The sequence below is a fragment of the Telopea speciosissima genome, chromosome 3, assembly GCF_018873765.1.
Source record: "Telopea speciosissima isolate NSW1024214 ecotype Mountain lineage chromosome 3, Tspe_v1, whole genome shotgun sequence".
In the NCBI taxonomy this organism is placed as follows: domain Eukaryota; kingdom Viridiplantae; phylum Streptophyta; class Magnoliopsida; order Proteales; family Proteaceae; genus Telopea; species Telopea speciosissima.
In genome coordinates, this window is record NC_057918.1 from 25,815,939 (window position 1) to 25,943,471 (window position 127,533).

General features: G+C 38.4%; 12 protein-coding genes, 1 long non-coding RNA gene, 12 other non-coding genes and 2 pseudogenes across 31 annotated transcripts; 9 read left to right on the forward strand and 18 right to left on the reverse strand.

The window, feature by feature from the left end:
* The first annotated feature begins 4,650 nt into the window (after nt 1-4,650).
* LOC122655018 (disease resistance protein RUN1-like) lies at nt 4,651-6,740 on the forward strand. The gene is made up of 3 exons (XM_043849268.1): nt 4,651-5,159; nt 5,400-6,460; nt 6,724-6,740. Exons 1-3 carry the CDS (start codon nt 4,651-4,653, stop codon nt 6,738-6,740), a joined length of 1,587 nt encoding a protein of 528 aa, XP_043705203.1.
* A 54-nt stretch (nt 6,741-6,794) lies between these two features.
* Nucleotides 6,795-9,486, forward strand: LOC122654683 (disease resistance protein RPV1-like). 2 transcript variants are annotated; one of them, XM_043848892.1, is made up of 3 exons: nt 6,795-7,038; nt 7,125-7,612; nt 7,754-9,486. In XM_043848892.1, the coding sequence occupies exons 1-3, from the start codon at nt 6,826-6,828 to the stop codon at nt 9,141-9,143; spliced, it is 2,091 nt and encodes a 696-aa protein (XP_043704827.1). In that variant the 5' UTR covers nt 6,795-6,825; the 3' UTR covers nt 9,144-9,486. The 2 variants fall into 2 exon arrangements, with proteins under 2 accessions (XP_043704827.1, XP_043704826.1); XM_043848891.1 differs by having other exon boundaries at nt 7,125-9,486.
* Nucleotides 9,487-10,071: 585 nt separating this feature from the next.
* LOC122655019 lies at nt 10,072-11,083 on the forward strand. Its single transcript, XM_043849269.1, has 3 exons — nt 10,072-10,323; nt 10,744-10,889; nt 10,997-11,083. The coding sequence occupies exons 1-3, from the start codon at nt 10,072-10,074 to the stop codon at nt 11,016-11,018; spliced, it is 420 nt and encodes a 139-aa protein (XP_043705204.1). The 3' UTR covers nt 11,019-11,083.
* Nucleotides 11,084-16,096: 5,013 nt separating this feature from the next.
* Nucleotides 16,097-39,847, reverse strand: LOC122654685 (ESCRT-related protein CHMP1B-like). Its single transcript, XM_043848895.1, has 2 exons — nt 39,806-39,847; nt 16,097-17,014 (listed from the first exon to the last, which is right to left on the reverse strand). Exon 2 carries the CDS (start codon nt 16,981-16,983, stop codon nt 16,372-16,374), a length of 612 nt encoding a protein of 203 aa, XP_043704830.1. The 5' UTR covers nt 16,984-17,014; nt 39,806-39,847; the 3' UTR covers nt 16,097-16,371.
* LOC122654684 (anoctamin-like protein Os01g0706700) lies at nt 21,727-30,263 on the forward strand. Of its 2 annotated transcripts, XM_043848893.1 has the most exons (16): nt 21,727-21,905; nt 22,284-22,353; nt 22,543-22,658; nt 23,284-23,410; nt 23,492-23,592; nt 23,713-23,804; nt 23,926-24,030; nt 24,115-24,351; nt 27,788-27,920; nt 28,009-28,122; nt 28,215-28,285; nt 28,406-28,533; nt 28,618-28,700; nt 29,009-29,116; nt 29,563-29,721; nt 29,899-30,263. In XM_043848893.1, exons 1-16 carry the CDS (start codon nt 21,732-21,734, stop codon nt 30,010-30,012), a joined length of 1,932 nt encoding a protein of 643 aa, XP_043704828.1. In that variant the 5' UTR covers nt 21,727-21,731; the 3' UTR covers nt 30,013-30,263. The 2 variants fall into 2 exon arrangements, with proteins under 2 accessions (XP_043704828.1, XP_043704829.1); XM_043848894.1 differs by lacking the exon at nt 21,727-21,905 and having other exon boundaries at nt 22,259-22,353; nt 22,543-22,617.
* On the reverse strand, nt 39,167-39,784 carry LOC122655021 (ESCRT-related protein CHMP1B-like). The gene has a single exon (XM_043849270.1). The coding sequence runs from the start codon at nt 39,782-39,784 to the stop codon at nt 39,167-39,169; it is 618 nt and encodes a 205-aa protein (XP_043705205.1).
* Nucleotides 39,848-54,823: 14,976 nt separating the features above from the next.
* Nucleotides 54,824-60,949, forward strand: LOC122656338 (serine hydroxymethyltransferase 3, chloroplastic-like). The gene is made up of 12 exons (XM_043850813.1): nt 54,824-54,841; nt 54,948-55,173; nt 56,339-56,534; nt 56,631-56,805; nt 56,916-57,033; nt 57,134-57,246; nt 57,371-57,493; nt 58,287-58,391; nt 58,504-58,590; nt 58,695-58,802; nt 60,461-60,533; nt 60,641-60,949. Exons 2-12 carry the CDS (start codon nt 54,957-54,959, stop codon nt 60,913-60,915), a joined length of 1,590 nt encoding a protein of 529 aa, XP_043706748.1. The 5' UTR covers nt 54,824-54,841; nt 54,948-54,956; the 3' UTR covers nt 60,916-60,949.
* Nucleotides 60,950-63,210: 2,261 nt separating this feature from the next.
* LOC122654777 (ras-related protein RIC1) lies at nt 63,211-84,277 on the forward strand. The gene is made up of 10 exons (XM_043849023.1): nt 63,211-63,367; nt 65,103-65,175; nt 66,380-66,427; nt 66,514-66,561; nt 66,650-66,721; nt 66,810-66,965; nt 67,061-67,164; nt 67,603-67,712; nt 68,706-68,714; nt 84,265-84,277. The coding sequence occupies exons 1-8, from the start codon at nt 63,354-63,356 to the stop codon at nt 67,697-67,699; spliced, it is 612 nt and encodes a 203-aa protein (XP_043704958.1). The 5' UTR covers nt 63,211-63,353; the 3' UTR covers nt 67,700-67,712; nt 68,706-68,714; nt 84,265-84,277.
* Nucleotides 71,199-71,270, forward strand: TRNAM-CAU. The gene has a single exon. It is a non-coding gene; the product is annotated as a tRNA-Met (tRNA).
* LOC122654778 (uncharacterized protein C6G9.01c) lies at nt 71,595-72,188 on the forward strand. Its single transcript, XM_043849024.1, has one exon. It carries the CDS (start codon nt 71,635-71,637, stop codon nt 71,995-71,997), a length of 363 nt encoding a protein of 120 aa, XP_043704959.1. The 5' UTR covers nt 71,595-71,634; the 3' UTR covers nt 71,998-72,188.
* LOC122654776 (pentatricopeptide repeat-containing protein At2g33680-like) lies at nt 83,474-85,425 on the forward strand. The gene has a single exon (XM_043849022.1). It carries the CDS (start codon nt 83,551-83,553, stop codon nt 85,249-85,251), a length of 1,701 nt encoding a protein of 566 aa, XP_043704957.1. The 5' UTR covers nt 83,474-83,550; the 3' UTR covers nt 85,252-85,425.
* Nucleotides 85,426-94,922: 9,497 nt separating this feature from the next.
* On the reverse strand, nt 94,923-112,977 carry LOC122655594 (60S ribosomal protein L28-2-like). Of its 4 annotated transcripts, XM_043849827.1 has the most exons (5): nt 99,731-99,793; nt 99,375-99,527; nt 99,096-99,259; nt 95,119-95,269; nt 94,923-95,062 (listed from the first exon to the last, which is right to left on the reverse strand). In XM_043849827.1, exons 2-4 carry the CDS (start codon nt 99,520-99,522, stop codon nt 95,129-95,131), a joined length of 453 nt encoding a protein of 150 aa, XP_043705762.1. In that variant the 5' UTR covers nt 99,523-99,527; nt 99,731-99,793; the 3' UTR covers nt 94,923-95,062; nt 95,119-95,128. The 4 variants fall into 4 exon arrangements, with proteins under 4 accessions (XP_043705762.1, XP_043705764.1, XP_043705763.1 ...); XM_043849829.1 differs by lacking the exons at nt 94,923-95,062; nt 99,731-99,793 and adding an exon at nt 112,973-112,977 and having other exon boundaries at nt 95,069-95,269; XM_043849828.1 differs by lacking the exons at nt 94,923-95,062; nt 99,731-99,793 and adding an exon at nt 106,068-106,073 and having other exon boundaries at nt 95,069-95,269.
* LOC122657216 lies at nt 95,544-95,634 on the reverse strand. Its single transcript, XR_006332284.1, has one exon. It is a non-coding gene; the product is annotated as a small nucleolar RNA R24 (small nucleolar RNA).
* On the reverse strand, nt 95,546-96,579 carry LOC122655595. Its single transcript, XR_006331982.1, has 2 exons — nt 96,420-96,579; nt 95,546-95,688 (listed from the first exon to the last, which is right to left on the reverse strand). It is a non-coding gene; the product is annotated as an uncharacterized LOC122655595 (long non-coding RNA).
* Nucleotides 95,756-95,846, reverse strand: LOC122657217. Its single transcript, XR_006332285.1, has one exon. It is a non-coding gene; the product is annotated as a small nucleolar RNA R24 (small nucleolar RNA).
* On the reverse strand, nt 95,963-96,053 carry LOC122657215. The gene has a single exon (XR_006332283.1). It is a non-coding gene; the product is annotated as a small nucleolar RNA R24 (small nucleolar RNA).
* Nucleotides 96,175-96,270, reverse strand: LOC122657146 (annotated as a pseudogene).
* Nucleotides 96,431-96,521, reverse strand: LOC122657211. Its single transcript, XR_006332279.1, has one exon. It is a non-coding gene; the product is annotated as a small nucleolar RNA R24 (small nucleolar RNA).
* On the reverse strand, nt 96,643-96,733 carry LOC122657214. Its single transcript, XR_006332282.1, has one exon. It is a non-coding gene; the product is annotated as a small nucleolar RNA R24 (small nucleolar RNA).
* LOC122657218 lies at nt 96,855-96,945 on the reverse strand. The gene has a single exon (XR_006332286.1). It is a non-coding gene; the product is annotated as a small nucleolar RNA R24 (small nucleolar RNA).
* On the reverse strand, nt 97,066-97,156 carry LOC122657212. Its single transcript, XR_006332280.1, has one exon. It is a non-coding gene; the product is annotated as a small nucleolar RNA R24 (small nucleolar RNA).
* On the reverse strand, nt 97,278-97,368 carry LOC122657144. The gene has a single exon (XR_006332222.1). It is a non-coding gene; the product is annotated as a small nucleolar RNA R24 (small nucleolar RNA).
* LOC122657143 lies at nt 97,486-97,576 on the reverse strand. Its single transcript, XR_006332221.1, has one exon. It is a non-coding gene; the product is annotated as a small nucleolar RNA R24 (small nucleolar RNA).
* LOC122657145 lies at nt 97,696-97,786 on the reverse strand. Its single transcript, XR_006332223.1, has one exon. It is a non-coding gene; the product is annotated as a small nucleolar RNA R24 (small nucleolar RNA).
* Nucleotides 97,906-97,982, reverse strand: LOC122657147 (annotated as a pseudogene).
* On the reverse strand, nt 98,092-98,182 carry LOC122657210. Its single transcript, XR_006332278.1, has one exon. It is a non-coding gene; the product is annotated as a small nucleolar RNA R24 (small nucleolar RNA).
* Nucleotides 102,645-120,400, reverse strand: LOC122655593 (uncharacterized protein At1g51745-like). Of its 2 annotated transcripts, XM_043849825.1 has the most exons (4): nt 120,112-120,399; nt 116,603-117,684; nt 104,274-104,320; nt 102,645-104,219 (listed from the first exon to the last, which is right to left on the reverse strand). In XM_043849825.1, the coding sequence occupies exons 1-4, from the start codon at nt 120,300-120,302 to the stop codon at nt 102,993-102,995; spliced, it is 2,547 nt and encodes an 848-aa protein (XP_043705760.1). In that variant the 5' UTR covers nt 120,303-120,399; the 3' UTR covers nt 102,645-102,992. The 2 variants fall into 2 exon arrangements, with proteins under 2 accessions (XP_043705760.1, XP_043705759.1); XM_043849824.1 differs by having other exon boundaries at nt 102,645-104,320; nt 120,112-120,400.
* Between the last annotated feature and the right edge of the window lie 7,133 nt (nt 120,401-127,533).

A 127,533-nucleotide genomic window follows, 5' to 3' on the forward strand; every position in this document is an offset into this window, starting at 1 on the left:
ACCAATAACTAACAGTAGACTAACACCGTTACTGTAGAGGAGGTGATTTGAGTTTTTTTTTTAAACCAGGGGGTGACATGTAATTTACCCTTTTTTTGGGTGGGTAATAAACACATGATTGATTTGGATCAGAACGGGCACTAGCTGATTTGAACCTCATTTTGATTTTCGTAACACTATTGCGAACCTATCAGGCCTACTTTCACGCTCTATGTCTAAGCACAGCCACCTAGCCCACACGACCTGGTAAAGTTCTTTTCCCCTATTCATAAAGTTCAAAGTAAACTTTCTCCTCAGAAGTTTCTTTGCTTTCTCAAATTGGGAGATCCATCTTGATGAAATCGGTTCTAGGCTCTATATCAACTTATTCAAGGGTAAATTACATGTCACCTCTGGTTTTTAAGGGAAACTCAAATCACCCCCTGGTTTTTGAAAAAACTTAAATCACCTTCTCTACAGTAACAATGTTAGTCTGTTATTAGTTATTGGTGTGAAAGGACTATTTTACCTTTGTACTAAAACATTAGAATTAAATTTACAATACTACCCTTCCTTCATTGATCATCAACATTGTTCAAGGGTAGTTTAGGGGTTTAAATTTATTTAACTGGCTGACATCATCACTTAACAACATAAAACTAACGATAGGGACTAATTTGTTATATTGGGGTCTAAACCAGGGGTGATTTGAGTTTTTTCAAAAAACAGGGGGTGATCTTAGTTTCGTTTGAAAACCAAGGGGTGACGTGTAATTTACCCCTTATTTAATTATGTCTTGTTTTCTTAAATCTAAAGAGTATTTGTTCCTCTTAGTACTCTACTAGTGCTAGGTTTTGGAGTGCGAACCCTCGTAAGGTAGGAAAATTTCCTTAATGTTTTGGTCGCACTTGTGTAGACCAAAAAGTTGTGCTGGGTTGGGGTTTGGTCTTAGCCATATTCATAACAAATCAGTGTTTATTAGGTTAGGTTGGAGACTATTAACAAATCCTCCTGCTTTTGGGGGAACAACTTTAAAAGCTAGACTTCCCTACCAGTCCAATCTATGACATTTAAACCAAAAAAAGGCTCTTAGGTTGGAATAGCATTGCCAATTTTTCCAATTCTTAGAAGTATGGTGTGTTGGAAGGTAGGATATGGAAGGATCCATGGATACCTCGATGGAATCAAGTTTCCATTGGATTGGTCATAACTCCAGGTTCATTTTTCAAGCTTGTCTCCGAGTTGATCTTTGATAGGAATTGGAACTCTTTATCGATCTCTTCCTTGTTTGTTGTTGATATAGCAGATTTTATCCTTAAGATTCCATTGGCAAATGAATCACATGAAGATTTTTTATTTTTCCTTTTGAATCAGACCGAAAAATAACAACTAAAATTGCAGCTAAATTTTTTAGTAGCAATAGTAACTCAAATGTATCTACCTCAACTAATAAAAATATTGTTTTTGTGTTTATTACAAAAATAGAAAATTCATCCAAATTTAAGTTGTTTACTTGGAAATTGTTGAATAGAAATATTACTACTAAGGGTAATCTAATGTGTTTTATAGATTAAGATGACACTTCTATGTTTTGTGCAGTAGTTTGTGCAATAGAGAATAAACTAATTGATACCCTTTTTTTTGTCTCGTCCTTCCTCTAAAATGATTTGTGCGCACAACAAACTTATTAGGATTAAGAATGGAATTCTTCCAAGGTGAAAATATATTTGTGATCTTCTTTACAAGTTGCTTGTGTCAAACTCATCCACCATTAGAGATGAATATCTTTGTATTGATGTATTTGCAATCACATGCTATTTCTTGTGGAATACTAGGAACCAATGCCTCTTTTCCAATTATCAACCAAATCCATTTAAGGTTATGCACAATATTAAGAGATGGTTATTGGACCAAAACCTTCCTCCTTTTCATCATCAATTAGATAACATCTTGTCACCATGTGTTTCATCTTTACTTATAGAGGATTACCTTGAGCTAACATATTATGGTCATACTACAGTGGTTTGTGATGGTAGTTTTATTAAAGACACAAATAGGACTAGTTGGGCAGCAGTTATACTTTGTGATAAAACTGTTATTGTTGCTAGTATGGATTTTGGGTATGTAGGGAATACCCAAGAGGCCGAGGTTCGGGGATCATTCATGGGATTGCAAAAAACAAGGGCACTAGGAGTTGACAGTATCACCATTTGGATGACTGTGAGGAGCTAGTTAATTGGGTGACTCAAATTTCTTATCGGTGGCCATTGAAAGTTGTCACTTTTTTTGTGGACATTAAATCAATAATGAAGTCTTTTCTTAGTGTAAGTATTGTAAAGAATGATAGATCCTATATTGATCCAGCTCATAGGTTAGTTGTGAACTTGTGATAGCTAGGAGTACAAAGACTAAATTTGATGTTTTCGGTGATGTATCCTCCTTTTTGAGTTGGTGCATCTTTTTCTTCTATCTAAAAAAAAAAATTTATGTATATTAGCAGAAATCGTATTTTCATTTTTCTAATCTAGATTTATAGTCGATTAACAATCGATATAACTTGTCTGTCCTTCTTAAAAATATTTAGAGCCAAATAGATGGAATTAAGTTAGATACATCACATAAAAATGCAAAAAGTTCCCAAGGCCAACCAGCGTACCTCCTTGAGTCAAAGAGTCTATTATCTCTTGACAATCAGTCCATATCTCTATTTTTTTTCCACCTCTTCTCCTTGTGGTCCTTATTGAAGCCCTTTGATTTCCAAATATTAGGCGAATCATGAAACACCATAATCCATGTAGGCTACAAGAAACAAAAGAACTTTGGGGTGTGATGTTCATAAAAGTGAGTTCCAACTGATTTGCCACATGACAGATATTTGAGCCGTTTAAAAGGACTTTGCTTTTTTTAATCATAATTATAACAAGTACAATGACACATAGGTAGTGTATCTTACAGGTCTGACATTTATAAACAATTACATTGATTTGTGGCCTCCATAGTGATTGACTATTTGGTCAAGTAAGGCCCACATTTGCTCCATGCACTCATCTAACAGTAACGATGAGTCCGACAAGAAATCATTCAACTGTCAATTCCACTCCACTATCACCATCGCCATCCTTTCCAAAGAAATATAGAGAGTCTATTATAAAAAATAAAATTATCAATGGATTTTTTTTATTCTTGAAATATTTCATATTGATAGTTGATGCAATAAAAAAATTTCAATTTTTTGATAAAAAATCAATTAGTTGACTATTTCATTAAATCAATCCGAAATTGAAATAGAAATCATATCAAATATGGCCTTAGTAGTCCAATAAGAAATCATTCATACTACCATGCCACATACAAACAACTAACATGAACAACATCAACACTAGCCACCTCATCTACACTGACCACTGCCACTGACACTTCATTGCACACCTTACTAGAATGCCATATCATCAGATACATCAACATCATTAACCTGTGGGTCCCATACATTGTTTGTTGTGTCATGCATCACCAAATCACCTTCTCATTCCAAAACTACTCGGGTTTGCTTTGTTTTGGAGCGATCGTACGAAAATTGCCATGTCTTCCTCATATGTCATTGGATTGACGCGATTCTAATTGTTGTGGAAAGATGACTCAATGCTATACAACTCTCTAATCCGTGCTACCTTACAATTCTATCATTTGGCCTGTTGAAACAGGCTCCAAAGTGGGCTCATCTATATGAACCTATGAAATCATTTTTTTCGAATTTCGTGCACACTTCATCCAAAGCTCCCTCATGCTACCAATCACTGTCAAACCTCTCCAAACACTGCTGCACTGCCCAATTACTATTTGAAACTAGAATTTAGCTCGTCTCCAAGGAGGTGTGCGCCCAGGGGGCATCCAGCGGTTGAGCTGTGCCGCACACATCTCGGTGCATGCTTAGGGATGTGTGCGACACAGCCCAACGGCTGGCAGTGCCCTGGGCGTTCCTTGCTCCCTAGAGACGATCCTGATCCCTGAAATTGCCAGTGAACAAAGATAGGCCAAAAGAATGTACAAAAGCTTTTTAACTCCGGAAACTCTTAGGCAGTGTTTGGTATGCATTCTAAGTCGATTTCGCATTCTCAAACAATAAAAACAACTATTTTTATCATTCGAAAATGCAAAATTGACTTGGAATGCATGCTAAACACATTTTTAAATCCTCTCCAATTCTCCTATGGTGTAGTGTGGGATGGAGAGATCGACACCTAGTAGGTCGAACATCTAACAGTCCAAACTGCATCACCCCAGTTTTTTCTTTTTTTTGTTTTCGAACTCGAACCATTGGATGTCCAACCTGCCAAATGTCGACCTCCCCACCCCACACTGCACTATAGGGGAATTGGATAGGATTTTTTTCCACCAAACACTGCCCAAGTCTTGATATCAATAATTGAACTACTTACTTTGTTGATCTCCAACGTGCTACCATCGCTGGTGGCCCCATAAAGATTGATAGGATCAACAAGCCTATTAGCTAGATGATAGTGATTAAAGAAAGAAAATAGTTGATGACAGTGATTAAGAATTAAACTTTGATATCCAATACTTTTACTTCACTCCTATGAACTAATTCTTTCGCAAAGGAGAATTCATTGAAAGAAGAGAGCTCCCAGGCATCCTGTTTGCAATTGCAACTTCATGGCAGTACATGATGGGGCTTCCTCCTCCTCTACCTCTTCTTTCTCTCCAGGATCATCAACTAATTACGATGTGTTTCTCAGTTTCAGGGGTGAAGAAACACGTAATAACTTCACTGGTTTCCTTTACAGAGCTCTGGAAAGAGAAGGAATCGTTGTGTTTATAGATAGCGAAGGACTCTGGGGTGGAGACGAGATCCAACCGGCGCTCTTTAACGCAATCCAACAGTCCAAAATCTCGATTCCTGTCTTCTCTAAAGGCTATGCGGATAGCAAATGGTGTCTTCGTGAACTGGTTAAGATTGTTGAATGCCATAGATCCAACCATCAAAAAATTCTACCCATATTCTTTGATGTTGAGCCAAGAGACGTTCGCAATCAGACTGGAAGTTTTGAAGGATCGTTTCAGAAACACAAGGGCAAATTTGATGATGCCGAAATACAGGATTGGAAGTCAGCTTTGTCTGTGGTAGCAGGAAAAAAGGGTTACGAGCTTGAACAAGTAAATGGGTAATTCTTGAATCCCACAAATTTCTTTTTTGAGTAATAGTTATCTTCTTTGTTAAAACCTAATATAATATCTTATAAGTTCTTAGCCTGAGATTGGTCCATTAGGAAGCATGTAAAATGGTTTTAATTTTTTTTTATTAGCTGAAAACTTATATTTATTCTTCATTTCTTTTATTTCACCCAAGATTTTGACCTTCTTAGTTCTTATTTTTATTTTTTCTTGATATGAAATAACTGCAGAAATCAACCAGAGCTAGTCAAATTAGTTGTTAATTGGGCATTGAGTGAATTGAGTAGCAATTGCTTGGGTGATGTTAAAAATCCTATTGGACTAGATGACCGTGTAGATGACCTATCATCTCTGTTGAATGGTGGCTCCAATGATGTGCAGATTGTGGGAATTTGTGGTATCGGTGGCATTGGGAAGACATCTATTGCAGTAACTCTCTATAATCGTATTTTTAAAAGGTTTGAAATGAGTAACTTTCTTGCAAATGTTAGAGAAGAAGCATCAGTACCAAATGGTTTAGTTTCTCTTCAAGAAAAACTTATTTATAGTGTCTCCAAAAAGAAAGTTGAAATATGCAATGTTTATAAGGGACAACAATTGGTGAAAGAAATACTGCAAGGGAAAAAAGTTCTTCTTATTCTTGATGATGTGGATTCTTATTCCCAACTTAAAGATTTGGCTATTGAATCTATTTTATTTGGTCGAGGAAGTAAGATTATAATAACGAGTAGAGATGAACATATCCTAAATGTAGCTAAAGTTGATGAAATATACCGGCCTCCAGAACTGGATGATGAACAATCTCTTCAGCTCTTTAGTTTGTATGCATTTTCAAGGAAATATCCCCCTCACAATTTTAAGCAACTTTCCCATGGTGTGATACAAGTGGCGAAAGGATTGCCATTAACTCTAGAAGTGTTGGGTTCTTCTCTCATTTGCGAAAGAGACAAAAAAGTATGGGAAAGTATGCTAAATAGATTGAAAAAAATTCCTAATATGGATGTCCACAAAAAGTTGAGGATAAGCTATGACAATCTGGAAGAAGATGAGAAATCTATATTTCTTGATGCTGCTTGCTTTTTTGTTGGATGGAGGAAAGAAACTATAATTTCTCTATGGGAAGGTTGTGGATTTGACGTGATAGCAATAATAAAAAAACTCACTCAAAGATCCCTTCTACAATTCAAGCCTAGAGGAGCCATGAGAGATTCCTATGATGTGCTTAGCATGCATGATCAAATTCAAGCCATGGGAAGGGGCATTGTTTCAGAAGAAAGTCGTATGGACCCTGGTAAGCGCACCAGATTATGGTATTATGATGATATATTGGAAGTATTAGAAGAACATAAGGTAAGACTTTTTTCTTGGACCCTTTTTCACCTTTATGTAAATATATTATCCTAGCTTTTTGAGAAACACTAAGATGAAGTACATGAGAACCAAGCATTTATATATATATTATATTATATAGTGCATTTAAATATATTATCCTACCTTTTCTTTCATTGGGCTTGTGGGCATCAATTTCCATTTTTTTTCTCTTTTACATTACAGGGAACTCAAACAATTGAAGGCATCCTCCTGCCCTCATATCAAAAACATCTGTTAAATCCTCTCACATTTTCGAGTTTATGGCTACATACGGAAGATTTTGCAATGATGTCCAAGCTAAGATTCCTCCATATAGATGGAGCAAACTTTGAAGTAGACATTCCCCATCTTCCTTCTAATTTAAGATGGTTCAGTTGGAGGCAAAGCTGTCTGGAAATTGTACCAGCCAATTTTTATCACAAGAAATTAGTTCATATGGACCTATCATACAGCAAGATTAGACAAGCTTGGACAAACAAGCCCCAAAATGAAAATCATGTATAGTTTTTGTCCTTTTCTTTTGTTTCATTTGTTATCACATATTATAGATAGTAGTATCTTATATTCTTTCTTTTGTTTGACAGCGGTTTCAAAAATTGAAAGTTCTCTGTCTTCGGGAATGTGTTTTTCTATATGAATCCCCTGAATTTTCATGGTTCCCTTACTTAGAGACACTGGATCTTAGAGGTTGCTCTAGAATGGTTAGTTTACACAAATCCATTGGTGACTTAAAGTCTCTGGTTGCTCTTTCCTTGGACCGTACAAATATTGATGAACTCCCAAACAGTACTTGTAAGCTGAGTTCTCTCAAAGTTATCACACAATGCTTCTCACTCAAAAGCTTGCCTGAGTCAATTGGTGATTTAAAGTCTTTGGTTACACTTCGCTTGGATGGTACAAAAATTGAAGGACTCCCAAACAGTATTTGCAGGCTGAGTTCTCTCAAAGATCTAAGTCTTGATTTATGCTCATCACTCAAAAGCTTGCCTGAGTCAATTGGTGATCTAAAGTCTTTGATTATGCTTTCCTTGCATAGGACGAAAATTGAAGAACTCCCAAACAATATTTGCAAGCTGACTTCTCTCGAATATTTAAGTCTCCTGTATTGCTTCTCACTCAAAAGATTGCCTAAGTCAATTGGTGATCTAGAGTCTTTAGTTACGCTTCGCTTGGATGAAACAAAAATTGAAGAACTCCCAAACAGTTTTTGCAGGATGAGTTCTCTCAAAGATCTAAGTCTTGATTTTTGCTCATCACTCAAAAGCTTGCCCGAATCAATCGGTGATCTAAAGTCTTTGGTTACACTTCACTTGGATAGGACAAAAATTGAAATACTCCCAAACAGTATTTGCAGACTGAGTTCTCTCAAAGATTTAAGTCTTGATTTTTGCTCATCACTCAAAAGCTTGCCTGAATCAATCGGTGATCTAAAGTCTTTGGTTACGCTTCGCTTGGATAGGACAAAAATTGAAGTACTCCCAAACAGTATTTGCAGGCTGAGTTCTCTCAAAGATCTAAATCTTGGTTATTGCTCATCACTCAAAAGCTTGCCTGGGTCAATTGGTGATCTAAAGTCTTTGGTTACGCTTCGCTTGGGTGGTACAAAAATTAAAGGACTCCCAAACAGTATTTGCAGGCTGAGTTCGCTGAAAGTTCTAAATCTTGGTTATTGCTCATCACTCAAAAGCTTGCCTGAGTCAATCGGTGAGCTGAAATCTTTGGTTATGCTTCGCTTGGATGGGACAAAAATTGAAGGACTCCCAAACAATATTTGCAGTTTGAGTTATCTCGAAGTTCTAAGTCTCATGGATTGCTCATCACTCAAAAGCTTGCCTGAGTCAATCGGTGATATAAAATCTTTGGTTAAGCTTTCCTTGCGTGGGACAAAAATTAAAGTACTCCCAAACAGTACTTGCAGGCTGAGTTCTCTCAAAACACTTAATCTCCGTAGAATGGAGTCACTAAACAAGTTGCCTAAGGCCATTGGTGATCTTAACTCTTTGGTTGAAATTTATTTGGACCAGACAAATATTAAAGAACTTCCTATTGGTGTTGGATGTTTAGAGAAACTTGAGGTATTAAGTGTTGAGAATTGCCATAACCTAGTCATGCTACCAATATTTGGGGGGAGAATGAGGTGTTTGCGTTACATTAACCTGATAGGAACCAGCATTTTACCATCATCGGATGATTTTCCAATGCTCCCTAAGTTAGTGGAGTTAAGCATTGGGAACAAGCTTGAATCTTCTCTCCCACCCTGGCTTAGTGGTCTTCGACAACTTAAAAAGCTCTTATTGCGAGGATACACAAGGCTTGGGTCACTTCCAGATTTGTCAAGCCTAACTAATTTGATGGAATTAAGACTTTTTAATTGCGAAAATTTAGAAGATATTGGAGGCCTGAAGGGAACAAAATCCTTGAAACAGCTGACCGTACGTGATTGCTACACCATAACAGATGCTCGATGGAAGATACTTGGCCAGGTCATTTTTTCTGTCTTGTGTGTGTGCTCAACTCTCATTACTTCCAATTGGTTTCTTAAATTGATGATTGACTGGTCCTATACTTTCCTTTCCTCTTATTTTTGCAGGGAACATTTTTAGCAGATGGGATACAGAGAAGGGACTCCGTGAATGTCAATGATGGGGCATGTAAGGGGTTAATTCTATGTCTTGTTTTTGCATTAACCCTCAAGGTACATAAGGTATGGCAAGAGGGTGAGCTTGTGAACCTCGAGATATATCTTCAAGCTGAAATCCGTGGAAAACATAGAAATACAAGTTGTGATATTTATCTGCCAATGAGAGGCGTTAAATTTACTACTGAGCGAGATTTAATATACATTCACCATTTCAAAGGGTTTGACTGGTTTGGGCTTCCATTGGAAGGAACAGATGAAATTGAGGTAATAAATGCTTCATTTATGCCTGTGAGGTTAATTGATCCCCAGAGGCATGGGGATTGGATACAGTCTGAATTGAAATTCTTGAAGCTCTTATTGTTGGAAAGCACGGAATCAGAGCAGCAAATATCTAAACAAGAATGTAGTGTCAGGAGTATGGTAGCAGATTTCTTCAGATGGTCACACAACGATGCTGGAAAAGAGATGCGGCTGGTTTTCTCCGAATCTACATATGAAGATGGTGAATCTTCGTATGATGATTGTGAGTCTTCATTTCTTGATGATGAATCTTCATATGATGATGCTGAAGGATCTCCATTTGCTCCTATAGAATCGGAGAGTGAGTAACAAAACCAATCAGGTTTGTATGACTCCACTTGCATTCTATTCCAACCTTTTTATTTAATCCCCAAATTTTTTTTTCCCAAAAAAAAGAACCAGTTTGGTTTGTGTATTTGTTGATGTCATCAGTTTGTGTTAGGTACTTGACCGATACGGCAAAAGCTATAAAGCTGATGGAACATGTTAAATCAAGCTCATAACAGACGACCACGCTTTCGCAGCTGTCATCTCAGCGGCTCTTACTCTAGGCAGTTCTCATTCTGGTGGTAGGTTGCCCTTTCCAAGCGATGGATTATAGGGAGCCTAGGAGTTGGTCTTGTTTTGATACTCGCAACATACTTATCTCTGTCTCATACAAGTCATCCATCTGCTGTGCCCTCACCCCAGGAAGTCGTGCAAAAGATCCTGATGGAAAGACCTCTCATAAATTTCATATTCTTTGGACAACAAGTTTCTGTTGTGCTTCAGGACGGTCTATCAGCTGCAAATCAGAGAACTTGAAGCCAACTAATGGTATCGCCAAATTAATATTCCTAAAGGTCTAACCAACTAATGAGAATACCATTTGCTATTAGGTTGCCTTAAAAGTGTGGTTGCATGTGTGCTTTCTATTATGTTCTTGAAGTCTTCAACTTAAACTTTATTCATTCCATCTTGAATTGTGTTTCTATAACCCTCTTTTGTTTTCACCTTAACTTATTTTTTGGAGTTTAGATTTGGGGATGAAGTATCATATGTGAGTTCATCTGTGCTTCCAAAGTAGAGTGGAAGGTCTGCTGGATTCACACATTACTTGAATTTTGGGTCTCTGCCAGTTCCTTCTTAGAAGGAAAATCCTTTTTTTTCGTTTTTGCTACTTCCAAGTACTTTTTGCTTATGATCAATCTCATTTTACAGTTTTATTTTGATTCTTAAAGGCCCTCCAAAGAATTGAAGCTTACATGTCCTGAATCTTGCAGCAATGGAGACTGATTTGTTTGACATGGAGAAACCTGTTGTTTTCACAAATGAAGAAATTCATTCTTCAATTGATGATTTCTCTGATTCAAATCTACTTGGGCATGGGACTTATGGTTCTGTCTACTATGGAGTTCTTCGAGACCAAGTATACAGCCTTTTGCTCTTAGATCTTGCAATTATGATTTTCACAATTATGTATAGTGATGTCCTTTATCAGGGAAGTTACTGATAGAGATTTTGAAATCTTTTCAGATGGTTGCAATCAAAAGAATGACAGCTACTAAGACTAAAGAATTCATGGCAGAGATGAAAGTTTTATGCAAAGTCCATGCAAATTTGTTAATGCTTCTTGTGCTGATCAAATTCTCTTAATTCTTTTTGGATTTTCACCACTCATTTTGTCACTTGCATCAAATCAAGCTTTGACTCTGAGTTTTACTTAATTTTTTCAAGGTAGAATTGATCGGATTTGCAGCTACTCCCAAGCTCTTCCTTATTTATGAGTATGCACAAAAGGGTTCTCTTAGAAGCTATCTACATGATCCTCAGAACAAGGGTAAGCTTACTTTTGCACATTGGTGCAAAAAAGTTCATTTTATTACATAAAAAATTCAATTACACTCAACTTCTTCAGTTTGGAAACTCCTCGTAGTATAAAATCTGATTTCTGTCTTTGACATGTGAAGCAAGGTTTATTACACCTGATTTCATCTCTCTTGTAGCCATTGAGTTGCTTATTAGGGAGACAAAACTTATTACATTACATCCCCTTCAAAAATAAAGTTCCTGAAAATTTCAATTAAATCCTCTAGGAATCCCAGAAAAGGTTAGTATAGGGATCTGGTCATGTTGATGATGTGCTCTTACTGGCATTGGGATTTAACTTTTGTCCTTGAAGTCTTATTAGGGTGCTTTCTTACAAGTTCATGTAATTATCAAAGTTTACTTATCAGTAGTTCAGTACAGAAGAATGTTATAATTGGTTGGCCATGTGATGCAGTAGCACTTTATTGGTTGGACCAGCATGACCGGCTTTGATAACCAAACATTTCATACACGTCATGGAATGTATGGACCACACAACTAGTCTTTCATCTTACAATTAATTAGATATCTAAGGAATGAACTCCAACATGGCATGCACATTCTTTACAAGTTCAAGTGGTATTGTGCACCTCTTGGTGTTTTTAGGTTTTTCAATGCTTTGTTTTGCCAGTGGTTAATTCTATTCAAACTAAAACTTAAATTTGAGCAGGTGACCTTTGGTTTGTTTGTTGACAAAATATCAACCTCATTCAATCTACCACACAGTAAATATCTTCGCAGATCCAAATATATCCCTTGGATTGCTAGACTAGTGACTCTGCATTCAACTTTGAAAAAAAAGTTTTTTTTTAAACCCGAATATTCTTTGGGACCCAGGCTAACCCCTAAAATTTTATTAATTGATTTCAAAGAATACTAATTACAAGGGGGGTTGGGGGGGACATGCCCGCCTAACCCCAAGCCCGAAAGGAACAAATAGAACCATAGAACCATCACTCCACTCAGAACGATCTCTAAACCCAACCCTTACAAATATTTCATTTATTTCCTTAACACCGGAATGCCCATTGCATCCTCATGTGTGATCTGCTACAGTTCTAGAGGGAGATTGGATTCCCCTGAGAATTCAGAGTCAATCAAAGAATTGCAGGCATAATTTGCAAGAAAAAAAGGGTTTTCTTCCCATTACTATACCTAGTGAAATATAACGTTTTATTATTTAATAGAAAATAATACATGAGATAGTCCATGTGATAGAGAACGAGACACAAGTATATCAATGGTACAAGTTCAGCTTAAAATGAATAGAAGTAGCTAAAACTTTACCACCACCCCCCCCCCCCAAAAAAAAGAAAAGAAGAAGCTAAAAGCCTAAAACTATAAAAAAAAAAGCCATTTTTATATTTTATATTCAGGTACATTTGATGGTATTTTAGTAAATTTATTAAATTTTGAATCAAAGTTTGAGTAACTTTCCTTGCTTACTTTGGACTAAAATTTAATCATTGAAATGTATGTGGGATCTTTTATCACATGGTACCCATGTACTGTCAAGAGGCAAATAATAAAGCGTTATACTTCATTAGGAATAGGGAAAATTATCACCTCAATTTGCCTGCTCATCAATTTCCTCAATTCCTCTAATAAAGGAAGGTGGACTCCACTCGGGCAGTGTGTTTGGGCGGGGGATAGGGTGGTCATATCTGCCCCCCTATTAGATGGAATTGAGGAAATTGAGGAGCAAACAAATTGAGGGGATAAAGATCCTAGGAATAGTGATGCAAAGGAACAAAATAGTGTTTCAATTTTTAATTGATGGGTATGGAAATAAATTAATACTGTTGCAAGAAAAATATGATAAAGTTTTCCTCCACCCATAGAAGACAATTCACCCACCATCTTAAGGTTCACAAACCCCTCCTATGGTTTTTTGTATATTCCAAAATACACTCCCGATGCCCTTTCCCGCTCTCTCCCACCCATCGGTAAATGGGATCCTATTCACTATTCATTGTGGGTGGAGGGAAACGAAAAGTTATCCTCTCAGGTTCTCTGCCCGGTACAGTTCCCCAATGCCTCTAATCAGAGGGGGGGTGGACCCAAACCGAGCAGTGTATTCGGGCAGGGGGTAAGGTAATCAATTCCGCCCCCCTATGAGATGAACTAGACGAATTGTACCAGACAAGGAACCTGAGAAGATAAAGATCCGGAGGAAAACTCGTTCCAAAAAGATAATAATCCATTCAAGCTTAAACATTGCCACAATGACCCCATTTTTTAAGACGAGAACCATGCTTGGTTTTCTCTCCACAAATTAAAAAAAGAGGACACAACCATGGAGAGCTGTAAAGCAACAAGGTAATAGAATCTCTCATTTTGTTAAAAAAAATAAAAAATTAAGAATCATTTCTATTTTATTTGTTTTAATAGAAAAAGAGAGACTGATTCTATTTCCTAGTTCATAGTTTACAATCTCTGGAATACAAATAGCTTGTCGGATTTGTGGCAAGGTTTAAAAACTTGGCGTCAGGTATGAGATCGATCTCCATTGATTATTTCAAGTGCTCAACCATGACTACCAACTCTAACAAAAAATACACACATTCCTTTGTAATTGCATTAGCATCAGCTCATGGATGGAGAAAGCCCATCAAACATGTCATACAATTTATTTCGCCTAGAATGCCTCCAGAACACTTCAATGTTCATGTTCTGCTAGAATTAGAGAAGTAACCAAGTGCGGTGGACACTTCATACAAGTATGGGAGCATTGAAAAGAAGAAAGGAGATTGCCTATGAAAAGAAATACAAGCATGACAAACAATACTAGTCGTCTTCCTTAAAATAACAAAAGTTAACACAGAAACATCAAGAATCCAGCACAAGGGAACTCTATGGAATTAGTAGATTTCAAATATCAACTCCCTCCTTAAAAATTAATTGCTCAACTGTAATAAGGTCATCACCCACCTATCAATCAGGCTGTTTTGCAGCAAAAACAAAGCTTGGCCAAACAAGGGTCTTTTAGAAAACCAGGTAAAAGGCCATGAATGAGCCACATGATATTAGGTAGTTGGGTACTCAAAATATCACATTGAAATAAAAAGTAAACGTAAAACTCAGACCTGATCATTGGAAGCTGCATAACATTCCCATAATTCAAGTATAGGCTTAAAAAACAAAACACATCAACAGTCCTCCAAACCCAACCATCTTGCATGTAACAGAAGCACTCCAATGCAAACAAATCATACAGCAATAGAAGTTGTCATTTATCTGTCCCCAATGGATCACCAGTAGAAATTAGAAAACGTCAAAAGTATTCAAGACAATATAAGAAACTCTGGAGTATATCGTAGCAATAGCAATCAACAACTAGGGCATTTACGTTACCTTAAACCAGCCTATATCTCTCATTGCTCTTACTATGAAAAAGAACAAATAAAAGCTTAAGCTTGGAGTACAAATATATTAGTCTCTTACTACAATGTTTATGAAAATCATTAGTCACTAAGCTAAGCGGGCATCCTAAGAAGTCACAGGCTGTCATAAAATGACTAAGCGACTGCTTTCTTTGGCATGTAGGGTATCACCCGTTAAGTGTAATTGCTCCCCTTCAAGGTCTGGTTATCTCGAAAGCTCTCCCCCCCCCCCCCCCACCCCCCCAAAATAAAAAAACCCCCAATTTAGTTCTATCTGATGCCCTTCATCATCTAATTCCAACAAATCATCACAAAGCCCAGTTTCCAATCCCTAGTACCTAGCCCACAACCATAGAAACCAGCCACACACACACACACAATAGAAAAAGAAAAGAGGAGAGAGTACAAAAAATTCTATTACTTCTACAACTATGTAACCTAGCCTCCCCCTTCACTTTATCCTATTTAACAAACTTTTCCAACTCACCATAACCCTGTAGATGCATAGTTTGCAACCTAGTTTACGTATTTTGCAACACATTTTAACACTCTCTTCCTAACATGCTCATCTTTTCCATTTTGGAACCCTTCTCATATAAAACCCTGTCTATATCAATATCCTATCTCTTCTCATGTTAATTTTGACAAACTGACTGACTTGAGCAGAATTCAGCAATACCTGATCCAAATTTTTAAGGCAACTTTCATGTGAACAATGCACTACAGAAATAGGACACTGAAACTGTTTGTGTCTTCTTCCATTAAACAATTATATCAAAAGCCCTAACTCTCCCTACCCCATTAATTTTGATAAGTGAACTCCACTATTGCTATTATCTGACTGGTTTGAGTATGATCCTACATCATCTGATCCAAAATCTCAATTGTAAAGCATCCTTCATGGGAATGGTGCACTACAAAACATTCTTCTTCTTCCATCCCATAGCTGGTAAAATCAGAGAGAGATATGATAACACTATGGAGGAGGAAGGCATCTAAGAAACATCATTGCTAGAGGGGAGTGGCGAAATGGGGGTGCAGTGGTTAATAGCAAACAATAATATCGGGAAGAAACAAAAGCAATACCAACGTTTAAACGGATATAAGTGTTTCCTGGATAACTTCTGGATATAACAATTTGCTCCAATTTATCACTTTAGTTCCCTGAACAACTTCTGGAGATACCACCTAATGCCTATGAAACTTCAAACTTCTTGAGAAAGTAAAGTAATTTGAAAATTGAAAGAATTACAGATGTGCTTCAAAGCAAACCGGAAATGAACAACCAAGGGTAGGTGTTTCCTGATAGATCGACCAACATCAAAATGCATAAAATTAAACATAACTGACTATCAGAAAATAATCACAGGATAAAAAATAGAGCGAAGCTGCCATTCCCCTTTTAGAAGGATGCTGAGAAAAAACAAAAGACGATTCACATAAACATATTCGAATTTGTTCTGCAGTGAAATACACCACATAATCCGTATACACCAGTAAGAGAGTCTACATTAGAAGAAAAAGGGAACAGAACAGTAAACCACTCAATATATACAGATGTTATGACAGAAGAATTACGCAATTCCGCTAATATTGCATAACAAACACAACAAAACTCACCCAAGTACCCAGGCCAAGTATTGACTCACTTTCACGATCCTACCCCCTGGCCTTGAGGTCAGCAAGGCGTCTGGAAAGGTCGCCCTCATCCACCTTCTCCGAAGACTTGGTCGGAATAGCGTGAGCTGCAGGCTGAGGCAGACCAACAGAGACTTCCAAGCCATAATCATCGGCGACCTGCTGCATGAGGCTGTTGACCTCACCTTCAGGCGTGGAGAGAGATGTGCTTCCAGCCATTGAACTCTCCATGAATTCAGCCTGAACCTCCATATTAACGAACTGCTTCTCGAACTGGTCCATGGTCTCCGACATCTTCTGCAGGTTCCCGGAGGCAAGGGTAGAATCAAGGGATTTAACGATGTTAGCCATAGACTTGTTGATAGTGGTCATCTTAGCCTGGGTATCGAGCCGAGCAACAACGGCATCGAGACGAGAGGATAACCGGAGGTAATTCATCTGTTCGCTGCGCTTACGAATAGCGTTCTCGGCATAGATTCGGGCTCCGTCCATGTTACCCTTCTCGATTGCCTTCTTGACCTTGAGCTTCTCTGCCTTCTCATCTTTCTCGCACTTACGGGCTTGACGTTGCAAGCTCTTAGCAGTGAATTTAAGCTCCATGATCTGGTTCATCAGCTTCTCCGTGTTTCCCATGGCGACTGATCAGTGGATCACGATCTCTCTCGATTTTTCCTTTTCTGGTTGCAATCTTGCGATTAAAGCCTCGTTCTAAACTCCGATTCAACGTTTTGATCTAATTGGACGATTTCCCTCTTCCCCAATTGGGCATTGGAGGGAAACGCGTTAGGGTTCTTTTTCTACTTCCTCCTTCCAGTCTCTGGAGAAAGAAAAATCAGCAAATCAAAATCAAACCGTTCGACCAAAGTTCGGTTTCGGTTTTCATCTGCATCACTTCGGTCTTTTATTGGGTTGGTTTAATGGGTTCTTTCGTAGATCTGTTACTGGTTCAATTTAGGTTTTTTTTTTTTTTTTTTTTTTTTTGGTAGTTTATATATACATTAAAAAAACATTGGCAATTTTCGATTGGACAGGTTCGATTTCAGCTTTTCTCAGTTTCATAAAATACCAAACTGATAAAGGTTTGATCAGATTCGGGTTGAAACGGTTGGTTTTGATCGGTTCAACCAGTTCAGATTGAAACTTGACATTTCTACCACCAATTAATAATGAGACTCAATTTTAGTTTGTTTTATGGGAGAGGGTTTCATATGATGCCAAAGTGCAATTTTGGACCAATAGGAAAGAAAGGTGACATGCGATGCCAAAGTGCAGTTTTACACCTCTCATTCTCTCGGTCTTTGATAAGTTGGGAGGTGCTCTTTTTCACCCTTCCTACGACCGATTTTTTTTAAAACAATTTGTTGAATTTAAATTTTATAAAAATAAAAATTAGTGGTTCTCTTTTCACCAAGTCCAATAGGCAAAAAGCTCCTAGTCTAATCAAAGAATGCTTAGATAAGGTGTTTGAATTTGTCACCATTTGCTTCTCTTTGAAACTACTTTCTATTGGATCGGATCGGATCATACTCCTATCCTTAGCGATTAATCCAAAGCAAAATCTTAGAAAACGACGTGGTGTTGATTTATTGATTAATAGTGATAGGATAAGAATTGAGGATACTCGTAAGATGGTTAGAGAGTTTGCAAATTATCTTCGAGATATATTCACTATCTCTAACCCCCTGGATCTGTCTTTTGTGGAATGTTTTTTCTCCCCTGTGGTTATCTTTGAAGCCTCTCAATCTTTGTGTGTTATCTCTTTGGATTATGACATTAGAAGGGTGGTCTTCTCTTTCGGACCACGAGCTCCAAGTTAACTAGCGGTTGTATCCAATGGAAAGGGTGGGATGGAGAGGGCGGGGGGTCATTTCCATAGGGGGTGGGCAGCAGCCCGCTTACCCAGCCTTTTCCCATCTCATTTTTTGGAGTTTCTTGCTCAAAAACCTTGTAGTTATGGCTGCAAAATTTAGTTTTTTACTTTTTTTTTTTTTTAATATCCCATTGTATGCATTTTTACCAAAAAAACAAAACAAAATAGAAGATGATATTGCACCACAAAAAATAAAAAATGATGAAATATTAGTGTCATGAGAATTGGTTATTTTTCTAAACCTCACAATGCATTTTCATATTCCAACCGTTTGATAGAGAGGACATAATTAAGATTATCTACGTATCAAATTTCAAAGTCTAATTTAATCAAAGACTTCCCCCTTGCATTAGTATGCATAATAATGCTTCTACCAAAAAAAAAAAAGTGCAGAATAATGCATCCCATGGACGTGTACCCAACGTTTTAGATATTTTTATGTTCACTTTTTTTTTTGTTGAGTAGAAAGGGCTATTCATTCATGCGCGCCCAACGCCAAGCAAAATAAATTAAGATACATAAAACAAATAAAGAGCATGATCAACACAAGGTATGGATATACGGTATTCAAAACCAAGGAGCAAAAATTGATCCGGTTTCACATGCCATTGACTGGGTCATCCAGACTAGGGGATGGGTCACAACCACTTTCCTAGATAAAAAGTTATAGACAATTAAAATTGATCGCATTCACATGCGTGCCAATAGAGGGGTCCCATAAGTGCCGAACAATCCAACGCCAAACTGCCCATGTGTGCCAATGCGCTGCCACAACCTACTCTCAAATAGACTTGCCAAATCGACAAGAGTCTGCTGGATCAACGGCAAGAAGGCCACAAGAAACGCTGTCACAACCTACTTTTGAACAGATCTACAAGGATCTGCTGGATCGACGAGTGGAGCTTCGTCTGGCGACAGAAGAGGGATGGTGAAGATTGAACGACGGCTGGAGCTTCGGAGCCGACAATAGTCTCGATGCCACCAGTACCAGGGTCGGCATCATCTGCAAACACACAAACAAAGAAAACAGAAAAACCTCCCTTGTTTGGGAGCCCCTCGGCACGATGGCTAAAAGCTATAACCAACCACAGAGCTGGATAGGGCAAAACGGAGAGCTTCAAGGGAGAGGGAAGGGAAGGTGTATGGCAGAAAGTTTTGACAGTGATAACCATGGTGGAAGCAGGACGGAAGGGGGGCGGTGGAGCAAGGAGGAATGGAGGTGGGCATAGAGGGTGGGAGAGCAGGGTGGAAGGGGGGCGGGCACAAAGGGCGGTGAAGCTGGGTGGAGGCGGGGCATTGATGATCCATGAAAGGGGATGCTTTTCTTGGCAAGTTCGTCGTCATCGTCATCAGGTCATCAGCATCGTCACCGGTGGCGGTTCCAAGGATCATGGCAGAAGGAGCAGAGAAGGAGAAAAGAAGTATGAAATACACGCACTAAGGGGGAGGTAGTACACACACAATGGCGGAGAAAGTCTAACTCATCTTCATCTTGGGAGAAACCCTGACATCGTGGCCGAGAAACCCTAATAGATCGCTTAACTCATCTTCATCTTGGGAGAAACCCTGACATTTATGTTCACTCTCTCATCTCTAAATAGAAACAATAGTATCAACGTTACTAGAATCGGAGGTGGATTCATCGATCCGAAGCGATGTCATGTGGATCCGGTTAACAAAACTGATCTGGCCGATCTAGCTGATTTTATTTAAAAAAAAAAAAATCCATGTGTCAACATGATGGAAATGTGGCCAACAAGTAGTAGCATGATAGAAACATGTTACCACCATGTGATTAAAAGAAAAAAAAACAAGAAGGAAACAAAGCCAACTAGAGGAGGAGGAGGAGGAGGAGGGGGAGGAGGAGAGATGCAAGGGTGGATGTGGGTTGCTGTAGTGGAAGCGGGAGGGGAAGGCGGTGGGGTTGTGGGGGAGGGAGAGGAATAGGGGCATAGTGAGAGGGATCAAGATCGTCTCTAGGGACCCCAGCGCCCAGGGTACTGTTAGGGGGCATCCAACGACTGAGCTGTGCCGCACACATCTCGGTGCACACCTAGGGATGTGTGCGACATAGCCCAACGGCTGGCAACACCCTGGGCGTGCTGGGTTCCCTAGAGACGAGCTAAATTCTAGTGAGAAAGAGAGAACACCTCAAGGAGCTAAAGAAAGGGGGAGAATTGTACCAAAAGGAGGGGGGAGAGAAAGGGGTGAGGAACTAGCTGATTGGGGAGGGGAAGAGACTAAAACATGTTTTCCCCCTCTTTAAACAGGTTCAATGGCTGATTCCTGATTGAACCCAAACCAAGTTGATTGTGGCCGATCCAAACCGATTTAAGTCGATTTTGATCCAAGACTGATCAAGATCGCGATTTCGTTTTTTTTAACACTGCATAATATGGATAGTAAAAATTATGGACCGTGATTTCCTTCAACCAATCAGCCACGGTAAGGGGAATCTCTTGACCACAGGGCTTCAGATGTGTGCGAGAAGTATTAGAAGGGTCTTTTGAAGAACATTCTAAAATCCTATAAGAGTTTGTGAACCCTAAGATAGAAATGGTGAACCTTCCAATATGGTGGAAGAAAACTCTCCAATAACTATTAATAGAAGGGAAAAAAAACACTACCTCGTCACCTAATTCCTGCACATAAATACAAGATTCAACCTCCAATAAGGCCTACCCAGTGCACGAGGCTCCCGCCATTGTGCCATTATACAGAGTCTTACCCTTGTTTTCGCAAAGAGGCTGTTTCCAGAATGAAATGAAAAATTCCATCCAATTAAATAACTCACGCACTCTCATTGACCCCCCCGATATAGCCGTTATAGGATCAGATAGCAATCTCTTACCCTAAAAAATAAAAAATAAGCCCATGATGCTAATGTACATATTCCAACGTATGCGCTCTCACATCCCAGCCGTGGACCGACAATCTCTAACCTCTATTACTCGATTCGATCACCTTATTAGTGAAAAAATGCATTTCGACATGGCACCGATCCCTCTCCCAAGTCCCAACTATTAATATAACCGAATCTGATTCTTTCAACTTCCGTACACATCACAAAAAGTTATTCCGATCTCGAACCATGCTCGAAGAGCTCATCATCCCTTGACATGAAATTTGATTTCACAAAATCGCAGGGTTGGAGGTGTTGAGAACATACAACAATAGCCAAGAGTGCACATGCAGACCGATAATTTTGCATTTAGCAATGGCAAAGAACCCGCCATTTCCCAACAATGTCACCACCCACGTGTCCCCTTCTTCCTGCAACGTATGTGTCTCAACCACAACACCTCCCTTGTTCCTCGATTACTCGAGACCTTCTCTCTTTTTCTCCTGCTGTAGTTCCTCTTTGTTTGTTGTTACTTGGTCTTCTCTTCTTGTTTATTCCTTCTTATCTTCCGAACCGACTAGATCCACTTTACCGCTTAACCAGAAGTTAAAAAACTACGAAACCCATTTGGCCATTTGAGCTGTTCTGATACTTACCTGGGGGACTGAGATGGATAGCCATTCTGAAGAACAGACTGGTTTTGAGATAGCGATTGTGGTACCAAAGAGGAGTTCTAAGGAAGGAGATGATAGCTGTAATTGGGTTGAGTTTTTGATGTTTGAATTGCAGAAAGTGGGATTGATTGTTGAGAAAGTCACTGGGCTTTCAGATGAATTTATTAAGGTTTGATCCTATTATTTCGCTGCATTTGATTTAATGGTGTCTCTGTTCCTTAAATCTTCGAAAGCAATGTATTTATGGGTATTCAAGAACATGCACGGTGTATTAATTGGTGCGGTTTACGGATTTAGAATACATATAATGGTTGTTTTAGAAGAAAAGAAAATGATTTTTTGTCCATAGCTTGACGTGTTTTGCATACAAATTTGCTGTTTCCGACTCTATGAAACAGAGATTTAGGATTTAGAGTTTAATGGGTAGCTATTAGATCATTCTTCTGGTGTATTCCATAAATTCTTGTAGGTACTCGGTTTTCAGGTTTACTTAATACCCATTTACGGTTTTTGTTTTTTGGTGCGGCTTGTTTTGGGGTCCCTTTAGTTGGCAGCACCTTTGGAGACATTGGGGAGAGCTGCAGCTGAGTTGCAGATAAGAAAGCTTACTTCCATTGGTAACAGTCAGTTTCCCCTGTTATTTATTGAATCGAGCTCATTTGCCATCCTTAAGGATGAACATATATTTTTTTGTTTTTGTTTTTTTTTATTGTGGGCAAAATATGTTTATCTCGTCTTGTTTTATTTAGCAAATTTCACCTTCTAATTCTGAGGCATGAGCACACTATTGTTGGTATTGGTTTCAGGAATGGATTTACAGTTTGAATGGGATGAGGTTGATGCATTCGTGAGGCAGCCTGATGGTTCATTGTTTAGTTGGTGTGAGCGGTTCCACTGCTTCCATCACATTATTTATGGAATTGTGAGTCCTTCAAAACTTACCAACTCTTGTCTGTTTTAATTAGAGACAAGAGAAATTGGCTCTACCACCAACTTTCATGTCATTCTTTATCGCTTTTCATTGAACACAAATTTTATTTTCCCTCTTATGGTCCCACATTGGTCAGAGCCTTAGAGGTATCAAACATGGTAACTTCAACTAGTTGAAACTTAAAAACAAATCATTCTTTTTTTTTGTTGTGGGGGTGGGGGGGGGGGGGTGGAGGGGTGGGTTACTCTATGATACATGCTTCTCAAAATTTGGTTCATGAAATCATGCAACAGGAGAGAACTTACTAGGAAGAAGTTGGTGATGGTAGATTCTATAAGTGGTCTCCATAGCTGAAAATAAGAGATGTAGAGCGTCCCAGTGCACGAGGCTCCCACTACTGCAGGGTCTGGGAGGGGCAAATGTACTTACCCCCTGCTTTGCAGGAAAGACTGTTTCCAAGTTTTGAATCCGCAACCAACAGGTTGCAATAGCGCAACTTTAAGAGATGTAGCTGAAAACATATTCCTTTAGAGAAAATTAAGGCATGTGTTTGGGAAATACATTAACAATGGAGTTCCATAGTTATTCATGTTGAATGTCAAACTGAAACTTGCAGGTAAACAGGAAGGAGTCGGTTGTTACTCTAAATTTTGATGGAAAAGAATTTGGGTGGAAACCAGGGGAATCTCTACTAACAATGTTGCAATCTGAAGGTGTTGTCAAACAGGTTTTTCCTCTCCATGGTACGCTCATTCATATGTCCTCCGCCAATTACCGGTGACAAGCTGCAGCTTCTAAAATATGATGGTTTCTTTGATTTATAGATGAAGCAAAGAGGAAGCAGCTCTTAAGGAATTGGGCACTACATTGGAGGGATGTCACACATCAACCGATTGATGAGATTTACTCATATTTTGGGACAAAGGTTGAACATACTTATGGTTCTGGACTATTCTTTCAGTGTTTTGTTTATTCAACTTTTTTTATTTATTTAAACCACGTTGTCTTGACATGTAATAAAAGACATTAAATGTCTTTCATGTAGATTGCAACATATTTTGCTTTTCTTGGAATGTATACACGGTGGATGTTCTTTCCAGTAGCGTTTGGAGTTACTCTGCAGTTGTTTGATTTTGGGTAGGCTACAACTCCACCAATTCCCATAAATGCTGTTATAAATACTGAAAAATTTGTTTTAGCATATTTAGTTTTGTCTTGTGTTGCTTAACCCGTTGTGCTTGATTTGTATCTTCTCTAGATCATGGCAGCTATTGGGACTTCCAATTTTCTTCATATGCATTACATCGTGGGCTGTATTGTTCTTTCAGTTCTGGAAGCGTAAGAACTCTGCTCTTTTAGCCAGGTATTTAGTTATCACCACCTATTTCCTAGCTGTTAGGTCACATTTTCATCAATAAAGGCTAATATCTTTTAAATTCTTGTTAAGATGGCAGAAAAGTTATTTAGCGGAAGTGGAAAGGAACTCCGTCCAGTCCTCTGTGGAGCTCATGAAGAAATCAGGGACCAATAACAAAAAAGAAGCTTTTCAAAGAGATGAGTGGTTTGGTCATCTTCTACGATTCAGAAATGATGCAATTGTTATCTCAAGTATAATTTGTCTCCAATTGCCGTTTGAGCTGGCTTATGCTCATCTATATGAAGTTCTTGGGTCCGATGTGATGAAGTAAGCCCCATAAAAAGGTTATTTTGTTATTAAGCATCAGTGCCATTGAATAATCTTAAGATTACATGCAATTCTTTCATTTGCTACTACTGTAATATGTCTTCTGCAACAATTTTTCCTCTCCCTAATTGGCAAAATCATTGTTGTTCACTAACTTTGATCAATGATTCCATCTGTGATGCAGTACCAAAGAGGGGGGGCGGGGATGATTCCTCTGTGATGGCTCTAGGCTGAATATTTTACTATTTCTTTAACATGCAATCTGGGATCATTTTTCTAACCTGAGCATTCTGTCAGCTAACAATCTTATTTACCATTTGAATATTCAGAGTTGAACAGGGTATTCTTCCATGAATTAACCTTTGAATTAATTCTTAATTTATCTTGTCCCGGACGCCCATTTTTTATTCTTCCACCCCTCTCCTTATGATTTGAGGAATTTCTTTTTCTTCCTACATTTATTTCTCTACCTTCAAGTGCTTAAAAGTAGTCTTCAATAGCATATGGTTGGTTTTTCCTCTCGTTATGTTCTGTAATATTGGTCCCTTCTTTGTCTTAACCATAAGAAGTAGAAAGTGCTTATGATATTCCTGTTTCTTTTCATTTTAAATGTATATTCATCTTCTTTTTTGGGTTTTGGATGCAGGGATGTTTATTGTGTGCTCTGGGTCATAATGAACCATGCTTTCATTTTTATTTATTTTTAATAAAAACTTTTTCAAGAAAAAGGTGCTGTTTAAGCTTTAGAATCATAACTCATGAGAAAAGGTCCAGGTATTGGGTTATCCTTTTCCTACAGATGAAAAAAAGTGTAGAACTCAAGGGTTATACTAAGAGATTCACAATATGATATAAATTCGTACCGTAAACAATCCATCAACTCACATCAAGATTAGTTTCATGATGGGAGATGGAGTCTCCTCATTCTATTAACTGGACAAACAGGTATTGGTTTTCTGTCAAAGTTATCAAACCAATCAATTGTATTCAAGGTGGGTGGATTTTGAACCAGTTGACAATTAGGCTCAATTAAGAAGCAAGAGTGCTATCATATCATGTGTCAGTGGGTTGTGAAGCTGGTCTATTTATGAAGGCAAACTGGTTTAGGAGTTACTAAAGACACTGGTAAATGTAAATCACATGGAAGTGCTGAGGTAGAAACAATCAGTAATACTTATTTTGGCAGCAAATTTGGGATTAGCCATTGGAATATCGTAGATGGATTAGTTCTCAATTCCAGCTTTCTATTTCAAGAAATTAGAGTCCCTGCATTTATGTGGGGATTTTTGCTTTTGCTCATATAGGACATGAGGGTTGTTGTGGATGGAGATCTGAGACTACTTGATTACATAAAATTTGTCATATTGAAGATAGGGATGCAGAATTTATTTCTAATGGTTTCCTTTTTTATGCTGTTAGAATTTTTAATATAAAAACTTTATTTATTTTTTTTAAAAGAAAAAACAAATAGGGTTACACCCCACTATAGCAGCAGGCCTATTGCTACCACAAGAAGTGATGTAAAGAACCACCCTGAAATGTAACTGATCTGACAATTGCAATGAATATTACAGTTTACCCCGAGTTATTTTGTGATTCTAAAATCATGATCAAGTTAAACTGTTGCTCCAAGCAGTCTGCACTGCTAGATGGGCCTGCTAAATAATATGGTCCAGCATGTCTATGATTTGATTAGCAAGTTCTATGGAACAAAAGTTCATTATGAGTTTAGTAAAAAAATGTAAAAATGCAGATTCAGAGGCTGAGGCAACCAACACTGTAGCCAAACATTTTTTTTCACCCTTCAGATAACCTGTCCGGTCAAACTATTCTTTTGTAAAAAAATACCCTAGAGGTTTCCTATTTGATCACTTGATCAATCAGACATTGTCCTGTTCATGGCATAACTTTCCTACTCTATGCAATTTGTTCTGGTTGTCAGTCTGTTGTACTATTAGTTGATGCTCTTATGCTCTGTTTGTTTCACCATTTGAAATATTTTCCTGGAGAATTATTATTATTATTGTTTATTGGGAAAGAGTGTACTTCCTCTGTCTTCTCTCTCTCTCTCCTCATTAAATATACCGTCTCACTACCTGCTACTGGCTTGGCGTGTAAAATTTCAATATAAGCGGGCAGCGTATAGATTCCTCTCCCTTGTTTATATATTTATTTTATACTTTTCTGCCATTTCTCAAATTTTTTTTTGGTGGGCCTGACAAGAATGGTGAGGAAAGACATGCATAGCTTAGGCCTAGTAATAAGTATGCTTTTGAATAAGCTGATTAGAGAAAGAAGATCTATGTAGCCAGCCCCATTTAGTTGGGACAAGGCTGAGTTGATTTGGGGGGCACAACGAGGAAAAATGTTTAGACATGGTTGAGTGAGGGAGAGAATCCAGCCATATGATGGGAGTGGATTCCTCCATGGGTGACAAGTCTATCAATGATCACAATACCACCACTTTTCTGGGAAAAACAACATCCTGCAATGTAAAATGGAAGTTGTTTTCCAACTTGTATTGCATTTCACTAAAATATTTTCCAACCTTTTTTAATCCTTATGCAATTTTGTGTTGGCTTTTTAGAAATCCTGGAAAACATTTTAGTTTTGAAACAAATGGAGGAAATGATTTTTTTTTTGGGGGGGGGGGGGGGGGTGTTTCTTTTTGTGCTTGCAATCTTACTCTATATGATGTTTATCATGTTCTTTCACAATGGATTTTCTTTCATGGATACCGGGAGTGCTCGTACCATTTATCTTTGGCATTACTTCCTTGATATGCACTTTCAGTCATCCTTTGTTTTAGCATAAGTGATTATGATGTATTTTTGGTTTTAGGTTGACTGTTTATTAGCAATGGTATTTTATGCTTTATCAAAATTGAGGGGATTTCTACTTAGCTTGCTGGCTGTATGTTCAGATAACTTTTGGTGCTCTAACCAATAGAAGCCAATCTGTTTCTTCATTCCCCTTTGACTTGGTTTTTTCAGAAATATACAATTGGTTTTTGTACTTTTATGTGCTTGACTTATCATTCTAGTTTCTTTTGTACTTTTATAGGCTTTCATTATAAAATTTTTGAGGATGCTGTTCCCAAGTTTACACACATTTATATGATTTTTCATTGATTTAACTTGTACAATTTAATTAGTTTTCTTGTACTGAATTAGAACTATTTTCTGCAGAGGTTATATGCATGCAACAATTTCACTAGTAGTTTGGTTCAGTTTACATGCATATACCAGTCTCTATTTGAACACTATTGCCACTTTAGTTTAACCTTTTAGGATTGGGCTGTATGGGGCAACCAATAGTTCTGTTCTTTGCTTGCTGTAGTGAAAATGTTGTTTTTTTTGTAATTCGGTTTATGCTGTTGGGTGATTTGTCATGGAGTTCTATTGTGACATTCATGTACCTTTTTGTGGTCTTTCAGGTTTGGGCTTACAGCTTTGTATCTTTTTACAATTCAGTATCTCACTAAGATTGGGGGCAAGGTTTCAGTCGAGCTCATTAAACATGAAACTGACAAAAGCACTGAATATAGGGCTGATAGCTTGGTCTACAAGGTAAAATAATGAATGAGGATGACTCTTTTGGCGTGTCATTTTATTGGGAGCAGTACCTGATTATGAAACTGCACCTCCCTCTTCCCAGGTTTTTGGTCTATACTTTATGCAATCATATATTGGTCTGTTTTATCATGCCCTTCTGCACCGCAACATCATGACCCTCCGCCAAGTCTTGATTCAACGTCTGATTGTGTCTCAGGTAAGAGAGAGAACCAAATTTTCTTGTGTGATCTGATTTATTTCTCTGTTGTTGGCTTTGTATACCTTTGACACTGAATGTCATTTCTCCAGGTGCTGCAGAATATATTGGAGAATTCCATTCCATACCTCCAATACAGCTATAAAAAATATAGAGCTGTTAGGTAAGTAGCACTCCTTGCTGTTTACAATAGGATTCCATTGCATGAATTGGAGAATCTATTGGGTTTATCTTCCATATCAATTACTAGAACACACATTTGATTGTCTCCTGTGTCACAAAGCAAGAAAAAACACGAGAGTGGATCGTCAACAGGGAAGATTCGTCTGGCTTCTAGAGTAGAAAAAGAGTATCTAAAACCAGTTTACTCTGCCAGCATTGGGGAAGAACTTGAAGATGGTTTATTCGATGGTAATGGACCAAAAATTTGAAAATATCAGTTTGTCTGCAATTTCTGATTTCTCTTACTGATTTGAAATCTGAAATCCCTTGCAGACTATCTGGAGTTGACATTGCAGTTTGGAATGATCATGATGTTTGCATGTGCATTTCCCCTCGCATTCTCCTTTGCTGCCTTGGTTAGTAGAATATATATATTTTTTGGGAAAAGGAACACTAACCGGTCTCGCAGTGTGGCGTGTACCTGCGCCCAGACACAGCCGCATGCGAAATGACCGGTGCACCCCCTGGAAAAGCGGAAAGGACCAGGGGTGCGCCGGTCATTTTGCGCGCGGCTGTTTCTGGGCGCAGGTACAGGCTGCGCTGATCGACCGGTTAGCTTTCTTTATCCCTTTTTTTTAATCTATGGTTGGTACCATAGTAGTTTTCTCATGATGGTTATGTTGAAGTATAGAGAAGTTGAAGTATTTGTGATCTTGTGGTACAGAACAATATCACAGAGATAAGGACAGATGCACTGAAGCTGCTTGTCATGTTTAGGAGGCCTGTTCCTCGTCCTGCTGCAACTATTGGAGCTTGGCTGAATATATTTCAGGTTTGTACATGCCATCCTAGTTAGAAACATTTGTAGTTAATATTGAAGGTGCACTGTGTATCTACCATGCTTGCTGGGTTTCATGTTGTAAAAGAAACGGTGAAACCTGTGTTATACTGAGTTCTATATATCATCTAAAGATCAAGTTTCCTGGCAATTTTCTTTTCCTGCTTGTGACTGAAGTTTTTGTATTACAAAGAACTTCCCCCAACCCACCCCCACCTCACCTCTTTTCCAATCAAGAATCTGGAGATGAGTGGTAGACGATAGCTATATTTGGTTAAAAGTAACATGGAATTTTATTGATGTAACAATAAAAGAATTTGAACCCATTGGTTTCCAATCTGCACAATAGATACATTTCTGAAGAATCCATTAATATTTTTTTTAAGCATTGTTCTTTCTTACACACAACATCTGTCTAAATGATTGTGTGGGGACTTCAGTTTCTTATAGTTATGTCAATCTGCACCAACTGTGGGCTTCTCATTTGCTTGTATGATCTTGAGGGTAAATGGAGAATGGAGCCAGGCCTAGCAGCTATTCTCATCATCGAGCACATCCTCCTGCTTATCAAATTTGGATTCTCACGGTTTGTGCCAGAGGTGAAGTACCCTTCTCGTGACCACTTACTGGATACAGGGCTGTGCTCATCCCTATCAATATTTGTCCATCTTGTTCCATTGGAGATATTCCTTATTACTTAGGAAGGCATTATGTAAACAAAAAGCTCAAGGAGCAGGAAAATAGTAACAAATGTAGCATATGTGTTTTTGTTGCAGGAACCTGCTTGGGTAAAACAAAACCGCGTGAAGAATGCAGCACAAGCACAGGAAGTGTGCTCTAAACAACTTTTGAGGAGCATCTCTGAGAGGAAATATAATAGGGATGAGTGAGACTCTACAAAGCTTCAAAGAAAGTTTCTGTTTTCCATTATGGATGCAAAGACATCTTGATTTCCACGTCAAGAATTAGAAGCTGATGCCCTGGGCACTGTCACAGACTCAGTTGGGTAATGATAGCAGTGCACAGGGTCTAATCTGGAATTTTGAAATGGTAATGTATGGAGTCGTCTGTTGTAGATACACTGAAACTGGTTAGTTCTCCTGTGTGTGGATTGTAGTGTTCGAGGGGTTGACTAGTGTAAAGTGTTAAATTACATAGTTCTTCTATATTAGGTTTGGGTGGAATCTTCAAGTTTAATTATGGATCTCATTACATATTTTGAGGTGGTCTTTTGGGAACCATATGGATGGAATTCGTCTCTTTGTGCCTTTGCATAACAATTGAAATCATTAATGGGCGTAGACATAAGGTCGTTTCCTGGAATGCTAAATCAACTAATTGTCGATCCCTTAATGTGCTTTTCATTCTTTAGATTCTGGATGACTCGTTGTCAATGGAGAAGAACTCATGCTTCAATTAATATTGGAAACCAAAACAAACTGATTTCACATTTGATGGGGCTTTGAATGGGTTATGAGATTCATAGTGATAAGGATAATGGTTCTCTGTACATCAGATTACTTTCTGCTTAGAATAAAACAGCTTCAGAAATGAGATTTCAATCCATGAGATTGGGAGCCCAAAGGTACATTGCTCATATTCTTTATCCAAACTAGTTCAAAATACAACCCAGGGTGGTATGTTTCAGTGCACTAGAGATTTCCATTTGATGAGCATTCCTGTGTTGAAACTCTTGATCAAATGGGTATGTTCTCTTCCGATTTTCTCGAGTTGGAAATGCCTTTAACTTTATTGAATTGGTATCAAGTGAACCCATGTTGAAGCCAATCTTTTTCAAGAGTTCATTCCCCTGAATCTGGAAGTGATGAGCAAACCAATGCTGAAAAGACGAAACACTACTCAGAGAAGGGTATACAATGCCTTGTTTTCTTTATATGAAAGAACACAATGCCTTGTTAAAAAGGCTAGGACCCTTCAGAGGAAAATGTACGAAAACTTGCAGAACTGTTAGAGAAGGAAAGCAACAAGGAAGATCCTTGCTTGAAGCCATTTTTTGTAGGATATGAACCTGGATCCATGAGCCTGCCATTCTACTCAACATCACACTCCTGATCAAAGGCCTGAAAGAGAATGTTGTTCTGGGGGAATGAAGTTCAAAACCATGTCTAATGATTTCAGAGCTCATTCAAACTGCTGATGATCATTCTATAGAGAAGGAGAAATGAGAACTTAACCTGATCAGCCACGAGAGCTTCCAAGATGACCACTGACCTGTCGAGCATAACGGACAACAGTTTTAGCCCATTTCTTGATTTCCATTTTCAGTTTGTCAGGATCCAATTCCTTCAATGACTTCCCTGGTTCGATTGTAATCTCCATGAAGGAGAAGCATCTATCGAAGCGTTGGTGCTTCGACGACGAAGAGAGTTTCCTCTCAGCGTCTCTGTCGCTTAGAGCAGGAACATCTCCAGACGACATGGCTGCTATGGAATTTATGTTTCTTGTAATCTTATCGATCAATACTTCTACTACTTTCCAACTTGTAAGGAGTTTGGCATATAAGAAGGCTGTGAACATGTGTGTCTCGCAAGCCAATTCAATTGAATTGACTTTTCAGCAACATACTCTTAGTTGCAGAAGTTTCTTACGAGTCGTCAACCATCTTATACACACTATTGCTATGATAAGTAATAGAAAACCCAATGCATTAAGGGAGAATGTTCTCTGTGCCGCAGCAGGCTGCGCCCAGGCACATGGGCAGCCTGTGCAGGGGACAGGGTGGTCATTGCGCCCACCCCCATGTGCCTGGACGCAGCTTGCGCTGTGGCATAGAGAACAACGCCCCTTAAAAAAAAAAGCCATTTATATAGGGAAAAATGGCACAAGTCACGGATAAAAATCCTCTCGAGTGCCAATCTTGCGGTGCATTGCACTTTGGGTTTGAGACCTCGACAAGTTGTAAGATGCTTCATCCAACGGTGTGAGCTCCATTGACCCAGTTTTTTTTTCCTTTTCGAGCTCGTACAGTTGGATGAAGCATCTTCCACGTGTCTAGCTTTTAGGCCTGAGCTGAAAGGCACCGCAAGATTAAGATTGCAAAGAATTTTTATCCCTAAGCCGCCGAGGTTCCACACCAATTCATAAAGATTTTTTTATTTGTTTTGTGGGAGAAATAATGCCACCTAGTCGTGTGTCTGGGGGTGTACCTACGCCCACACACAACCATATGCAAAATGACCAGCCTGCCCCCATGGAAATGCAGGGGTGTGCCGGTCATTTTGCACTCGACTATGTCTGGGCACAGGTACACGCCCAGACGTACGATCGGATGGTGTTCCTTTTCCCTTGTTTTTTTATCCTTGAAAAAAAAAAAACAATAGAAAAAAGGTTCTCGAACTATCTAGTTGGTTTCACTAGCACATAAAAATAGACCGGTGGATCCAAACGCTTTATTCCATTTTTCTATGTTAGTAGTACAAAAAAAGGCCAAAAACAAGAAACAAAAGCGTTATCAAACGCGACCTAACATCCCTGTGTGTCTCTCTCCTCGTATGAAATGACCTCATTGTCTTCTAATGTACAATATTATGTTGTTGCACATTTAACTTACGAAGTCAAGTGTTTATATTGGATTAGTGGTTTCTTGCAAGGTTGGATTTGAGAAGTTTCGTGACTTTTGTCAAACCCAAAATCAATAAATAAAAATATTATAAAAAAAAACCAAGAAAGATTATACGAGCCAATAATATTTCCTACACCGTCTCACAATGTAGTTTTATATTTCTTTTTAAGAGAGACAAAAAAAAATTAAGAAATGCTCTTATGTAAGAAGGCATGGGAAATGCTTTACACATACACTTTTTCCAAATAAATATTGGAGGTTTCAGGGAGAGATTTCTTTTAAGAGACCAGTTCTAAACTTGTCTTCCACGCCATTCCTTACATGGTTGAAATGTTGAATTGTTTTTCTCATTTAATCATGTTCATGTGTACATCTAATGACTTCCATTGTTACATGGATAACTACTCATAAATTATTTATAACTTGTTTTAGAGAGAAAGAATACCACCCAGTCGCGTAGCGCATACCGCCTTAGTGCCTAGACATAGGGTCGCGCATAATGATCGTCGCACCCCTGAAAAGATGGGAATGACCAGTGAATTATTTATAATTTATTTGTGTTGTGTTTGAAAATCACAAGATAAATTTTGAGCCATCAACTCTTATGCTTTTTTGTTTCCTTTTATAATCTAATCGTCTATTTCTATTCATAGTTAAGAGAAGGCACAAAAATGTCTACAGTATTGGTATAAATGCATGGACATACACAAGATGTGTGCTGACTGATACGAAAAGGGCTATTTGATTGAATTAGACTTGATATTTGATAACTGATTAATCCAAACCATAGTTAGTAAATTCACGTATTATACGCATGTAATATATATTTTCGAACATATTAATTAAAAATACATTTTTAACAGATTTTTCCATAGATACAAAAAATCCGTGGATTTATAGTGACCTGAATTATACATGTTTAATACACGGATTCTATATTATTCGGTAGAAAAACTGTACGTGTGTGAAGGAGGGACTTTGCTTCCATTGACAGAGTCAATAAGGAAGGGATTTGCGAGAGAGAAAGAAAGAAAGTCTTCTTCCACCCATAAAAGTTGCAGAGATGATTTGCATAAGATGAACTTCACAAAAGGTTGCTGAAGGAGATCCCTTAGGAGAAAAAGATAAACCCAACGCAAGGCTTAGAGTGTTTTGGATTTTGAACAAACATGTAGATTACAAAAAACATATCTTATTTTTCAAAATCACTCGATTTGTGGGATTATAATAATATTTTTTGATAATGAGAAGAATATAATAATAACTAATTAAGGATAAAAAGTAAAGTTGCTTAAATAATTTGGATTATTGTGGGATACTTTTCATTATGTGGCTGTGTAGAAACATTCTTTATATGTAATATTTCTTTACCTTTAATTTCAATCATTCCCAACAAAGATACCTTTTAAGTCTTTTTTTTCCCTTCATCCCCTCAAATACATATGTGTTGCATAGTGAATATATGTTCGTATTTTTACTTATAAAGCAATCATATTAAACATGTATCGTTGTTATGTGTATTTAAGTAAACCTAATTTTTGAAAAGTATTATTGCCATCTAAACTAGTTAATTGTTTGTAAGTATTTGTGTATGTTTTATTGTCATAGATCAATATCTTCTCTATTAAATGGTTAGAATAGACATATCATAGATCTACGTGGCTGAACAAATGCTTTGTCACATTGACTAATCTAAATTATATCCTCGATTAAAATTAACATATTATTAATCTAGGTGACAAAATAAATGTTTTGTGACATTTAAAAAATAACAAAAATCATTATGATAATAATAATTCATCATGAACCCGCTAGCTACACAACACTCAGTTAGTCAGGTTGGCACCTCACCTAAACTCATGACTTAAGTGCACGATATCAGATCGGGATTTGTCTCTTGAAATCGATACAATACCAATACGGATCGGATTACATGGTTTTGCCTCCTTAAAATTGGTTTTTGATAGTTTTACCCTTAATCTGAACCGTTTCATTGATGCCAATACGACCCACCGATACCTCAAACCATGCCTATACCACAAGCCGGACCTACGACTTGACTTGATTTTAGCCTTTTTTTAAAGGAAAGTTGAAAGGCGGGATTCGATCACAGGTATTGGCGTACTGGGATTCTGGGAACGAGAGCCGCACCTTTGCACAATTGTGTAACCCAATAACGAACTTGCCATGTTCGTGTTGGGTTTTATATTCAAACAAATATACAACAATAGAAGTTGTTATTTATCTGTCCCAATTCGACTTCTCTCCTTCCGCCTACCCCTACTGCTGTGTGCGCCCTACATACAAGCAAGGCAGAATGTACCGTCTTACCCCTACCGAACGCCTTGCCCGAGCGGGGGTAAGGTAGTACTTTCCACCGTGCTTGTATGTACGTGGGGGCGCACGACAGTACCAGGCAAGCGGAAGTAGAGGAAATTAGAAGAGGTTAAAAGTATTCAAGACAATAAAAGAAACACTGGAGTATATCAACAGCAATAGCTCAACAACTAGGGCATTTAGGTTAAGCTTAAATCAGTCAATTATATCTCTCATTACTCCTATGAAAAAGAACAAGGAGACAACTTCCATAAAAAATAAAAAATAAAAGAACAAGGAGACAACATCTCTAAATTCTTTCTAAGCCCTCAATAAATAATAAAAGCTTAAGCTTGGAGTACAAATATATTAGGAAAATTTATGAAACACCCCCTGAATATGGGTTGAAACTTGGATCATCCCTTAAAATTTGAAAATACTCAGATCACCCCCTCTACACTAACGGTGTTAGTCTGCTGTTAGTTATTAGTGTAAAAGGACTATTTTACCCTTGTACATTGAAAAGACAATTTTAACCCCAAAATCAAGTGAGATGAAGGACTAAAGCGTTTCACCTTCTCTGGCACTGGCACAGGAGCCATATCTTCTCCTTCTCCATCTCCATCTCCGACCAACCTACATCTTCAGTGGTTATGTTCTACCCTCTCCATCTCTCTCTCTTGTAACTCCCGGAGGTGGGTTTCTCAGGCGAAGTCACGATCATTCTTCGATTCTCATTTCTGAAATCTTTAGATGGATTTGAAAATCGGATGTTTCTTTCCCTAATTTTTCAGATGGATTTGTAAACTGAAAGTTTCTTTCCCAAAATTTTCAGATGGATTTGTAAACCGAATTTTTATTTCCCCAATTTTCAGATGAATTTGTAAACCAAATGTTTCTTTCCCCAATTTTTCAGATGGATTGTAAACCAAAGGTTTCTTTCACCAAGCTTGTGCGCAGGTTATTATGTCAAAGCTTTGATCTGGATGTGCTTGGATTGTTAAAAATCGTTTGATTTTGTTTTATTAATTCTGTTTTGGAGCTCCAAAAGCAAGTGAAGGGCCACGTATCAGGATTTAGAACTGTGGATTAGCAATTCATCATTATTTAACTGATTTTATGTTTTTTACCCATGTTTTGATTTTAGGGTTTTATTTGTTGATGATTTGTAAACCAAATAGAGGCAGCATAGGTGCTGCGATTAATAAGATTTGAACCACTGCCACCGCCGCTGTGGGCTCTGAGAGAGATGGAGATGGAGAGTAGGTGGCCATTCCGCTAAATCGTAAGGGTTTTTTTCCGATAACTTTCGCCGGCATACTGGCCGCCATATGAGTTTATCCCTTCGTCGGGAGTTGTAGAGCAAGTGGCCACTCCGGTTAACCGCGATTTATAGGTTTCTACCTGCAATTTTGAAACCCTATAAGTTGCAGAGATTAAGTTGCAGGTCATTTGGGGAAGAAGGAGAGGGGATATTCCCTCTCCGATTCCTTATTTTAATTAAGAAAAAAAAAATACATATTGGGTTTTTAGATCTAAGGGTAAAATAGAAATTATACTCTTCTAAGGGTAGTTTAGGGTTTTCAAAAATTTTAACTAACTGACTTCATTAATTGACTAACGGTAGGGTTGAATCTGAGTATTGGGCTCTATTCCAGGGGGTGATCTGAGTATTTTCAAATTTCAAGGGGTGATCCGAGTTTCGACCCATTTTGAGGGGATGTTTCATAAATTTCCCAATATATAACTATATTAGTCTCTTTACTACAACTCTGGAGTTTTTTGCAAATATATTAATTAATTCCAAAAAATCATCACAAAGCCCAGTTTCCAATCCCTAGGACCTAGCCCACAATTAATCATATAAATTAACCAGACACACACACACACAATAGAAAAAGAGAAAGGAACAACTAATTCTACTACTTCAACAACTATCTAATTCTAACTCCTCATGTTAATTTTGACAAACCGATTGACTTACTTTAGCAGAATTCAGCAACACCTAATCCAAAGTTTTATTGCAACTTTCATGGACAAAATACACTAAAGAAATATATACCATTTAACAATTAGTTATCAAAAGCCCTGACTCCCCCTACCCCATTAATTTTGACAAGCAATTCAAACTCCACTTTTGCTATTATCTGACTGGTTTTAGTAGGATCCTACATCACCATCTGATCCAAAATGTCAATTGTAAAGCACCCTTCATGAGAATGGTGCGCTACAAAACATTCTTCTTCTTCTTCCATCCTATAGCTGCTAAAATTAGAGAGCTATAGGAATTTGGATCGTCTATGGCACAGCTGCCCGTCCTGCCTGTGTTGTGCAGACACAAGGTCGTGCGTAAAGATCGCCTTACCCCCACTCGAACAAGGCATCTAAGAAACATCATTGCTAGCGGAGAGTGACAAAATGGGGGTAGGGTACGTGGTTAATACCAAACAATAACCACCTAATTAAATGAACACAAACAACTGTAAAGCAGCTTTTACTCACTTTTACACTTGATTGATGCAATTTCTAGTGCTGCACAGACGTAGTAAAGCACGCAATGACCGTCTTACCCCTGCCGAGCCCGACTTGACTTGATTTTAGCCTTTTTTTAAAGGAAAGTTGAAAGGCGGGATTCGATCACAGGTATTGGCGTACTGGGATTATGGGAACGGGAGCCGCACCTTTGCACAATTGTGTAACGCAATAACGAACTTGCCATGTTCATGTTGGGTTTTATATTCAAACAAATATACAACAATAGAAGTTGTTATTTATCTGTCCCAATTCGACTTCTCTCCTTCCGCCTGCCCCTATTGCTGTGTGCGCCCTATATACAAGCAAGGCAGAATGTACCATCTTACCCCTGCCCGAACGCCTTGCCCGAGCAAGGGTAAGGTAGTACTTTCCGCCGTACTTGTATGTACGTGGGGGCGCACGACAGTACCAGACAAGCGGAAATAGAGGAGTCGGATCCCCGGTGGATCACCAATTGAAATTAGAAAAGGTTAAAAGTATTCAAGACAATACAAGAAACACTGGAGTATATCGACAACAATAGCTCAACAACTAGGGCATTTAGGTTAAGCTTAAATCAATCAATTACATCTCTCATTACTCCTATGAAAAAGAACAAGGAGACAACTTCCATAAAAATAAAAAAAAAATAAAAAAAAAAAAAGAAGAAGGAGACAACATCTCTAAATTCTTTCGAAGCCCTCAATAAATAATAAAAGCTTAAGCTTGGAGTACAAATATATTAGTCTCTTTACTACAGCTCTGGAGTTTTTTGCAAATATATTAATTAATTCCAAAAAATCATCACAAAACCCAGTTTCCAATCCCTAGGACCTAGCCCACAATTAATCATATAAATTAACCACACACACACACACAATAGAAAAAGAGAAAGGAACAACTAATTCTACTACTTCAACAACTATCTAACTCTAGCTCCTCATGTTAATTTTGACAAACTGATTGACTTACTTGAGCAGAATTCAGCAACACCTAATCCAAAGTTTTATTGCAACTTTCATGGACAAAATACACTAAAGAAATATATACCATTTAACAATTATTTATCAAAAGCCCTGACTCCCCCTACCCCATTAATTTTGACAAGCAATTCAAACTCCAATTTTGCTATTGTGTGACTTGTTTTAGTAGGATCCTACACCACCATCTGATCCAAAATGTCATTTGTAAAGCACCCTCCATGAGAATGGTGCACTACAAAACATTCTTCTTCTTCTTCTTCTTCCATCCTATAGCTGCTAAAATTAGAGAGATATAGGAATTTGGATCGTCTATGGCACAGCTGTCCGTCCTGCCTGTGTTGTGCAGACACAAGGTCGTGCGTAAAGATCGTCTTACCCCCACTCGAACAAGGCATCTAAGAAACATCATTGCTAGCGGGAAGTGACAAAATGGGGGTAGGGTACGTGGTTAATACCAAACAATAACCACCTCATTAAATGAACACAAACAACTGTAAAGCAGGCCTTTACTCACTTTTTACACTTGATTGATGCAATTTCTAGTGCTGCACAGATATTATAGTAAGGCACGCAATGATCGTCTTACCCCTGCCAAACGGCTTGCCTGAGGGAGCCCGCAAGGCAAGGCGTCTAGAGTGGTATGGCGTCCTAATCCACCTTCTCCTTCACCGATGAATCAGTCCGACCAGCATCAGCAGCAGGATGAGGCAGACCAACAGAGACCTCTAAACCACTATCATTGGCGACCTGCAACATGAGGTTGTTGACCTCACCTTCAGGCATGGAGTGAGATGTTCTTCCACTTCCACCCATTGAACTCTCCAAGAATTCAGAACGAACCTTGTTGATTTGGGCTTCAACCTCTCTGTAAACGTTCTGGTCCATGGTTTCCAACATGTTCTGCTGGTTCCTGGAGGCGTTAGAATCTAGGGTTATTACAATGGAAGCGAATGACTTGTTGACAGTAGTCATCATAGCTTGGGTATCGAACCGAGCAACAACGGCATCAAGACGAGAGATTAAGCGGACGTAATTCATCTGTTCGCTGCGTTTACGAATAGCGTTCTCGGCATAGATTCGAGCGACATCCATGTTACCCTTTTTCATTGCTTTCTTGATCTCGACCTTCTCGGCCTTCTCATCTTTCTCGCATTTTCCGATTTGGCGTTTTACAGTTTCTTTAAGTTCCCTGACCTGCTTCATCAGTCTCTTGGCCTTCTCATCTTTCTCGCACTTGCGAACTTTAAGCTTCTTGATCTGGTTCATCAGCTTCTCCGTGTCGATCTATCGATCTCTCGATTCCGGTCCCTGCCTGCAATTGCTAGGTTTCTCACTGCATCCTTCTTAATTTCCCCATTGTGTCTTGTCGTCTTCAATTTCAATATTATCTTCAATGATTGTTTTTCCTTCATCGTTTCATCAATCTTTACATCTGATCATTTTGTATCTATTTTCTCTACATATTTTCAAAGCAATCATTACAAGGGTTTGAAAAACTATTGAAATTAAAACTTTATTGTAGTTTACACATCAAAAGCAGTCCTGTTATGAAGTGATTAACTGAGTGTTTCCTTGATTGAAGGGAGTCTTGGTTTATATTATCCAGAAGAAATTTTGCTGCCTGTGCCAAGGAAATGGGATCTTAAGGGGTATTTTCAAAAATACAAAAATCTAGGAGGGTATTTATGAACCCAAAGTAATTATTCTATTCCCTTGGCTGTTAGCCTTGTAGCACGAACATTGCTGCTATAAATGTAACAGCAAATTTTTTTCCGTATTATCCTCCTTTCCATTAATGTTTTTTACGTTATTTTAGAGTCTGGATCGTCGGATCTTTATCCCCTCCATTCCTTGTCAGTTGTTCTTTGGGTTCAGTGGGTCATAACAAACCATGCTTTTATACTAGTTTGTCGAAAACATCAACTGCTGATTCATCCTCCATTGATGAATATGGTGAATATACCTTAGTTCTTTTGATTTCTCCATTGGATGTGGACGACGAAAGACTATTCACAATCTCTTGATCTTGCGAGCTAACTTGGGAATTTTTTGTTAAAGTTTCAAATTCTCTTGGTCTTCTCTTATATAGATGTCCTTCGAGAGGGCCATACAGATACATCTTCTCTTGAGAGACATCATAAGTAATCATCTCCTCCTAGCTTTGATACCAAATGGTGTAACCATCCTATGGAGTTGCTTGAAGACGGATCGGGAGAGTACTTTTCAAACCAGAGATCCTGGTAGAATGACCTCCGATCCAAATAGTATTTTAGGGATAACTTTGTACTAGAATATGGGATTATGGATTTAGGGTGATTCAAAATGGGTTTTGAAGAAAACAAAAAGAACTACGACTTTGGTTCTTTAAGTTCTTACAAACTAAGAACATAAATGGGTGATAAAGGGCTGTAAAGTGGTCACTGCACAGATCCGAATCTGAGAAACTAAAGAGAAAGTTTTAGAATTCGATGTACATTAAGGTAATGAAAGGAAAATGTTATGGGCTTGGTTTGGGGTTGGAAAAAAGGCCTAGGTTAAAAGATAGGAAGGCTTTTGGAGATGAGTTTAAGGTGATGATAAAAAAGAAATATAGAGAAGAAAAAGTAGGGATGCAAGAAACTTCAAGAGATCTACTCTTCTAGGTGGATCTTTGAAGTGAAACCTTCGACCCTTCAAGGTTGAGAGTATAAGTTCTTGAAGGCTGCACATAGAAGACCTTACTCTTCTAGGTTTTTATAAGATGCAACTTGGCAACTTGAAATTTCATTAAAAAACGATAATGGAATGCCTTACAAGAGAGTTCAGCCAACCTTTATACAGGCTACTTAGATGATGTTAAAAGACTGAAAATCCCTCCCCCCCACCCCCACCCCCACCCCCACCCCAATTACATTGAGAGTAGTTGTTTTAATTAACTCAAGTTGTAGTCCCCAAACAAACTTAGCAAATAACAAGGAAAACAAAAACTAATTTTAGACTTTTATTGAAGTCTCCAAAACTAGAACAACTTTACATGTCTCGATGCAATGCTTTGATGCAAGATTCCATACTTTGATTCTTGTTTCAAGGTGAGTAATGACTTCCAAGGGAACTTCCTTTGAATCTTACAATGGAAGAGAAATTTCTTGACATGGGGAAGAGCAAGAAACACTCATAGGGACTCCCAATGAAGAATTCGGCCAAGGTGTTTGGGCTAGCTTCATTGGTGTTACTTGATGACCTGGTCCATAATGTAGTTGGTGCTTGATCATGCCTTAGTCCATGGCCAATAAAGCTTGATGGGCTTGGGCTTTGATTTGGGCTGATCTCCTTAGATGCTTGTGAATATGGGTTGGATGCACTTGGGCTGCATCGTTATGCCTAAAGGCAAGAAGAAGGCGATCAAATTGCTTTAGCTTTACTCATTTTAGTGGCATATTTATACACAGATCTTGCCTAAAAGGATTGGGTTATTTAGGTAAATACATTTAAAAAAATTGTATATTGATAAAGATAATTTATTTCAAAATCAAAAGAATGATCCAATTGCAAAGGATTTATAATTCTCTCTTGAAGTGCTCCCCTAATTACGGCTTATTTTTAAAGAAAAATTATATAAAATAAAAAGTTTGTCCGAGGAGAGAGGAGTATGTATCTAGCAATACCATTTGTGTTTATTTTCTAATTATGGAAAGATCACATATCAAAATAATAATTAGAGGGGAAGATGACAAGCCATGCTTTCAAATATGACTGATCCATGGACAGACCTTTTCTGTTTTTTTGTTTTTTTGTTTTTTTTTGGTAAACAATAGATTGACCTTTTTATACCTTTATGGTTTTATGCATCCGACAAAAATATATATAACATAAATTATAAATAAGTTAAAATCTGAGTTATCATTTTAATTTTTTTTTTTTTTAAATCTAATCCTCAATCTATTCTCACTCATATTTGAGAGAAGGCACAAAATCGTCTACAGTATTAGTATACATGCATGAAAATACACGAGATGTGTGCCAATCTATACAATAAGGTTGAATTAGACTTGAAATTTGATAAATGATTAATTCATCTCATAGTTAATAATTTCAGTATTATACGCATATAATATGGATTTCCGAACATCTCAATTTAAAAAACAAACATTTTTTAACGGATTTTTTCGTAGATACAAAAAAATCCACCGATTTTTTGGAGACTTAAATTATACGCGTTTAATACTTGGATTCCATATTATTCATTAAAAAACCTCTAATATGTGAAAGAGTGGATTTGATTCCATAGACAGAATCAATTAAGGAGGAAGGGATTTGCAGCAAAGAGAGAAAGAGACACCTTCCACCCACAAAAGTTGCAGAGATGATTTCCATCTCGTCTTTTGCAGATTTTTTTTCGGTAAATAGAGAAAAAGGTGAACCCAACGAAGGGCTTAGAGTGTTTTGGACTTTGAATAGATACCATGCCTTTGTTGTACACTCTTTATTGATGCGACTTCCAATTCATTCTGAATCGTTGGATTTTTAATAAACTTGTAGATTACAAAAATCATACTTTGTTTTTCAAAACCATTCGAGTCATGGGATTATAATAACGTTTATGTTTAATAATAGAAATAATATAATAACTAAGCAAGAATAATTTTTTTGGGTAAAAGTAAAGTTGATTAAATAATTTGGATTATTATGGAATCCTTTTCATTATGTGGTTGTATAGAACTCTTTATATGAAGTATTTCTTTACTTTCGATTTCAATCAATCATATAGAGTGGTCACATTCCATTATGTGGTTCCCTAGATTTTGTGAGTTCGAAGCCATACGTTGTATACATGACTATCATCATTAGTAAATGCACTTTCGACAACCAAAAAATAAAAAAATAAATAATCAATCCGAACAAAAAGGTCTCTTGAGTTTTTTTTTTTTTCTCCTAAAAATCTTAAATACATATGTTTTACATAGTGAATATATGTCTGTATTTCTACTTATAGAGCAATCATATGAAACACGTATCGTATCATTGCCATACGTGTTTTACTGCGTCCAATTTTTTAGATGTATTATTATCTTATCCGTTTTATTGCCATTCCCGAACTTATTAACTATGATCTAGACAATGTCTTCTTTATCCAATGATAGAATAGATATTTCATATATATGTCCCCGCGTGGCAGAACAAATGCTTTGTGACATTACCATACCCTTGGTCATAATGGACATAATATTCATTCACATGACAAAATAAAAGTTTTGTAATAAATTCTACCAAAATAAAAACATTTAAAAAATAAAAATAACAGACCTTTTGACAATAGTAATTCATCAATATTTTTCAATTAAATTAGTTCACAACAAAACAAATGAACCTGCTCGCTACATTGTGGTTTTGGGTCACTCTGTAGTGCGACATGGTGTGTAGTGCACTATCCAATGGCCAACAGTGCTTGGGCATGCAGCCCAACACACAGATAGGGTGTTGGGCTTTTATCTGTGTGTTGGGCTGCGTGCCCAAGCACTGTGAGCCATTGGATGTGCGCTACACACCATGTCGCTCTACAAAGGAGCCCAACGCCTACATTGTACTCTGGTTGGCACATAAGCTCATGGTTTAAGTGCACGGTATCGGATTGGGATTTATCACCCTGGAAACCGATACAATACCCATATGGATCGACATTGATCTACCAGATCAGATGGTTTTGTCCTTGATTTTTTTTTAAAAATTATTCTTTTAACAAATTTACACTTAGAAGAAAGATCCAGTTCTCGTACAAGAACGTATGAGAACGCCTCACAGGCATACCAATGGAATCTACTATGTGGGGCCCACCTAGGATCGATTCCATGAGACTGGATCCTGTCCTTGTACAAGTACCGTCCAATGCCCTCTACGACCACTCACATGGGATCTCCACTCCTCCTATGGGTACCATAATAGATTCCATGTGAGTGACCCTGGAGGACCTTGGACGGTACTACTCATATAAGGACAGGATCCGCTTCTGTACGTGCATGTGAGATGTTCTCGTTGGACCTTTATCCGCTCCAGTACAACAGCTGCTGCTGTACGCATTGTGCGGCACAGCAGCAGCCATGTCTGCACAGTGGGGCCCGCTGCTGCGCTGCATGATGCTTACAGCAGCGGATAAAAATTTGAGTCCGGATCAGCTACCCACATGGGCAGAAAATTTTACACCCCACCTGCCCCTCTATGTGACATCTGTTCAATGGCTAACAGAACTAAACGGAGATGAGAACCGTCTCCGTCTTTGTTAGCTCTTTTTTCAAACAAATTTTACTTTTTTAAATTTTTTCCCGCCCCTCATTTTCTTTCTCCCTCCTCCGTGTCTCCGCGAATCAAATGTCGGAGAAGATAAAAGTCGCCGCTGCAACTCCTTTATTGCTAGGCTACAACCAAACAACCCTTGTGCATTTTTAAATGCACAAAATTTGTCCATTGATATCATTCCTCAATTTCTCCCTTCCACTGCTTCTGCTTCGACCCTGCTCCACCCCAATCTTCTGCAACGCCATCTCACCCCTGTTCCGTCATAGATTATTTTTTTCCTGCTCCAACTTGAGGACTTGAAAATGGCTTCCCAAATCCCAATCCCAAGTCATTTTGCTTTAAGGCTAGACAAATTAGGAAGGAAATCAAAGGGGTTGCGACAGTGAATAGAGACCCGAGATGAGGGATTTATGGGAATGGCGTTCTGTGGTTATGGTGTTCATCTCTCTCCCTCCCTCTAATTTGTTAATTTTTTTCTCTACTATAAAATCATCCAACCTATTTGTATCCCTTATATATATATATTCAATTTTTCCACTTCCTCTGCTTCTTCCCCACCGCCCCACCAATGTCCATCTTTAAAAAGTAGTATTTTTTTTTCCTGTTCCAACTTGAGGTCTCGCAATGGCTTCCAAAATTCCAATCCCAAGTCATTCTCTTTAAGGTTGGACAAATTAGGAAAGAAACCGAAGAAGCTCGGATCATAATCTTTCGAACTCATAAACAAATTGTTAGATTTCTTCACGCTGTAATATCTCATCTTGAATAGAATCTCTCCAAATTTTTAGTTTTTTGTTCAGAAGAAAGAAAGAAAAGCTTTTCTTTTTCAGAACCCATTCTTTTCTTCTCTCTGGATGATGATTTGTTTCCAATTTTCAAATCGAGGTTTTCTGGATGATTATTTAAATCCGAAAATTTCAGAGGTGAGATACGAGATATTTCCTGTCAAATACAGCATATGCAGCAGCGACTTTATGTTCTCGAACTTTCTATTTGCAGAGGGAGAGAGAGAGAGAGAGAGAGAGAGAGAGAGAGAGAGAGAGAGAGAGAGAGAGAGAGGGAGATGGGAAGAGAGAAGGGGCAACTGCCGTACTCGGCGAGACGAGAGGTTTCCCGGCTGTGTGTTTTTGAGTGCGGAAAAGGAATCATGTTTCAAAGAGAAACGTATTGGTCACATTTGACAAATTAGTGAGAAGAAATTAGATAAGAACAAAAAGAAAATTTGAAATAAAGAACTAACAGTTCTATCTCTTAATTCTATTTTTTCTGTTTAAATATATTTGTCATTGGACAGATGTCACGTATAGAGGGCATGTGGGGTGTAAAATTTCCTGCCCATGTGGGTAGCGGATCCGAACTCTAAAAATTCGTTCTCGTCCGAGCACGGGATCCCAACTTACCCGTAGGCCATACCAAATACCGTTCCACCTATACAGGATCGGCATGTGCTGATACCCATACGAGTCACCGATTCCTCAAAGTATGCCTAAACCGCAAGCCGGACGTTCGACTTTACTTGATTTTAGCCTTTCAGGAAAGTTTAAAGGTGGGATTTGATCGGAGGTACTGGAGTATTGGGATTCTGGTAACGGGAGGCGGGAGGCGGGAGGCGGGAGCCGCACCTTTGCACAGCTGTGTAACGCAATAACGAACTTGCCATGTTCGTGTAGGGTTTTATTCAGCTCTTCGTTTCGTTTGGGCGTAGTTGGCTTGTGAGGGTTTTAGCTCTTCATTTGAGTTTTCAGGGAGAAGAAGACAAGGAAAGCGGAAAGAAGAAAAAAGGAAAACAGAACAACAATCGAAAGGTTAAAATCATGGAATTGTTTCTCTAATCTAATCTCTATACATGCATCTTTATCTTCTTTTCTGGTCTCTTCACTTACCGTTTGTTTTTTCTCCATAAGAAGCGAGGATGCATGCTTACGGTAGAACCGCTGCGACTGGTGCCGTTCACCAACTCACTTGGAGTAACGGCTCTTCATCTTCGCCCAAGGTTTCTGCTGGGCGTGGATTTCCATGCCAAGTTAGATTCAAATCCATCAGGCCTTGTAAAACTTCTTGTATTGAAGGAAGCTTGGTGACTGGGAGGCCAGCCCCTGATCCATCTGTTCATGTGCCTGATACTCGCAGTAAGCTTTCATCCTTCTCAGTTTCACATGGATGTTTACATGGTCTAATATTACTAATTTTCCTGTTGCATAGTTAACATTCTGATAAGTTCATGCTCCCTCTAGTAGTGGGTTTTTTTCTCCGGGGGGTTGGTTTTTTTTTTCTTTTAAGGGGTGGGTGGGTTTGGGTGTGTGTTATGGGTTTGGTCTGAAAGTGGTAGTGATTGAATTGTTCTTTGGTTTTGTGACTGATTATAAAACCGTGGATTTTATGTTGGAAATGTTGCTGTCAATCTGTGTACTCTTGTTACATAGACATACATAAGATGTTATGTCATGTTACCATAGACAAGTAAACAGTTACAATTTTGTCTTCCCGCAGTCCCCCTTTCACTTTGGACCATTCATGTGATAGGAACTGGCTAGGTTGTTCCTCAGTTGCAAACCCAACATAAACCTCACAAAGCTTGAGATTGGTGAAATTATTGCATCTCAGGAAACCTTCTTATAACATTAATAGGTGATAGATGAGATGATTTGTTGTTTAACATCTTTGCATAATATTGGTACCTAGGACAATGACCACCTGGGCACGGAGGTGGAGTCTTCTGACAAGGCGGGTGCGAGGACGCGGCCCGACTCGGTTTGGCTCTATGCCGGCCACCATTTTGCTGCAAGTTTCTCTCTGAGCGCACAGGAGCTGGAGGGGGCTCGGCCAGCGGCTGGCCCATTAGCCCGCCTCGGGCCATCTGGTTCATGAAGGTGCGCAGCATCTCGTTGGTGTGGAGCATCTGCAGCTGCAAATCCATGACCTGTCGATTATTTGCCGGGGCTTCGGGGTCCAAACTCTCTGGCAAGGGTGGCGGTGCTGGTAGGCCAATCCCGTCCAAGCTTAGCTCGGCCTGTACCCGGCTAGCCGTGGCCCCTGTTAGCGCACCTCCCCCATTTTCACTCTCTGGTGGGGGAATGGTGCCCGTGATGGGCCGCGCACCCCCTGCTCTAGGGGGTCTTCTGTTTATCCCCTGCCGAGAGGCTTCGGGGGGCGGTGATCTCCTCTTCTGCACAACGGGTTGCGGCTCTTCGGTGCGGGAAGTCGAGCCATGCTGCCCTGACCTCGTGTGCACCATTGTTATTGCTCTTGGAATTGGTAGAAACGACGATGCTTGCTGATGTCGTTCCCACAGACGGCGCCAAATCTGTTGCGTGTGAAAACCTCCGGTGCTTGGTTCGCCCGGGGATGAACCTGCAAAAATCAAGCAATGAGCACAAGAGGGCCGGTGTGGCTCCAGCCTAGGACTCTCCGATGCTCAAGTCAGGTCTCCAACGCAACAGCGTAACTGCGTAGTAAAAACCAAGATCCTGAATGGTGCTCCATACCTGGGTATTTATAGAGTGAGGAGGAGACGAGACGGTTGGCAGAGTCCTAGTATGATAGGAGTCCTTCTTTCGGAAGGTTCTCTCGCTTAGAGCAGAGTGGAGAGTTATTTTCGGGGTCGGGCTCTTACTAAGGTAAGAGTCCATGTAGAGTGCGATTCCGTGATGCGCGGGGATCGTGGCTCGATCCCTACCCCATGATTCTCGGGATGTGTTGACGTGGCCCGGAGATCCCCGGTGGAGTGCTATGGGAGCTTCAGTGGAGGAGGACTCGGCCTCGGAGGTCGGCAGAGGAGGTCGGCAAGGGAGGTCGGCCCGAGAGGTCAATCTCGGCCAGGAGTCTATGGTTGACCTGTATGAGCTCGGCCTCGGCCACCGGCTAGCTCGTTTGAGTCTAGTTCTGTCAGGTGACGAGGTCGGCCCGGTCTCCTGCTCGGCCCAACTCGGTTCTCGGACTGAGGTCGGGTCGGCCATGTGGCAGCCTCTGAGAGGAGGGGTGTTTTATGCCTCATCAGGTTAAAAGATAGGAAGGCTTTTGGAGATGAGTTTAAGGTGATGATAAAAAAGAAATATAGAGAAGAAAAAGTAGGGATGCAAGAAACTTCAAGAGATCTACTCTTCTAGGTGGATCTTTGAAGTGAAACCTTCGAACCTTCAAGGATGAGAGTATAAGTTCTTGAAGGCTGCACATGGAAGACCTTACTCTTCTAGGCAATGAAAACTCTTCTAGGTTTTTATAAGATGCATCTTGGCAACTTGAAATTTCATTCAAAAACAACAATGGAATGCGTTACAAGAGAGTTCAGCCAACCTTTATATAGGCTACTTAGATGATGTTAAAAGACTGAAAAACCCTCCCCCTCCCCCCCCCCCCCAAATTACCCCTCCATTGCATTGAGAGTAGTTGCTTTAATTAGCTCAAGTTGTAGTCCCCAAACAAACTTAGCAAATAACAAGGAAAATAAAAACTAATTTTAGACTTTTATTGAAGTCTCCAAAACTATGACAACTTTACATGTCTCGATGCAAGAGTTAAAGTCTCCAATGCTTTGATGCAAGATTCCATACTTTGATTCTTGTTTCAAGGTGAGTAATGACTTCCAAGGGAACTTCCTTTGAATCTTACAATGGAAGAAAAAGTAGGGATGCAAGAAACTTCAAGAGATCTACTCTTCTAGGTGGATCTTTGAAGTGAAACCTTCGACCCTTCAAGGTTGAGAGTATAAGTTCTTGAAGGCTGCACATAGAAGACCTTACTCTTCTAGGCAAGGAAGACTCTTCTAGGTTTTTATAAGATGCAACTTGGCAACTTGAAATTTCATTCAAAAACGATAATGGAGTGCCTTACAAGAGAGTTCAGCCAACCTTTATACAGGCTACTTAGATGATGTTAAAAGACTAAAAAACCCTCCCCCCACCCCAATTACATTGAGAGTAGTTGTTTTAATTAACTCAAGTTGTAGTCCCCAAACAAACTTAGCAAATAACAAGGAAAACAAAAACTAATTTTAGACTTTTATTGAAGTCTCCAAAACTAGAACAACTTTACATGTCTCGATGCAAGAGTTAAAGTCTCCAATGCTTTGATGCAAGATTCCATACTTTGATTCTTGTTTCAAGGTGAGTAATGAATTCCAAGGGAACTTCCTTTGAATCTTACAATGGAAGAGAAATTTCTTGACATGGGGAAGAGCAAGAGACACTCATAGGGACTCCCAATGGAGAATTCGGCCAAGGTGTTTGGGCTAGCTTCATTGGTGTTACTTGATGACCTGATCCATAATGTAGTTGGTGCTTGATCATGCCTTAGTCCATGGCCAATTAAGCTTGATGGGCTTGGGCTTTGATTTGGGCTGATCTCCTTAGATGCTTGTGAGTATGGGTTGGATGCACTTGGGCATCATCGTTATGCCTAAAGGCAAGAAGAAGGCGATCAAATTGCTTTAGCTTTACTCATTTTAGTTGCATATTTATACACAGATCTTGCCTAAAAGGATTGGGTTATTTAGGTAAATACATTTAAAAAAATTGTATATTGATAAAGATAATTTATTTCAAAATCAAAAGAATGATCCAATTGCAAAGGATTTATAATTCTCTCTTGAAGTGCTCCCCTAATTACGGCTTATTTTTAAAGAAAAATTATATAAAATAAATAGTTTGTCCGAGAAGAGAGGAGTATGTATCTAGCAATACCATTTGTGTTTATTTTCTAATTATGGAAAGATCACATATCAAAATAATAATTAGAGGGGAAGATGACAAGCCATGCTTTCAAATATGACTGATCCATGGACAGACCTTTTCTGTTTTTTTTGGTAAACAATAGATTGACCTTTTTATACCTTTATGGTTTTATGCATCCGACAAAAATATATATAACATAAATTATAAATAAGTTAAAATCTGAGTTATCATTTTAATTTTTTTTTTTTAAAATCTAATCCTCAATCTATTCTCACTCATATTTGAGAGAAGGCACAAAATCGTCTACAGTATTAATATACATGCATGAAAATACACGAGATGTGTGCCAATCTATACAATAAGGTTGAATTAGACTTGAAATTTGATAAATGATTAATTCATCTCATAGTTAATAATTTCAGTATTATACGCATATAATATGGATTTCCGAACATCTCAATTAAAAAAACAAACATTTTTTAACGGATTTTTTCATAGATACAAAAAAATCCACCGATTTTTTGGAGACTTAAATTATACGTGTTTAATACTTGGATTCCATATTATTCATTAAAAAACCTCTAATATGTGAAAGAGTGGATTTGATTCCATAGACAGAATCAATTAAGGAGGAAGGGATTTGCAGCAAAGAGAGAAAGAGACACCTTCCACCCACAAAAGTTGCAGAGATGATTTCCATCTCGTCTTTTGCAGATTTTTTTTCGGTAAATAGAGAAAAAGGTGAACCCAACGAAGGGCTTAGAGTGTTTTGGACTTTGAATAGATACCATGCCTTTGTTGTACACTCTTTATTGATGCGACTTCCAATTCATTCTGAATCGTTGGATTTTTAATAAACTTGTAGATTACAAAAATCATACTTTGTTTTTCAAAACCATTCGAGTCATGGGATTATAATAACGTTTATTTTTAATAATAGAAATAATATAATAACTAATCAAGAATAATTTTTTTGGGTAAAAGTAAAGTTGATTAAATAATTTGGATTATTATGGAATCCTTTTCATTATGTGGTTGTATAGAACTCTTTATATGAAGTATTTCTTTACTTTCGATTTCAATCAATCCTATAGAGTGGTCACATTCCATTCTGTGGTTCCCTAGATTTTGTGAGTTCGAAGCCATACGTTGTATACATGACTATCATCATTAGTAAATGCACTTTCGACAACCAAAAAATAAAAAAATAAATAATCAGTCCGAACAAAAAGGCCTCTTGAGTTTTTTTTTTTCTCTTAAAAATCTTAAATACATATATTTTACATAGTGAATATATGTCTGTATTTTTACTTATAGAGTAGTCATATGAAACACGTATCGTATCATTGCCATACGTGTTTTACTGCGTCCAATTTTTGAGATGTATTATTATCTTATCCGTTTTATTGCCATTCCCGAACTTATTAACTATGATCTAGACAATGTCTTCTTTATCCAATGATAGAATAGACATTTCATATATATGTCCCCGCGTGGCAGAACGAATGCTTTGTGACATTACCATACCCTTGGTCATAATGGACATAATATTCATTCACATGACAAAATAAAAGTTTTGTAATAAATTCTACCAAAAAAAAAATATTTAAAAAATAAAAATAACAGACCTTTTGACAATAGTAATTCATCATTATTTTTCAATTAAAATAGTTCACAACAAAACAAATGAACCTGCTCGCTACATTGTGGTTTTGGGTCACTCTGTAGTGCGACATGGTGTGTAGCGCACTATCCGATGGCCAACAGTGCTTGGGCACGTAGCCCAACACACAGATAGGGTGTTGGGCTGCATGCCCAAGCACTGTGAGCCGTTGGATGTGCGCTACACACCAAGTCGCACTACAAAGGAGCCCAACGCCTACATTGTACTCTGGTTGGCACATAAGCTCATGGTTTAAGTGCACGGTATTGGATTGGGATTTATCACCCTGGAAACCGATACAATACCGATATGGATCGACATTGATCTACCAGATCAGATGGTTTTGTCCTTGATTTTTTTTTTTAAAATTATTCTTTTAACAAATTTACACTTAGAAGAAAGATCCAGTTCTCGTACAAGAACGTATGAGAACGCCTCACAGGCATACCGATGGAATCTACTATGTGGGTCCCACCTAGGGTGGATTCCATGAGACTGGATCCTGTCCTTGTACAAGTACCGTCCAATGCCCTCTACGACCACTCACATGGGATCTCCACTCCTCCTATGGATACCATAATAGATTCCATGTGAGTGACCCTAGAGGACCTTGGACGGTACTACTCATATAAGGACAGGATCTGCATCTGTACGTGCATGGGAGATGTTCTCGTTGGACCTTTATCCGTTCCAGTACAGCAGCCGCTGCTGTACTCATCATGCGGCACAACAACGGCCATGTTTGCACAGTGGGGCCTGCTGCTGCGTTGCACGATGCATACAGCAGCGAATAAAAATTCGAGTTCACATCAGCTGCCCACATGGGCAGAAAATTTTACACCCCACCTGCCCCTCTATGTGACATTTGTTCAATGGCTAACAAAACTAAATGGAGATGAGAACCGTCTCCGTCTTCGTTAGCTCTTTTTTCAAACAAATTTTATTTTTTTCCTTTTTTAAATTTTTTACCGCCTCCTCATTTTCTTTCTCCCTCCTCCGTGTCTCCACGAATCAGATGTCGGAGAAGATAAAAGTTGTCGCTGCAACTTTCATACTTGACATTGGAAACCTTTCGTATCTCGCTGTCGGATTTAGTTTAAGTCGCCGCTGCAACTCCTTTATTGCTTGGCTACAACCAAACAAAAATGCACAAAATTTGTCCATTGATATCATCCCTCAATTTCTCCCTTCCATGGCTTCTGCTTCGACCCTGTTCCACCCCAATCTTCTGCAACGCCATCTCACCCCTGTTCCGTCATAGTTTATTTTTTTCTTGCTCCAACTTGAGGACCTGAAATGGCTTCCCAAATCCCAATCCCAAGTCATTTTGCTTTTAGGCTGGACAAATTAGGAAGGAAATCAAAGGGGTTGCGACAGTGAATAGAGACCCGAGATGAGGGATTTATGGGAATGGTGTTCTGCGGTTGTGGTGTTCATCTCTCTCCCTCCCTCTAATTTATTAATTTTTTTCTCCACTGTAAAATCATCCAACCGGTTTGTATCCCTTATATATATATTCAATTTTCCAACTTCCTCTGCTTCTTCACCACTGCCCCACCAATGTCCATCTTTAAAAAGTAGTATTTTTTGTTCCTGCTCCAACTTGAGGTCTCGCAATGGCTTCCAAAATTCCAATCCCAAGTCATTCTCTTTAAGGCTGGACAAATTAGGAAGAAAATCGAAGAAGCTCGGATCAAAATCTTTCGAACTCATAAACAAATTGTTAGATTTCTTCACGCTGTAATATCTCATTTTGAATAGAATCTCTCCAAATTTTTAGTTTTTTGTTCAGAAGAAAGAAAGAAAAGCTTTTCTTTTCAGAACCCATTATTTTCTTCTCTCTGGATGATGATTTGTTCCCAATTTTCAGATCGAGGTTTTTTGGATGATGATCTAAATCCGAAAATTTCAGAGGTGAGATACGAGATGTTTCCTGTCAAATACAGCATATGCAGCAACGACTTTATCTTCTTGAACTTTCTATTTGCAGAGAGAGAGAGAGAGAGAGGGAGATGGGAGGAGTGAAGGGGCAACTGCCGTACTCGGTGAGACACGAGAGGTTTCTCGACTGTGTGTTTTTGAGTGCGAAAAAGGAATCGTGTTTCAAAGAGAAAAGTATTAGCCACATTTGACAAATTAGTGAGAAGAAATTAGATAAGAACAAAAAGAAAATTTGAAATAAGGAACTACCAGTTTTATCATTTCTGTTTAATTATATCTGTCACTGGACAGATGTCACGTACAGAGGGCATGTGGGGTGTAAAATTTTCTGCCCATGTGGATAGCTGATCCGGACTCTAAAAATTGTTGCTCGTCCGAGCACGGGATCCCAACTTACCCGTAGGCCATAGCAAATACCGTTCCACCGATATAGGATCGGCATGTGCTGATACCCATACCAGTCACCGATACCTCAAAGCATGCCTAAACCGCAAGCCGGACGTTCGACTTTACTTTATTTTAGCCTTTCAGGAAAGTTTAAAGGTGGGATTTGATCGCAGGTACTGGAGTATTGGGATTCTGGTAACGGGAGGCGGGAGCCGCACCTTTGCACAGCTGTGTAACGCAATAACGAACTTGCCATGTTCGTGTAGGGTTTTATTCAGCTCTTCGTTTCGTTTGGGCGTAGTTGGCTTGTGAGGGTTTTAGCTCTTCACTTGAGTTTTCAGGGAGAAGAAGACAAGGAAAGCGGAAAGAAGAAAAAAGGAAAACAGAACAACAATCGAAAGGTTAAAATCATGGAATTGTTTCTCTAATCTAATCTCTATACATGCATCTTTATCTTCTTTTCTGGTCGCTTCACTTACCGTTTGTTTTTTCTCCATAAGAAGCGAGGATGCATGCTTACGGTAGAACCGCTGCGACTGGTGCCGTTCACCAACTCACTTGGAGTAACGGCTCTTCATCTTCGCCCAAGGTTTCTGCTGGGCGTGGATTTCCATGCCAAGTTAGATTCAAATCCATCAGGCCTTGTAAAACTTCTTGTATTGAAGGAAGCTTGGTGACTGGGAGGCCAGCCTCTGATCCATCTGTTCATGTGCCTGATACTCGCAGTAAGCTTTCATCCTTCTCAGTTTCACATGGATGTTTACATGGTCTAATATTACTAATTTTCCTGTTGCATAGTTAACATTCTCATTAGTTCATGCTCCCTCTAGTAGTGGGTTTTTTTCTCCGGGGGGTTGGTTTTTTTTTTTTTTTTTTTTTTTAAGGGGTGGGTGGGTTTGGTGTGTGTTATGGGTTTGGTCTGAAAGTGGTAGTGATTGAATTGTTCTTTGGTTTTGTGACTGATTATAAAACCGTGGATTTTATGTTGGAAATGTTGCTGTCAATCTGTGTACTCTTGTTACATAGACATACATAAGATGTTATGTCATGTTACCATAGACAAGTAAACAGTTACAGTTTTGTCTTCCCGCAGTCCCCCTTTCACTTTGGACCATTCATGTGATAGGAACTGGCTAGGTTGTTCCTCAGTTGCAAACCCAACATAAACCTCACAAAGCTTGAGATTGGTGAAATTATTGCATCTCAGGAAACCTTCTTATAACATTAATAGGTGATAGATGAGATGATTTTTTGTTTAACATCTTTGCATAATATTGGTACCTAGGACAATGACCACCTGGGTGTGAATGAGAAAATTAAAAAAGGGGGGTCAGAAAATTCCCTTTGCCCAAGCCTTAGATGGCCAATGTCTGAAAAGTAGGAACTGACCCATAATTTCTTCTCCTTATTCAACTTTTTGAAAATGTTTGTCTTCAGCCTCAGAGAAACTCTAGAAACCCCAAACTTCTACAAGGGGGGCTAAACAGAATCCCCATGGATCCCCACCTCCCAATTGATAGTATTTTAATGATATCTTGTAATCCACATCAGTATCCTGCTATCACTTCATAACAAAAAAATGCAGCATTGCCTTACCAACTGCAAGATTGTACGGTGTTGGGAGATTTGTCCCAAAGAGCATGGGCATACTGTGAACTTTATTACACTTCTGTATCTCAAACAAGGTGAAAATATGGAAATCCATGGATGCTATCTGGATGCCTTACCTGAGACTCTTCTTGCCTACCATCGTGCAGAAAATACGTCCTGTGTGTTCCAAGATAAAGCTAATGAATTGAAAGTCATGGGCTTTTGCTTAGGTAATGATTACTAGAATGACACATTTAGATATGGCTTCTCATGCAAGTAATTACATACTCTGTTACTCAGGTAGTGGGACTAGTTTTGTAGACTATGCTCTCAGTGAAGCAGATCCTGAAGTATATACAATAATTAATAAGGAAAAGCAACGGCAATTCAAAAGTTTGGAGCTCATTGCTTCAGAAAATTTCACATCCCGAGCTGTTATGGAAGCAGTAGGATCTTGCCTCACAAACAAATATTCTGAAGGACTGCCTGGTAAAAGGTATACTGTAGACAATTAAGTACTGCATATTCAATGTAGGACTTGTTGTGCCTTTTGTGTTTGCATTCAGTTAATCACTTTCTTGTATGCTTACAGGTACTATGGTGGCAATGAGTACATTGATGAGCTGGAGAGGCTCTGCCATGAAAGGGCTTTAGCAGCATTTAAATTAGATCCAAAGAGGTGGGGTGTCAATGTTCAACCTTTATCAGGCTCTCCTGCTAATTTTGAGGTTTACACTGCACTTCTTAGACCTCATGATCGAATAATGGTAGGCCTACTTCTTTCCCCCCCCCCCCCCTCTTGCTTTAAACTTTAGTTGTGGTGTTACATTTTCTTTCAGTCTTGAAGCTGTAATAACTTGTGCCTACACCTGATTAGGGCTTGGACCTACCACATGGGGGGCACTTGTCTCATGGGTTCATGACTCCTAAAAGACGGGTGTCAGGCACATCAATTTATTTTGAGTCCATGCCATACAGGCTTGACGAATCTACAGGTGCTGCTTTCCATTCTTTTGTTTGCTATAAATGTATTAGCTGTTCTGTGGAGATTGTTTGGCATAGTTGTTTTAAGTTTGTTTCTAAATCAATAAATAGGTCTGGTTGATTATGAGATGCTTGAGAAAACAGCTAATCTTTTTCGACCAAAGCTCATCATTGCTGGTGCCAGTGCATATTCTCGGGATTTTGATTATCCTCGTATGAGAAAGGTATACATCATATGTGGTTCTTAATTGCAATCCATTAGTATGTATCAATCATCAGATTTCATGGCCACGCCCCTTCTTTTACTTGTATATTTACATCTGAATGTCATTTGTTACCCTTTGAAAGATAGCGGATGCTGTTGGTGCTTTTCTCATGATGGACATGGCTCACATAAGTGGACTAGTTGCTGCTTCTGTGGTTGCTGACCCCTTCGAGTATTGTGATGTTGTAACTACGACCACACACAAGGTATGAGTTCAACCATAACACAAGGCTAGATACTCACTGAGGGACTTAAATGTTGTGTTCAGGCATTTTTTTTCTGGTTGTTGAATCTACAAAGGCATTTTTTATTAACTTCATTACTTTTTCATTGTAGTAGTTCACCGTGAATATGTGCTTTGAAAGTTCATCCTCCGTATTAGGAAATTATTATTTTCCCTCACAAAATTTGTAGGTATGCATGAAATTCCATCTGTTCTCTATTGTTCCATCATATTCTTTGGTGATCTCTGAAGATTTTATGATCCTAAGCTCTCCTTACTTTTCAGCTTTGATGATGCATTACTTAACCTTTTCATTCGCCAAATAAGCGAAGGATGAAAAACAAAAAAGAAAATAGATATTGGGGCTGCCCTAATTGGGTTCACATTGGGTATCTCAAGGGTTTGCTTTGCTTCTTGCTGCTCAATGAAATTAAGTGAAATTAAGTAGGAAGGTAACACGTTATGGTAGAAGTAGCATCTGAACCATTAATCCAACCTATTTAACGAGTGATTGATATATTTCCATCCTTTGGCCATTTTTAACATTCCATGTTAGACAAACTTGTAATTGGATCATCCTATATGTGGTGTTCAAATCACAGGCAGATACTAAGAATCCTGGCCATTTCTTTTATTGGTTTCACGGGATGCAAAGAATAGTATTTTTGTTTGTTTCCAGTTTTCTAGACAGTTTTATCTTCTCCACAGACCCCGTCTTTTTCCCCCCTTTATAACTGTGCCTATTTGGCCTGATAAATCAAGCGAATGCATTACAGTCCTTGAGAGGTCCTAGAGGTGGTATGATCTTCTTCAAGAAGGACCCTGTTCTGGGAGTTGATTTGGAATCTACCATCAACAATGCTGTTTTCCCAGGCTTACAGGTTGGTTGTGGAAGTAACTTTTCTTTAATCTCACATTTGATCTAGATCTATGTTCCATCCTATGTATTTCTGTGTTCAGCTTCTTTAATTCTGAAATATTGTGCCTTTGTAGGGAGGTCCTCATAACCATACAATTGGGGGTCTGACTGTGTGTTTGAAGCATGCTCAGTCACCAGAGTTCAAAGCTTATCAGGCTCAGGTACATCACTTTTCTTTCAATGTTCAAAAAAAAAAAAAATGAAGAATGATCCATTTTCGTTCCCTCTGTATCCAACTCAATCTATCTGCTTCTTCTTATTGCAGGTGATATCTAACTGTAAAGCTTTGGTTGGTCGATTGATTGAACATGGGTACAAACTGGTTTCTGGTGGGAGTGATAATCATCTTGTTCTGGTCGATTTGAGGCCAATGGTAGAATGCTGATTTTACTCTCTATGTTTACATTTCCTTTTTAATATTCAAATGGATCCATGGTTTCTTCTAGTTACCTAATAATAGCAGTTTCCCCCCTTTTCTTTTTCTCTTTTAAATTAATTCTGAAGGGGTGATATTCTTTTTAGTGTGTGATATGGCATTTCACTAGTAGCTATGAACAATTAATATTATTCACCTGGTGGCTGCTTAACTAAGAACCCAAAATTCGATAAAAGCAATACAAAAGTACCCTGCAAGTGCTAAATAAAACATTTGAATTTTGAAGGGTTCAGTTAAGAGAAGTGAATAGGTGTGGTAATGTGTTGGCTCTAGTAGACGGAGCAGGTACTGATTATGGGTTAGGTTTGATGCAGCTTCAGCTAGGAACAAAAGGAAGAGGTCTAGAAACTAGCATATGCTATTTTTCCTGGTTCAAAGAGTAGTTCTGTCCAAGTCATGGGATCCTTGGAAGCAAATTTTCCTATTTAAGTCATGAGTTTGTTAGTTGTAGTGTCTATGGGAATATTAGTTGTTTTTTCTTTTCAATGTATGAAGTCGATCTTACTTTCATAGAACAATTAGAAGTAGCTATTGGACAAAACATCAGGTCTGTTTTCTAATTTGCCTTGTAATTTTGGTTTTTTAAAGTTGGAATGGGATTTGAGAATGGTCAATCTTAACAGTTCATAAATATTATAGTCTACAGGCCCTCCCCGTGTTTTATGCAATAATATAGTTTGGTTTTCATCGAGTTATGGTGTTGTGGATTCACTGCTCCCTTGAGTGGACTTTCAGGGTTTCCTAGGGGGGATGGTATGATGACTCCTTGCCTCTTCTTTCTTATTCTTTTTTCTGTTTATTACTCTTATTCACTTCCATTGTCATTTGGTCGGTTTCCTTACTCTAAAGCTGTCGCACCCATGTTTTAAACTAATTTTTTGAGTTCTTAATTTGATCACATCTTTCTTATTAGTCACCATTTTGCTCTCAACTATGGTAGTTTAGTTTATGATATCTACTTTTCTTATAATCTGAATGTAGTTTCGGTTTTAATTTCCAGATTCTTTTGTTTTTACAATTTATCCATAACCATCCCATCACACCATCTAGTTTAGTATAGGCTTCTTCTGGTTTAATTTTATTTGATAGTTCTGATAGATCTGAATTTTCAACTTGAATTCTATGTTTAGTTCAGCAGACCATTATTTTTAGAGTTATTGAAATTCTCTCTCTAGATCCATATTCTATCCATATCAAGTTCTTCTAATTCTAAGTCTAGTTCACTGTTTAACAGTTTCTATTACTTCCTGTTTAATTCACCTTTCATTCCCTAACTTAATTTCAGAGGTTTTTTTTTTGGATGATTGGGAACTAAGATTTGGATTTATTCTACTTCTGTTGTTGCCTTCCACTTCTGTTCTTTTATGTCTCAGTTCCACCCTGCAGATAAAGCTGAACATTGTTTATGAAATTATTTTTGAAATCACTGGTTGAGTGGGTTTTGTGCCTCACCTTTGTTTTTTTATTTGGTTAGAACTGTTGTTCACTTCTAGAATTGTAGGAAGTTGTGATTTCTCTCTTGCAAACTATCTACTGTTTTCAAGTTTATTTACCTTGCCGTTGACATTATTCATGATTATTTTCTCCTATAACAGGACATTGATGGAGCTAGGGTTGAGAAAATCCTTGACATTGCGTCTATAACTCTCAACAAAAATTCTGTTCCTGGTAAAGTGTCCCCAATGCCCCCCTTCCCCCCAAGACATGCCTCTTTTTATATATATCTCTCTTTTTTCTTGTACTTGATAATGACTTCCTAATTTGGGATTACAAAGGTGATAAGAGTGCACAAGTCCCTGGTGGCATTCGCATTGGTACACCTGCAATGACTACCAGAGGATTTGGGGAGAAAGAATTCATAGCAACTGCAGACTTCATTCACGAGGGTATTCAGATCACTCTGGAGGCAAAACAATCTGTTGCAGGGAAAAAGCTCCAAGATTTCTTTAAGTTCATTGAATCTCCAGAGTTTCCCTTGAAGAAACGTGTCATGGATCTGCAAAGCAGAGTTGAAGCTCTGACCAGCCAATTCCCTATGCCTGGATTATAGATGGTTTTGTGGGAAGGAAATTTTCTCGTGAGCACAAATGTATACTTTTTTTGCATGAGGAAGTGATGGGACAACCATTGAAGAAATGGAATTCCCACATTACGGTTTTTTTGAGCTTAGTTTGAGTCAGAGTTCAAGCTTACTCGCCTTTGTGTGTATTGTGAAGGATAATTTGTAGTATTTAATATCAAAGTACTGTTTATCCAAACAATAAGAAGGCAATATAATCTGATATAAATTGATTTTATTCTGCTTTATTATCCTTTTATTGTAATTTTATTTATTTAATAATCTTTTTTTTAACTAAAGGTTTAACCCTATGATGTACATTTTCTAGGGCATCATGGAATGTGCTATTGGATTCAAAGTTCAATGTTCTGACCATTATTAGACCATGGAATCACTTTTGTGTGTTTATTTTTTGGGAAAACCTAAATGACTTTAGTTTCTCTTATTCTTTTTTTACTGTTTTCTTTTGCATAAAAAAAGGGAAGAGGCTGGGCACACCACTGTAGCGCCTGATGTCTCCATCTCTCGCTCTTCCCCCTTTGAAATGACCCTTTTACCCCTCATGTATAATGCCTTTTCTCATGCGGGTGGTCCAATCGTTATAGTTAAATCTGTGTTTGATATGTATTCTCAGAATAGATTATGAGGGTGGAATGCATTCTGAAGTAAGAAAATAGATTATAATCGGGTTTCAAATTGTGTTCTAGACTTGTATTCTATTCCAAGAATGGATGCCAACCACAGCTTTAGGCTGCGTTTGGTCTGCATTCTACGTTGATTTCGCATTTTTAAATGATAAAAATAGTTATTTTTATCGTTCAAGACTGCAAAATTGCCCTAGAATGCATTCTTGGAATGCATACCAACACAGCCTTAGTAATCACTCTCTTGATCACTTGTAGTTTAAACAACATGGTTGGTTAAGTGGGGGATTTTGTTCAAGTCACTTCTAAGATGTGTTTCCTTTTATGTGATACCACTAAATTTGCATAGCATTATCCCAGACCGTTTTATGTTCCACTAAGAGGGAATCAAAGAGGTGCTTTCCATTGTGGTTGAAGCACTAATTTGCACCCTAGCTATTATTACTCTCATCCATTGTATCCCAAAAAGAAAGGGATCAATAGAAAAATTAAGAAATTCTGACCACATAGATTATGTGAGGTTCATGAGCTTTGCAGCCTAATCATCTATTGTAGAAATTTTAATTTAATTTTGAAAAAAGGAACGCTGCTTGGTCACACCCCTATGCCCACATAGGGGTGGCAAAATGACCATCCCAATTCCCATCCCCATGTTAGATGTTTTAGTCCTGCATTGGTGTAGGGACCACGCTATCAAGCAACCTTTTCATCCTATGTAAGTTTTTGTGTTGGGCAGGTTAACAAAGCCTAAACAATTGGGGGGAAAAGGGTGAGGGATCGACATGTGTTGCTGGTGTGGGATGGAATCTCTTGTATCAAACCAATGAAACTACGGAACGGGGTGAAACACAAGATTCGTATACAGAAGGAGTTGGCTTGAGCCCTAGGAATCCAATACAAATCGGCTGATTCAAATAGATCGGCCAATTCAAGCTCATTTGGATAGGAATCAGTCGAGGCCAATCTAGATTGGACCGATCTTACATGAAAACTAAGGTTTAGGAGTTATTTAGCCGTTTCTGGGTCGATTTTGAATCGTATCTAACCCGGTCCAGGCCCGATTCATAGTTTTTAAACTTTGGGTCCAAGGCGTATTTGTTAGATGGCAAATTCATTTTGATCATTTCCGCAGGTTATTTCAAATCTCATCACGACCTGGAATCCACACTTTTGGCATTGTGACAGGTCTCGCTCATGTTGGGAAGATGTATCTCCAGGTGAAAGAAGTTTGGTGCTCTAACATATTGCTGCCCGATGTTCTTCCATCTCCAACTCGATCAGCATGGCCCTGACCAATTATGAAATATTTTTTGAACATTTTGAATCGTTCTCAAGTCTTGGGGTTTAACCATAGGGGCTTTATAATCCTTAAATCTGTTGTCGGCTTAATACATTTTCTTTCTTTTCATTACAAAAAAAGCGTATTTGTCTTTATTTATTTATTGTAATCACTGGTCAATGCCGTATTTGACTGTATATAAGAGTAGCTCGCCAATTGCACTTTCTCTATAAAATTATAATTGTTTTGGTGACGAAGCATTCGATATGACCGAATATTACTTCCCTCTATATATAATGTCCAATCCGACCAATTTGTACCTCTCGTTCTGGTTTTTTCGTCTAATTCCAAAGCATATATTTTTGGTTCTCCAGCTCTAAGTTTTCTCTTGTTTCTCGTTTCGCCAAGGTCGGGGAATCCGTAACTAGGGTTTCGAAAGTTCGATTCGTCGATCGAATTTATTTCAGACCAATCTGGTTGCTGTCTATCTTCCGCTAATTTCAGCCATGAATCCTGAATAGTAAACTTTTTCCCCTCCTTGTTAACTTCTTTTTCATCATTTCCTATTTTCTAATGTTTGATTTATATGGATGAATGTTCCTCCAGGTCTCTTTTGTTTGTTGTTTGATTCTGATTTTTTTCCCCAAGATCTGGATCTCATGTTTGGTAGTAGTTTTTTTTCCCCCCCTTTCATTTCTCTGACTTCCGTTCCGAGTTCCTTAATGATTAACTTTATCTTTTACGTCTTTTTTTTCCTTTATAATAAAGCGGGAAGGTTTGCGTGTTGTTCAACTTTATGGTGATTTGTCAGCTTTTATGTCTATCCGGTAGCTTAATTGTGGAATTTTTTTGTTAATTCTTCGGAGCAATTGATTCTTGTTTGTTTGGTCCCTTAATTTTATTGCTACCTGATTTACTTTGACCTCTCTCCCTCTTCCCCCTCCCCTCAAAAAAAAAAAAAAAAAAAAAAAAGAAAATATTGCGTTGAAGCTTGGGGCTATCGTTAGAGCTTATCATGTTGGCAGAAGCTACGCTAAGGGTTATACTAATATTAGATCTTAAAAAAAAGTAAACATTATTTTATCAGTAGTTTATGGGGTTCTGTAATTAACTAATACTTTTAACTCGTATGTTGGGAAAAAAAAATTAATTTTTTGCATGCTCTGATGTACTTAGACAGAAACTATTCTGCAAATTCTCAGGACCATCTTTTTTTTCTTTTTTTTTTGAGGGGGGGGGGGGGGTTGGGGAGGGCTGTGTTTGTTGTAGAGTTGGGTGGGTGCATACCTTGCAGGGATGGGATTGAATTGCCCCTTCAAACTTCCTTCAGAAGGTGAAAATGAAATATAAATTTTATGTTGTGCAGCAGGCAAGCTTACTAATCCACTGTTGTAAGAAATGAGTGATAGGGGAAGTGATGGATATGGTTTAGGTTCAAAGAGGTCTGTGAGGTATTATCCACATGGATTGGAGGTTTGATTTAAGGCAAGCAGTGGGGGAGAAAGTTTTTTTGTCATGTAAATTTGGAATTCAGAGTAACTAATTGTAAAGATTGGGTTTCGTGACAGCTGTCATGACTTGTATAAATATGTTGGATAAAGAGTTGCTCTGGTAATTTGTTAGTTGAAGTAGGGATCCTCTTAATAACTGATCAAAAGAAAAAAGATAAGTAAACTTTAAGCACCATGCTTGTAGCAGTTCAAAATATTTTGTCAATGATCTTTGGTGATTTATTATCCCATGTTTCTTACAGTTTTATTTATATTGGTGGAACTATTTTTATCTGGTGTCTATCTGTTAATATAGTTTTTAACCTTGTTAAAACCTAATGCAAAGTAGAAAGGCATTGGCTGGGAGGTGAATTGACTTTTTACGTAAGAATAACTTTTGTGTCGAAGTGAAAAATCCTTGATGCTTCTTCAATATTAATTGTCAGTTCTGCTGATGCTAGGAGACAAAAGTTTGTCATTTTTTTTTCTTTTCTATTGTTGAAATGTTTGTATTCTGCTTTTTCTTGATTTCTCCCTTCTTTCTGATTTCACCTTTCTGATACCTATCTGTCAATGCCCCCTCGCCTTCATTAGAATTTATTGCTACTATTCCTGTGATGTTTTTCATATATTTTTCATTTCTCATTTGAATTCTTCTTAGGGTTTTTTAAGAGTTTGCAAAGTTATGGATGGAGTGAAATTTTCTTTTTATATTGTGCCTATCTGTTAGTAGCTCAAATGTGTAAGAAAATTTGTGTTTTGCAGCGACTATCTTTTCAAGCTTTTGCTTATTGGTGATTCTGGTGTTGGCAAGTCATGCCTTCTATTGAGATTTGCGGTAAGGGGACGTCTTCCCTCTGAATGCCTATTGTTTTTCACTTCATTGTTTATTTTTTAATTAGACATGTTATTTGTTCCTATACAAATCCCCCTCCTTGGTGTGGGTTGGGTGGCTACTGGGTCACATTTAAAAAAAAACAGTATTTTACCAAATAATTAATAGAAATAGAAGAAAAATTGGAAGACAGAGAAAAGGTAGGAACCTGGGAAAATAGTAGGTAAATATTTCTTATGGGCTGTCTACTAAGGCAAAATATGAAGTACAATTGCTCAGCTCAACAAATTTGTTATTCTTGTTTGTGCATTAGTTGAAAGGCCAACAAGAAGTTGGTTTGTCATTTGCTCCTCCATTGTGCTTTCTACTTGGTTGCACCTTGCCATTTCCCGGACTTCTTGAAGTTTAACTTGTTAAGGCTTCCTGGAGGTGGCATGTTTAATAATTTGTTTCCCTTTTTGACTGTTTGATGGTTTGGAAGAGTGCAGCCATCATGTATTCTGAAATAATAATAGCAGAGCTGTTATCTTCTTTTGGGTGCAATCCTCTCTAGGTTCAGTAAAATGTTAGGGAAGACCTCACTGTGTATGGAAAAATAGGGACAGATCCCTAGGTACACGCATCCTAATATAACTGATGCAGTAGCACTTGACTGGTTGGACCAGCATGACAGAACCAGCCCAATCTGGGTTTTTGGTCCAACAAGGTTTGGAAATAGTTTAGTTATTCTTTATGTCTTTTATTTGTTTTGTGTTGGATACGTAGGAATAGGCTAGTTTAATCTTAGAGTTTAAGTTTCATATTGCAATTAGGCTTTTTTTATTTTTATTTATTTAAACTTTGTAACCCGATGTTGAAGCATGAAATTGAATAGAAATTTGGTTGGGTTTGCCCTAGGTGAGTGTGTGATGAATATGTGAACCCCTATCTCCCTTGCAACTCAGAGGCTCTATCTCAGATTGCTTCTCTTCTCTAACCGGGCCTCTACCAATAACTAATAATCATGGTAGTAAGAAAATTTATTTTATTAAGAGAGTTTTAATTTTAAGAAATTTTTATGAACAGTGAAACCAATTTGGTTCCTCAAAATATTATTAGTTATAAAACTCTATATATTATGCTTCTATTTCTTACTTCACTTGCCTATTCCAGTTATCAAACTTATTCAAATGACATGGTCTTAAACCATTAATGTTGTGCTTTGTAGGATGATTCGTATTTGGAGAGTTACATCAGTACCATTGGTGTTGATTTTGTAAGTATGATGACATAATTGAAGTCGGAGTTTGGGTTGGTATGTTTCTCTTGCTCTTGTCATAATATTCTTTTTTTCCACTTCAGAAAATTCGCACGGTGGAACAGGATGCGAAGACAATTAAACTCCAAATCGTAAGTATTCAGTTGGTTTCGGTTCTGTTAAGCAGCTCAGTTACCTGCTATCTACCTCTAATGGTCAAATTGCCATTTCTTCTCTTAGTGGGATACTGCTGGACAAGAGCGTTTTCGGACAATTACAAGCAGCTACTACCGTGGTGCACATGGCATTATTGTACGTTTATGCCCCTTTTGTTGTTGTGGTAGTTTTGTCAATTGTATTGGTGACAATATTAAAAGCATGTCTTGGCCTTGTTTGTTAGATTGTTTATGATGTTACGGACCAAGAAAGCTTCAATAATGTCAAGCAATGGTTGAATGAGATTGACCGATATGCTAGTGAAAATGTGAACAAGCTATTAGTAGGAAACAAGAGTGATTTGACTGCAAACAAAGTGGTTTCCTATGAAACTGCCAAGGTAATATATTGTTTGTAATGTTACTTATAATTGTTGAATCTGTTGGCCTTGGAGCTCATTTTTCATGATCTATTATTTTTCTCCGAACTTCGTAGGCATTTGCAGATGAGATTGGGATCCCGTTCTTGGAAACAAGTGCCAAGAGTTCGACTAATGTAGAGCAGGCTTTCATGACCATGGCTGCTGAGATAAAGAACCGGTAAGTTCATCCCATTTTGCTATGTGCACTTTAAGAACTTCATATTTGGGCGGGCTATTCATTAGTGGGTTACTCAAATGAATTTTAAGCAATGTCTTGAAGGGGATGTCTGGGACCCTATCTGGGTTTCCCGCCCCTCCTTTGCCTAGTTGGACGTGGGGAGACGCCATTCAATGCCTGGAATGTGAAAAACAGTTGGCTGGTTCCCGCACGATCCTGAACTTGGGAATGTGTATAAGAACACTGATTTTAAATGTTATGTGGTGCAACCCTCAAGTACGGTGGTAGGTTTCTGGCAGCATGTCGATATCAATTCATAATTCCAACTTCGACTCTAGATGGCTATAGGTTATAGTATTTTGTTTTGATCAATGCAGGCTCTAAAAGAGATCTTGATGTAGGTTTTTCTTTTTGTGTGTGTGTGTGTGTGTGTTGCAGGATGGCAAGTCAACCAGCTATGAATGCCAACAGGCCAGCAACAGTGCAAATGCGTGGTCAGCCGGTTGCCCAAAAGACCAGCTGTTGCTCTTCTTAATTTGGTCTCTTTTGTTTGGGGCCACAAGCCTGGAAGAATCATATAGGGTTTGGGTCACTGTACCCATAATCCCCTCCCTGGTTAATGACAATTGTACTTTACCCAATCCTAGTATAAACCACCTATCGTCATGTGTATAGAAGGCCAGGGACTCTTAAAAAAAATATAAAATATGTGTTGGTCACCGGCGCACCTGTTCTCTCTTCTCATAGTTCCTCTTATTCTTGGATTCAAAATGTCTGAAAATTGTGTGCAGAACTGAAAATTGCTGTGATTCGTTTCCTTGATGTTAATGATGGTTTTCTGATCTCATTGTCTTTCCGTGTACTTCACCTCTGTCTAACCTTAAATTATTATTGACATGGGGTGGAGATTATTATTGAGCAATGCTTGGCTTAATTGTAACTTTGTCTTCTTGGGTTGTTGGGGTGCTTTAAAGATTGCTGGTTAAGCTTTTGTGCTTTATGTGATTCACTAAACCTTTCTGTATGCCTGCATTTACTAAAATGAAAGCAGTATCTGTATAGTGTTTTAAGCCATGAAATTCGCTTTATTTTTCTTTTTTCAATTCTTTTGTGACCCAACTTGCTAGAAGTGGCGAAAGGATTCTAGGTTTCATAAAATGGTACTTCTTATGAAGGCATCAACTGGGATGCATACTCATGTGCAACCAGTGACAAGTTCACAAACATGGGATTGAATTGTAGAAATTTTAGTGTTGCACCTGAGGGATTCTATTTCAATTCTCGAGTTTAAGAGCAAAAAAAATGAGCTTTTCTAAGAGTTGTAATCCCTGGGTTTTATGGAAAATCGGTAGATATTAAAAGTAATTATTTCTATTATCCGAGAATCTGAAATTGACTTAGAATGAATGTCAAATGCTGCCTTAAGGCTGTGTTCCGTATGCATTCTCAAGAATGCTGTCTAATTCAACAAAAAATTATTGATACACATTACCATTCTAAATTCCTAGAATGAGGGCAAGACTAGGGCTAGTTATGGAACGCATCTAAAAGTTCATTCAACATTCTCGTTCTTGCCTTTCATAAAAAAAAATAACGTTCTCGTTCTTGCTTGACCTTCGTCGATTCAAATTATGGAGACCAACAAAATGGTTGAAAGGGGACGAAGGCAATGCAACATTTCATCGCAAGAACAGAGATTGGATGGATTGTCAATGACCCTTCGAAAATCAAACTCCAAACCCCTAGTAAGGCCGACTGACTGCCTTTCATCAGAAAGTCCCTCTTCACTTCTTATCTTTTTGTTTACTAAGTGATCTTATTTTTTGTTAGGGATGTAAACGGATCGGATTCGGTTCGGATAGTGCTATATCTGCATCTGCATCCGATTAGCTTTCGAATGGATTCGGATAATACTAAGCGGATATGGACATGAATATGGACAGATATTTTATCTGTTTACATGTAAATATAGCTTTTCGGATAGCTATACCCTATCCGTATCCGCAACTGTTTAGTTTTCGGACAGATTCAGATAATTCTAAACAAATACAAATATGGAAATGGATTTCGGCTATTCATTTACACCCCTATTTTTTGTGCATATCCTTTTGAAGACTTAAGCTGTCTCTGGTATGCATTCCCATTCTCAAAACACAGAATACATTCTTGGTATAGAATTAGAACACTGTTTGGATACATGTTCTTCTTCTACAGTGCATTCTTGTTGTTAGTATGCAAACATTCCTTTTTAGCAATTCAGGGGGCATAAAATCTGAAATATTGTGTTAAAAATACTCAATAAAGCGAGTGAAGGAAAAGGTGCTAGCATTGGCTTGGAAGAAATCGAGGCACAAATTGTTGCAACCAAGCCTAAGGGCAGTATCTTTGTCTTGCATACCCTTCTGAGACACATCACCAAACGTCGCTAAGGTTTCCACTCGGCACTTCACAGTTTCCACTATCACTAGTCAATCAATCAAAGAGTGAGAGAATAATAAGTGATGTGTGGATTGAGTGAAGAGTACTCTAATGGCTTCATTAACAATTTCAAATCAAGTCCAACCTGAACGACACAAGAAACCAAGGTTGACATCTGTTGGAATTTTTCAAAATAATAGATGTGGGATTTTAGTTCCACATCGATTATAGAAAAGTGTTTTCTTTGGTTTATATATGATTGTGAGCTATTATCACATGTCATGTTTGGAAAAGATTGTACGATACACTTGCGAGCGAGGACGGTGATCGTCCGAGAACGTGCGCGTGTGTGTGCGTGTGCGTATGTGGTGCACTTTGCACTACGCATTGTCGCAGTATGTCGCCTTAATCTTTTCAGGATTGACGGTGTCTGATCAAAGGGTGCTTAGGATTCGACCATTGGATCAGTGGCTGATCAAAGGGGGGGCACAACCCTTGGTTCAACGCTTGAACCCAATGGTTGCAGCCCACACGTACAGTCATGAGAGCCCAGCCCAATAGTCATGACCTGTCAGATCAAGCCATATGAGCCAATGGGTGTGACCCATCCGAACAGGCCTTGTGGGCCTATAAATGGGCCATGAATTCTCTCAGTCCAGCATATTAAAAAATCTCTGATAGCTTCAAGTGATTACTGTCTCTGCAACCAGTAATCAGTCCAGCCTGATTTATTTTGGGAGGCAGGTTTGCTGTAACCCTTTGCAGGAATAGAAGAATGCAAATACTGTCTTGAGGACAGAACGACCTGGTTCGACTCAGGCCATTTTTCTGTCCTCTTCTTTTTGTTTCCAATTTTTTAACAACATGTTATGAAAGTTTTTTGTTATGGGAAAACAGTACATCTAGATATGAGAGTTGGAGAAGATGGAAAAGAAGAATATATAAGACATATTCACCCCCTTTTCAGGTGTCATCTTCTTTAGTTCTTATGTTCTCAGTCTCTGTGTCTTGCTCTGTTTGTGTGGTATTGCGAGTGAGGGCAGAGATGGAGGGTGGGGTTTAACTTTGGAAAGTCCCTCTGCATGGCATCTCCGATTTCTCCAAAAAGATTCGAGGTGAGAAGATACCGAGGGTTTTAATTTTGGAACACCCCCTTGCATGATATCTCTTATTCTCCAAGACGATTCGAGTCTTTATGGTGCTCATGGTGCTGCCGAGACGTTGAACATTACATCAGAGTGTTAGAAAAGCAACTCAGCAGAATGGAGATTTTGCAGAAGAAATGTAAAAAGAAAAAGAAATAAAACACACAAGACAAGATTTATGTTCCAAGAATGCATACTAAACGCAGCCTTAGTGTAAGTGAGAACTCTAGCTCATGTTCTCTTTGTTCACTTTTTCATCCGAAAATTATCTGCTCCATTTCTTGCCCGATCCATTTTCCCAAGTCCCTCGTGCAGTGTGTTCAGGTAGGGGGGTAAGGTAATCATTTCCACCCCTATTAGAAGAACTTGGGAAGATCTTATTATCCAACTTATAGTGTTATATTAGTAGAAAGATTAGATCTTATTAACTCTAATTCGTAATAATTGTTAATAACATTAAGAAAATATAAAATCAGAGTGGCGCAGCGGAAGCGTGGTGGGCCCATAACCCACAGGTCCCAGGATCGAAACCTGGCTCTGATATAAGAGAAAAGCTTCTTAACGCCTCCCTTTTTTCTTTGTCCTAAACTCTGGGGAAGAATCTCTTCACCCATGGGTGAAGGAAAACTTCAATCCATTTTAATATCACTGTCTTTTAAACCCTAGTCTGTTTCGCTCTCTCTTTCTTCCGACCCTTTCTACTGTCTTCTCCGATCAACTCCCTTGCCGTTGCATATTCAAAACGATATTCAGGTCATAGTAGGACTCTCGCAGAACCAACGAAGTAAAGGGAGTGGAGAAACGAGGTTCCCTCTCTCTCTCTCTCTCTTGCCCCAGGAAAGGAAGAAGTTGCCGTAGACTAAGATCTCCCTCTCAGTTGATTTGATTAATTGAACCAGGTACATCCATGCCCAAAAAAGTTTCTTCCGAGTCGCCTCCTGCTGCGCAAGAGGAACCTGCTTCGAAGCAGAAGAAACCTAAAAAGCAATGTAACGAGATAGACGAGATTTTCTCTAATAAGAAGAGGAAGAAACCTAAACAGGAGGAAGTCGATAAGCCAAAGGAAGATGTGAATCCTAAGTTGAAGAAGTCAAAGAAAGAGAAGAAGGGTAAGGTTGCTAGGACAGATGGGCTGGTTGATCCACCTGTAAAATCGAGAAAGAGAACAGAGGATGGGCTTACTATTTACGCCGAGGAAGAGCTTGGGATTGGGAGGGCAGATGCTGGAGGTACCCCTCTTTGTCCTTTTGATTGTTCTTGTTGCTTCTGAACAATTCTGTGAATTAATTTCCCCCATTTCAGGGGTTGGATCTGAGTCGAGATAGATAAGCTTTCTTGCATTTTTGGATGTATTCTAGATTTTGGTTACTTTAATACCTTTAATTTTGATACTCTTAATCTTATTTCAATTTGGACACCCAATTAACAGAAAAAAATAGACAGCAATTATCATTATCTATTAGAAAACAGCTGCACCTGTCAATGTTTGTGCCTATGCAGTCCCAATTTTGTTTAATAAATTTAGGTTTTCAACCATCACAACAGAAGTTTTGGATTTAGTGTTGTTAGGGTGAATTGCTTCACCTGTTGAAAAACTTGAGAGATGTAAAACAGAAAACTGATGTTGAGGACATGCTTATTGTTTTTCTTCTCCCAACTGATGTTATCAGACAAGATGCTGCCCCAACTCACCCAAGAAGCCAAAATAGCTAATGCTTGATCCTCACCCAAATTCCAAATGACTTCATCTTTCATGGGTCTTGGGCTGCAATATCTCACTGTTTCTTGTAGGATATTGGTGACTGTCCTAGAAGGAGCTATTCATGTTTAAAACCCAGTTTCAGTAATTTAGGTTTCTTTGATTCAGTGGTAGGCACAGAAATTTGTGTTATTAGGGATAATATTGAATAGTTCCCTTGTCAGCAAAAAAGATTATCTTAACCAAGTCATGCTTCCTTGCCATGTTGCAAACATGGATGGATGTGGATGGGTCCATGTGATTTAGGAACCACCCACCCATCTCAGATGTTGAGTTTCAATCTCCCATTTGGCCTGGTGGATCTCATACCCTTCACACAGGTCAAATTTCAGCGTGAAACAAGCACAAGTAGCTAATTAACCCAATCATTTGAGGCACTTCTTCTTTTTGAGCTGCAACTTGACCGGGGTGGTTTTGCAACATAGCAAGTTGGTGAGGAGTTTTTAGTTGACAAATTGTTCACCTATATCTTTTCCATTTAACAAGACCCAGAAATTGTTGTTTGAAACCTGTATTCAAATAGATGAAACTCACTTCAAGTGCAGGAAGATTTTTCTGTTTTTGGATTCAGGAAAGATATATTATATTTAACACTTGCTACCTACTGGCAGGAGTACCACCAACTGTGCTAACAGTTTTCTTCTTCTCTCCGTAAATTGCTGTATGAGTAATGAAAATCAAGTCAAGAAGAAGACTAATAACATTAGAAATAGCTATAGTGTAGGTGGTTTCATCCAATCAGGTTGATATATGACTGAACACCACATTTTCGCAATTCAAACTGAAACATATATATGAGGTGCAAGATATTATGGCATCTTCTTCCAAAATTATAGTTAGAATCCTTTCCCCCTCTCTCAATTTTGATCGTTTGTGAAAATTGTACCTCAAGCTCATGATCCCATATATCAAAATAGTCATCTGGTGATGAATAGGGAGACAGAAGAGGATTTTTCAATCTAATCGATGGTCCTCAATGGACCGTCAATTTTAATCATACATTTCAAGACAAACCTAACAAAATATAATGTTATAGAGAGGGATCCAAGAAAAAAAATCCATATTGTTTGTTGTATTGTAAGAGCAAGGCACCTTCATAATTTTGACCCATGCTTTGGCCACTACTACGTTCTAGGATCATTTACCTGTTTGGCATACGGATCCACTCCTTATGCAGTGTTCTGTTGCATTCACTTCTGATGTTGAGGGGAAGGAATATAGAAAGAAAATCTGAAGATGATGGAATTGAAAGGCTTAATACAGAGACTCTAACATGGCCCACCTTATTTGTGCCATGAGGGCTGATGATGGTGTTAGAAAGGCTTAAATCGGATACTCTGTTTCACAAACCTTAAATTCACTAGTCGTAGTTGAATTTGATTATGATCATTCTGCCCTCGACGAAATGTACTTATTGAAACCTATTACATCATCGTATTGAGCAAGGTTTAAAAACCTGGTACCCGGAACTGGAATAGAGTCCTATGGATTCCGATCTGATTCTCCCCTATCCCAAGAAACCCTCAATTGTGGTCACCAAGGCATTTTCTGCAACTATTCCTTTTCTTTCCCTAGTGATGATGAACAGAGCAGGGATCTTCACTGAAGGTCGCGAATAGGTAGAAAGTCTTCAAGAAGCTAGAGGACATGAAGGCCCTCAGCAACGTGATGAAGGCTAGCTTGTTGTCTAAGGCCAAGGAATTAGGTTTGGCTGTGACAGTCTGCCATCCATCGAGAAGCTTGGCTTCTTCTCCAAAGCCAGGGGTTAGGGTTGTTGAGCTGACACAAGAAGGCTCCAAGATCACCATCAACAATGGCTTTGGTGGATTCGGCATCGGCTAGGATTCAAAAACTGTTCCAGCTGATCCATGTACAAATTCTAATGTTAAGGCGCATTGTTGGTAAATCATTTGAAACCCCTGGTGGATAGATCTATTTCTCCATTGCAAAAAGCATTTGTTAAAGGGTGACAAATTTCAGATAATATTATTATGGCTCGTGAAATTTTTCATTTTTAAACCATAAACAAGGGAAGTTGGGTTATGTTGCTTTGAAAATCGATATGTCCAAAGCTTATGAGAGCTGAATTAGTTTTCATTTGAACCGTTATGGAGCCTTTGGGCTTTTGTGGTCGTTGGCGTGATCTAATGATTTGTATTTCTTCATGTGCCTATTTTGTTAAGTTGAATGGTGTAGTTTTTATTCAATTTTTGCCTTCTTGAGGTCTTCGACAAGGGGACCCTTTGTCTCCTTTTTCTCTTTTTCTTTCTGATGGGAGGTTTGTCCCATATGTTTTCTACTGCTAAGGATGAAGGTTTATTTTGTGGTATTAAAGTTTCACCCTCGGCTCCCCAAATTTCCACCTTTTCTTTGCTGATGACTTTTTTCGTGCTCTTAAAAAAGATATTTTGGCCCTGAAATCTATCTTTCAGCTGTTTGAAGATGTGTCTGGCCAACAAATTAATTTTGAAAAAAGTTCAATGCATTTTAGTAAAATTTGCACTTTTTTAACTTTTACAACATAATTTGCACCTTCTGGTTGTCGTCAAGTATCTTCTTATTCTCTTTATTTAGGTTTAAAAATTTTAATGGGTTGTTCCAAGTTCAATAATTTCTCAAGCCTTCTCCTCCGCATGAAATCCAAGATTTCCTGTTGGAAAATGAATTCACTCTCTTGTTGATCGTACAGTCATGGTCAAATCAGTTTTAAATTCAATTCCCACATTTCAAATGTTTGTATTCAAACTACCCAAACAGAATCAGGAGTTGGACTCTATCCAAGGGAAAGGCCTATACAAGTTTTTGAGAGAAATGGGATCTTCATACATTCTGTAGGGTGTTTAGTGTATTTGGTTCTTAATAAGTTAATCATGAAATATCAGTATTTCTTCGATGCCCCAGTAAAGGTCATAGATGACAATTTTAGTTGTTTGTGTTTTCTATAAGCACATACATTCTGTAGGACATTTAATGATATGATTTTAATTGGATTGCATCATGACATATCTATTTGTATTTTGTTTTTTAATCACATATTAATAGTAAAAAAAAAGGGGCGTTGTTCTCTGTGCCGCAGCGCAGGCTGCGCCTAGGCACATGGGGGTGGGCGCAATGACCATCTTGCCCCCCTGAGTGGCAGGCCCATGTGCCTGGGTGCAGCCTGCGCTGCAGCACAGAGAGCATTCTCCCAAAAAAAAAAAACAGTAGACCTAGGTGTCTATCTCTCTCTTTCCTGCTAGCACACCCATCCCTCTCCTTCATAATCCGATCGAATACACAATTCATTTGTAAACTATCTACTTCACTCGTAATGGATGAAAGTTTTTCTATCCAAGTTAATTATAAAAAGGGGAATAGAATGCTACCAGGTGGTACACCTTATGTGACGGCCATGCCTAGACACAGAACTGCCTTGGGGTGCCTACATAATCCACCTTTAGATGGGGCAAGGCGAGTTCTAGGCGCCCCATGGCAGTTTTGTTCTAGGTGTGGTCACCAGAATTTTTATCCTATGCTCTAACTGCATGGTGCTGTATTGTATCGTGCGACGCTGCAGAGGCAATGTACGTCATGTGGGGCCCGCTGTGCCACATGGCCTCTGCAGCGCTACACGATGTAGTACATCACCGTGTTGTAACAGTAGAGGATAACGATTCGTGGTCACCATGTTAAGCATAGGACTAGGTAGTGTTCTTTCTTTCTTATAAAAATTTCGGTGTTTGTTGGGTACCCCTATAAAAGCCATTGATGAGTAGATGACAACTTTAGTGCTTTGTGTTTCCACAAACACAAGCTCCTGCATTTTGTAGAGTATTGAATGATGGGATTCTAATTGGAATGAATTTTTTTTTTTGGTAAACTAATTGGAATGAATCATGATATATTTGTTTGTATTTTAATTTTAATCAAATATTAATAATTAAAGAAAAGATTGGAACTTAAATTGAGGGTGCGTCCATTTGTAACCAAGCATGTTTGTCATGTATTTTCTTATCAAAAAAAATGTTTGTCATCTATTTCAATAAAAATGAAACGAGAAAGAAGTTGTTTGAATAAAAAAAACAAAAAAAAAATTTGTTTGAAGCCATTTAAAACCAGTACCGTTTACATCCAAATTGAACCGTTTAAGTTGTAACACCCTTGCTTTAGCCATTGTCTTTCTTTTTTTATTTTAGTTTTATAAAGTGAAGTATTAACATAACAAGAGTCTGTTATTTATCCAAACATAACAAGACATCAACTACGGTCTTAAAACTACAATCAAGGACATGATTGGGGATAAATTTATGAGGATAATTGAGTGAAATTAAATTTAGACATAAATAAATAAATTAAAAAAAAAAACTAACAGTGTCCCTAATTTTAGTTTTAAGAGGGCAGATGTTATCTTGTTATGTTTGGATAAATAACAAACCCTTGTTACCGTAATAATTCCTAAAAAAAAAATCATAGAAAACCAAAAACTTTAACTATATTTTTTACAACTCATATTCCCCAAAATCATCTACCCCACATCTCTATTATTCCCAATCCTTAATAAATATGCATATTAAATGTATATATGTCTGTATTGATGGAAAAAAACATATTTCTACATATTAAACCATATATACGGGGGGAAAATCATGGATTTAACAAAACCACTTATAATACGTTGCTTGAAGAAATAAAATTCAATCAAAACCAAAGAGTAACGACAAATACCCAAGGACTCCAACCGGAAAGGGAGGAGATCAAATGGAAGCAACGAGCAAAAATAAGTACCCGCTTGATAACCTTACGAGAAATAGTTTTTGGTGTTTTCCCGTTCTGAGAAATGGGAAAACGCCATAAAAAGCGTTTGGTAAATGTGTTTCGTAGAACATGTTCTTAGGAGCATAAATTGATAATTTTTGTGCCATGGAAGACTTTTGACAGAACATGTTGGACATGTTCTGTAGTTTCTAGGCGCAAGTTGTAAAAATTGTGCCCGATATTTTCACATCATTTGCCTTCTCATTTGACCCAACCCACTGTTGTCCTCTTCACGAGCTCTGAAGAAAAACCAGCAAGGAGAACTCGTTGCCTCTCTATCCATTCATGGCTTCTACTCACCATTTCGCACTTCTCATTGCCTCTCTCTTCTTGCTTTCTTCTCTCTTCGTCCCCTCCATAGCCACAACCAGGAAACTCACAGCTCTGGTTCAGCAACAACCACTAGTTCTTCAATACCACAACGGCCCTCTCCTCAAGGGAAACATCACTCTTCATTTCATCTAGTACGGCAAGTTCACACCTGCACAACGTGCCATCCTCATTGACTTCATCTTATCCCTGAACCACCACATCCACACAACTTTCGTCCCTTCATGGTGGAAGATAACAGGGAAGTTCAAAAACGGTTTCACAAGCTTAATCCTTGGGAAGCAAACCCTCGACAAAAATTGCTCTCTTCCTCTCCAAGCAAGATCGAAAAGCCCTAAATCCAAAGGTAAAACCCCATTAACCTCTCTTCTTCTTCTTCCTCTTCTTTTTCGGGTTTTTTTTTCTTTGCGGTTTTTCTTGTGATTTTTTACCTTCCTCTCTTATTCTATCTCTTCATCTTCTTCTTCTTGCATTTTGCAAAAACCCTAAATCTAAAAGTGCAAGCAATCGGTTTATTTATTTATGTTTTATGTGTTTTGATTCAAGGGTTTTACAACCTATGTGGAGCGGAGAATTGTTGAAGCTGTGCAATCTGAGTTTTGAATTTCCAATTGGCTTGAGATTGAGGTCGATTATCCTGTTTAGAAAGGAGATTGGGGTTGATTGATTGTTGAAGTCGTGCAATCTGAGTTTTGAAATCTGATGGGTTGGCTTGTAACTGTATGATGAAAGAGATTTGTTTGGAGGGAAGAGCCTTGGATGGCTTTAGATGCTTATTGTTTGATTTATGTGATCTCTGTGATCTTTTTTTAACTATGTGATCTCTGTGTATGAATTTTCCATACACACTTTACCCTGCTCATCTGAAAACGTTTTCAGAACAGGTTTACCAAGTGGGTCAAAAGCGGTTTCTCAGCACAGAAACGGAAAAAATTGTTCTACTGTTGCTCAGCACAAAAACAACAGTAAGGTTATCAAGCTTGTCTGTTTACTCCAAGAAACGTGTTTTTCCGTTTTTCCATTCTAAGAAACGAAAAAACACCCAAAAAAGTGTTTGATAAACGCATTTCGTTTTTAGTATTTCTTGAAACATAAATTAAAATTTATGGGTCAAAGAACGGGTTTGACGAAACAAGTATGACTTCTTTTCTGTTTTTTTAAACAATTTGAATGAAACTTGTGCTCGATATAATAAAGGAGGGGGAGGGGTAGAAATGAGGAACATAACCAATACGGGGAACAAGGGAATGCCGGACCATATCTGCTTTTGCGCTATGACAATCTCATTCGAATTACAGGGGCCTACACATATTAGTACAGTATATACCGGGGTCCCCGACTAGAACCACACGTGCAAATTTCCCTGCATGTGGCTCGTCCGTGCTTTCCAAGGCGCTGCCTATGACTCAGCATGGGAGAAGGGGGCCCTTCTCGGCATGATCCGAGGTTTCTTTGACAAGCGGAGCGATCAAAAAGGGCAACGCACAACTATGGGCATTAAGGGAGGCTTCTTAGTCATTCAGGCACGTATCTTTGGTACCCCTGCCATAATTAATACTTCTTCTAACATTATTAGTTCTTCCTGCAATACGACTTTCAATGCAAGAATATTTGATTGAAGTCAGTAAATAAGCTAATAATCGTTCCCGATAAAAAGCTCAAGCACCATCCACTCTTCTCCAACCTCAAGCTCCATCGCTTGAGAGTTCCTATGGCTTGCAACTTGCCTTTGCCATCTAGCTCCTACACCTGCAACTCGCCATTGCCATCGCCATCTAGCTTCTACCGCTTGCAACTGGCCATCGCTTGAGAGCTCCTACCATATGGAACCGTTTCCGAAACAGATGTGCCAAACGTTTTTGAACACCCTACAAACTGTTTCTCAACATAGAAACGCAGTTTATTTCAGCTGTTTCTCAGCATAGAAACAGCAGATACGTTATCAAACGATGCCTAAATTGACAAAGTTGATGATAAACAGGGGTAAATTTGACCGATCCGAGCCGAAACCGGCCGATCCAACTTTGAAGTCCGAAGACTCTGAACGTTCCAAGCTCCCAATCGAGTGCAGCGGCGGCCGGCGAGTTCCCAAACATGTGCCGTCTCCGTTCTCATAGGCTATTGACTGCCCCCAAACGAGTGCTGTCTCCGTTCTCAAAGGTATTGAGTACCCCCTTCTTCTTCGTCTGTGTTCCCAGTTGATGGTTGATACTTAATAGAAGTGGCGAGTCTCTGTTCTCACTTCCCAGTTCATTGCAGCGGCAGCCAGAAAACGTATTTTCTCGGTGAATCCCTTCTTCTCCGTCGTCGTTGCTCCCAGGTAATCTCAAACTCCCTGAATTTGTTCTTTGCTTTCTTCTGATTTTTCACTTTGATTGTTCACTCCTATTATGCAAACAGGATGGCTTTTTGTAGTTAGGTGTGTGGTTATTTGATGGGTGTGCTAAATATTTGAATGCATGACTTTAATTGACAATCTTGAAGCTTCTTGGCTCAGAATGTCAAAAAATTGAGTGTTGCTTTGTCTTAAAGATTTAAACCGCATTTTCTTTCTCTTTTTTTTTCAGTTTCTGTTTAAGCATATGATGAGAGGGTGTATAGGTTCTCCACATTAATGCAGTTCGTACTTTAGTTCAATTCATTGATTCTTGTATCTTTCCGTTCCTAGTGTTTGATTCATAGTTCTAAATTGCTTATAGCTATACAATAGAGTTGTACGAGATTATTTCTGGTAAAAAGAATTTGACTCATTGCTCTCTGTCTCAACATGATTATTTTGGCTTTATATTATTCTATGTCAAAGCACCATAGTTTTGCTTATTTGTTTTGGGGGTGGGGGGTGCTTTCTCGATTGGTCACTGCCAGCATGTTTGGAAGTTATTTTTCTTAATGGTTTAACCTCAAAGGACAAGTCCCTGCCTTTGTGTAGATCCTTGGGTTGACCCTGCATTTCCCCATAAAGAATACACCTATTCTGTGTTACAAGGATCACTTTACTGTCTATGATACTTGGATATGTATACTTGGTCACGCTTACAGACTATTGGTATGGGATATGGCCCCAACTTTATGGCCTAAAGAGTCGAATGTTATGATCTACCAGCAGAGATTAGGATAAAATTGTTTATTGTATTTCTGTGTTGTCTGACTGTCTCACTCATTTTATCAACCACCACTAATAATTTTTTATTGTATTGACCACTAAAAAAGTGCTTCTATTGTTATCTTACTTTGGTGTGACCTTATGAGAAGCCTTCTTGAATTTTGTCATTCAGTTACTGGTTTACTTTCAAATTCTAATAACATTAATTGTCATGGTACTGTTTGCAGTTGAATTTTTTTGAATGAGTAGCTTGCAGGGTGTGACATGGCAGGTCTGAGACTTGCAATAAAGATGATATGGCATCATTTGGTTTCCCAACTTGGGAAATGATTATTATTATACATTACTGGTGGAAGAATTGAATGCTTATTTGGTAGATCTGTAGGAAAAGGATCTTTAAGCTTTCACCTCTAAGCTGCTCCTTTATCTTATTTGTTTCGGGACTGCTGAATTCACTTAGGTTGGGGAAAGGCTTGGGGATGATGCTCATAGTATCAATATGTCCTTGAAATTTTTTTTTTGGTGAATAAATATCATCACCAAAACACCAAAAAGAGGGGAAGGGAGGAGGGGGGGGATTATACAAGCCTCAAGCCTTAAGAAGGCGGGCCATGAGACCGAAAAAGCGAAACATCTATGTATTAGTTTTTCAATGTTTCTTGAGATTCTCTAACAAAAAAAATCAGATTTCTTTTTTGCTATATTATTATTTTTAGTATTATTCATAGTTTTACTATATATCCCTTCTTTATTCCCTTTTTTTTTGGCATTCTTTATTGCTTGCTGAATGGTTATTCTTTATTCTTGATGCTTAACTTGGCTAATTTCTGTCCTAATTTAGTTTCCTAGCTTGACCGTTATTTGGAGTGTCGGATGTACTGTTATTGAGATGGCTACTAGAAAGCCTCCTTGGAGCTAGCAGTACCAAGAGGTATGCAATACATTGCAATTAATAACTTCCCTGCTTTCGTTTGACGTCTAAGATTTTATTTCATTTCGGAGGATACTTCTGAAAGAATGTACACTGTTCTACAATTCATTTAAATCTAACAACTTGTGTTTCCATATTGGGATAACAAAGTCTCATCCACCCATCCCTGAGAATCTTTCTGTTGAGGCAAAAGATTTCCCTGCTATATTTTTTTCCTTCTTTCATCAACATTAGTCTCAGGAGTCAGCACACATAAGATGGTTTTGAATGTGTTACTTGCCCTGAATTCAGTTTATACTTGAAATATTTTCTTTCTATGTAATTCCTGGTAGGCACTTGAGTTTGTCTATTGCAGAACTTCTTTCAGATTTTCAGAATGTGATTTTTATGATTCTCCTCAATATAGCAAAAAGTTACAGATAATGCAGTCATTCTAAATTAGATTTGTTTTGTCTTGGGTTGGCCTAAATGAACTACTTGTAATCAGCCAATATGGATCAGTTAGATTTGTTTAGTCTTTGGTTGGCCTAAATGAACTACAGGAATTCTGGAGGAATTTGATTTGTTTAGTCTTGGAGGGAAAAATAACTTTTTTCATTCCGCAGAAAGCTGTTCTGGGGTATTGTTCAGTTTTTGGATTGTTTGTGTTGGGTGAGGTGTGCTAAAGCAGCAAGGCAAGTTTATTTCTGTTCTTTGCAAGTACTCTGGGGTATATATAGGTGCTTTTGGATGTGGGTTGGCCTGTCCCCTGTATCTTTAGGTTTTTTCGGATCAATAGAATATAACCCTGCTGTTGCATATCCCCTAGCACTGGCTGCTCAGGGGGGGAGGGGGTTCTACATGTGTAGGTTCTATTTGTATAATTCCTTATCAATCAGCGAAGGACTTTAAAGATCAAACAAAAAAAAAAAACTTGTGGCGTAGTTTAAATCTGTGAATTGTGCAAAAGTGGTATGATTAAGAATCTGGAATAGGTGTAGGGTTTAACACATGCCCATTAAAAAGAGAACGATTTAGGGTTGGACAATTGAAAGTATGGGCTAAAACAATTTAGATTCATCCCTAAACTAGCACGCCACCAGTGGTTTGTAATTCATTCTATAGTGTGATCAGCTACACTGACCTTGTACGGGCTTCACCTGATCAAACATTGTCCTGGACTTCTATTTTAAGTACAATTCTTGAATTAAAAAGAGAAAAGAACAGAGGAAAGAGGAAATACAAATCTCAATGCAAATTAACATTGGTCACTTACTTTGGCTTTAACATTGCTGAGTTGTGTTGGGTAGTTGAAAACAACCCCCACCCCTTGCAGTAGAGAACAAAAATTAAAGAAAAGTGACAGGAGTGATATATATGTATATATATAACTCAATTTTCATGGTCGTAAAACTTAAAAGAAAGACTACCTAAATATAACTAAAAACAGCAATGTAAAGCTAGATTTCTGTTTATTAATTCAAGTGATGTTGTGTCATTGCAGGTGTAGAAAATGGATAACAATCCTATAGACATCGCTTCTACTGAGTGTGTCATTGCAGGTTAGTTTGTTATCGTGTGAACTACATTTAGAACCCATGATGATTATCCTAACCTTCTTTTTTTTGGGTTCCTTCAGCTGAAGGAGAAAGGTGAGGAACCTTCAAGGGTCGAAATATTCCTGTTAACACATACGAAAAAGAGGCCAGTTTTGTCAGATGCTTGGCTTGTTATCTTGTTTCTCCCCAGAATACTATCGTATTCTTATGAATCCATGTCTAAGGGCCAGTTTTGTTTTCAAAATTATTCAATGAATAATTTTAATTGGAAGAGATTGATGCCTTAGAGGTGAAAATCTCATTACATACATCTTTGTCCATTTCCCAGTGGAAGATCAACTTGAGGACACAACACAACAACCACTACAATGAGGAGAGAGATGTCTCTACTGCATCATGTAGAATGGACTCAATGGACTCCATCTCTGTTGGGTAGTCTGCTAACTGCATGCACGAGGCAACGATCAATGAATGTTGGGCGTTCAATCCATGCCTACTTACTCAAACGACGAGGTTGGTGGAGTTGGGACTTGTACGTGCATAACCACCTCTTGAATCTCTACGTGAAACTTCACAAGTTGGAGTGGGCGCAACGCTTGTTTGACATAATGCCCAACAAGAACACTGTATCTTGGACGGTGCTCGTATCAGGATACGATCAGTGCAGGAGAGCCCACACTGCCCTTCACATTTTCTCTTTGATGTTGTCTCAAGACCCAGCTTCTCCTCCTAATCATTTCACTTTTGCTAGTGCCCTCAGTGCTTGTACCAAGCAAGAATGTCTATCATTGGGAATGCAACTCCACTCCCATGTGTTTCAGAGAGGCTTCATTGCCTATGTTATGGTCTCTAATGTTCTCATCTCTCTCTACATGGCTTGTAGGCAGGTTGTTGAAGCTGAGCTGGTTTTTCATGAAATTATTGAACCTGATCAAGTCTCTTGGAACTCGCTTGTCTCTGGTTTATCACAAAACTGCCTCTCCCATGTTGCGCTTGACAAGTTCCAGATGATGAGAGAATCGAGTGTGGGAGTAACTTGTTTTGCTCTTTCCGCCGCCATTGCTGCCTGCTTGGACGATGAGGCAGACCTGAAGAGACTCCATGGACTCGCAATTAAGACAAGCCTGAATTTGGACAATTACATAGGCTGTGCAATGATAAGAATATACTCAAAGTTCAACAACATGGAAGATGCCATGAAGATTTTTGCAGGTTTGCATTTAAAAGACATTGCTTCTTGGAACTCCTTGATTGAGGGGTATGCAGAATGTGATCAGGGAGAACAGGGTTTGCAGGTTTTTACTGCTTTCCTGGAATCTGGACTAGAACCAGATGATATCACCATCACCTCAATTCTAGGCATTTGCGCCAACCTGGTCATGCTCAACTTTGGCAGGCAAGTTCACTTGTTAAGCGTCAAAACTGGTATCGAGGGCAGAATCCGAGTAGAGAACTCCATAATCCATATGTACTCCAAGTGTGGAAGTATAGAAGATGGGATTAAGTTTTTTAATCTCATGAAACAGAGAAACCTTGTGTCGTGGACAACGATGATGGGAGGATTGGCCGAGCATGGAAGAGCAGAGGAGGTTATCCAACTTTTCCAAGAGATGAATAGAGAAGGTCTGAAACCTAACAAAGTAACTTACAACTGTGTTCTATCTGCATGCAGCCATGCAGGGCTTGTGGATCTTGGGCAAAGCCTATTTGAGTCGATGGAAATTGAGCCTGACATGGACCATTTCATATGCATGGTGCGCATGTTAGCTGGAGGAGGAAGGTTTAAAGAGGCTGAGGAGTTCATCCAAAGATCCTCAATAGAGCACAGGAAGCCATTATGGCTAACTTTTCTAGTTGCATGTAATAATCTTGGAGAGTGGGTGCGAGGAGCCAATGTTGCAACTAAGATGATGACAGTTGGTTTACCTAGTGAGCCACTTGTTCTAGTGCTATTTTCAAACATATTTGCCGCTGCTGGGAGGTGGGAGGAGGTTAGCAAGCTGAGGGAAGCGATGCGGATCAAAGGGTTGAAGAAGGAACCTGGTTGCAGTTGGCTTGAAAAAGGCTGAGGTTTGAATTTATACCCTATGTAAATTAGTACCACAGCATTAATATTGTAAACTTTTGTTCTTTTAACAAATCATCATTAAAAAATGTAATATCGCCCTGGCCAGTATCTAAAACAACAAAACACAGAAGTCCTAGGTTTATGGTGTATCTCAAAAACTACTGCCAATGGCTTATTTGCCAAATATGGTTTTGAGACATACAATTACACGGGCAATTCAATGAAGATTGTTCGCCCAGACCCTGTAGTGTACATAAACTTTCAAAAGAGGCTATGATTTCCGGTTCATTAGTCAACTGTGACTAGTACTTCTTTGGCCATACAAAAAGTTAGAATCTTATTTGAAAAGTTCATTTAGAATTTTATTTTGAAAGTTCCTTTTTGCATGGTTTTGCTTGGAAACAGAGGAAGTCAATTTCGGAAAACGATTGCCTTGTCCAATTAAAATCTATTTATTTGGAAATCTTTTGTGGCACAAGAAAAATAGAGATGTAAATGAATAGTTGAAAATCTATATTCGATTTGTGTACTTATCCGTTTAGGGGAATTCGTATTCAAAAAATCAGTTTTTGCAAACTATCTAAATCCATGTAAAAGCTAATCAAATGCAGATATAAATATTCCAATTTCATATTGGATATTGTCCAATCCTCCAATTATAGAAGTATGATTAAATAATATTTTTATAATTTATAATACTAAAATACCCTTGTCAATTCACAGTAAATTGCAAGTATTAAACAAGAAATTAGCGGAAAACAAAAATATGAGGACATCTATGTAATTTCTGATATGATACTTCAAAACCTGGCGAAAGCTGTTTGCTGATGCTGAGTTGATTGGTTCCTTACCAGTGGAGTTGCATGCTCCCAAGAGGTCATGGGTTCAACTCTCCTGTCTTCACCTTGTGCCAAGGCACTCCCTTTTTCCCCTCCTCCCTCCCTGTTCTCTTGAAAAATAAAAAAATAAATAGTAAAACTGCCTCAATCATATTCAGGTTAAAGTCCCAGTCTATAAGATTGAGTGTTGCCCACCTGATTTCACCGCCACATGATTAGGTGGGGGGCAATACGCAATGAGCAATGGGGCATTGAAGGGTCAATAAGGTGGGGGCAAACTAGACATTTCATTTTCTTTTATTAGACTTTCATAATTTTACTGTAGATTGACATTTGAAATAGCATTTCTGTCATTTCATCATCACTCCCTGCCTTACCCCTCCCTGTCTCTTGTTTCTTGCAAGGACTGAACTCTGTTTGAAGAGTTGAAGCGGCTCTCTGGTGCTAAAGAGGTTAGGGTTTTGATCTGCTCACATCAAAGCCTACTCGACGAAGACAACTGATCTATCATCGTCTACAGCCACCACCGTCCAAATCGTCGCTGCAACCATCCTCTTCTTCTTCTTCTTTTCTCTCCCTCTCTCGCTTGTTGCCCCAGGCCCCCAACCCCAAACAAGAGCATCATCTTATCGATAGCAGCATGTGTTGTCTGCATGAGCAGGTAGGCTCATTCTCTCAATGAATTTTGTCGTTGCTTCCTTTTTTCTTAATTTTTAAAAGTCTTTTACTGAAAATGTATATGGAGTATTCCAAATGCCTGTGCAACAAATGACAATACACAAGCAATATACCTTTTTTTTTCTATGACAGAAGCAAGTAAAATCGATTCTTTGAACCTTTTATTTTTGGTAGGAAACTTGATTCTCTGAACAAAGAAGGCTATTTTTGGATTTCTAGCTAATTCTTTCTTAATTTCATTGGTAAATATAACCATAAGGTAAAGCTCATTGAATTAGACAAAATGTGGGCAAGTGTTATCGAACATATTGCATGGGTTAGATTGTGAAGTTGTTTTTGTGAGGTTAGCAAAACCCAAATTCTATCGGGCCCCAACTCATGATTCTAACTTTTCTTTGTCTTGCTATACCTATGTTCCAATGTATCAATGTCTTTTTGTCTTGCTAGTAGTTAAGCTCTAGCTAAGCAATTTTGAAGCCTGATTCTGAATGCAGTGTTACAACACTCCAACATTGACAAACAAATATCTGATGGACTCATCATCTTCTGCTAAATGATTTTTTACTCTCAATTTCTTGCTTGGCCATGGTGTGTTCTTGTTATGTTTCCCGATGCCGATCTTGGGTCACGTTCCAGAAGTGACTCGAAAATTTCTTATGAAATCGGATAAAACTAAAACCTTTTCCCAAATTTTTTTTTTTTAAACCCAAAAATAGAATGTGAATTGCAACATGAAGGATCAAGCATGTCCCCTCCATTTTGTTCTGTATCCTTGCTATTTGGACATTGACTGTTGAGGAAATTTTCTTTCCACATGAAGAGCAGGAAATCAAAAGTGACAGTTGTGGATTTGGTTAGTAACGAACAATGTAGTAAGTACATACTTACTGTAGGTCATGGCAGGCAACCTCTTTTTTCATTCCTGTCTTTTTTTTTTTCCCCTTATTAGTATGTTTTGAGGGATGTTTTAGTGCCATTCTTAATGACATTTCTCTTTGGTATTTTGATGACACAATCATACAAGTGGTACAAAGCAATGGATGTGTTTTCTCTGTTCATTTATGGGTCTTAACTCTTAACCTCCCTTGTGCTGGGTTGAGTGTGTACTTCAATTCTAAATTGTGGGTTTTCTGTAATTGACTAATTGTAATGTTCATACCTAACATCAAAGAGACTCTCAAAGCTTCCCCAATCATATACACAGACTTTGCTTTGACTATTAAAGGCATAGTTTCTCTGCCTTACCTCTGGTTATTGAGTGCTTAGTCAGTTTTAGGGGTTTCTTTTCATCGAGTGTAGAAAACCTTCCTTCTCCATGATAAGCATCTCTATATGTTTTTTCAATCTAAAGTTTACTTCACTTTTCATGGGTTCTAGTTATGCATGTATTGTTGTGAATGAATGTTTGCTATATTATTTCGATCGTTCATTAATTTGTTCGTTTTCCTGTAGTTTTGTTGCTGCTGGTGAAACATGGGTATTCGATGAATTAATTCCTATAGGGAGACTTCTTAAGGTAATATCTTCCAACAAGTCCAACCTAAACTGTCATTCCAACAAGTCGAACCTGGGTTTGTTCCGATTTGAGTTGAGATGTAGAGAATTTCATACTGTTTCTCCAATATTGCCGCTACGTTGTTGCCCTTTTGTTGCTGCTACAAATTCTTCTGGTAGTTCTTATTTTCTTTGATTTCTGGAATTTTTTAATAGAAATCATCTGATAGGAGGATATTCTGTTGAAAAACTTGGAAACCCCGCATAAGTTTATCGTGTTGGATTGAAATTTTAGGGATAAACACTATCCTAATGCCCTCTTAAATAGTAAAGTCTTGGTTAATTAGACACTGGTTTGATGGACCAAACTGCCAGGTAGAATTTATTTTTCTGATAAACCAAAGCCTGCACATAGCAAAAATCAACCAAACCTTTAGAGAAAGGATATTCTTGATAGTTTGGCCTGAAAACTTTCTAGTTAGTAGGTAGGGGTTGTAGTGGGTATCCATTCTCACGTTTAACTGCCTTACCTGTCCCTAGTTTCGAGTGTCAAATAGCAGTGTAAGGCCCTCTTTGCCAGTGCAAGTGATGTCATCTCCTTTTTGGATGCCCCCTCTTCTAAACCCTGACTTTTGCTTCTCCCTGTAATCAATATGATAGTAACCACAGCCCATTGAGATCATTTTAACATTTGGGAGAGATCTATGTGATCTGGACTGTCATTGAATTCATGATTTTCTTTTTCTTGCTTTATTATAAAAGAAATTAACTTTCTTAGAACTATTGTGTGTTTGTGCCCTTGCATTCATGTTTCTGGAGTATTTCTAACGGTTGAATGTTGTGATTAGGATGCATCAAGTGAAATTGCAGGTGGTGAGGTTTCCATATTTTATTTCCAGGAAGTTTCTCTTAGATTCCTACATTGAATACGTGATTTTCTTTTTCATCCTTCAATATAGAAGAATAAAACTCTCTTAGAAGTATTGTGTGTGTGTGTGTGTGTGTGTGTGTGTACCCTTGCTTTCATGTTTATGGAGTACTTCTAACTGTTGAATGTTGTGATTAGGATACATCTAGTGAAATTACAGGATATTTGTTCTAGTAGTGTGTTTGTTTGATTTTAGTCTGTATAGATGAATGATTGGTTGGGAATTCTGAACTAAGCTAGTATATTATTGATGTTTTATATTTATAGATGGGACCACTTTTTATTGAACGATCAATTGATGAGTTTGAGCATTTGGACTCAATTTAATGGTTACACTTCGAATATCTTTGCCTTCTCTCTCTCTCTCTCTCTCTCTCTCTCTCTCTCAAGTATTGGGTGCAATTTCCCTGTTGTCTTCAGTGAGTTTCTTGTTATTGTAGCTGTCCTTTGTATGCTCTAAGCATTTTGTTAATTGCTCTGTTTCAGATTGCATTGCAAATAAGCTTTGTGCAGCCTCATGGGCTGGGGTGGTGGTTTTGAATTAATATCTTGAATCATTCTGAGCAGGCACCTAAATATAATTTTTCAATGTCATCACTTGGTTCCTCATAACAACTCATGTTAATTAGCATTTGAAGATTTTCTTTTTAATTGATACTTGTACATGAGAGGCATTTATTTCTTACATTTATCTTTAATTATGGTGCTTGAAATCCTCCTGCTGTTTCAATGTTTAGAGACTTTAGACAACATTTGAGATATGAATTTATTTCTTATGACAATTAATTCTCAATATATTAGGTGCAAGCTCACATTGTGAAGCTTAGAAGAGAATGTACTTGATGGGAAGTCTGAATAGTTGAAGTCCAATTCCGGTCAGTGAATGTACTTTGGCCCACTGTGTCTTCAGTGAGTTTGTCCTCAAGTTATGCAAGAAGAGCTGACTAATGGTTATCACTTTGTACTCAAACAGAAAAAGGAAGAAAAAAATGTAGTTGATTTTGAATTGAGGATTCTTGATTTCGATTGTGTTCAACTCTTTATTTTTTTGGAACCTAAACTGTTAGTTTTGCATCCAATGTTATCACTGTCTCTAAACTGATACTTGCAATGAAATGCGTGTTCTAAGGATCAGTTTTGAGGATCACTACTGTGCCGCTTATTCATAAACTCTTTAATTCCTAGAAACAGAGAGATTAAAGATGAGTATGAAGGTGCAGTAGAATCCCTGGCAATTTGTGTAGTTAAGCTCTAATTGACTGCAATGTGCATTGAGATGAGACCAAGAATCCATTCATTCAGCTTCTGTTTCAAGCCATCAATTGATGTTATGCCTGTCTCAGGTTAAGCTCAATGATAAACTTGTCCTCCTTATGACCACATGCTAGGCAAAAGACCACCACCTTTAACTGCATAGTTCTCTTCTTTGAGATTGCTTCTTGTCATTCCTTCTCTAGAGCTATAAATGCGGTTTAAAAACCCAGGAAGGACAAGATCTTTCACTCCTTTTCTTGAAAACATTTGGAATTCCTTCTTCCGTTTAAAAATAAGTGAAACATATGGATTTGAGACCAAAAAATTTGCGCATTATGAATTATTGGAACCCACTGTTTCCTTCCTTATTATTCCACCATTAGAACCAACACAACTCGAATGGTGCTTCTGCGTTGAGAGTTGAGATAGAACCAGTTCCATGTAGAATTGGATAGACATTACCAATGCCAAATTTGGCAATTGAATTTTTTTTTTTTTTTTTTTGGTCCAGATTTTTACGGCAACTTCATCCATTACCTGGGATTGGAAAAAAAAGGATGTTTAAACTCTTGAGGTTCATTCCTCTGTTCAAACTCAACACCGTGTTACAAACACTCTTGAGATTGTTGCTTACATAGAGAAATATAGAGAAGAGTAGTTAGTTACAAGATGGCTTAAAACTCTGAATAAAAAACATGGTCTACTAAAAAAAGCAGGCATCATGAAAATAAGCATGTTCTCACAACTTAGCCACAACTACACCCTATGTGAACTGTGAATTGAGAAGTCAGATTAATCCACTCACAAGTCCTTCATCATGGGTTTCAGGTCGAAAAAGCAACTACCAGAACCAAGAACCTTCTCAAAACAACAATTTTGTAAAGTCATCTCCTTCTCTTGAGTGGGTCTATAAGAACAGACCAGAAGAAACACATATGAACTCAATTACCTGAATCAAAGAATTACTATTTTGAGTAACAAAACAAAAATAAAAAAGAAATTACTTGAAATGTGTCATGGACCAATTCTGCAATCCAGGTTGACCCTGCATCACATAGGTGAGAGTCCAAAGGCTATACTTAGTAAGACTCAAAAACGTGATTGATTTCAACAAAAAAAAGATATAAAATCAGAGAATAACAGGAGCACTTCGATGATGATGTAAAGCAAAGGAGTCTCAGGCATACGAATGGGTACTAATTCCATGTATGTATCAGTGCTTATACAGACTTTGGCTACGACCAATATAACCTCGACTGTCCTAACAAGGGATACTTTCCTTTTAAACCCACATCTCTTATAAGTTTCTTGAATACTTATAAGTTCAATCTCACTTTTGTAAACATGTTCCTTTGTCTTTTTTCCTTCCTACAACAAGGGAAAGGATAGGAAGGGTGTTTTCCCGTTTCTCAGAACGGAAAAACATCAAAAACTATTTCTCGTAAGATTATCAAGCGTGCTCTTGGTTATCCAAGTCATCAAGTCTTCAAACAACAAGGGAAAGGTTTATTTTCAAAATTTGACAATAAAAATAAATTAAATACAACAATAATGGAAGTGGTGGATGTTGCTTCGTTGTTGTCATTGTTGCTGCTGAGCTATGGAGGATGTGTAGGACAATTTTATGAGAACGGTTTGGTGGGGCTGATCTCATTGATATTGACTATTGGATGTAGCCACTGCAAGGTGTCGATATCTCCACCTAGCACTACCTCACTGTCACATTTTAGGAATTGAAGAGGATAATAATCTGTTGAACGGCCAGTCCCTACCATGGCAAAGCCCATTACATGGCTCAAGTTTAGTGCGCGCATTATTAGTTAAAATGGAAATGCGGCTAGGAAAAAAAAAAATTGGGACAGACATTTTTTAAATGGTTCGGAACTTGAATGTGATGGTAAAAAATACGGTTACACATTTTGGTAACGGTTAAAAAAAAGGGAAAAATGAAAAGTATGTGTTTTAGATGTCTGTATTTTTTTCTAACTAAAAAACAACAATATATACATATGATACACCGAATCAAAATTAATAGTACGGTTTAAATATGAAAAATTGCCCAGGAACCTTTACCTGTTTGGCATATGGATCCACCTGCTGGTGAAGCCAATATTGCAACCTTATGGATTCCAAATCGCGAACTCAGGACCAGTTGCTCAAAATCTTTATGCTGTGTTTTGTTGTTTTCCTTCCTGATGTGGAGGGAAAGGAATACAACAACAAACTCAATCTTATCCCAATTTAATGGGGTCAATTATATGGATCCAAACAGAACAACGTAAAGGAAATTGAGGCCTAAAAAAAAGAGGGGGGGTGGAGAGATGGGAAATGATATGAGAAATGAAAAATGGAAAATATCAAATGAAAGATGAAAAATAAAAATTGAAAATGAAAAGGGGGAAAGTATTCGTACAAAGAAGTACAGAACATTTTCCTATCAACTCCATCAAACAAGGGATGTAGTGGCTTTTATGTCATTTGCCAATCTGATTGCATTTAACTCAGGTCGTGCATATGCACGGCCGTGCATGAAAACTTTTGTCAATGAAAAATGAAAGTAAGAGAAAAACGGTATAATCCAACAAGTCAAGAGAATCTCAGCTTAATAGGATCTGCTACGTGAATCTTTGCCCACCAATAGCTCTATCCGAGGTCATATTTTAAACAGGTCATTCCTCACAACTTCACTTATGGTCATTTTAGGCTTACCCCTAACTCTTTTAGTTTCTTCCGTTGAACATGACCATACCACCTTAATATATAGATCTCTTAGATGGTCCATCTTATTTGTGCCATGAAGGCTGATGAAGGACTTGAAAGGCTTAATCGGATTGCGACCTATGACACCACCATCGTGTCGAGCAAGGTTTAAAAACCCAGCACTTGGAACTGGAATAGTCTTATCGATTCCGATCTAAATTAGCTGGCATCGACAAATTTTAGCACCCAATCCATAAAAAAACAAATGAAATGCCTTTCAACTCGTGTCTCTTCTCTCCGGTCGCAAGAAAACCCCAATGGTGGTGACCAAGGCAATTTCCCTAGTGACGGTTAACAGAGCAGGGAATTTCATTCTTTCATTCTAGTAGAAGTCTTCAAGAAACCGGAGGAAACGAAGACCCTCGGCATCATGAAGAAGACTAGGTTGTTATCTAAGGCCGAGGAATTAGGTTTGACCATGAAGAAGAAGCTTAGCTTCTTCTCCAAATCCGGGAGTTGGGTTGTTAAGCTTACACAGAGCTGTAAGCTCGCTACGATGGCTTCGGTGGATTCGGCAAGGATTCAAAAATTGTTCCAGCTGATCCATGTACGAATTCTAAGGTTAAGGCAGGTTAAGGTAAATCCAATACAGATGTGATTATGATTTTTGGAACCCTGGGTGGCATTGGCTTCCATATCCTCAAACCCGTAGTTGAATCCAAGTACCATTTAACCAGCATAAGATCGAACAGTGTACCGATATCACGACCCTAGATGCTCAAAGCTTCAGACTGAAGCTCAGTTGGCAAAAGACCCGGCCACCCAAAAACTTTATTGCACTTTCCCAGCTCAGTTGAACCTCGTTCAGTGCCGGCTTCGCTACTTCCCCAACTCACCTGCAACCTCATCTTTAAGACCCGGCCACCCAAAACTTTATTGCACATCTTCTTCTCATAGTTCTTATGCTCCTGCCTGAGATCAGATGATCCCTTCAGACGGAATCCCAATCAAATCATATATCTCCTTAGACCCTTTGATCTTTAACACCATTCACCTTCTGTTATTGGTTCATAAAACAAATGCAGTTTAAACAAAGTCCTTGAAGAGCTTGGATTTCGCTTCCAGAATTTGATCCCAACAGACCCACCACCATCATCAGTCGCACAAAGATGTCATCAACTTCTGGTTTGCGTGGCATGATTTATTGCTGTTTTCATCTCGGTGTAGTTCATCCAATTGATTGGTGGAATTGGTCTGTATTAGTCAGTGATTTAGATCAACAATAGTATCTTTTGCCTTGTGGTAGTCGTCCAAAACGAAGGTATTAGAGTAAATTTAGCTCCTCGTTTGTAATGCAAGATACTAGGTTTAATCTCCAAATCTTCAGTGAAGTTTCACCCTTTTCCATTCTTGAAGTTGCAAAACCAATGCGAGATAATAGGTTTGATCTCCAAATCTTCAGTAAACTTTCACCCTTTCCAATTCTTGAAGTTGCAAAACCATATTCTTGCGCCATATTGAATAAACTCGGCAAAATTTTGTGAAGCCAACTTTGAAAGGTGACTTGAGCCAGATTCAAGACAACAGCACTGGAGCCAGAGTTATAATACTATATTAGTTTGTGATGTGCACCAATTTGTTATACCATTCAACCACTCGGATTCGAATCACTCCCCAGCTGCTTTTGAGTGGTGACAAATTGAATGGTATAAAGGAGGATGCAGGCTAAAAAATTAAAACCATTAATGTTTGTTTTGGAAAGATAATAAACAAATCAGGTTTATACCAAAATTCAAGTCCAAACATATATTATATATCCTCTGAAGCAAATGGCTCATAGCCTACTTCCACAGTCTACTCAAAAAAATCTATCAATCAGAATACCTTCCACATTTTCAGTACCCAAATGAGAATAGGAAGTCCAACGAAAGAAACGGTTACAAAAAGAAAATCGAAGACCACATCATAAAATTTCTCTACTTGCCTCACTTCCTACCACGGACCTTAAGTCCCTGCCTGTTCCTTTTCTTGGCACCAGACTTGGCAACCTTAAGGCTCCTGTGCACCACACTAAGCCTCGCAAGGGCAGCATTCTTCAGATCTGGTCTGTAGTAGTTATTTGCAACCTGTAATATAAAATGTAAAAATGAAAACCATTATAATCAAAAACTAAGAACACAACCGACGGGGGTAGAATGCAATTGAAGTGGAAATATTATGCTGAAACACCAACTGATGAAGGAACTAAACCCATATATCCATAAACACCAGGGGAAATATAATAAAATATTGAACACCCCCATCCACCCATCCACCCATCCACCCACCCACAAAAAAAAAAGAATCACCACATTATTAGGAGAAATCTTTATGACAACCAAATCACATTAGTTGAGAAAGTAAGCTCAGAAGCCAAGCGTAACAAGAAAATTTCATTGAAAGATACCCATAAAGGGATTCTTCTTACATGTTAGCTGCTCATCACCGCAAGAAAAGCTCAACCATTTTTGTGTCAGTAATCTTTTGGAGAATCTATAAAGCAAAGCTAGGTAAAACCTTGTGACAAAACAGAAACAATAGACATCCAACTCAAATGGCAACAGTTGAGATCCTTCGCTCAGAAGCCAAGCGTAACAAAAACATTTCATTGAAAGATTCCCATAAAGGGATTCTTCTTACATGTTGGCATCTCATCACCGCAAGAAAAGCTCAACCATTTGTGTCAGTTATCTTTTTGGAGAACCTATGAAGCAAAGCTAGACAAAACCTTGTGGGAAAAAAAAACAACTATAGACAACAACTCAAATGGCGACAGAAGCTTTGCTCAGAAGCCAAGCGTAACAAGAACATTTCATTGAAAGATTCCTATAAAGGGCTTCTTCTTACATGTTAGCATCTCATCACCGCAAGAAAAGCTCAACCATTTGTGTCGGTTATCTTTTTGGAGAACCTATGAAGCAAAGCTAGATAAAACCTTGTGGGAAAAAAAAACAACCATAGACAACAACTCAAATGGCGACAGTTGAGAAACTTTGCTCAGAAGCCAAGCCAAGCGTAACAAGAACATTTCATTGAAAGATTCCCATAAAGGGATTCTTCTTACATGCTAGCATCTTATCACCGCAAGAAAATCTCAAACTTTTGTGTTGGTTATCTTCACCGCAAGAAAGGCTCAACCATTTGTGTCGGTTATCTTTTTGGAGAACCTATGAAGCAAAGCTAGACAAAACCTTGTGGGAAAAAAAAACAATTATAGAAAACAACTCAAATGGCGACAATTGAGAAACTTTGCTCAGAAGCCAAGCGTAACAAGAACATTTCATTGAAAGATTCCCATAAAGGGATTCTTCTTACATGTTAGCATCTCATCACCGCAAGAAAAGCTCAACCATTTGTGTCGGTTATCTTTTTGGAGAACCTATGAAGCAAAGCTAGACAAAACCTTGTGGGAAAAAAAAACAACTATAGACAACAACTCAAATGGCGACAGTTGAGAAACTTTGCTCAGAAGCCAAGCGTAACAAGAACATTTCATTGAAAGATTCCTATAAAGGGATTCTTCTTACATGTTAGCATCTCATCACCGCAAGAAAAGCTCAACCATTTGTGTCGGTTATCTTTTTGGAGAACCTATGAAGCAAAGCTAGATAAAACCTTGTGGGAAAAAAAAACCACCATAGACAACAACTCAAATGGCGACAGTTGAGAAACTTTGCTCAGAAGCCAAGCGTAACAAGAACATTTCATTGAAAGATTCCCATAAAGGGATTCTTCTTACATGCTAGCATCTCATCACCGCAAGAAAAGCTCAACCTTTGTGTCGATTATCTTTTTGGAGAACCTATGAAGCAAAGCTAGACAAAACCTCGTGGGGAAAAAAAACAACTATAAAAAACAACTCAAATGACGACAGTTGAGAAACTTTGCTCAGAAGCCAAGCGTAACAAGAACATTTCATTGAAAGATTCCCATAAAGGGATTCTTCTTACATGTTAGTATCTCATCACCGCAAGAAAAGCTCAACCATTTGTGTCGGTTATCTTTTTGGAGAACCTATGAAGCAAAGCTAGATAAAACCTTGTGGGAAAAAAAAACAACCATAGACAACAACTCAAATGGCGACAGTTGAGAAACTTTGCTCAGAAGCCAAGCATAACAAGAACATTTCATTGAAAGATTCCCATAAAGGGATTCTTCTTACATGTTAGCATCTCATCACCCCAGGAAAAGCTCAACCATTTGTGTCGGTTATCTTTTTGGAGAACCTATGAAGCAAAGCTAGACAAAACCTTGTGGAAAAAAAAACTATAGAAAACAACTCAAAGGGCGACAGTTGAGAAACTTTGCTCAGAAGCCGAGCGTAACAAGAACATTTCAATGAAAGATTCCCATAAAGGGATTCTTCTCACATGTTAGCATCTCATCACCGCAAGAAAAGCCCAACCATTTGTGTCGGTTATCTTTTTGGAGAACCTATGAAGCAAAGCTAGACAAAACCTTGAGAAAAAAAAGTAACTATAGACAACAACTCAAATAGCGACAGTTGAGAAACTTTACTTGGAAGCCAAGCGTAACAAGAACATTTCATTGAAAGATTCCCATAAAGGGATTCTTCTTACATGTTAGCTGCTCATTGCAGCCGAAAAGCTCAACCATTTGTGTCGGTAATCTTTTGGAGAACCTATGAAGCAAAGAGCTACACAAAACCTAGTGACAAAATAGTAACAATAGACAACTCTTCAAATTGCAACAGTTGAGAAACTTTGCTCAGAAGCCAAGCGTAACAAGAACATTTCATTGATATGGGATTCTACTTACATGTTAGCTGTGAAAAGCTCAACTATTTGTGTCGATAATCTTTTGGAGAACCTATGAAGCAAAGCTAGACAAAACCTTGTGACAAAATAGTAACAATAGACAACTCCTCAAATCGAGACAGTTAGGAAAATTTGCTCAGAAGCCAAGCGTAACAAGAACATTTCATTGAAAGAATCCCATAAAGGGATTCTTCTTACATGTTAGCTGCTCATCACTGCACGAAAAGCTCAACCATAGCTGTTGATTATCTTATGGAGAATAGATAGCAACCAGAAACACCTTCATTTTACAATCTTATCCGCCAGGTCAGTCAAGCTACCGCACACTAGAGAAAAAGCTGCCGAAAAATTTGAGACACAAAGTTCAAATGATGTACTCTTTACAGGATATTTTCTTACATGTTAGCAATGTCATCACTCCAGAAGCAGAAGGCTCTAGAGGGAAAAACATATTCCCTCTTATTTGGACCAGGTTCAACTAGAGACAGCTCTTATAAGTGCTATAAGGCCAACTATGCTTGACGGAGTGGAATGTTGAGCAAAAAAGAACCAACCAAATCCATAAAATCGAATTTAGGAAGCATCAATAGGTGTCTAGATAAAGAAACATCAACAAAAAAGGTTTGACAATCTGCTCTTGAAACCAATGATCCTACCAGACAGTCTAAAGAGGACATTTACAATTACAATGCAACTTAAGTGCCAACAACGGTAAGAGGGAAGGCTGAAAATGGTTTGGTAGATGCATGAGAGGCAGAAGCATTCACAGGTAAACACAAGATATTGACCCTAGACACGGCGGAATAGCAAACTCAAATATGTGAAATAAATATTAGGGAGTATAAGTGAAATTTGAAACCTAAAGTCTTCACTCACTCGCGCTTCTCCTTACTCTGTGGTATTTCCATATAACAAGGGCTGGAAATAATCTAATTACAATTCCTACAGCAATGTCTTACATAGCAATGCCTAATATACGAACACGTACCCCTCCCATGTCATTATAACTGTATCAAAATGTATTAAAAACAAATCAATGAAAAAAAAAAAAAAAGAGAATGTAATTATTCTTGAAAAGTTTCTAAAAGTACAATATAATGATACTTTTCAACCTGAGACAAGGCATCTCTAGTACCTGGTTGACAACGGCCTTAGCCATCCGGCGGAATTCCGTCTTCATGACGGACTTGTGGAGAGAGCTCGCGGGCTTGTTCTGCTTCTTAGTCTTAGACGTCGCTAGCACCACAGATTGATCTTTGCCGGCAGTTTGAATCGAAACTGTCTTCTTGTTTGCAAGCCCTAAATTTCACCCGAAGGATTAAAATCATTTCCGAAAAAATTAAAGGTTGTAGCAATAAATCATCCAGCAACTCTAAATAGTTCCTAACTTTAAAACCCCGAAAGACTCAAATACCTGAGTGCTTGAAGGAATTAAGGTTGTAGAGATTGTTGCTCTCCTTACTGAACTGCACACTAGCTGTCCCATTTCCGAACTCCTTAACGAGAAACGAGTTGTTCTTCTTCACGAGCTCCCAAATCAAAGGCCCCGGAACTGTAGCCATTTTAACTGCACGAAATCCTTCGAGCTTTAGACACCAATGAATCAGAGAATCACAGAACTACTACATATTAAGAACTAATATGATAAAAAACGGTGGGAGAGAAAAGGGATAGGGAACAGCACAGCATCGAAATTATAATATGTTTGAAATTTATGCATCGAAACTGCAAGTATCACAAAACGATTTGAGTTTTGGAGATTTCACTAACCAGAGACTATAGAGAGGTAGCCGTTAACGTCCTCTGTTACCTACTCGGCAGATTTGGGCAGTGAAGAAGACGAAGAACCCTAGGGACCAATTTATATTGATATCGAAAACCCTAAGACACAAAATGGTGGATCCGCGAATGACTGAGGTGTGCATTTAATATCGAAATATGACGTTCAAGTCCCTAATGTTCTGCTTATGGAGGGGAAATGTACTCTCCTGCCCCTGTTATAATACAGATTTACAAACCATGGAGATGGAGATCATGAATCAATTCATGGAGTCTAGCTTCCAGAAACCTGGAATTAGACACTAGATTTAGCCTCTACCGATTGTAATTCTAATCAGATTTGAAATCAACCTAACCCTATAAATTGGATTTGGAAATGGAAAAATTATATTTGATTTAATCTTTTGGGAAGTAGTTTTCTGTCCTCCACTAGCACTCCCACGTGTCTATCTCTCTCTTCCTCAAAACAAGGGGGCATAGGTGTCTTTTCATATGGGGAGGAGAGAGATAGACTCATGGGAGTCCTAGCATAGGCCACACTCACGGACAAAGTTCTTTTTCCCTAATCTTCTATTCAAAATATTTGTAGATCTTGTTACTGTAAGTAACTCTTATTGATTTTTAGCCAAATGTTCTCTGGGGTGCAAGCTGTGCCCAGATACATGGGGTGGGCAAAATGACCACCCTACCCCCCTAAATGGCAGGAATACCCAACCCATGTGTCTGGGTTCAAGCTACACTGTGGCACAAAGAACATCAGCCCTCATTTTTTTACTATTTTACTATAGAATAAAGGTTGGGCATGTTGGCGTTGTGTCCAATCTGGATCTGTCTCTCTCCCACTCCCTATGGAAATGATCCTCCTGCCCTCTCCTTCTGACCCTCTTCATTGAACACAGCCGCTAGCTCCAAGAAAGCTTGTAGCCTGCCGATGTACCGTAAGATAACGCCCATTGTGTCTATCTCTCTCTTCCCACTTTGAAATGATTCCCTTGCCCCTCCTTTATGATACCCCATCCCACGCCTTTATTTGTGCCACCTGCTAGTTTACCGCACCCAGGCAGAATGCCCTATCCCTCTCCCCCATAACAAAATATGAGGATGCAAGTGTGTTTATGCCTAGTACACCTCACTTAAGCATCCAACCGTAAAAACATGGGCAGTGACGTCTTTTTATCCTCTCAAATGTTGGATGCATAAGTAAGGTGCACTGCACAATGTACCACACTTGAGAAGATAAAAATCCCTCTCCAATCCAATGGTTGAAGGCACAGTCATGTACATATTACATAGAGGGCCATACATAAAACCTATTGCCATTTTATTGTTATTATTTTTCTTTTATTTTTTTTTTTTTGTTTTGACTAAGAAAGCATATACCGAGTTTTTATCCTCTCAAGTGCAGTGCACTGCCTAGTGCACCTATGTGGTGCATCAGGCGATGTAGTGCACCACACAAGGAGAGTGATGATTTTTATCCTGTCAAGTGTTGTACACCACCTGAAGCGTCAGGTAGGTGCATTGGGCAGTGCACTGCACTTGGGAGGATAAAGATCAGCATATACCTCCAATTAACAATGTAGTTAACAATATTGGCAATCAATGCACTAATGGCACGGCTGATAACGATACGGATCGATTGATATGCCCGATCCAATACCGATAGCTTTACCAATACTGATATATATCAACAGTATATATCAGACTCTGTCAACCCAATTCTAGATCAAAACAAATTTAAAAATAAAAAAACTATAATTGTACCATATTGGCTGATATGAATCGATCAGGAATCTGCAATGGTCAGACGAATTGACCGATACGGCCAAACCGATACCAATTTCTAAAACCCTCCTCCCTAGACCACCACGACTAGGTGATTTTCTCTGACGTATGATACTCATAATTAAAACAGATTCTCTCCAGTTTATTGGCTATTGCCTCTGAGAAGTGATACGGAGTATGGACCATGGATCATGGTTAACTGGTAAAAGTAAAAAAAGAAAGTAGTTTTTTGTCTAGGAGTGTGTCCTGTGTCTATCTCTCTTCACCTCAAAATAATGGGACAAATGTTTCTTTTTATATAGGGAGGTGAGTGATAGACTAATGGGAATGCTGGTGTGGGTCATAATCCCGTACAAAGTTCTTTTTCTCATGATTCTTGATTTCCTAGGTTTAGGCCTGTTTTGATCGACCGATTCCTGATCTTGTGCTGATTTTGCATACTGATCTTATCAAATGGACGAATTTTTTAAACAGTCCTGAGTCTCCTGACTCCTGAACCGGACCCAAAAGGGTATCCTCTCTAACAATCCTATTAACTACTACCATTGGAGAAATTAATGAGAAACATAAGGACCGAGTTTTCCTTCAGCAATGGGAAATGGAGGCAAATGGATATTGAGGTATTTTGAAAACATAATAATAACCTATAGAGGTTATGGAAATTCTTACATAAAATGCACTTTGTGGTATTAGATAAACTATACAACAACAACAAACTCAGCCTCATCCCAACTTAATGGGGTCGGCAATATAGATCATTCAACAAAACTAAGGTCAAAATAAGAAAAAAGGGGGATGAAGAGATAGGAAAAGAGGGATGAGGAAGATATGAGAACTGGGGGAAAAAAAAAAAACAGAGAAATCACAAATGTACGATGGAAAATAACAACAAAATGAAAAATGAGAGATGAACGTAAGATGGAGGCCCAGCCTAGCAAGTCAGGAGAATCTCAGCTAAAATAAACTATCTGTAATTAAAATTTCAGAATCACAGTTCATATTATATATACCCACAAAGTTTGTTTTTGTTTTCTTAAGAAACTGTTAAATTGAACTTAGATGAGACAACAACAATGTGCTTCCCTGCTGAACCGAGATCACATGGGATTTTAACTTCTCAAGAAGGAAACTGATTTTTCAGTTTTCATCAACTAAAATCCAAAATCGGATCATCTTTACACTAGAAAATAATATTACATCATATACAATGGCACTACAGCCTAATCTAATTGTCCTGTATCAATGATCCAAAGAGTTAAATCTACAAGATTCAAATTTGGGTACATTCAAGAAGAGAAATATTTCTACCATCAGACAGCATTTACAATGCTAAAATACCTTAAACGCAATGATCGCATGGGAATGAAATGCCAAAACCAGGCTCCATTCATTATCCCTATGAACCAAAAAAAGCACAATTCCTGCTGCACCAGATCCATTGAGAAAGCAATATCACAATGTCTTGGCATCATGGGTTGTCTGATGTTGGACCACGATGTGCTGAACGTGATGAACTGTTCACAGCTTCATTTATCCTACTGAACACAACCTTCAAGGGAACACAAGCAATAACAGGTCCTCCCAGCTTCTCAACAACCGGTTTCCTATTGTCCTCACCTGGCTGAGTAACAGCAAACGAAGACAATCTGCGAGTCTTCTTAGACAGGATCCCACCTTTCCTAGCCTTGGGATACTTTTTAGGTGATAAACTGTGTTGACCGGTCAAATGTTTGACAGGGTTCCTTGGATATTCCACATGGGATTGAACTGCATTACTGGTAAGAACCTGCAATGCACCACCAGTACCTTCATCCCCATCCAGAAGCAATGATTTATTAGGGACATCTGTTGAACGGTCCAGTATATTTTCTCGTTGGGCATCATATAGTTCACAACTGCTACTTTCTGGGCAGCAGTCGATATTACCCACTAAGAGATCGCAGTAACCCTCGTCCAACACCTCAACTGTGATGGGATGACCTACAATAGCTTTACCATTCAATTTGCTCATGAGTGAAACCAAAGGTACATGCTGACCCCGGTAGCTAGCACGCACATCCAGCTTTACATCATATAAGGAAGAACCACCAGAAACATTCCTAATGGGTGCATCTGCAATTTGATATCTGGAGTATGGTGTAAAATGAGAGTGGAACTGGGGAAGTAACCTTTGAGTTGTCAGAGGAGAAACAGGCATACGCCTTGTCAAGAGTGGCTCTTTACTTCTCATATGTGTCATTGATTTACCCACTAGAGACTTCTCATGAGATAAATATTGCCCTTTTTCCCCGTCTATTGTCAAGATGGAAACATCTTTACCTCCCAATTTGTGTCTCCTATATTTGCTGGAATCCAAGTAACTACTGGACTGTCCTATCTGCATTTCCCTATGAGATATTTCATAGCTCAAATGATTATGATGGGACCTATCCCCCAGGCCTTCTGGAACCAGTCTGGACTTGGCCAATTGGGAGCACTCATCCATGTGCTGTATACCCACCAAATAACCATCTGGTCGATCGTCAGCGTCCCTGGGCCTCCTTGAGTCCAAATGTTTATTCATTTTCTTACTCAGGTTTCTTGAATTTCTCTTGCCTTTCAACTTCCATTTCGATGTCCCTTTTTCTATCCTCTGGCAAACATTATTGGCATGAGCAGCTACACAGGTGGAACCAGATTCATCAAGACCTTCAGTTCTTAAAGATATGGTTCGAACTTGGGAGTAATGATTAGATCCCCTGGCTCCAGCACCAGATTGGAGCTTCCTGGATGAACATGCGATCAAAGGAGAAAAACCTGTTGGGATAAAAAAAATGGCATACCATTATCTTGTCTACCAAGAGAATTAAGTCTAGAAGTAGCAATAGGTCTCCAAACCACTGAATAAGCAGGAATAGTGTGCAATATGAAAAACATATGATTAGAAACTTCCTTTGTAACAAGAGAATAACCAAACCAAACCAAAGAACAGAAGGATGAAAAAACAACAGGAAAAAGTACCAAATACAAACATAATGTAATTCAGGAAGTTTTAACCCCCTTACCAGCTATCCATTTTTGAAAATTTCAAAACTGCTTCAAATCTCTCTTCGGGACCTACAACAAATAGACCTTCACACGTACACAAACAAATACACCCCTTGACCTCTTCCCAAGCCCCTTTCTGCCATAAGGATCATTTGAAATCCCCTGCTTCAACCAAATACAAGGTTCTTTATTAGGAAGTATGCCTAGAAAGGATGTTATATGTTGCAGGGAAGAAGACCAATGTGGCTCCTCCTTCCTCATGTCAAATGCGTTGGTCTAATGAGGGAATCGGCAAACCAACTTCTCATTAAATGTTCTTCTTGGGAAGATGGTGGAGGGCCGGTTAGGAGAAGGGGGAAGAGCCTGGAAGAATTCAGAGTTGCAGGGAGAGAAGAACGCATAAGAGGGGGAGGGGGGGAGAGGAGTGCACACGCACAGCCACAGAGGCTACTCAAACCGAAATACTCAATTCATTCTTTCTAATCTGCTCCTCCAATCGTTGGTTACACATCTATTCATAAAACCCCAAAAAAAATAAAGACTAATAATTACTTCCTAAAACTTAGACTAACTAAAATAGAAACTCAATAAAACTCAAATTGGAAATTTCCCTACATGTCTAATAGCTACCCAAAATAAAAGATTACATATCTTCCCCAAATAAAATAAATCCTAAATATTCTACTGAACCAGAACAAGGTTGGGACCCGGTTCATCTTGGTTTCGATTCTCAAACGGGCTCGGGTCGATCCATGGGAGTGCACCTGCAATCCTGCATCAATTCCCCCGGTGTTGAGGTCGAGTTTTGTAGAACGGGAGAATCAAAACCACTCAATCAGAATCCATCCTTGAATGTATGAAATCATTAATTAACCCACAATCGAACGATATGAAATATGTGACGTGAAATTCATGGTTGAAATAGTGACTTGGAAATATAAAATCGACCAGTTCACTCAAGAGATCAACTGGTTTATTCTCTACCACAAGTTGATCTTCAACAACCATTAATGCCATCTCATCTTCCATCATTGGTGGCTCATCTTCTGGAGATTGTATCATGCTTGACACCTTATCATAGAAAGTATTAGTACTCTCGGCAAGCTCCTAACAACTTGTCTTCAAATTAAAAAGTGTTGCTTACAATTGACAGAAAACATCTCTTATCAAGAGGAGTAAATTGCACCAATCAACCTCCATGATATAGCCTCAGGTTTGGCTCAATCAATTAAAGAATGGCAGTCTCGTAATTTATTGAAAGTCTAAATCACTAAAAAGGAACAAAAGGGATAGTCATGTAGAAGGGAAAGGGTAAATTTGGAAGCAAAGTTAAAGTATGGGATATGAGGGAATAAAGATGAAAGGAGGGGGTAAAATGGGAAAGTGGATTAGAAAGGGTAATAAATATAATAACGAATAAGTGGGAGTAATATAAAAAACCCAAAAGAAAGAATAGGGTAAGGGTATTATACTGAATTACTGATAGAAGATGGGAGTCGTTTAACTCTCTGTTGACCAGCGAAGGAGGACGACAAGTTGGAGTCTTAAGCAAGATTGGCGGTGGAAAATCAGGTTGGACTTCGACAAGGAGTCATGCGAATGACGTCTTGTACACTGGGAAGGAGTGATTAGAGCTTCGACTTAAACCAGGTCTGATTTCCAAGTCACGTCTTTCTCTCTCTTTTTTTTATTATTTTGGTGCTGTGTCTCTCGTTCTTTTTTTTTTCTACTCGTTGGTACCCTAGAATGCTGGAGATCGAAGTGAGAGTGGGGTTTAGCAGTAGGAATGGAAGGGATGGGAGTACTAGGAGAACCAAAGAGGGTTTTGGGTTGGAGAGGGATGTGGATTGGGGTTTCACAATGGAATCAAAGGGTAGGGGTGGTCGCTGGAAACGAAGAAGGGTTTTTTTTTTTTGGGAATCGGACGGATGTGTGAAGAAGGTGAGGGAATGTAGGGCTGGAGAAAAGGGCTCGCGGATGTAGTGGGAATCGATGGGATTTTTTTTTTCACTGTATCGCAGAACAGTAACAGGAAAGAGGGATTAGGGAAGGGAATGAAAGAAATTGATGGGGGAAGGAGATGGATCCTTCGACTCTGATACCAAATTGATGGAGGGACAGTTAGGAGAAGGGGGAAGCCTGGAAGAAATCAGAGTTGCAGGGAAGAGAAGAACGCATAAGAAGGGGCGGGGGAGAAGAGTGCACATGCACAGCACATAGTCTACTCAAACCTAAATACTCAATTCATTCTTTCAAATCTGCTCCTCCAATCGTTGCCTTGTTGGTTACGCATTTATTTATAAACCCCCCCCCCCCCCCCAAAAAAAAATTAAGACTCCTAATTACTTTCTAAAACTTAGACCAACTAAAATAGAAACTCAATAGAACTCAAATTGGAAATTTCCCTACATGCCTAATAGCTACAAAAAAAAAAAAAAAGATTACATATCGTTCCCAAATAAAATAAATCCTAAATATTCTACAGAACCAGAACAAGGTTGGGACCTGGTTCATCTTGGTTTGGGTTCTCAAACGGGTTTGGGTCGATCCAAGGGAGTGCACCTGCATCAGAAGGTGGTCACAGTCCAGTTCCTGAGGCTTTCTGGCATGTGCTGGAGGGTTTATTCTTGACTACTTGTGGTTCTGGCACTGTATCTCCTTCAGTATGACAAGGAAGCTCCAATGGGTATTCAACTCGATGGCCATCCCACGGACTATGTGGGGGAGAGCAAACAAGTAAACAGCATGACATTCAAAATGGGCTGACTGACTCAGGATGCCCAATAGATTTGTGAAACTATCTTATGGAACAGCAGGAGTAAAAGAGGAAAGACAAAATTTAATACTATTCACACTTCAAATACTCAGGTCCCAAGATGTTATTTCGAGGTTCTGGTATTATTTCCAGTAAGGGATTGTAAAGAGATTAGAGAAAATATTTCATAGATATGGACTGATGCGATCCTGGGATCAAAATACCCTGTTGGGTTCACTATGGGCTCACCCAAGTACTAGATAACTCAAATGAAAGAAATAATGGCAGTTCCATAATTATATTGAAGTTTATATAAGAGTGCCAAAACTGTAAACAACCAGAATCTTAAAGGGTAACTTAGTAGTTAGATGGGGGAAGGGACTAGAAGGGAATCAAAATGACAAAAAAAAAAAGGCAAGGAAAACTTGGAACTAAGAATAACTAAAGGATATGAGGGAAATAATGGAAAAAGGAGGGGTAATTAAGTAATAACATCCAAAGAAATTAGAAATATCGAGACAAGGGGGGAGGGAAGGACCAGAATCGTTTTCAACCTCTAGTACAAACCAGAGGCGGAAAGAACAAACGGGTTTCGATGCTGGAACCCTGGAACGCAACCAAATCAAGTTGGATGAACTCGAAATTCAAGAGGTGAGTTGCTGGTTATTAATCTAATAGATCCAGTACACAACAGAAGGTTTCAGCAACCTGAAATAAATCCAAGAAATAACCTGCAGCAAGTACAAACCAGGCCTAGTTTCTGGTTTCCAACCTCACAATAGAAGTTTAGGAGGCTAGGGTTTGGGCTGCCTAGAAAAATGGATCATAAGCCAGGAAGATGGGGGAGGGAAAGAGACGGATCGATTCAGACGTATATGGGCTGCACCTATCACTAGAACACATGCCCACAAAGGCTAACAGAAAATAAAGAGAACGAGGAAGGAAGGAAGAGGATCTCACATGGAGAAAGGGAGAGAAAGAAGAAGAAAGGAGAAAGTAGAACTCACAGCCACCGGCTGCCAAGCCACGCAGGCACACACCATGCAAACTCGATCTTATTTCATTATTCAAATGTGAGATCTTTGGTAGTTTATCAAAAGTTATCATTGTCATACACATTTTTCAGGTATGCCTGTGAAATGAAACTATTACCCTCATTGGAAGAAAAAAATGTGGGTCATAACAAAAGGGCATAAAAGTAAGGTTACAAATTATTTGACACCTTGAAGGATGTCAATAAGAAAATACTCCTACAATTCTAAAACAGAAATAAAAGTAATATTAGACTAGGAAACTACCATTCCTTTGTATCCAACTTCCTAACAAGTAATAAAAAAAAAACAAATTAAAGATTACATATTATCCTAATATAAATATAAATCTCTAATTATTCTACTAGATTCAAATCCCAATTCAGGCCCGGTTCTCGGTCAAGGCTCTCAAACAGGTTCGGCCCGGTCCAAGGAAGTGCTCCAGCATCATGGACGTTATATTCCAAGTAGGCAATTAGAGAGTTTACAAATAGAGCTGTAATTACACAGTTTAAGCTAAATGAATAAATTGAGTTCTACAGCAGCCAAGAGGCCTACAGATCGTCCTTATTTTTTCTCTAGCATCATATCCTATGAATGAAACAGACAAACAACAACAACAACAAAGTCAGCCTTATCCCAACTTAAGGGGGTCGACTAAATGGATCCAAATCAAACAAAGTAGGTAAAACTGAGGTCTAGATAAAATAAGGGAATGAAGAGATGTACAAGAGTGATGGGAAATGAGAAGTGAAAAATGAAAAATGACATGCACGGTGGAAAATAAGATAAAAGTGAAAGATTAAAGTAAGAGGAAAGAGGCACAGCCCAGCAAGTTAGGAGAATCTCAGCATAAATAGAGTCTGATACATGGATCCTTGCCCTCCAATAGGCTCTATCTGAGGTCATACATGGTACAAGACCAAGACTATGCATGTCCTTCCTCACAACTTCTCCTATGGTCATTTTAGGCCTGCCCCTCGCTCTTTTAGCTCCTTCAATCAGAATCATATCACTCCTCCTTACTGGGGTGTCACTAGGCCTCCGTTGAGCATGACCATACCACCTGAAATGACTCTCTCAGAGCTTATCATTGATCGGAGCAACTCCCAAATCAGCTCTGATATGATCATTCCTTAATTCATCCATCCTCGTTTTTCCGTCCATCCATCTTAACATCCTCATCTCTGCTACACATAGCTTCTCAATATGACACTTCTTAACTGCCCAACATTTTGCCCCATACATCATAGCCGATCAAACAACAGTCCTATAGAACTTTCCTTTAAGCTTTAAATGAATACGTTGGTCAAACAACACTCTAGACGCACCTCTCCACTTCATCCATCCTACTTTAATTCTCTATGAAACATCATCTTCTATGTCACCTTCTTTATTTATGATTGACCCCCAATATCTAAAATAGTCACTTTGTGGTATCTCTCTTTCCTCAATTCGTACAATATCAGTATCCATCATAGTGTGACTAAAATTATACATCATATACTCTGTCTTTGTTCTACTAATCTTAGAACCTCTTGTTTCCAAGGTTAATCTCCATAGCTCTAACTTAGCGTTAATCCTTACTTTTGTCTCATCATCAAAACGATATCGTCGGCAAAGAGCATACACCACAGGAACTCGTCTTGAATGTTCTTGGTTATGTCATCCATGATAAGCATAAAAAGATAAGGGCTTAAGACTGATCCCTGATGTAGCCCAATCGTAATTGGGAATTCCTTGCCCTGACCTCCCACATATCTCACACTAGTCACCACGTCCTCATACATATCTTTTATAATATCCATATATTTACTCGAAACCCATCTCTTCACATATGACTAAAACAGACAATAAACCTCTATTCTTTCCCATGAAGATCCTAACTCATCGTCATCGAACCACTCTCATTCATCACTCCTATTAGCATACCAACCAACCCCCCACCCACCCCCCAAAAAAATTTTATAACACCAGTCAATAAGTTTCTTTCTCAAGAACCTGATTCTTTTGTTTTTAAAGATTTCAGCATTCCTAGCATAGCAGCGCCATCCATTTCACACACATATGCATGCACACACAACTAAACGAGTACTATGCAGTCTCTGGCTCCCAAAACAGACTCAAAAGTCTGTTAAAGGACCTGTAAAATTTTGCACCTGGAGAAAACAATCAACCATGTGATTCATTCCACGGTTGCAAACTCAGGTAGCACTGTTTTCAAAGATGAGGCAACAGAATCAAGCACTGGCAACCAAAGACCTTATGTGTTGACTTAGGGAATCGACAGCTCAGGCTACAGGCCTACAAGCATTATAAGAAAGGAATTCCAGGATGATCTCCAGAAAGGATACTAACAACGACTAATCACCAACCAAGGGAAAACGAAGCAACAGATTCTATATATGCATAAATCCTGTCATGAAAATCCAATTTTAAGCTATCCAACCAGTTTCAAGATCTCTCCAACAGTCTGGCCTGCAACCAATACTACTGCATGGATTCCAAAATTGTTCCATTTTTAGCCCTCAGAAACTGGCTCAAAAATGAAGTGTCAGAATAATGACGGGATTCAGGGTAACCAAGTCATTTTAGTATAGTTAATGTTACATTTTCCATAGAAAGCAAACATTGATCAATGCAAATAGACACCAAAATGGAGTTGCATTCGTTTCAAATTCTCAAACCCAAAAGGAAACAGCAAACAGAATGATGCAGGCAGATTGATAAAACCTGTAGGTCATGGGACTAGAACTATCAACAGAATAGTAGTGACGCAGCAGCTCAAATAGCAATACACTGATTAGATAAGGAGGACAGGCTGTGGCAGCCCTGGTCCAAGCCAGTCCAACCCATGGGTCAAGGCTGAAGCCCCAAGTTTTGGGCAAGGCCCATGGTTCTAGTTTAGAAGGGTTTTGAATTTTAAAGAAGGGCTAATTTGTAACTTTGACACATATTAATTGGGGGGGTCTTTAGCACGTCATGATTTGCAAGTTTGAGTTAGAAGTTAGCAAACCTTCATTTTCAGTTGATTTCTATTTTGACAGTTCGAGTCAGATTCTATTTTCATTGTCTTAGGCTCTTAGCAATTTAGAGATTAGGATTCCAAGTCTATATATGTATGTGTCCAACTGTCCATGTAGTCATGTACTCACGATTGACAGTTTTGGGATAAATAGAATTTTGGTTTGATTGACTGCTATTGGTGTGAAAACCATTGTGGTTGCTTCGAATTTCTTTTTATTTCTCTTCTGTGTTATTTCATCAAATCAACCTGATGCAGGGCATCCACCAGCCCAAGACCAAGTTCGAGTCCAAGCTCGAGACCAGTCCAGACCTGGACTGAATTAAAGACTGGCCTTTACAACCCAAGTCGTGGACTTCTAGAAGCAGTCAAGAATCAAGATCTGTCCTCAGGTGAATATACGTCCCAATGCAGCTGTAGAGTTGAATCTGATGTAGAGATTCCTGATGATCTGCCTGCTGATCCTGATGACCCTTACGTTAATAAAGCCTACATCATGGATGAAGATACTTGAGAAGTGCATGTTGTACGTCAACTTCCAGTGGTTCAAGATATGCCTGACCACGAGGTTGAGATCAATGATATTTTGCCTACACACAACAGCCTTGGTCTTTTCAACCACTCTCAAGCTGATATTATTGACACACCAACTGCATCTGTTGTTCAACCCCTTCCAGAAGCTAAATCCAAAGGTAACAACACATTCCAAGTGCAAGTTTGTGAAACCTGTGGGAATGAAGGATGGAAAGAACACCTTGTGTTTTGTAGTAAGTGCAGCCATGGCGCCAAGCATACTTATTGCATGAAAAGCACTCCCAAAGGTGCATGGATGTGTGAGGAATGCAAGCCACAAGTGGACACCCAAGTCGGTTCTCTTCAACTTCTTCCTACCAAACAACAATCCACCACAACTGAAGCTTTCTCCTCTCATAAGCACAAAAAAATCGCATCTCGTCAACAGATTGAAGCTGTTGTTGGTTACAATTCTTTGAAGACTCGATGCAGCAGCCACTACAACAAATTTCTGGTGAGGTGGAAAGGTCATCCCAAGACGAATCTCAATTGGATCCATGCGGATACCTTCAAGCGCGTCGATTCGGATCTCTATACGAACTACTTGTCTCATCTACATTCGTTGGACACGAATGATTTTAACCGGGTGACAATTGATACAGGGCATTCACCAGCCCAAGACCAAGTTTCAGTCCAAGCTCAAGTCCAGTCCAGACCTGGAGTGAATCTGGCCTTTACAGACCAAACCGTGGACTTCTTCGGGCAGTTAAGTCTGGCCCCAAAAGACTAGAATTTTGTTCTCGTGTCTTTCTAAATTCCTAGGCAGCATTAAGTGTTTATAGTTAATTGTTTTTCAGTTAAGTGTCTTTTCATATTCTTAGGCAGATTTATTATTTTCCTTGTTTGTAGTTCCAAAGTCTTCAAACAAGTCTCTAGTTTTCTTGGGGTTAGTTTCATTGTTTTGGGGATTGTTTCAATGTATTGGGGTTAGTTTCTAGGTGTTGGAATCCCACTCAGCTTTGGAATTCCAACAGTTGATTTAATGTTAAGTACATGTATCCAAGAGGTAGTTTCACCTCTTCCTCCTCTATAAATACAAAAATCGTGGAGGCTGCAAGGCATTCCAGAATTTCAAAAAACAAAAGACTTATTCTCTTGTGAGAAACAAGAGCTGTGAGACTCAAACCCAGGTGGGAGGATTTCAAAAACACGATGTTGCAAAAGACTTATTCTCGATTAGTTGTGAGAAACAAGAGCTGTGAGACGCAATACCAATTCATGATGTAAAGGCAACCCAGCAGTGGGATATCCCTATTATTATATTTATACATTGGCTGGTAAGAGAATACTGGCAGCGTTGTGACTCACAGCATGAAATATCTATGCATTCAACTCTCAGACTTGTCACTGTCACATGTATTAAATATCTATACATTCAACTCTCAGACTTCACTTTTTACTTACACACCACAAACAGCAAGACCGTAATCCATACGTTTTATACTGCTTTCGACGGTATCGGTATTGAAAATGATATGCTAAAACGGCATGGTACGATATCGGTATTGGGTATCTATTTTTGTACTGCATCCAAAACGTTGACAAGCCTACACCTACCTATTCTCTACCAGATTTCGATCTTGGCTAGCAGCCCTTCTTTAGGTCTGCATCACAACCTCCTCTGATCGCCCTCTTTCTCTCTCTCTTATTCCAGTTAACTCTTAATCTTCTGTTTTCTTGAATTACTCTCTTTTCTTCTGGGTGAGTACTCTGTTTACCTATCTAGTTTCAGCTGCCTTGTTTAACTCATATCTATTATAATATTTTGTTTTTTCTGTTTTCTATTACTCTCTCCAACTTTATATATTTTATTTCCCTTTGCCACTCCCCTTTTGATTGTTGCCTCTAAACCCCTAGATAATAGCCTCTGTTATCATTGCTGCGCAACCCTGCCTTGTTCTGCTAGTAGCCAAATCAGTCTCTATTTCACCCGGTTATAGACCTGAAGAATCAACCATATTTCAGCCACTAATAGAACATGTTAAAGAGGACCACTTGACCACAGTTTCAGCCCATTCAGACCCGTGGTTCAAAAGTTTCTGAATTTCTCATATTCTGGCTTGTTTCCCTTGATATTGATAACTCCGAAATTTTATTTATCCTCTCTTTTCACTTTCACCACTTTGTTTCAACTTATTTCCTGCCCACTATTCCTAACAGAGCTATTATATATCCTGTCATCTCAAAACCCATTGAATTCTGTCTTTAGCTTCAAATAAATTTTCTTTTATGTTATAAAAATTTGTTCCCTGGTTTTCTACCAATTCCATCTTGAATTTGTCAATTTTCTATAAATTTCGATTTTGGTTGTATTAGCTTACCAATGGATTCCCAGCAAGCCTTGCCAAAGTTCTTAATAATTAGGGTTTAGCTTGCCCTAGTCCGCATCAAGTATCAAGTTGAAGAGAAGAAGAACAGAGAAGGCAACTGTTCACCATGAAAAAAGTTACCGCTTGACCATCAAACAAATATTGTGAGAGACCTATAGGCAAGCTCCTCCTTCCAATAAAGGGCCATTACCCACTACTGTTCCACCTTTGCAGGGTTGTGGGAGGGATGAGTTTGGAGTCGGAACTAACCATTTGGCATTTTTGGGCAAATGGGCTGCCCCTCAAGATTTGAACCTGAGCATTTGCCCTGGCAATAAATGGTCTTCAATATCCCAAAGGTTTATCTCAATCCGACGGTAGGTTGGAAAAATACCGTATGAATACCAAATTAATAACTAGGTTTCAGAATTAGCAACCTAGCTGTAACATCACATCAACTCAATAATTCACCACCAAATTAAAAACAGATCATCCACTCAATAACTGGAATAACATATATCAAAATCAAGGTAATCCAATGGACAGAATCTTCAAATCAGCAGCACACTAAAATAGCAACTTAAGGCCAGATTTAGAAGCTATTAAGATCTCACAACCTGCTGGGCAGATATAACCTTCAGATTTGGATCAGTAATAGGACCAAACTAATCGAGATAACCCTCCAAATATATCATCCAATAGATGGTTAGATTGTTAGTTAACAAGAAGGTCACAAATTAGAAAGTAGTTTCTAAAAATAAAGGCTTACTGCTACTGCTGATGTGTCCAATGGATGGAGATCCAAATCAAGTCGATGGAAGGCTCGACTCTTGAGAGTATGCCAAAACTTCTGAAAATCATACGGATCTAATGGCCTGATCAATGGGTATAAAGGATAGGAGATGACATCCAGAAAATTCCCAGATTATGCAGCAGCAGGGAGTAGTTGTGAACATAAGGATCTTCAGTCGATCTCCTCTTTGTGCAACAACACTCCACTTCAAGAACTCAATGAACAACACAATCTTCAGGAATAAGCCACGATATATCTTTAAAATCTTGCTGGAATTTCAGAGAATGTAGAAGAAGAAGAAGGGAAATGACCAAGGCCTCTCACCTATGGCCTTGGTCAGACTCTCACTGACCTTAGTCTTAGTCTCTCACCACAACTGAATCACACAGCACAAGCACAAGCTTTTTTTAAAAATCTCCAAACCTTGAGTTTGGGCTCTAAGGCCCTTACAATATATAGAAGGGTCTACTTGACTACTTCCTCCAAGAGGAAACTAATAAAATAGAAACTACTAAAAGAATAGGCCCACACATGTAGTATTGGTGCCTACCAAAATCAAAACTAACTATTTAATCCCTTATAAGACCTAAATCCCTAATATTAGGGCTTATAGAATTGACCCATAACAATAGAGAATTCATAAATACTAAGCCCATGGCCCATATAACCATTGGGCATTCAAAATTAAGCCTAACTTGACCCAAGAAAGTAAAACAAACCCAAAACAGGCCCATCTTCTCTTCTTGCTGAAATTCTGCATTAGAACTAAGCTTCGTCCAACTAATTGGGGTAGGCTAGACAAATCCCATTTTGCCATTCCACCATTTGAAGCCATAGCAGTCAAGTGGATCAAAAAATGAAATAGAAGGTAAAATACGAAAAGAAAACAAAATAATTTAAACCATGGAAAGTTCTGCAATAAAAGACTAATGCAAAAATCATGAGCTTCTTGTATGAACATATAATCTCTCTCTCGGGGGGCAGGCATCACTACGCCTGCTGAAGCATAATGAGATCATATATATGCCACCAGATGGAAATGAATATAAAATACAAAATGGCATCTTTTGTAAGATTAGCTACTTCCTATACTCATTTTAGTGAAGCATTATGCTTCACTAGGCATAGTAACATCCAGAATTTCCCTTTTTTTAGTATTGCATGGTAAGGTGGATAAATATATCTTTTAGAAACAAATACTAACCCATTTTCAAAGGTGAGATTGAGGACTAGGGTTAAAGGGGCACTTTGGGTGTGAAGATTTTGGTGATTTTGCCTCTTCAAAAGGCAGACGATAATTAGGAGAACTTGATCCTTGTAGGCACCTGGGATATCCTCATCCTTTCCTCATGAATCTTTGTCACGTAACATTTAACCTTTCTTCATGAATCTTCCTCACATAACATTTAAGACTGTTTAAGCTGATTTTACATTTTTTTCCAATTCAGCTCATACCAATGGATCCAGTATGTTTTATGGATCCTTAAAAAGGATGAGAAAGAGAGAAGAGGGAAAGATATAATTCACAGGAATAAATAATATCTTACACTTAAAATGAAGCATACCTCCAGTATGTTTTTCCTCCCGAACAAATGGAACATCAAATAAGCTGTCAGAGCAATTATTATCAGGGAATTCTGAAGCGCTTGAAAATTCATTATCCCTCATCTCACAATGAAAAGGGAAAGCATCAACTCCAGCATCACAAGTGTGATCAGAAGCATTTACTGATGTTTCTTTCTCACATGACACCACAGTACTGTCTGAATTATTATTGAATACTGCTGAAACGCTTGTCTTTTTTGACTCGGTTGATTCTAACGCAGAAACCTTGCTGTCTGTTAGTTCTTGAAGAGATGATCCACCTGGACTGGCACCTTGATCACAAACAACAGGAACAGCCACCATGGCTGTACTCTCCAATACCTTTATTAGCGGACGACGCCGGTTTTTCTTTTTCAAGCTTTCATAAACATTTGCCACTTGTGATCTCCTTTTTCTCAAGGATGGGCAGTAATCCCTGCTGCTATTGACAGGACTTCCATTAGAGAAACTATTAACAATATTAGACTCACTGAGTGAAGCACCATCTAGATGAACTTGCTCAGGTGACGGATCAGTGTGACAAATATTGGAGTTTCCTTTTGATACAACTCCCATCCCGAGGTCCTCAAGACCTCTCATACGCTTAGTTTTTTCAGTTTCGTCATCCTCTGAATCATTGGGGGTTTTTCGTTTCTTTTTCTGCATTGAGTGTAACTTAGGGCTACCAACGCGATTTGGATCTTCAAATGATAGCCCAGATTGAGATAATTCTTGTGTTGAACTTCCTTCAATGGCACTCACATTCCCAGCCACAAACTCGTTTTCATTGCCCAGATCAAACATCTTTTGTGATTTTCCAACCCAATTATCATGTTCCACACCAGCTGATTCATCTTTTTGGAAGTAAAACTCCTGGTGTGTATTACCTTTGCAAGCACTTTCAAGCTCAAGAGCATGAAGAATGGCATCTTCCCTGCGTGCATATTTCACAACTTTCTTGCCAAGATTAGCTGCAGAAGCCTTTGCTTTTTCAATACACTCATCATACTCCCCACAACGAAACGCTTTCACCCGCTTCGACTTTTCAAGATTATACCAGTCCCTGAACACGATAAGAAGTAACAATCAAACTGAATTCTGGCAGACCAAAAACAAATCACAATATAAAACTTCAATTCAACAGAAAGCATCCCTAAACACCTAATTATCACTACTTTCAAGTACAATACAGCTGCAAAGCAAGCAATGTGACTTAAAAGCTACAGAGACAAATTCAAACAGTAATCAACATGTTACCCATTAATAAAACCAAAATTCATGCTTTGACGTCCATACATGAACTTTATCTCTTTAAGTCCTTTTTTTTTTCTTCCTTTTAAGGAGGCAAAAAAAAAATTCATTAATAGAAAAGCAAGACATTGTACGTCTGGAATTCCCAGTACAAAAATTTCACACCATCCACAGGGGAAAAAAAGATTAATACCCTGAGATGCATCTAAAATTATCTCTAAAAGAACCAACTAGACCCCGTTCAAATTCTTTCACAGAAGAAGCCCACTGAATAAGAAGGAATACATACATCTTTCATGGTCTTTGAAAGACTGAAACAGAAGGTTTTCCCTCAAAAATACTTTTACTCCATTTTTTCGAAACCCTCCAACAAATCGCATAGAATAAGATCTTCCAAAAATTCCAACCTTCAGAACCAAAGACACACATTGACAAGATATGAGCACTTCTAAGCATTCCATGAGGTACAACCAATTGTCTCTAGAGATGGGCAGTGCAAGAAAAGATGCAACGATCCTTCATATCTGCTTTCACACATTATAAAATTGTTCATCAATTGCATACTCTGGCTCTGTAATTATCAATAGTAAGGACCTATTCCAATGTCAGAATGAAACTTCCACCCTTGAAGGAGAGGTTTACCCATGATTTTATCAACTAGAGATAAGACTTCCCTATGCACACTAAAAATGAGAATAAAGACCTAACCAAAAACATATCCTTGTTCCTTCTTTCCAGGCATTCAAATATTACCCATACCCTTGCAGGAGGTTCCCTTCATAACCTGCAGTAGCTGGAAGCATTAATCCATTCGCAATCATTTAGAGTTCCCCCCCCCCCCCCCAAAAGGACCCAAAAAATTACTATTTGGATTTTTTTTAAGTGAATTAGAATGTAAAGATTGTGGCACAACTCGAACAGTTTTCCCATACAGAAACAGTTTCATGTATCTATTGGACATAGATCTAACCAAGTAGTCAAGTCCATAATTAACTTCCAACTAAAAGTTGGTGAACAATAACCGACCAGATGAAATAGTTTAGCTTTCACTGAGCTAAAATGTAGGAAATGAATACCACAAGAAAGCACGTTGTGAAAAAATAGAAATGAGACAATAAAACACCCACCCAGAGAGAGAGGGAGAAATAAAAACCACGAGGCAATAAAACACCCACAAAGGGGGGGATGATAGAAATGAAACAATCACTCTCTTTTTTTTGACAAAATCAGAGAATCAACTTTGTAGAGACATAACAGCATGTATGATGGAACCATCAGTCTTTTATTCAAGAGGTCAATTATCTTTTCACTCTTCAGAATTCTTTCAATTCACCAATACAATTTCAGTTCCCGGTTTAACATGAAACCATATTCAGACCTCGTAAAAATTTTTGCATAAGAACCAACTCCTTCATTTGACAACAAACACAGTCGATCTACCTCACATGGATATGAAGATTGTAATCAGTTTGCAGAATCAAATGGGACAATGAGCTTTTCATAGTGAAACCTGTAATACCAAGGATGATGCAGATTCTGCAGTTTGCCACATTACCATGTTAAAGAAAGCCTTTTTGAAATACAATTTCCTAAGTACTAAAGAACTAATCAATCAAGAGGGCAAGCAATAGAAAAAAAGCATAACATGGTAGACTCCTTCGATGCAAACTATCAAGAGGAAATTAACAATAGCAATAACTTGGCGAAGACAGTAGTTCTATGTTGTTCGTTAAACTGCGGGAGAGACACCAATCACCAGATTTGCATTAAAAATACCATTGAAACCTTTCGATGGGGATGAATGGGTTTCACATAAATCATCAGAAGCCAACAGTCTTCATCGACAGATCACCAATCAAAAAAGAGAGCCAATATTTTCTAGGTACAATTCTATATATGCTAAATACCCCCCTTCCTCATAAAACCGCTCAATGGAAACCCATAACCAGCAATCAACCTAAACTTGTACATGGCTATGTATAAAAAGACCAGCCTTTAAGCACACTGTTCAACAGGAGGATGGAGGATGAGGAAAAACCAAGAGAGAGGATAACATAGCTGTTAGCCTGTTACACTATTTATTGGAAATTAAATTAAACCAACAAACCAAAAAAATATAAAAATAAGAAACTGAAATATAAGATTAACCTGGGATGAAAAGCTTAATCTTTTCTCCCTCTCCCATGAGCTTAAACAGAAGCAAATAAAGCATGCGATCTAAAACACTAAAACCACTCACACGCTAGCGTCCTCTCTTCCCAGGAGCTTCACGGGAGTCCCCGATCTCGGCGAAACCAAGCAACTCTCTGGCAATTCATCGAGACCCATTATCCGGCCGGGCCACCATGACCCATTTCGACGCCTTACCCAGACAAGTCCTCCAACAGACGCATCTATTGCTTTCGTTTTTCGCTCGCAGTTACTCTCCATTTTTCTCCAAAAAAACAATTTTAACTAACAAACTCAGTCTCCATTTTGATATTCCATTAAAACAAATTCTCCAGATTCAGAGATCTCTCCCACATGAACCACCGCCTATACACTTTACTTTGGGGAAAAAATAAAACTTTTTAACTTTAGATACTCGACGAAACAACAGTAGATAGAAAAAACTCAAAAAAAAAAAAAATTGTAATAAATACCAAAAATAAAAACCCTAGAATAATATTGGGTCTCTGGCGGACTGAAAATCGAAACAGTAAATAGTGGATAGGGTTTTGATTTGTGAGGACAAGATCCAGGGAGATTTCATTCCATAATTGTTCTCTGAATCAGCTCATAAGCTCATTAGTTCCCCTTTTCCCTCTTTTTTTTTTTTTTTCTTTTTTTTTTTTTTGGGTTTTGCTTCTTATGTTTTTGCTTGACTGTAATTTTCAGAATTTTAAGAATGAGGAAGAGAGATGAACATCAGAACTGTAGAACTCCTGTTCCTGTTGTATAGGACGTACCTTCTTTTTGGCTTTTTCTACCCTCTCTACTGTTTTGCCGTGCGAGGGGTTGCAGACAGATTACATAGATAGATACATTTCCTTTTCTTGTTTTCCTCTCTGTTATTTAAATAGGTTACATAAAATAAATTTCTTATCATATTTTTACTAATTATAGTTTGGAAATCTAATTTTAGAATGAAACAAAAAGAAAAAAACTTCCTCACAAACGTCACAGACAATTTACCTATTACTTGTGTTTTTTAATTTATTCTTTCCCTTTTATGGGCTTCACGTGAATGATATATTTTATCAGAACGTGGTCTGTCCTGCCCCAAAATGGTGGAGACTGGAGAATTCTTATTTTATTTCCAAATTCAAAAGATTTCGATGTAATATAAAATAAAATAAAAAACTTAAATTTAAATATTTTAAAATTGGGATTTTCTTATTAAAATGCGAGTAAATAGTATCATTTTACATTTGTACTTCAAAAATGATAATATAATGGAATTTTATGTCTTTGTATAAGTACAGTCTAAGGCCTCCAGGGGCCACTCACATGGAATCCACTTCTCCTGCAGGTCTCACAGTGGATTTCATGTGACTGGTCTTAGAGTGCCTTGGACGATACTTATAATAGGACATGATCTAGGTTCACATAGGAGTGCACGAAATTATCACCTCACCCTTGTGAAATAAAAAATTCCATCCATTTATATGCCTATGTGTGCTTGTGTATTGGTTACACGATCAAGGCAAGGATCCATGTAATTGGACTCGCTTAATTGGGATAAGGTTGATTTGTTGTTGTTCTATAGACTAGAGGAAAACCATGAATTCTCCAAAGTATAAACATGCATACATTCACTAATTACAAAATACCATTTGTGGGTGCTAGCACCCAAATTAGGATCTTGGACCCCTACATTCCATCAAATTGGGTTGCAATTAATTGAGGGTTGGTATTTGCATGGAGTTGTGGTTATTATTGCTATTGTTGGAAGGTATTTGTTTATATTTATTTAAATTCGGTTTAATTGGCATTTTATTTGCCATCGTGAAGGGGTGATTGAAGATTATTTAATTGGGATCTTATTTGTGGCTGCTTATGATTATGAGATATTTTGTGATGCTCATCCTTCGTGATGTTGATTATTGTTGTCATATAATGGTGGAATATTTTTATTATATTTTATCCATTATTTATTTGTCTATGTGTACGTGATGCTATACACGAGGGGGATGTTGAAGATTCATATCTACTCAAGTCATCAGTTGAAGGTTTGTTCATGTTACGTGCTCAATATTATTTTTGTCAAAGATATATTTTTTTTATGTAAATCCTGTCAAAGATTATTATTAATTATTTATTCAAGTCCTCATTAACAATTTTATATATGAAAAAGGTATTCAACAACAATGCAATTTATTTGGTCTATAGCAACTTTATGTGGTTGTTTGGTCCTCAACAACCTGATGTTGTTGTTGATTCGCAGTAACATATACTGTATTTTTATCAGTGGAATTTTATATGAGACATGTTTGGGACTCATGATTGAATTTGATATTTACTAATCATATCTTAGATTGTAGTAACTCATACTACATTTTTATTTGTGTTATTGTGAGAAGAGCTTATGACGTAGTTGTTGTATTTCGTATATTTTTCTATCTCCTTTGTGAAGCTTACTATCGATCTTCTCTAAGAAATGCTTATGTAACGTAGCTAACTAGCTATTGAGATGCTGCAAAGAGTGTTAAAAGTGTATGCGTGTGACGATTATGGGTGTCCATATAGACCTCCATATCATGGGATGTTCTTTGTTTAAGTCATAGGTGTAGTTTCAGCTATTTTTGTTAGTTGATCTTTCTTATGGTAACTATGTTTAGTTTCTTATGGAGGTTACGACTAGCTATTAGGTACGTAAGAGTTAGTTTCCTTTTTATGATTGTAATCAGCATTATTATAAATAAGAGTAGTTATTAGCGGTAGACTATTCTGGTATGTTGCACGTTCCTCTCTCTCTCATTCACTATTTTCTTATTCTTCTTTCAGATTTTGATTGGTAGTTGGAGGTTTTGTTACAACGCACGCAGTAATAATACGGTTCATATACAACAACAACAACCATAACCTTATCCCAATTAAATGGGGTCGGCTACATGGATCCGAAGCTATGATAGTAAAAGAAATAAGAGAAGTAAAAAGAAGTAAAAGAGAGAAGAATAGAAAATAAGTAAAGGAAAAATAGGTCAAAACAGCATCCCAGGAACATTCCCCTACGAGGGGTCGGCTACACGGGTCCTAGTCCTCCAAACAACTCTATCTACGGTTATACTAGGATTGAGCCCTACCGCATGCATATCCTTTCTTATCACTTCTCCAATAGTCATCTTAGGTCTGCCCCTACCTCTTTTAGCTCCGTCAAACTGAATCTGGTCACTCTTCCTTACCGGTGCATCCATAGGTCTCCGTTGGACATGACCATACCACCTCAAGCGGCTCTCACGAAGCTTGTCCTGGATTGGTGCAATTCCCAAATTCTTTCTAATACAATCATTCCTTACTTTATCTCTCCTAGTCTTGCCGCACATTCTCCTCAACAGCCTCATCTCTGCTACACTCATCTTATCTATATTACTCTTCCTAACTGCCCAACATTCCGCTCCATAAGTCATGGCTGGTCTTATAACTGTCCGATAGAATTTTCCTTTAAGCTTAATAGGCATGCGTTTGTCACATAACACTCCCGATGCACCTCTCCACTTCATCCATCATACTTTAATTCTATGGGAAACATCATCCTCTATATCACCCTCTTTGTTAATGGTTGACCCCAAGTATCTAAAGCATTCACTTTGTGGTAGCCATCGCTCCTCAAGTTTCACCACTTCATCACCTCTCCTAGTTTGACTGAAGTTACACATCAAATACTCTGTCTTTGTTCTGCTTAACTTAAAGCCTCGCGATTCCAAGTTTGATCTCCATAACTCTAGCTTTGCATTAATCCCTTCCACTGTCTCATCCATCAAAACAATATCATTAGCAAAAAGCATACACCAAGGGACCTCATCTTGAATGTGCCTGGTTAAATCATCCATTATGAGTGCAAACAAATAGGGGCTTAGAGCTGATCCTTGATGTAACCCAATTGTTATAGGGAATTCACTACTTTGGCCCTCTGCAGTTTTGACACTCGTCACCACGCCCTCATATATGTCCTTGATTATGTCCACATAGTTACTTGAGCTCCTTCTCTTCTCTAGGACATGCCAAATGAGCTCTCTAGGGACTCTATCATAGGCATTTTCTAAGTCAATAAAGATCATATGGAGGTTCCTTTTGTACGCTCTAAATATTTCCATAAGTCTCCTTAAAAGGTAAATAGCTTCTGTCGTGGATCTCCCTGGCATAAAACCAAATTGGTTATCCGATATAACAGTTTCTCTTCTTAAGTGAACTTCAATGATTTTTTCCCAAAGTTTCATGGTATGACTCATTAGTTTTATGCCCCTATAGTTATTGCAGTTATGGATATCACCTTTATTCTTATAAATTGGGACTACAATGCTTTTCCTCTACTCATCTGGCATTTTCTTTGTACTCAAAATCTTGTTAAACAACTTGGTTAGCCAACATATCCCACGTGCTCCTAAGCTCTTCCACACTTCGATTGGGATGAGTCCTGGTGATTTCCCAACTTTCATCTTCCGGAGGGCCTCTTTAACTTCAGCCTCACCAACTCGTTGTAGATGTTCATGACGTGTGTTGGCTTCAAGACTAATCCTCTCCACTTCTAAATCCATCCTATCGGTCAAGATAGCTCCATTAAGTAGGTTGTAAAAATATTCACCCCATTTCTCCATAATGTCCTCATCTCGTATTAATACTCGACCTTCCTCACTCTTAATGCATCTAACATGATCCAAATCTCTGCTCTTCCTTTCTCTTACTTTGGCTATCCGATAAATTGTATTTTTTCCTTCCTTTGTATTAAGTTTTTTATAGAGGTCATCATATTTTTTCGCTCTTGCTTTTCCCACAGTTTTTCGAGCTTCTTTTTTGGCTGCATAATATCTCATTTTATCATCTACCTCCTTAGTCCTTTGCCAAGTCTTAAAATGAGATTTCTTAGTCTTAATGGCTGCTTGAACTTCGTCATCCCACCACCAAGTCTCTTTAGGGGCCACACGCATACCTTTTGAAATCCCTAGGACTTCTTTAGCAACCTTCTTAATACAAGTGGTCATCTCAGTCCACATCTCATTGGTATCTCCCTCATAATCCCACTTTCCTTGTAGAGCTACTTTATCGGAAAATGACTCTAAGAGAACTCCTTGGAGTCGCCCCCATCTTATCTTAGCACAAACTTGTTTTGCCTTCTTACGTTGTCCTGTACTAAGGTACATATCTAAGACCATCAGTCGATGTTGGGCGGTTAAGCTCTCTCCTGGTATAATCTTACAGTCATTACATAAAGGTCTGTCAGACCTTCTTGTTAGGAAAAAATCTATTTGGCTTGCATGGTGCCCACTCTTGTAGGTAATTAAATGTTTACCTCTCTTTTTTAAAAAGGTATTTGCAATACACAGGTGTTTGAGTTAAAATAATACCGCAAGCGTACGGGTCAATCATAGCTACGGGTCGAACACGAGGTGATATACGCCACTCTATTTAATTAACTTAAAAGTAATGCAAAGTGAACCAAATTAAAGTGTTAAATTAAACTAATGAAAATTAATGCTCCTAACTCATAAGCATCTAACAAAATTAAGGGATTAAATTGACGTCCTAACACATGAGCATCTAACCTATTAAACTAAAGCGAATTGAAAGGAATAACAAAAACGCAACCACACTTCATAATCACATAAAAAGAAACAAGGGAATAAAAGTGCATCCACATACCACAATCATATAAAAAAAATAAAAGAAATAGAGGGAGAAGAAGAAGAAGATAGAGAGAGATGGAGGAAAGGGAGAATGAGATTAAGGGTTTAGAGAATGAGATACCTTGATGTGCTTGAATACTTGAATAAACTCACCATGGCTTCCTCTTCTAAATCTCCATGTCTTGTCATCAACATAGGAACTTAGACTAGGAAGCTTTAAACTAAAACTATTACAACCATTAAACTAGACTTATGAAATCAAAACTAAGAACTTGAAATCAAAAAGAACTTAAGCCAAGAAATAGGAAAAGAAGAGAAAATTTCACTAAGTGAATGAAATAAAAATTACACTAAAAAACTGAATTAAAATTGAATTAGAAACTAACAAAAAACTGAACCAAAGAAACTAACTTCTTACAACCCAAAGGGCAAGGGGTATTTATAGGGGAAGAGAGAAGGGGGAAGTGTAGGAGAAATATTCCCTAAGAAAAGAGAATATTCTCTTCTCCTTCATCTTTTACAATGCCTTGAATCCTAAGAAAAAAAGAAAAAAATAGAAAGAAGAAGAAGAGAATATTATTTACATAGACCTTATATTTTTAGAAAAGTAAATTTATAATTCTAACTTGTGCTTCATTTTCTTTGTAGATATCTTCTCCAAGCAATAAAATCAAAGCATCTTTGATTTTTCAACCTTCCATAGATGAGAAAATATCTTTCAAAATAAATCTATCCCAAGTAGAGTTTCAGAAGTGCCCTTGAGAAGTTGGAGGAGAGAGAGAGTAAGGGTGATGACTAGGATTCCTTCAAGAATAAATAAAATACCCATTCTATCCTGCAAAAAACGTGGAGCATGGGGTGCTTATATAGACCTCACCATTGTGTTCCTTCCGAAAAATCACCCAACATAGACCCAAATTTCGTCCAATTTGGAGTTCGGGAGCCCAAGATATCTCAAGTTGAAGTTGGACTGTCCAGAGCCCCCCAAATGAAATCTTTCGGGTACAGGAAATATAACTTATAGTTATTGCATTAAGGCCCCTAGAATCCAAACTTTCGCTTTACTTTGTCCCCGACCAACTATCAATAATTATAAATAAACCCCTGTAGACCATTTTCGTGCTTCGTTACGGAAACGGCCGTAATTTCTTCGTTTCAACTTGGAATCATGTGCCATTTAAACCATTGCGAAGCTGACTCGATGGGCTACGTATCCAAGCCATTAACACCTCTAAACTGCTTAAAAACATTTTCTTAGCATCATCTCCTCCATTTTCACAAGAAATCATCTACAACCTGAAAAGCACAAGAAAGCAGCGAGTAACTCTGTCCAATGTGGTAAAATGTATGCTTTATGCCCTAAGATTTCACACATAAATGTGCTCATCAACAGGTCAAACGCTATCGCAAAGTCTAACACTGATATCCCCTCTTCATTCCTCTCTCCAACTCCGTATCCTCCGTGAACCTCTTCAGAGCCTCTACGATCCCTGCCCACATGTTCGTTAAGATCCCCTCCAATAATAATTTTCTCTCCCGAACCAAAACCCTGTACTAATCCATCCATGTGCTCCCAGAATTGTATTTTATCACTCTCATCCAAACCTGCTCGGGGTGCGTATGCGCTACATATGGGAATCCTAAAAAAAAAAGAGAGTTTATATTCGCCATGCAACATACATGTACATCACCTGATAACACAAATTAAAGAGGAAGGGAGGGGGGGGGGGGAGGCATCGACGTCGTGTAAATAGGAGAGGGTTTAGTCATTTTGACGGGATTCTTATCCCCATCTGATGACCTTGTGCATGGCCGTGCACAAAACTTTTCACCTAAAC

Coding starts and splice junctions, on each gene's coding strand:
- LOC122655018 (XM_043849268.1), top strand. CDS start 4,651: ATGGCAGTACATGATGGGGCTTCCTCCTCCTCTACCTCTTCTTTCTCT. Junction 5,160..5,399: donor GAGCTTGAACAAGTAAATGG/GTAATTCTTGAA, acceptor AAATAACTGCAG/AAATCAACCAGAGCTAGTCA.
- LOC122654683 (XM_043848891.1), top strand. CDS start 6,826: ATGATGTCCAAGCTAAGATTCCTCCATATAGATGGAGCAAACTTTGAA. Junction 7,039..7,124: donor AGCCCCAAAATGAAAATCAT/GTATAGTTTTTG, acceptor TTTGTTTGACAG/CGGTTTCAAAAATTGAAAGT.
- LOC122655019 (XM_043849269.1), top strand. CDS start 10,072: ATGGATTATAGGGAGCCTAGGAGTTGGTCTTGTTTTGATACTCGCAAC. Junction 10,324..10,743: donor CCAAATTAATATTCCTAAAG/GTCTAACCAACT, acceptor TGAATCTTGCAG/CAATGGAGACTGATTTGTTT. Junction 10,890..10,996: donor ATGGAGTTCTTCGAGACCAA/GTATACAGCCTT, acceptor AAATCTTTTCAG/ATGGTTGCAATCAAAAGAAT.
- LOC122654685 (XM_043848895.1), bottom strand. CDS start 16,983: ATGGGAAACACGGAGAAGCTGATGAACCAGATCATGGAGCTTAAATTC.
- LOC122654684 (XM_043848893.1), top strand. CDS start 21,732: ATGGATAGCCATTCTGAAGAACAGACTGGTTTTGAGATAGCGATTGTG. Junction 22,354..22,542: donor AAGAAAGCTTACTTCCATTG/GTAACAGTCAGT, acceptor TATTGGTTTCAG/GAATGGATTTACAGTTTGAA. Junction 23,411..23,491: donor ACAGGTTTTTCCTCTCCATG/GTACGCTCATTC, acceptor TTTGATTTATAG/ATGAAGCAAAGAGGAAGCAG.
- LOC122655021 (XM_043849270.1), bottom strand. CDS start 39,784: ATGAACCAGATCAAGAAGCTTAAAGTTCGCAAGTGCGAGAAAGATGAG.
- LOC122656338 (XM_043850813.1), top strand. CDS start 54,957: ATGCATGCTTACGGTAGAACCGCTGCGACTGGTGCCGTTCACCAACTC. Junction 57,034..57,133: donor CAGGCTTGACGAATCTACAG/GTGCTGCTTTCC, acceptor ATCAATAAATAG/GTCTGGTTGATTATGAGATG. Junction 57,247..57,370: donor ATTATCCTCGTATGAGAAAG/GTATACATCATA, acceptor ACCCTTTGAAAG/ATAGCGGATGCTGTTGGTGC.
- LOC122654777 (XM_043849023.1), top strand. Junction 66,428..66,513: donor GTACCATTGGTGTTGATTTT/GTAAGTATGATG, acceptor TTTCCACTTCAG/AAAATTCGCACGGTGGAACA. Junction 66,722..66,809: donor GTGGTGCACATGGCATTATT/GTACGTTTATGC, acceptor CTTGTTTGTTAG/ATTGTTTATGATGTTACGGA.
- LOC122654778 (XM_043849024.1), top strand. CDS start 71,635: ATGCCCAAAAAAGTTTCTTCCGAGTCGCCTCCTGCTGCGCAAGAGGAA.
- LOC122654776 (XM_043849022.1), top strand. CDS start 83,551: ATGAGGAGAGAGATGTCTCTACTGCATCATGTAGAATGGACTCAATGG.
- LOC122655594 (XM_043849827.1), bottom strand. CDS start 99,522: ATGGCTACAGTTCCGGGGCCTTTGATTTGGGAGCTCGTGAAGAAGAAC. Junction 99,260..99,374: donor TAATTCCTTCAAGCACTCAG/GTATTTGAGTCT, acceptor GGTGAAATTTAG/GGCTTGCAAACAAGAAGACA. Junction 95,270..99,095: donor CTAAGGCCGTTGTCAACCAG/GTACTAGAGATG, acceptor TTTATATTACAG/GTTGCAAATAACTACTACAG.
- LOC122655593 (XM_043849824.1), bottom strand. CDS start 120,302: ATGGAGAGTAACTGCGAGCGAAAAACGAAAGCAATAGATGCGTCTGTT. Junction 117,685..120,111: donor GGAAGAGAGGACGCTAGCGT/GTGAGTGGTTTT, acceptor TATCGTGTTCAG/GGACTGGTATAATCTTGAAA. Junction 104,321..116,602: donor GGAGGAAAAACATACTGGAG/GTATGCTTCATT, acceptor TTATCCCAACAG/GTTTTTCTCCTTTGATCGCA.